Source organism: Ornithodoros turicata, chromosome 1, assembly GCF_037126465.1.
Source record: "Ornithodoros turicata isolate Travis chromosome 1, ASM3712646v1, whole genome shotgun sequence".
Lineage (NCBI taxonomy): Eukaryota > Metazoa > Arthropoda > Arachnida > Ixodida > Argasidae > Ornithodoros > Ornithodoros turicata.
In genome coordinates, this window is record NC_088201.1 from 40620522 (window position 1) to 40756379 (window position 135858).

At 44.5% G+C, this 135858-nt stretch overlaps 5 protein-coding genes and 1 long non-coding RNA gene across 11 annotated transcripts; 3 read left to right on the forward strand and 3 right to left on the reverse strand.

Moving 5' to 3' along the window:
* The first annotated feature begins 3091 nt into the window (after window positions 1–3091).
* On the forward strand, window positions 3092–15489 carry LOC135378062 (uncharacterized aarF domain-containing protein kinase 5-like). Of its 3 annotated transcripts, none has more exons than XM_064610909.1 (13): window positions 3092–3380; window positions 3655–3866; window positions 4526–4589; window positions 5286–5486; window positions 5571–5711; window positions 7627–7740; window positions 9477–9608; window positions 11722–11805; window positions 12925–13006; window positions 13483–13653; window positions 14775–14952; window positions 15025–15195; window positions 15320–15489. In XM_064610909.1, the coding sequence occupies exons 1-13, from the start codon at window positions 3357–3359 to the stop codon at window positions 15441–15443; spliced, it is 1698 nt and encodes a 565-aa protein (XP_064466979.1). In that variant the 5' UTR covers window positions 3092–3356; the 3' UTR covers window positions 15444–15489. The 3 variants fall into 3 exon arrangements, with proteins under 3 accessions (XP_064466979.1, XP_064466978.1, XP_064466980.1); XM_064610908.1 differs by lacking the exon at window positions 3092–3380 and adding an exon at window positions 3413–3436; XM_064610910.1 differs by lacking the exons at window positions 3092–3380; window positions 3655–3866 and adding an exon at window positions 3906–4138.
* Window positions 15490–16757: 1268 nt separating this feature from the next.
* LOC135398474 (uncharacterized) lies at window positions 16758–18541 on the reverse strand. The gene is made up of 3 exons (XM_064629876.1): window positions 18460–18541; window positions 17300–17644; window positions 16758–17167 (listed from the first exon to the last, which is right to left on the reverse strand). The coding sequence occupies exons 1-3, from the start codon at window positions 18473–18475 to the stop codon at window positions 16887–16889; spliced, it is 642 nt and encodes a 213-aa protein (XP_064485946.1). The 5' UTR covers window positions 18476–18541; the 3' UTR covers window positions 16758–16886.
* Window positions 18542–57443: 38902 nt separating this feature from the next.
* Window positions 57444–73055, forward strand: LOC135378063 (nudC domain-containing protein 1-like). The gene is made up of 10 exons (XM_064610911.1): window positions 57444–57630; window positions 57727–57881; window positions 58378–58548; window positions 59332–59533; window positions 59681–59872; window positions 59969–60179; window positions 60526–60670; window positions 60805–60921; window positions 70419–70631; window positions 70744–73055. Exons 1-10 carry the CDS (start codon window positions 57519–57521, stop codon window positions 70999–71001), a joined length of 1776 nt encoding a protein of 591 aa, XP_064466981.1. The 5' UTR covers window positions 57444–57518; the 3' UTR covers window positions 71002–73055.
* A 12294-nt stretch (window positions 73056–85349) lies between these two features.
* On the forward strand, window positions 85350–96773 carry LOC135378067 (uncharacterized). 4 transcript variants are annotated; one of them, XR_010418248.1, is made up of 5 exons: window positions 85350–85747; window positions 86366–86436; window positions 87413–87458; window positions 87514–87600; window positions 96611–96773. It is a non-coding gene; the product is annotated as an uncharacterized LOC135378067 (long non-coding RNA). The 4 variants fall into 4 exon arrangements; XR_010418249.1 differs by having other exon boundaries at window positions 86369–86436; XR_010418250.1 differs by lacking the exon at window positions 85350–85747 and adding an exon at window positions 85888–86012.
* LOC135398478 (cell division control protein 45 homolog) lies at window positions 89882–92479 on the reverse strand. Its single transcript, XM_064629882.1, has 2 exons — window positions 91595–92479; window positions 89882–91336 (listed from the first exon to the last, which is right to left on the reverse strand). The coding sequence occupies exons 1-2, from the start codon at window positions 92260–92262 to the stop codon at window positions 90340–90342; spliced, it is 1665 nt and encodes a 554-aa protein (XP_064485952.1). The 5' UTR covers window positions 92263–92479; the 3' UTR covers window positions 89882–90339.
* Window positions 96432–121221, reverse strand: LOC135378064 (beta-alanine transporter-like). Its single transcript, XM_064610912.1, has 11 exons — window positions 121003–121221; window positions 118592–118805; window positions 113625–114064; window positions 107656–107759; window positions 105836–105990; window positions 104765–104933; window positions 98543–98669; window positions 98149–98482; window positions 97808–97989; window positions 97471–97643; window positions 96432–96902 (listed from the first exon to the last, which is right to left on the reverse strand). Exons 3-11 carry the CDS (start codon window positions 114021–114023, stop codon window positions 96860–96862), a joined length of 1686 nt encoding a protein of 561 aa, XP_064466982.1. The 5' UTR covers window positions 114024–114064; window positions 118592–118805; window positions 121003–121221; the 3' UTR covers window positions 96432–96859.
* Between the last annotated feature and the right edge of the window lie 14637 nt (window positions 121222–135858).

The following is a 135858-nucleotide window of genomic DNA, read 5'->3' on the forward strand; positions in this document are numbered from 1 at the left end:
TAAGTTGTTAATGAATACGTATGAAGGACATATATTCTGCACGAATTCGGCGTTATTCCACCTAAAGGTCAGCAGTACAATAACCTAAAGGTGTAGAAGCTCGCATGTACACCAATGTACAGTATGTGTTCCTTGTTTGGAAAGCATTTCGGCAGGTCGTCGGGGCAGTACCGCTTGCGGTGCTGTTCCGGAAAGATCTTTTCTTGATCTTTCGGCTGAGTGGTCCAATCTCTTGTTGCTGTTTCTTCTTTCTTTTCTGTTTTGTTTTATATATATATATATATCTTTTTTTTTTTTTTTTGAAACGCCGCGCTGATTTTCCCTCATGGGAAGCAAAACGGAGCAACAGAAAGTGAAACGCGCGGCGACGGTGGCAATGTTAAAAAAATGGCGGAAACACGCTTTATATTTTACTACAAAGCGTATACTGACTTCTGAAAAATAACAAAGTAACACGCGCTCGAGATACACGCTACGTCCCAGAGAGCTCTTGTTTCTGTCCGTGTCTCCTGGTTATGTCCGCAAAGTGCACGTTCGTAGGAAGTTCGAAGCCCGGCCAAGTGGATCTCCGTAGTATCTCTGCTGGAGGAATTTCATTATTCTGCGGATATCCGTATCTCCGTGAAAGTATATCCGATGGACATCCGTAGGGCAGAGTTTTCTGACAGGGGTGGGCAACGTCACTGCTAGCGCCCTGGGGGAATGTGTGCCTTGGGCCGACTTTTAATGAATGATAGGATAAGGCAGGCCTGGCAGGGTAAGAGACCAACCCTACAAGTAAGTGAGCTACCCGTTGTCTTTTTTTTTTTTTTTGTCCTTTTCAGTGTCGAATAATTTCATGCATCATTTTAGAATCTCACTTTTCGAAGGATTTGTCTCCATCTTTCTCCTTGGCACCTGTCCTTTACTCCTCGCAGGAAAAACGCGAGCCGATCTTTCGCTTCTTGTCACCATCTTATAGAACAAGAGTGCCAAAATAGCACCACGCCCCACTCGTTTTTTGTGAACATGCATTTCTTATCAATAATAACAGCGATCATTTTCAAGAATGGAGACCCGTTTCGATTACCAAAAAAGACCTCGCGAGAATAGACCAGAGTCAAATTAAATTTGACCGGCCTCGGTGGCTCAGTCGGTAGCGTGTTCGCCTTCTGATCCCGAGATCGCGGTTTCGAACTCGGCCGAGGACGCCAGCAACTTGGTGGCAAGGTCGCCGTCTTCCTCGCGAGCTTTCATCGCACGTTAAAGAACCCTCAGGTGGGCAAAAGCAATCCACAGACCGACCGCTGTGGCGTCGCTCATGATCTCAGTTCTCTCGCGACGTAAACCCCCAATTATTTAATTTAAATTAAATTTCCCGCGTCTCGGGTGGTGCACTGTTCTCCATGCGCCGGTCTACTTTCCTAACAGCAACAGCTGGAGAATGTTGTAATTAAAATCATGTTTACATTTTCTTCGAGTAGCAAAATGGCACATATGCCATTGTGTTAAAACTCGCAAACCAGGAACAACAGGAGCTATATTTTTGCGCGCAACTTTGGAGTGACGTTACCCGTCATAGTGATGGGCGATAGTCATCCAAACACTATCGATAGTACTATCGATAGTTGAGACGACTACTCATTTAGCTATCGATAGTTTTGCTCAAAGCTATCGATAGTTTAAACTATCGATAGTAAGTTGGACGCAGCCCAAACCCGCTTGCTGCAAAAATGTAGAAGTGACTGCTCCAAGTTGTATTATCATCTAATCAAATACCTTTATTTATAGTTGAACATTATCGATATTTTTAGATAGTTTCGGACCGTTAGCCGATTACATAAAACAGAGGAGCTGTTCCGAAAAACAGACTGGAGCCTCTGTTCTGCTTAAACCAACAAAGCAGAAAAAGAGATGTCGTGGATTGTTGTGCGCTATGCGTTTGGCTAACATTAATCAGAGCAGTAGCGTACGCTGTCAGACTATCATTACCTTATTTTACTGTCATGGTAATACGGGTTTGTGACAATTAACGACCACTAATTCCTCCTCAGAAGGGCCCACAATATAGCATTGCACATGTATAATACTCCGATATTTCATATTTCATGAACTTGATAATTTATTTCCCGGGATCATTTTTCTTTCTTTCTTTTCTTTTTCCTTTTCCCCCCCGAGGGGTAACAACCAATCAAGAGGGAAACTCGATAGTCGAACTAAATGCGAAAACGAGAATTTAGAAGGTTTTTTTTCCCATGAAAATATGTTCATCTTTTAAACTGCGTGTGACTAAACTGTCGATAGTTTGCATGAGCGAAATGCGAACTGAGACGGTTTCGTTTTTAAAAGAAAGATTATAAATTTTTGAATTCGTAATGAACAAAGTATTGACAGTTTGCAGGAGCAAGACGCGAATCCAGAAAGTTTGGTTTTCAAAAGAAACCTTTTCAAATTTTAAATTTGAATCGAACAAACTATTGATAGCTTACAGGAGCGAAAAGCGAATTCAGAAGGTTTCGTTTTGAAAGAAACATGCTAACATTTTAAATTCGCAGTGGGCGAACTATTGATAGTTTGCATGGGCGAAACGGGAATTCAGAAAGTTTCTTTTTCAAGAGGAACATGCTGAAATTATAAACCTGGAGTGAATAAACTATCTATAGATACTTTGCAGAAGCGAAACCCGAATTCAAAAAGTTTACTTTCCAAAAGAAAGCTGCTCAAATTTTCAATTTGGAGTGAAGAAACTGTTGATTGTTCACAGGAGCAACACTTCAATTTAATTTCGGATTGGGTAAACAATTGATAGTTTCCAGAAGCGAAACGCGAATTCAGATGATATCGCGTCTTCAAAACAAGCATTTAAATTTTTAGTCAACAAACTATTGGTAGTTCACAGCAGCGAAACGTACATTTCGCAGAATGTTTAGTTTTCAAAAGAAACAAGCTGTTAAATTCGGAGTGAATATTTTGGAGTGAATTGGTAAATACATAAAACTCAAACTCAATAAAGTATTGATAGTGTGCAGGAGCGAAACGCGAATTCAGAAGGTGTGCTGGATTGGCTTGGCTCAAGCGACGTGAAGCTCTGTGAAGTCCTGTCACGACACTATCGATAGTCCGGAAGACTATCGCGATACTATCGAGATTCCGGTTCACTCGATAGTTGGACAATCGATAGTCCAAAACTATCGATAGTATCGAATGTTTCGATAGTATCGCCCATCACTAACCCGTCAGGTTCAAGTTCAAGTATGGGTTCATACATCCCGTCTTGAGTAGTTCGGGCTTGGATTTTAGGGTGTTTGCGTAGCTTTAGATTACTCACATGAAACAGAAAAGTAAAATGTATGTGACGTGACGACAGTGTGAAAGTCATGCTAGTCAACGAGTGTCTGAGAGTATGTTTTACGAGTTCGTTAATCACATTGCCCCCCAACAAGGACATATGTGTTCGGTAGAGTTGCTTGCTGGGCTTGTTGGGTAATCGTTGAGTTGTGCGTAAACAAATGAAAAGACGCGAGCCCAAGAGGAGTGGGTCCCGTCAGCTCCTACCTCTTGTGCTCGTGTATTTTCGATTGCTTACGTGATATTCAAGGACGAGCGTGCGCCCATCTCCCCTTCCATGATCACATCCCGGTTTACTGTATGTTGCAATTTTTGCTTATTATACAGGTTCTGAACAGGAGTGTTCAAGCCTGTCGAAAGGCATCATACTCGGCATGTTTCCATACAGCTGCAAAGCAACAGAAGCGGAATTTCAAGCACCGCTATTTCATAGCCATAGGATCCGCGGTTGTGCTTCCTTACGGATGGTATTTGACCTTGAATTCTTCAGACAGAAGATATGTTCGTGTTACTCTTGGTGGGTTTCGAAGGTTTACAAGGTAATTTTTCTTTTTGGAGCGATAGTTCACCACGTCCTTGCTACTCATACAAGTACCAGACATTGCTGTGCCCCACACCCAGAATAAAACAAATTCTGTTAAAAACTCGGACTATGCAGGCTTGAAGCGAATGTCTTGGACATTGTCATCAGTGGCAGGTATAGTGACAATGATAGAAGTGAAGATAAAGCTCCACCAGATGGCATGTAATGACCTCCAAACTTTATATAAGCCACCTACAAAACTTCTTGTGCAAGAACACTTCTTGGGAAGTAAGGAGCTTCTAATTTATTGCTATTGTTCCCATGAGTAGTTCGGGATTGAATCGGAAAGGATAACCGTACCAGCCTACTCGAAATCAAATTAAAATAACCAGGTTCTTCTTTCTGAAAAAGGCAAAGTGTGATAAATAGATCATCTGTAAATGCAGTAAGAGTGAAATGAAGCCACATTCTTTGGGGCATGAAGCAACTAGATGATATGGTGACCCATACTGTCCCATCTTGCAGAAACACTAATAGATGTTTTGTCAATGCATATGCAAAGTTTACTATATATCCTATTTTTGTGATTTTTCACTAACACTTATGGCACTTTCATCCTCACTTTCTACCATAAAACAAAAAGAGGAAACGTGAAATTGTATGTACTCATTCTAGGACATTCTTGACTGGTCTCACTATTTCTTGTGACTACTGGTACAGCCTATTAGGTAAAATGGAGGTGAGCCCACTTCATATGTCAAATTTTATTAGTTCCCCACTGCCACGGTGTTTTGTACCACAAAACAGTGGCGTAGCCAGATGGGGTTTCGGGTGTTCAATTCCCCCAAAATCGCACCTTTGGTAGTGCATTTGGGAGAGGGAAATGAGGGGGAAATCCTCCTCCCCTTATGTACAGTCCCCATAGAGCCCCTCCGAAAATATTTTTTCTGCTACGCCACTGCCACAAAATGTTTAAGGCCTCTGCTGCAGAAGAGCATCTTTTGCCGAACAAATTGAACAGCGGTGTTTGGACTAAACAGATAACATGAAGAAATATTGATAATCCTTCAACATATTCAAGATGCATAAATCTTGTGCTAAGTAGTAAAATAAGAAGTAAAAGAAGATAAATGTTTCCTATTAATTAGATACACTAGCTGGCTTACCTGCAACAGCTTTGTTCAAGCAAAGCACAATATGCATGTGTAAATTTGGATTTTTATTCAACTCGTGGAGTTTACCTGCACTGCACACTTCTACACTTGATATGTGATATTGAGCTACACTTGATACAGCAGATATTGACACTTGAGCTACGAGTTGCTTATGTTTCCATTTGACCTGCAAACTACAAGAATCTTGAAACTTCAAGCTGCACTTGTGCTTGCCAGAAACAGATACACATTGGTGTTGTAACGGGTCTGCTTCTGTGCAGGGAACAAAAGAATATAAAGAGGCATTGCATGAATGTCACCAGCGTGCAGCTGATCGTATACTTGCTGGTTGCCTAACCAATGGAGGTCTCTATATTAAATTGGGCCAGAGCTTGGTGGCACTCAACCATCTAATGCCAAGAGAGTACCTAGAAACGCTTGAAGTTCTGCATGATAAGGCTCTTCCCAGAGTAAAAGATGAGGTAGGTTTGACACCTTTCCATATATTTTGTACTTCATCAGTGCGGATCGGAGCAGGCATATAAAAATGCATGAACTTTGTCCAGCTCAACGAATTATTCAGGGAAGACTTTGATTCGTCACCAGAGGAGATGTTTAAAGAGTTCAACAGAAACCCAATTGCAGCAGCAAGTTTGGCTCAAGTTTTTAAAGCACGGACACAGGATGGAAAAGATGTTGCTGTTAAGGTAATACTTTTGTTTCATCATCACTATAGGTGGTAAACTCAGGCAAGGTGTGGAGCCTCACCTCAGGTATCAGGCCTCTATCTAAATTTCCACAAAGGCATCCAGAATGCCAAAATTTCATATAGCAGTCACACACGTATATTCTGCAAATAAAGTTTGACCATGTGAGTTCTGACAACATTGAATGGTGTGCAGCATACATTCAAAGTAGTACAGCATAAGACATAGCATCTCATAGCTCTCAGAAGTAATCATGAGACATACTCTGGCCAACACCCTGCATGTTTTTTGCTTGGAAATTATCCCTTAATTACCTTTGATAATCCGCAACCAATGAAGACTCAAGCATCTGTTTCCTCTACTGTATGATATAATTAGGGTTTCCAGCATTTCTTTTTCCAGTAATTTGGGGGATGTCTGTCAGTACCTATTCAGTTTCAAAATATCTGATTCTTTCAGCAGTAATTTTTTGGACTGGAAAATAAATGCGTGAATTTGGGTGCTTAGACTATACTATAGAAATGGCAATGGCCATATGGGCCCTTGAGTTATTTAAGCTAAATAAATACTATATGGCTTACTATATTACAATCCTCAGCGCCTTGCGCTTGCGATCCATCTCAGGAAGTGAATTGCTTGTCTTGTGACCACTACTGAACCTTTCAACAGGTTGCAAAAGAGAGAATCAGTGAGTGGGGGTTAAATAGGAAGAAAGGGACACAGATATAGAATGGAAGGCGAAAAGGTCACTGATTGGATCAGCGATACCAGCATATGTATTCGGAATACAGTGCACAACTTCAGGGCATATTTCAGATTTTTTTGGAATGTGCCGAATTTGCAAATGCCGTTGGTCCCCATTAATCTGGGCTTCACTTATCCGGATCCCGCGCTATCCAGAAATCGTTGGGACACATTTCAGTTCATGCATTTTAGATTGTGGAGACATGCAAAGAGCCCCGAAATGCACTCGGAACTGCTATGGTGTCTTTTGAGCACAATAATAGTGTTACCCAAGTTAGTTCCATAACTAAGAGCTTAGCAGAACTTGGTACTCATAGCAATCTTGCACAAATCAGTAGAGAAAGTTTCATATGCATTATAAAATAAATACAGGCCTCGTGGACAACACAAAATATCGTGTTACACTTATCTGGATGCCCCGCTATCCAGACATTTTTGCTGGGAACGGTCAAGTCCGGATAAACGGGGGTCGACTGTACTATGCAGGGTGTTTGCTCTAACGTGTCCAGAAATTATATTTAAAGCGAGCGACAAAAGAAAATCAAGTGGTACTTTCCTGCTACTTGAGTAAGAAACAGGTACTGCTACACTAGTAGCACCTGTTTCTTAGTCAAGTAGCTGAAAAGTAGTGCTCGTTTCTCTTTTATCGCTTGCTTTAAATAAAATTTCTGGACACGTTAGGGCAAACACCCTGTATATGTAGCAATATTTTTGTGCCACTTTTATGGAAAATGCAGAAAAGCAGAAACTTTAACTACAATGAATGTTGCATTCATAACAGACCATAAAATCATTCACAAATGACTTAGTCATTATTATTACTTTATTAATGGCCATAAAACTTCTGTGTGTTGTTGTCAACAAGGGTGGTGCCAGGTTTTTGTGTTACGATGAGCATTAATTATTGGCACCAAAGTCTGCTGGGCAGAGGTTGGTAGCATGGCTGTGATACAGCTAGCTGGTAGGATTCCCCATGCAAACAGGGAATGAAGTCAGACGAAGCATACGTATGTCTGTCCATGGTGGTCTCATGTGATGGGCTCGTTTTGATCTCTCTCTCTACTTCTCTTTTTGGAGCAGGTGTACCTGCCCTTTTAATTATCCTCCAAGTTTTGTTGTTGTCACCCTGATGCAGAAACTGTAAACCAACCCTTGTTTCTTTTTATTGCAGGTGCAATATATTGACCTACAACAAAGATTTTTTGGCGATCTAAACAGTATTGGCATACTCATGCATTTTGTGACTTGGATGCACCCAAGCTTCAATTTTGCCTGGATTTTAGATGTAAGTGTGTGTGTGGAAATAGATTTTCTTTTTAAAGAACTAACTGTGATCAGATTTTTGTGGGAAAAGACTACATGTTTTTCAAGATTTTCTTGGATAGGACATGGTATTTCCTGAGTTAAGTTTCATTCCAAGCGCAGCTGATTCTTGTCTGTTCTCTTCTAAACCTTAGTGGAAGAGGCTTTTGTTTTATCAGCTTTTACGGAACAGTGTGACAAGACGTGCAATCGCTAGTGGTGTGCACCCTTGAGGATCACATTCATACTGCTGCACTAAGAGGTATATTTGCATAATAGTACATCATAAATCTGTTACGATATAAATGTAACGTAAATACTTTTATAATGTAAGTCAGTTCTGTTTAGGTTCTAATATGACCTGAACAGAGATTTCCATTGTGAAGTTCAACGATTTTTTAAGTTGAGACAGGCGAGTCTAAGGAACAGGTTTTAATCCACTGAAGGTTTGCCAAAGAATGAGTCAGTGAGGGATTCATTCAGAGGCCAGGTTCCACACATGGTCTTGAAACCCTTGAAAAGCCCTAGAATCTGAAAGTCCATATATCGAGGCCTTGGAAGTCCTTAAATTTGGAGCCACCCTTGAAAACCCTTGAATTCCGGGAATATTTCTTCACGATAACTGTCATTTACGACATGTTCATACATATCCATACACGCCATTTAACGAAGAATGCCACAACTACAAGTATCCCCTCCATCTGCTTCCTAAACTACATAGTCATTCCTCATAAATGTGTTCACCTATCAGATCAAATGTAGGCGGCATTCTGGCGGAGCTTCTCCTCAGGCCACGCAGAGAAGTGCGAGCACATCTGGTAATGTCTGATAGCATTTCGTCTACATGCCATCGCGCAACTGTTTGTATGAAAGCTCGCATTGAGCTCGTTTGCACGTGTGCCCACCTGCGTTCACGTGTCTATCACACACGTTCTGTGCAGTTCAGTGTCACCTTATCGACAGCCAGTGACATTGCTGTGAAGTGCGCGTATAATAATAAGCGAATAGGCTCGGAAAGTGTACCTTCTAAGCATCGTGGCAAACCCACGAGGGCTATCATTACAGGCTGTTGCATGCAATACGGATGGAGTTGCCCCAGTTATTTTGCTTATTCGGTTTTCTGCAGCAGTAGTGTGTATACTGTATAGAACCAGGTCAGCCTAGAGACATTACCCAAAGGGGTCCACGTGGGTCCTTGAAAACCTGTGAACAATTTCCCAAAGTATCTGTACGAACCCCGGAGGCGAACTAGCACCTTATTTCCCCCTGAATTCTAGAAAAAACAAAACCCGCAAATATTTGATACTACTTTGTACCCGACCAGAATGAAATATTGCTTCTATTGAGTGTGAGTGTGTTTATTACATCTGCCTTGTTATTGTGTTGCCAGTAAAAAGAAAAAAAAATCTATAGTAGGACCATTCTATAGTAGGGCAACACAAAGTTTTCCAAAATGGGGAGTGTCACATGGAGGGTGATTGGAGTCCAGTACATTGTAGTAGGAAAATGATTGGTGCCTATACATGGCCACATAGAGTAGAACGCAAGTTGCATTAATGGGATGCTAATGGCTCACATTCTTTATTTTCCACGTGGCCAGACATGTATTATGGATCTACGCTTTCCAGTCTGTTTATGGATTCATTCAAAGTGGAGAACAGCTTGTGTTATCCCAAGCATGCCATTTCTTCAAATGTGTAAATTATTTTGCTTTTACAGTACCTGAGGTCGTGCCTTGTGAAAGAATTAGACTTTGTCAATGAGGGTCACAACATGGAGCGCTGTGCCAGTGACTTAAAGTGCCTTCCCTTTGTATATGTACCAAAGGTACACTGGGAGAAAACAAGTAAAGTAGGTAATTAATTTTACTAGCTTTTGGTTTCTGAATGTTTTGATGTGATTTGGAGTTAAATGTTCTGACATCATAGTGTAGAACGCCAACTTTTAAAATGTTATAGCACTTTGCATTTGCTAGATTAACCAGAGAAAAACTGCCTTATAAATTTTTTTATAAATTTCAAGTTGTCCAGAAACATGTCAATGAGTGCATTTCTTTGTTCTGTTTCGTATTGTTAAAACCACAGTGCTAGAACTATAGTTATGATATGAGTTGCACTTGTTAATTGTAGCATTATCCAATACTACAATGTTTTCATGGTTCCCACTGCTCTTTGAAAAACTTGGATACCCTGGAATTTGAAAATGCTGTTTTCAAGGTCTGGAAAACCCTGGGATTTTCCAGGCCTTGAAAACCCTTGATTTTGCATCTCTTTCCTATTCTCATGGAGCTGATAGTGCAAATTCTGCTTTTCTAGGGTGACAACTATAATTTTGAAGCCATATAGGGGTTGGCACAAAAATGAACAGCACTTTCTGTTGTATTTATCAACCTTCCTTTCTACCCTTTGATTCTGAACATTCAGGAGTCGTCGATCATGTTTGTGAACGGAGCACTATTGTGCAGTCCACATGCATTCTCTCATGTGATACCTGTAGCTTACAGATATTATTGTGAAACATTCCCAGACAACCACCAACATTCCCAGACAACCACCAACATTCCCAGACAACCACGTCCGAGGGACGTCTGGAAAACGTCCAAATGTGTTTGGCTTCGGAGGATGTCCAGCAGACACGCGTCTTGGACATAATTTTCATATCCAAAAATGAATGTGCGTCAGACGTCTCTGGAGGCTTCACAAATGGACGTCCCAGGGCTTGTATTCAGAGGATGTCCCGTCACGACTGTTTCAAGAATTGTCAGAATCAGGTCCCTGACCTGATGCTACTTGGAGCATTTATTGTGAGAGAAACTCGGATCATGTAGCTCTGTGGAAGTTCGTCTTTTGTTGGACCAACTGAGCTGTATCAAACCGAAAACAGCAAAAACACAGACATTATCATGATGGTGAGATAATACCCCAAGCTATTTCTCATTTTAGTGTTTTTTGTGTACGTAATCGAGGGCTTCACCCTTCATTTTGACTCAGAGGCGAGCTTGACTCCCGAATTTGTGGAAGCTTGCGAGCTAAGCAATATGTAGCATCGGTTTTCTTTTAGGAAGTACCGCTGCAGCATATGCCTAGTGAGCTTATTGGACGTAGTGGTCCTGGAAGCTTCTATATTTCTCTTTTTATTATTTTTAAAATAGGGCGCTCATGGTTGATTATGGGAAATACAAGACAAAGCAACAAAGCGGAGAAATAGAAAATGAAAGATGTGGTGCCGGCATTGAAATAAAAATTACAGAAAGGAAATTACAACAGAAACAGTAAAATATATGCAGCAAAGTGATTGGGGAGGTCTTTTATGGGATAGGTGGCAATATCCTGGCACAGTCCTCCAAATGTCAAACAGGACATCCCCTGGACAAGCAGAGGACGTTCATGGATGCGAGCTTGATCGTCCCGCAGACGTCTACAGTACATCCTGTGGCCTTTTATGGATGCCCTCAGGACATCCATACGTTCAGAGTTAGATGTTCAGAGGATGTCCCAGAGACATATATGGTTGTCTGGGTTGAAGGTCTGGTCATAAACTACATTTTACGTCCCAGGCAAAATGACGGCTGAGCCTTAGAAGGTCCTTGAGGTACCCTTGAATTTTTCTTCACAAATTCTGTGGGAATCGTGTTTTATTTTGACATTTCTGTAAGTATTTGAACTGCCAAGAGTCACAGTATTCTGTATTGTACTCTGTACTGTACTCTGTACTGTACTCTGTTCCTATTCTGTTTGAGATTCCTGTAACAAAATCAACATAAATTGCCATGTAAACATTGCTAATATTCATTGGCTACATTGGGAGATGAATGTGCAGTTGTGTAGCAGCTCACTAATGGAAACCTTATGTATTTGTCTTCAAAATATCTCAGAGTGGTTATTTTAGCTTCAGCTATTGTGTACTATTCAGAATTTATCACTGCATATGCTGGAGCAGACTGTAACTGTAGTTTATTTTTTAGAGAGTACTTACAATGGAGTATATAGACGGAGTGAAGATTAGTGACGTAAGCGGTATCCTCAAGCTTGGCCTCACATTATCCGATGTAAGTTAATGTTGTCTGAAACTTGTGGGATGTTATTTATGATATTTAGCAGATATCAATCGTTACTCGTTGTGATGTTCATGGTCTGTCCATGTGGCAGCTATTCATTCCATGCCAGTCATCCAGTAATTCAAGTCCCATTGTGTCAAGTCCCATTTTTTCATGATGCCGATAAATTGTGAGCTGTTCTTGGCATCAGTAAAGGTCATTTCTTGTGGCAGTATGGGGCCAGTTTTCCATAGTACAAATTGTAAGGTCTATAGATGTCTGTAACTATAATAAACAGTTATTGCATTTTCATAGATTGTTGATTCAGGATAGTGCTAGCACCTCTTCCTGAGCAAGGGATATTGATTTTGTAGATGAATGGTGCACTTGTTTGTTTGCTTTGAAGCTGGCACAGAAATACCTCGCTGTTAGATGCAAGCTAGTGTGACACTTTGGAAAGAAGTTCATTAGAAGGGGATATATTGTTATGATGATGACACTCCTTTTACTTTTTTTAGCGTGGTTCAGGGGAAAAAATTGCAGTGTGGGAGCATAATAGAGAGTAGTAGTAGATTGTTGGTAACATCACCGTGAAGTTGTCCTACCTACCGGAACCCAGATTGCATGACTCAGAATGTTATCTGTTGATTGGGAAGCCACGTTATCATTATAGAGCCTGAAGTTTTCAGGAAATATTTTTTTTCCAAATTCGAGGGGTAAAAATTGGGCAAATCAACATATGCTCTAAATTCATGCGAATTCGGGGTTTGGGGAGAAATCTGGCTCTATGACTCAAACAAACTGTTCTGGTTTAGTGCAAACGGTGATGTAATTGCGTTTTCTGCCAAACAAGCTAGTGTGCATTCTTACGCATGTTTCAGTGAGAGCAATTTGCTGGATAACAATCGGGTTTCTCCCTAAAGAGGCAACCTTCAATTCAGGGTGCAAATTCAGGGAAGAATTGGGTTAAACCCTGAAACTTCAGGCTCTAGCTTATCAATGGTCTACTAACACACTATTATAGCAATAGCACGCATGAGGAGAAGGGACAGCAAGTAAAGGGACAGCAATGCCAGTGCGGTATTACTTGTGGTAATGACAAAGGTTTCTTCTATTTTGCCTCATGAATAGGTTGATACCAAGATGGTAGCAGCATTCGCAGAACAGGTTTTCCACACTGGATTTGTTCATGCTGATCCTCATCCAGGAAATGGTAGGCATGCTGCCAGCTGGTGTGCTTGTAATGTTTTGTGGTAGAAACAGGTGATTACACACAGGAAGGATGAGAGGCATATGTTTTATTGTCACCTGGGCATCGCGTATCAAAGATGAATGTGGTCATGTGAAAGAGGAAAGTTTCTATCTGTTAATACTTTAAGCGGACAATGTACTTCAGATAGTTTACTTTTCTAAAAAAATTGCTTCCTCTGTCTCTCCTCCACATTCCACGTAAATGGGTTCCACGTTAAGTATTCCTCCCTGACCTTTTCGACCGTACACCACCTACCAGTCCTAAATAGTTATGCAAAAGCTATGAAAAACTTCTAAAGGCACTAAAATTGCTATAAAGTAGTTTATGCACATGTAACTGAATAGTTCTACCATTTTTGCAACACATATTTAGCAGTATCAAGTATGAGTATGTATGAGTATGAGTGGTATGAGTATGGTCCCTGCTTATTTTACCAGTGTTTGTGCAAAAGGACGCTAGGGGCAAAGCAAGAATTGTACTGCTGGACCATGGGCTCTACGAGTTCATTCCAAAAGCAAACAGAATCTCGCTTTCGCAGCTTTGGAGATGTATCATCATGGACAATGAGGAAGGCATGCAGAAACACTCATTAGAACTTGGTGTTTCAAGTAAGATAATTTTTCATCTTTCTGAGCATGACTTATGCTTGTCATAGGGTTGACGTGGCAAGTTGTCGCACGTAAAAGGGACTTTTGTGGCATGTAAGGTGCTCTAAAGTCCCCGAGATACCTGTTCCAAATTACATGTGTTGTTGCATGCCATTGCACCGAGCTTATGTGAGTGTGTCAATTATGCAGGTAAATTGACTTGATAGGACTTCCTGAAGCTTTTGTGACCCTTGGTACAGTGAACCCTCGTTAATATGACCACCACCGTTCCCGCGGATTTTGGTCATGCAGCGAATTGTCACATTAACGAGAAACGCAGCCTCCAGAGAGACCACTACTCAGGACAAAAGCCTACGTAGTTATGATGATTTATTTTCTGAAAAAGTCCGTTACCAATGTCTGCTTGGAGCAGTTGTCAGTAATCAAGTTTTCGAAATGGACAATAGTACCACCTTGGTGGGAGGGAGGGCTCTCTTTAAAATGCATGCAGAGCCGTTTCTTCGTTCTGGCTGTCAACTCTGTCTTCTTCCGCTTCATTCCGGCCATTCTCACATGCACGACAGCAGCAGCACAGTGTAACCTGGGACCGCTTGCACAAAACTCTTTGAGTTCAACACTCAGCGAGTGTTGCACTCTAGCCTATTGCTTGCCAGTGGGCTTGAGCGAAACACTCATTGAGTGTTGTACTCAGAGTTTCGTGCAAATGGGCCCTGGTGCCATAGTCACTGCCTTTTTAAGCACTTCAGCAGTCCAAAAAGTGCTATGAGTAATCCCGAGGTCAACAACACCAGGAGTCATCTCATACCTTGATGCCTTACTTTAACACGTGTCACCCCCTGCTTGAGGTACATAGTAGCCTCTCCCTGGGGCTACTCCAAGGAGGACTCTGAGTGACGTGGTCATGGAAAACAGCACAGAATTTCAAGTGTACTATAAAGCACTGAATGAGGAGTAGAATATCACCCCTGGTGATGAAACTCCCCATTCATCATGTCCAAATAAAGTTGTTTTGAATGAGGAGCTGTTCATATTTTGCAGATGATATCCCAGAGGATACACTAAAGGGACAGTAATCTACAATTTTGAGAAGCATGCGGTCTGACAGTTGGTTCTACACGCAGATTACAAAGTGTTCTGTGAAATCCTGATGCAGCGACCTCTCCAACGAAGGACGCTTCGTATCAGGAACCGCCTTTCCTCAGAAGAAATCGCCTACATGAGTACTATGGTTCGACAACACTTTGATGATGTTATGGAATGTATTCGAAGTCTTCCAAGGCCTATGCTGCTAGTGTTTAGGTGGGTCAACATTATTTATATTATCTGCTACCCAGTCCAAAACTGCCAAACATAATGTGCTTTTTGCAACAGGAACATCAATACAGTTCGATCAATTACCAAAAACCATGGGCATCCAATCGATCGTTTCACTCTGATGGCGCGTATAGCCACACGGCAACTTACGTCTCACGTTGAAGGCATAAACATTCCACTTAGGTTGCAGTACTGGTGGAGGTGGTGCTCTTTTGAGTTGAGACTCAGGTATGTGTATAAATTCTTTTGACCGTGTACTATGCTGTGCCAGTTGGGTTTCACAGCTGATGGAACTAAAAATGCAGTTAAGGAAAAAAAATTATATTAATCTATATTTGTTTACAATTTGTAGGTACGAAGCTTGGTGCTTGAAACTCACTCTTCTCTACCTGCGGTTCTGCATGTTATTTAAGGCATCCAGCAAGGACGTGCAGTACCTTGTCGAGCTCATTTCTGGCGATGTTTCACCTCTGTAGGATGAGGAAATTTTATTAATTAATAGAATACATAGATTGTTTTGCACTTGTCCTTCAATTTGCTTTAGAAAGGTCTGTCTACATGCAATATAAAAAATCTCCTGAAGAGTGCAGAGCCTCTGCCTCAACATAAACATTCTTGCTAATTTCCTTTTAGCACTTGTTTATAGTGATGGCCAGTAGTTAACTACATGTAGTTAAACTATTAGTTAAACTACTTGATTGTAGTTAAAAAGTAGTTATCAACTACTTGCAGAAATGTAGTGGCAACTACTAGTTAAACTACTTGATTGTAGTTAAAAAGTAGTTATCAACTACTTGCAGAAATGTAGTGGCAACTACTAGTTAAACTACTATTTTGAGTAGTTAACTACAGTAGTTAGGTTACTGCAGGTGCCAACTACTTCCGATTTTGCCGCAAGCTTTACGGCACGATTGTGCTTCTGACATTTACCTTGAGCTACTTGTTTGATGAGAACGGAGGTGCAGAGCAATTATGCCATGCATGTGTACTAAATCTTCTTTTAATGCTGGTCTAGTGAAGCCTCATTTGCATGAATTTGCATTGAAACCGCATAGGATGGCTACGTGATCAATCATCGTGGCTAAGCGAAAATATTTTACGGTCCACAGTGGCACAATCGGCAGCCACCACAATATTTGGGCGTGGAACATCTGTGACAAAGGAGCCAGAGTGTAAATCTCGTACATGGTCCGTCGTATGTTGTACATACCTTTATAGCGGAAGCTTTCACTCCATAGAAAATATTTCCACTGCAGGCTCTTTTGTCACCGCATAATATACAAGAGACAGGCAATGGATTTCACGACAGTACGTGAATTAAGCGACGTAGGCACAAGAGTATATTTTAAATATCATTATCACTGCTTGTGATTCATATTTAGGTGTCCAAGAACACTACAAGGGATTGGTGTTGATGGTCAACGTTAAGTAGTTATAGATGTAGTTAAAATACATTGCAGTAGTTAAAGTAGTAGTTTTAACTAGTCCCCTGAAAAGTAGTTGAACTACTAGTTAAACTACTCCATTGTGCACTATAGAAGTAACTAACTACTGTAGAAGTAGTTAGCGGCCATGACTGCTAGTTGATTCCTTAATAAGTAGCTTTATTTTCTTTCCTTTCTTTCTTTCTTTCTTTTTTGTGTACCTCGCCCTACTACTGTTTCCACATCGGACTTATTTTATATACTTGCAACGTGAGCAATATCAAGAGGCAGTATTGACATAGAGAATTCTGTTTTTAGTTATCACTAAGTAAACATTGTTCTGAACATTGGAATAGGAGGTTACAATTTTATTTAGAATATTTATTTTTAGCAGTTGAGAATTTTATTTTATTTTTTACAATTGAATATCTGATCTTTAGTGATCAGTAAAGATCTTCATTAGTATTTCACATTGACTGTAGCTGTGTTCAGTTGTCATGCGCACTGCTTAGTAGGCAAAGGGAAGTTCAGGCCCACATTTGGTTGCTCTTCTGTACTGAATTTTGGAAAGCTATTTCTCGCCACCGTGTCCTGAAGAACAGGTGTGGCGCGGTTAGCCATTGCACTCGTGATTGTCTCCCTGACTGCCTTTGTAGTCCTTGGAGCAACATGTTTTTGAAATGGGATGCCCGCGCTCATTTTTGTCACCGTTACTCCAGTGAATTCCTTCACTCGAAATGTTTTCACTGTGCTGATATTGAACATTTCTTGGGGTCCTGGAAAATAACAAATTAACTAGTCAGTTCCTGTGAGGATGGATGTTATATTTTGCATTCACTCTAAAAAAAACAGAAAAGAAACAGTTGGACGGTGTGCCTCTTTTAGACATTGGTAGTGTGATTCGATACCTGCGATAAGGAGCTCCATGCGCACAACATCAACCTTTCCTTCAACAGCGCCTCGTACGTAGAGGGGGGCGGACGTGTACTCGTAGGCTGCTTCAAATGTGATGTCCTTAACGAGCAGGGTAGCTGCTACATCGAAGCCAGTGTGACTCTGCGTCGGCAACTGGAGCCGTGGTCGTTTGTCGTGGGTGATTTTGGCGAGACCATGGATTTGCCCGTTCCTCAGCTGGCAGTCATCAGTGTCGAGAGTTTCTAGTACAGTTGGCTCAAGAGCCAGCTGTAGGTCTCTGCTCTGCTGCAGTTTGAGTACCAGCTCATCGACGTACTCACGGACCGTCAGCAGATTTTCTGTGTGTGTAAATTGGGAGTCTTAATGGTTTTAATTGCAGAGCTCTGCTAGACGAACAACGAGGCAACAACACAACAGCTCTTCAGTCATGAATCTTTACCGACTACCCCCCAATTCTCTGTGATTAATGGTTTTAAAGCGTTCGAAAAGTATCTTTTGTGCTCCAAGGTGGCATTAGGAGTCACAGTATGCACATATCATTCTTTGGACATTGGTTTATGCAAGCACAACCAGTGCAGACCAGGTCAGAAAACAGCAGCAAATGCATAGGGGAATTACAACACACACTTTAGTCCAATCTAGGTGAACCTGCAGGTATTGAGGATCTGTACTGTCTCGGATGGTGTGTATATTGTCACCTCAATATTGCTTCGCACTTTTCAAATGTTAGCCTTTATGGAACTTCCTCAGAACTCCAAACCAGCTGCACTTATTGATTCTGTCGCCCAGTCGCGCTGCTTCTTTTCAGTGGGGAGTAGATTTTTCAATGCAAATGAAGGAACTCCCTAACCAGGGAGCAGTCGTGACTTGTGTGTCCATGCTTTGCGCGGTAGACTCCCGCGCTGATCCCGGGCGTATTTCCCTCCCCTTTTTTTTGTCTGATATCGTTGTATATATAAAGTTTGGCTGTGCTATTGGGGGAGGACATGTTACCTGGCGGTTCCTGAGTGGCGCATGTTTCAATCGCGCAGGTGTTCGGGTTGTTGTGCTTGGCCCTTCCGCGTTTTGCATCGGCTACCTACAATCGCTGTAGCGAGTTAATGGCCAGCGTGCGTCAATGTGATTGGTAAAACAGAACACCATCGTCCCTTACTGATGTTCCTTGTCATCGCAGGTCTCTGCCAGCGTCCGCCTAAAACGCTGATGGGATGCGCGTGCCAGCACGCGCTTACGGAACGTGCCGGGATTGTAAAATCTAGGTTAACATCATGGTTTTCTCGCGGTAATTGTCATATTCCTACATGTGCACTCTATGAAAAATAAATAAACTGACGAACAATTATAGCATCTAGTTCCCTAGATTGGTTTGCCCCCCCCCCCCCCCCCCCGATCTTGATATTTTGTTCCCCAGCGCTGCAAATCGTCCCCAAACTTCGCATAAACTTCCGTGTATTTACTCCCGAAAGGGACGAATGGTTGTGGCAATGCATCCAAGTCGCCAAAAAGGAAAATTAATCCTTTTTTTCTTAGAGTGTACGTCTACTCCTATACTACGCTTCCACGAGAGGTGCGACTTACGCGGAACCGTCACAGGACTTCGAAACCAAGCTTTTTTCGTTCAAGTTTGATCTCTTGTCCAGCTCCGGTTCATATATAGAGTAAAAGTCAGCGGCGTAGCCAGAAAAATATTTCGGAAAGGGTTCTATGGGCACTTTACATGGGAGAGGAGGATTTCCCCTGTTTCCCTCTCCCAGATGCATTACCAAAGGTACCATTTGTGTGTGTGTGGGGGGGGGGGTTTGAACCCCCAGAACCCCCGCTCTGGCCACGCCAGTGGTAAAAGTAACAGTTTATGACCTGCTCCCCTTCTACCGTATTTCATCTGAAATTCGTCGGAGGGCAACGTTCCAGAAGTATCAATCGCTGTTTCGGAACCCCTTTCTCTCTCTCTCTCTCTCTCTCTGACGCTCTACAATGTTCTGAGAGGTCCATGGACGAGAAAATTTGTTTTTAAGCCATTTGGACTAAGTCAAGGATAGTCGCCATTTGTTGGTACCCTATCTCGAAAGACTTTTGGTGAAAGTTTGTATTCTTTCATGTAGTGAAGGTTTTCTTTTCCCCTTGGGCATTTTGTGCGGATCGGAGCCATACCACGCGATAGCTTTCCTATTAGTGCTGAAAGATCGCTGGAATTTATGTCTGGTGTATGAAATCTTGTCAAATTTAACAGAAGTTCTTAGGTCCCTAAGCGTGAGAATCATTTTCCACGTGGTGCGTTCCATTTCGTGCTGGTTTTGTGGAATTGTCGCACTTTTGTCTCAGATACACACAGAGTGTCTACCAACCTGGAAAACCGGGAATTGTCAGGGAATTTGGATGCGACTGGAAAAGTCAGGGGATTGTCAGGGAAAATCGCAGGCATGTGCCGTGACGATGCGTACACAAATCGTGTATTCGCGCCTTACTGTTACCATTATGCACGTGCATAGTGCAGCCAGTGCATGGTAGAACCGATGGTGGGGAGGATGGCGATAGCGATAACCGGCTCGTCGTTGTTGCCGTTATGAGTATGGGCAGCGTCGAGGCTGTAGCCGGGATATGATGGGATGAAGGGTAAATGGTCGATGGTTTACGTTTTCTAACAGTATCTGCAATTCGCGTTATGCAAAACGCCATACTTGCCTGTTGCCTGTCCGTAGCCTGTGGCTTATATGTTGTTGGAGAGGGCGAGACCTTTCGTGGGAAGATCTAAGCGATGATTGTAAATCTCCCTGAACCCGGGCGACACCCACCAGTAGTGAAGACAACCAGAATTCGGAATGATATCGCCCTGTTACTGATGGCGAATTCCGCTGGTCGCCTTCGTGCAGCGCAGTGTAGTGTGGGTTCAGTGCAGGAACGAACGAAGAGCGAACGGAACGACCAATGAAACGTGACGCACGTTGCACTGAAGCGACCAGTGTAACATGCACACTCAAACCAGTGAGTGTAAGATTTTCCCCACAACAACGACCAGTGGAATTCGCCATTGATTTGCTGAAGGCAAGGAGTACAAGGTCATGTACGGCCTTGTTGTTGTAAAGTTATATTTATAGTTTGCATGAAAGAATCATGGAGTGTCTTACCGTGTTCGTCCTCAGTCTTCGAATCCTACCACAGGCTGTGCTGTCCAAGGTGTTCCTTGGGTAGACTTCCCAGGCGGATTTCGCGCAGTTCCCCCTGATGTCGGCCCAGGACGCATGCTAACCCTCCTATCTTCCCCTGCATACACCGTAGCAATGTAGCGAAAGCACGCTTTACAGGAGACCACCAGCAGTCTTGTTCACCGCCTTGAATTACAGTCTCGTTTGGCTCGTTACTGGAAACGCGTTGAGCTGTCGACCTCGACACAAGTGCACAACACCGTCGGTGTAGTAACGAAATAAGTGGCCTTCCAAGTGAGCTTTGTAGTCTGGCTGGAACTTACCGCGAATATTTCGCTTGTCAGTTAATCAATATCCGATTGCGATCCTCGCACTTACGATGACACTACAGGGCCATGACGAATAAACACCGTTTGGGCACACGCACAGTTTTATTTTGAATATACTTAAAATGTTAGTGGAAGAAAATCAAGTAATGTAATTGTAAGAGGAGTAGAAGTAAGGTCATTGGCAGTAATTTAATAGGGTGTGCCTCTCAACGAAGGAACGTTACAATACTGAAGTGAAAATATATCTTTGGAAAACACAATGAGCCGTTCTATAACACATGTTTGCGTGAAACGTCCTGTGTATTTGTTATGTTATAGGATTTCATTTTTCAGAAATTCGATGTGAAAAAACTGTTATTTCGCTCACCACGATTCGGTGGTTTTCGGTTGTGATTGTTTAAACGTGAATATACTCGATGAAAACCGTCAAGAAACGAACCTGGCAGTCACGACGCATACAATGGACCCAACACTTTTTATTTATTTATATTTTTCTTTACAGTAGCAACTGCAGCAACCTGAACTTGTAACAAATTGCTAGGTATATGGTAAGGGATTCAGGTAAAACTCTGCTTCCTCAGTTGCAACAATAGCGAGTGTTCGTATACCGTTGATAACGTGGCTTCCGAAGTACCGTGCCTACCGCATCCAATCAACGGACAAGATTCTGAGACCTGCATGTTGCCATTGGTTCCGGTACCGGTGACGTTATTAACAATCTACTAGCGCTCTCTAATGTTTTGCAACAATTAATGGAGTGACTCAATTTCCCTGTTCGCTACCAAGCAGTTCAACATGAAGCGACAGGAAATAAAAGCGACTAATTTGAAGTGCTCCTTCCGGTGATTTTCGGTGTATAATGGTTTGCACCTACCCCATCTGCCGGCGTACGTTAATCGATGCTTTTCGGTAAGTACCGGGAACTCTGGTCATGTTGTACTGCAGTTTTCTGGGGCGGCACAATTTACGGACAGCGATACAGGTAAATGTGAAACTGCAGCACCAATTGCCGCAGAGAAATGACCCTCTTAAAGCAAGCACGTCTTGCTATCTGGCTACAATGCCGAGTTGTAGATTTTCGAGCCGCAATCGACGCGGACACTGAGACACCTTTGGCACGTTCAACAGTCAAGGCTATCCAGACTTCCAGAGTGATACGGAAGCAGGCGCGGATCTAGAAGTGTGTGTGTGGGGGGGGGGCGGGGGGGGGAAGTTCGGTTGTTCTGAACCCCTCTCAATTTCTGTCTTAACATACTGCTTCAATTTACCTTAGGTAATGCATATAGCATGCTGTCACCCCTCCCTCACAAAAATCCTGGATCCGCCCCTGAGCGGAAGTGTACAGTTCCCCTTGAAGTCGGCCTAGGACGCATACTAACCCATTTCCCCCACTCTTTCCTGCTGTCCTCTCTCCATCTGCCCATCTATGTACGCCGCTCATAGCTACAGTTGCTTCGCGGCGCTACGACGGAATAAAAGAAAGCGAAAGTTTTTGGCATATACAGTTGCCGTGCATTTGAAAACTTATTTGAAAATACCTGCATAATATGCCAGGACTATATTCACAGGCAAGAAAATGTACCTTACGGAAAGGCCCCGTTTTTCTATGCACTAGCAACAATTCGGCATCAGAACTTCATTCCTGGGCGTTTATAACCTTCGAAATGAAATCTACGGGTACGTACGCTAGAAAGCTGTGTTTGTACTGTATGGAATATGGGAACACACCGATAGCATGAGGTACAGATTGTAGAGCAACGCCTCGTACATTATTACAGCGTGAGGCATATCATGTACCTTGCCGATCGCAGATGCATCGCGTAGAAAATATATCGAGGGTTCCATAGTTGACAAGCCCATGGGCAAACACGAAGAAACAACACATCACAACAGCTCAAAACCTGCAAAATGTTTTCTCCCCACGAGGACACAACCTCCAAAAACTAGACACGTGGGAAGGAAATGGATTTTTCGCCAACGAGAGAGCAGGGCCAATGAGAGTAAGGAAGTCAGGCTCCTCTACTATTGAGTTTATCCACCAGCTTCCCTGCATTGACTGTATATAGGGTTTGTTGTTTTCGGCATTGGCCGAAAAGTGCCGAAACCCCCCCCCCCCCCCCCCCCGCATGATTTTTTATTTTTTTTCAAATTCGGAATATTCCGAAAAAATTCGAATACGCAGTACCATGTCAGCTGCGATCCTCTGAATGGGAAAGGGAAATACCCGTTGGAATGCCCCACTTGTGGACCGTAGGGCGAGCCTGGCATTAGAGAGTTTTAGTGCATCGTACACTATCGCCTTTGCGTACGTAAGGGATAACGTTGGATGTCCCGTGCACGCGCAAAACGTACGCTCAGACGATAGCCTACGATGCACTAATACTCATTATTATCTTCGCACAGTGCCCTTGTTTCGTTGTGCAGTTATAGAAGGATGACCTGGTTGTGAGGTCTGTTATCGCCAGGGAATGTTCGGAATTCCCAAACAGTTCCAAAAGCCGATCACTGACTCCCTAGCCTTCTAGCTCGACTTTGTACTCGTTCAGCTGTTCTGGCTACACCCCTCCAACAACGACATAGACTCGCCCTTGTTTTCATCTCTGAGGCCCGTTAAAACACGGTCAAGCCTGCAGGACCTTCGTGTGGAATTGAATAGATGCCCGCATTCGGGCATTTATTTGCGGGGCGGAATATAGCTGCCGAAAGAAACCGATTTTTACTGAACCATATAAATGCCGATAAACGCCCCCCGAATTGGTTTGAAAGAAAATGTCGAATACCACAAACCCTACATATTACCTATATCGCGCGTTGTTTTTCACGCTGTCGACGAACGTATGTTGTACGTCACCTTCAAGAGAAATGCTCGGTCACATGCTCGGTGACCCCTGCAACTATAACTTGCCAATTATATTCGATGTCATAATTCAAATCTCAGGTGAGCATCAAGGGCCAACAGATGCGGTCAGACATGCATTGTCTGCTTATGCTGACACCCAGGCAGTGATGTGCCGGTCATCCTTATTTCTGTCACCTGCGTGTTTTCTTATGCAAAACGAGATTCTGTGACACTGAACAACACCCATTCCGTCTTCGACATACGGAATATTTGTTGTGCGACTCCGAGCAGTTGAAACACAAGCGGCGTTCTCTAATATTCTTGGGAAGATGACCCACACATCCGAACATCACAAAGGGAAGTGACAAAGACATACGTATTGTTGACACCAGCATACATTCATCTCCATTATCAAAGGGATTATTTGCGGACAAGGAATCTCCGCCAGTGGAGGACTTCAAAGTGGTCGTATGTGAGTCTGTTATCTGCTGAAAAGGGTGTCGCATGTATAATTGATGTAAGCCCCGCCATGAAGGACTAAAGTCAGTTGGATACCGTCTTCCATGGACAGAAGATGTCTGGAAAACGTCATTACGACAGCAAGCAAGTGATGTGCCTGGAATAATCCGACACTGTCCCATATTGTTGCTGGACGGATGTCTAATGGACACGATGTGAATAGCTGTGTTTCCCACATTTTCTTCCATTTGAACAAATCGGGAAAGCGAACGAAATCATTCTGTACGAAGCGTGTTATGTGGCGAAGTTCTGCTTTTAGATCTGGTTCATGCTCGTCACTGTAGACAAGAGACTGTGCAGAGCGCTCTGGTTTAGTGGGCCCACGTCGACAAGCACGTCGTCACTTTACAGGATAGACCCAGACAATGCCTTTGTGGAACCGGCTTCGCTATCCCGGTCCATGGAGGCCTGCTGCATCACTTTGGACTGAATATCGTGGCCTGACTCTACACACCAGATCGGGAAGGTGGCCTCCCCCAACTGCTCTGTGGGTGGAGTATTGGAGGATCAGGAACATATCCTAGTTGTCTGTGAACGCTACTCTGAAGTCCGCCTCCGCCTCCGCCTACAGTCGTAGTTAGCAGCACTGGACGACCAGCCATTCAGCGTGGTCAAAATTCTAGGGCCGTGGGACCCACAGTTCCGGCAACGAGAGTTTCTACGCGCTCTAGTCAAATAGGAACGTTGAGGCGGACGCAAACTTCTACAGCTTAGGGACCTCAGTGAAGCACAGTTGTCTCGCGACGTAAAGCTCTGAATTATATATATACCTCAGTGAAGAAAAGTGGAACTTATCCGGCTTTGTCGCTCTAAAACAGGAACGTGGGCCCGTTGGTACGAACTTGATATGGCGAAACTCTAGGAGACAAGAACAAAAAACAAGGACCTGACGACATAATATAAATGCACGAATAAAGTGTCGATAGTGGAGCATCCGTGTCGTCAGGTCCTTGTTTTTTGTTCTTGTGTTGTTGGGTCCTAGAGTTTCGCTATGTCAATTTCGTTGCTCTGTAATGTCGCACACTCGTGCGACAGTAATTTTACTCTTTCTTTACCTATTCCTTTATTTTACTAATTTACAAACATTGCTTCCAGCACCGTGTGTCGGGGATTGCCGGTGCACGCTAAAGAACCCCAGGTGGTCGAAATCATCCGCAGTCCTACCCAGGGCCGGCTAGAGAAATTACGGGCCCCGGGGATGAGTCCTGCGCGGGCCCCCCTCCTCGCGTCTCGATAACATAGTCTAAGCATTTCTTGTTTATATGATTACGTGTGCCTGTTGCTGCTCCAGACGTGTCCATCAAGTCACAGTAAACCGCGTGTGTCGGCTTAGTCCCTGGTGCTAGCAACCGTCGGGCCTTGGGTCGGGCGGGCACCGGGGCTCCATCCCCGTCTGACCTCCCCCCCCCCTCGCCGGCCCTGTTCCTTCCAAACGTGAAGGCGGGCTCACCTATATACGTTTATATCTACTTCCAATTATTATTATTGCCTCTTCACATTTTGCTGAGCGCTCAGCTTTAAGTGTCATGGAGCAGACGGGCCCACATTTGTGGAACTGCCGTCTTCATATTTTTCTTCATCCCATACATCCTTGTTTTTAGAGTGCAGCTAAGCGGTCATGTCTATGTACCTATAAGAAATATATTAATCCTAAATTCCATATTCTGTCTTGTAAAAGACATATTAGATCGGTTGTGAGACGGCGGCTGTTCTGGAATCTGTTGCCTGTCTCACGACCGAACGGAAACAGTCCACCAAGTGGCAATGGGGAGGAGGTCAGCCTTGATGGCCGACAAAAGCGTTCTGACACAGCTTTGTACTCTCTCGAATTCACCGTTACAATGGTGAGATCCCCAGAGATACCTTTCGTAGAAAGACGGTACGGTGGTCATCTTTTGATTAGATACGGTTAGGCTGATCTCGTGATTATTCGCTTCTCTCTCGTGCTCTTACTTTTGAAGAAGATAAACCGGATTAGTGAAATGGCTACTATCGACCAACGATATACATATCATTCGTTGCATATAGCTGTCGTTGAATGGTTCGCCCCATTCCTCATCAGCTACACCAGAACTGGTGCATGGGTTTATGCGTCAGTGATTCAACTACCCAAACAGCACAATGTCCGTGCGAGTACATAGAGATGGACATGGTATACTTCAAGAGTGTCGCTTTCGCGCGCAGCTCTACGAGACGGCAAAGGCGCCAAGGGCTGCCAGACATCCACATGCACCGGAACTTTCAGTACGTTGTGCTGCTTGGAAAAATCTGTAAGATCATGACAAAATCTTTACGGGGGTAACGCATGCTCAGCATGTCACAACAAGTTTCATATCTAGTAGGAAAACAACACATATGGCGTGTTTTGCGCTTACGCATTTACGTCTCAAGTGTGCCTGTTGCATTCTACTTTGTTAAGCCTAGTCGACGGAACTACACTTCTTTGTGTCCACCTCATCGAGAGATTTTGCGCATTGAGTGACTCCCTGGTGCTGGGTGGCGAGGGACGCCGCCTGAAGAACTACAAAGGGGGCTGCATCGCAGGGTGACGATATTGACGAGGAAGCGCTGTATACGCGACTGTAAGCCCCACTTCGGCGTCGTTCGGATGCCGAGTAGGCCAATTGCCTGGCACGGGCGTCGCAGGACTGGCGCAGGTGACAACAGAGGATGACTAAAAGGACAGCGACAGCCATCGCCGTAACAGCAAAGTAGTACCCCTGGCCTACGATGACGCCCAGTAAAAGTCCTAGGCAAGCGACGGCCCCACCAAAGCCCACGCAGAGCACAGTTGAAATGGTCTTGCTGGGCGAGTTTCCGATGGAGGCGACACCAGCGCTGCCCCCTGCTGCACCACTCCGGATGCCAATCATAACTGCTGTTGGGATCAGGCGTGGAGATACACTACGATAGAGACGGACATACGCACACTGTTAAAACAGAACTTGACCCGCATAAAAACGCGGCCGGAGCCAACTGTCATTCAGACTGATACCCGTCCTGTCTCCTGACCTGTTGAAAACAGGAAGTGTATACGCCTCTTTTGGACACATTATGCAAAATGTCCAGTATAGGTGGGTTTATCCCATTTTCAACAAGTCAGAAAAGAGCACGATATCATTCGGAATAATCTTTGGCTAGGACCGTATCATGTGGTGAAGTGCTGTTTTGACAGTGTAAAAATGTTACGGATTATCTATTCTTCCCCTCAAAGAGGTTACGCGTTGTCCTGTATGTGCAAAAATATAAAATAAATAAATACATCCGAAAAACACTCGTCGGTAGGGTGTCGAATTCGGATATATCCGAAAACCTCGACCAACGATTAATATTGGCGAAACAACATTCAAGACAGGTACTGCGCACCCCGTGGTGCATGCTTTGCGTGCGAGGCTTGCGTGCCAACGTGCTAAGTGAGCGGTGCATCTGACGAATTCGGCAGTTATGACAACCTCTTAATTTTTCCCAGTTTTTAAATACAACAAACTCTGGCGCACGTATACGTACATAATGAGTATTCCTATATTTGTACCGTAAAATCCAGACATATACGTTCTGTTGGTACGTGCTTGCGGACGCCACATATGCATATTCTGTAAGTGCCCGCATGAGTGCATGGTTATTCGGTGTGACCGGAGAGAAAACAGGACGCGCTATATTTTCTTTTTTCTGCTTAGGCCCTACCTTAACAACGTTATATATTTTTTTCTTTTTCAGGTTATTATTGTTTCACGGCGGCTATATTTGCAACGTTTTTAAACCCGTCGTTTCCTCGTGGTGTTGTTATAACTCAACTTAACATCACAGGAGACATGTGATACCATATGGGTGATAGACTACAAAAGCTCTGGTTTTCTGCATTGTGCTCATACCGAGGCTCGAAAATAACGATAAATAACATCCCGACTACGTCTCTTTTATGCCTTGTCGCTACCCGACATTCGTGGTTTGATATTTTGTCCATCCGTAGCTCTTTTCTGATCTTCCAGGGAGGATTACCTCAATTTTTCTTTCCACATAAACTATGCGTAGAAACTACAAGATGAATTTGTTGCAATTTCTCATTCTGGAAAGAGATTCCGCTTGCGCGGTCATCTCAACGTCTTCTCTCACGTTGCTCACAAGGAGGCCCTCACATCTTCGTCGCACGATAAGGAATACATAGCGGGCACAGGCACAGTGACAGGTTTATTGGAGAGGTTTATTAGTCGTAGAAGAAATACGTACTTTCCAATGTGTCCTGGGCCATTAGAGTTCCAGGCAAAGGTGTCGTTTCAGATAACCTTGCTTCTGTGCAATCTGCGTTTATACGGTTGTGGTACTAGCAATATATTGAACTAAACTTGCGATGCGGGGTAGTTGGTAGCGGTACACCATTTGTAAGAGCAGCACACTAGACGGAGGCGAGAAGACTAGACAGGGCAACTGCTTATGTGCTCTTACAACTACTTATGCTTATATAGATAGGACAACTGCTTATGTGACAAATGCTCTAGTCTTCTCGTCTCCGTCTAGTGTGCTGCTCTTAGATATGTTGTACCGCTACCACCAACCCTACATCGCAAGTTTAGTTCAATGTATTCCAGTACAAGGGGGTTGCCTTTCATTTCTATCTGTTTAGTGGACACCTAAAGCAGTTGTCCTGTATAGTCTTCTCGTCTCCGTCTATTGTGCTGCTCTTACACTCTTTAAAAAAAGGGTATGTTGTAACTCCTTTTTGGGGAGTACACCCTTTCCACATACTCCCCTTGTGGCAAGGGAGTACTCCCCAAAAAGGAGTTACAACACACTCCTTTTTTTAAGAGTGTAGATATGTTGTAGTACTGGCGTTTCTTTTCTTTTGTGGGTGGGTGTCTCCTGTGCATTTTATTTCCTTGAATTTTATTCCTCCTTTTTGGGGAGTACACCCTTGCCACATGCTCCCCTTGTGGCACGGGTGTAGTCCCCAAAAAGGAGTTACAACACACTCCTTTTTTTAAGAGTGTAGATATGTTGTACACTCTTAAACCCGTACCTTTTATTGTAACTTTTAGAAACATGTAACTTCTATATAGACGTAGATTTCGAGATTTCTTATAGGTTACACCACTGTAACGTATATTTAGAGGTTAAAAGCGACCAAGGTCATGTCTTTACAACACGAATAGAAGTTACATCTCGAAAAAAAAAAAACCAGCTTGTTGTAACTTATAAATGCACCCTCTACTCCGACACTGTAACTTCTAAGCGAAATCTCCAACGATAATTTCTTTGCTAGTTTCTTATCGTTTGTTTTCCTTCTGTTTTTCAGCATAATGCCACGTTTCAGCCTCCCATTCGAGACGACAGTTGCGAATCTACGCTGTTATTTTTTTATCTGTTTCAGCGTCATCTATACGTCGACTACATGTTATCAATGCTGTATGAACACAGATTATAAGTTCGCAGTCTGGAATACTGATAGTATGTTTCTTTCTAAAGGGTGGAAAACCATTGTCAATGCCGCAACCACCAAGATTTCCGATTTCGCTGCGTAGCCGAGCGTGGTCTAGGTCTATCCACACTGAGAGCGGTTTCCTTGAAACGCTTAACGCTCGTCGCCCGTCCGTTAACAAGTGTAATCTGTTTTAATCAGTGGTTTTCCTCGCGTTTATCATAGTATCGTCAGGAACAACGGAAAGGCTAGATGTCGCTTGCAAACAAGGATATTTTCGGTGTTCTCAGGGGAAAGTGTAGTGAGTGCGAAGATTGCAAAGAATATATAACCGAAAACGAACGTCACCAGCGCAGCCCTAATTCACGCACTTCATATACTGGGTAAGTGTACATTTTGTGGTAGGTGCGTGCGTTATTTTGATAGCAAGAGCTCTTAGCGCATGTTTGTTGTGATTATGGCAAGCGTTTTGCGGTCCTGCATATGAACGCCACTAACGCTTGCTACTTTTCAGCTCTAACCGGCGTGCATTTTGCGAGCTGCGGATATATGCATCGAGATATATAATTCGCAGCTTCCTACTTGTTGTATTCCTACGATATTCTAAGACTCAATCGCGGAGTGAACGCCTTCCCGCATTTATGCTGCTTTATAGCTTGTGCTTTGTACGGATTTGAATGGTTCCGTAAATGTTACTCTCATTGCCCAAACTTTTGTTCCCAGGATCCCACATGCAGGTTCACATACCGTCACCAGCGCAATGCAGTACCTCACAAACTCGTCCCAAAGCGCCTCCAACGCTGATAACGCAGTAAGGTAGTGTCTCCTGCGTTACTGTACACTCATATTCCTCAAAGTTGTGTGCGTTTTATGTAATACTGTATTGCCATTTGCGCTCGCCTCTGCAACACGAATGTGGAATAAATTTTTTTCTGCTGCAATTCTCCATTTCGTTGGGTCTGTTCAGCTTAGCAAACATAGGTCAGTTGTTTTGACTCGCTGGCTTCCTCGCACTTTTATGCATTGCTTCTCACTTAGAAGATAGTTCTTTTTTCCACATACATGGTAAAGCGACCATGGTTTCTCCTCACATTAGAATCGCACTTGTGCACAATGTGTCACCTCTCGACAGACTTCTGTTTTTGTAATATACATATGTTCAAGATCTCCTTTTCTGCTGGTTCATTTTGGTACCTTGGTGTGTTCTGTAAAGGTCTGTCCATATCCCACGCACTGGGTGTTTGTTTTTATTCGCATCACACCAGCGCTCATTTGACAGGTGGGTTATGTTAATTTTCCCAAATTAACCCATCCGTAGTTACAAACATTTCCGACATTTCCTGACGCATGTGTTTGTAACTACGGATCGATTAATTAGCAAAAATTCACATAACCCACCTGCCAAATGAGCGCTACTCTGTTGCGAATAAAAATAAACATCCTGTATAAAAAGCCGCACGTTGGCGTAACCTTTACGGGCAGGTGCTGGATTGAAGGCCGTAACCTCTAATTAGTGGGTTTCCTTGTAACTTTTATAAAAGGTACTGCTCAGAGGGCACCTGGTAGCTTCTGAAATAGAGGGTAAAATATTGCGATTTTTTACCCTTTACTAAAGGGTACCGAGTTAAGAGTGTAGTACTGGCGTTTCTTTTCTTTTGTGGGTGGGTGTCTCCTGTGCATTTTATTTCCTTGAATTTTATTCCTCCTTTTTTGGGAGTACACCCTTGCCACATGCTCCCCTTGTGGCACGGGTGTAGTCCCCAAAAAGGAGTTACAACACACTCCTTTTTTTAAGAGTGTAGATATGTTGTAGTACTGGCGTTTCTTTTCTTTTGTGGGTGGGTGTCTCCTGTGCATTTTATTTCCTTGAATTTTATTCCTCCTTTTTGGGGAGTACACCCTTGCCACATGCTCCCCTTGTGGCACGGGTGTAGTCCCCAAAAAGGAGTTACAACACACTCCTTTTTTTAAGAGTGTAGATATGTTGTAGTACTGGCGTTTCTTTTCTTTTGTGGGTGGGTGTCTCCTGTGCATTTTATTTCCTTGAATTTTATTCCTCCTTTTTGGGGAGTACACCCTTGCCACATGCTCCCCTTGTGGCACGGGTGTAGTCCCCAAAAAGGAGTTACAACACACTCCTTTTTTTAAGAGTGTAGATATGTTGTAGTACTGGCGTTTCTTTTCTTTTGTGGGTGGGTGTCTCCTGTGCATTTTATTTCCTCGAATTTTATTCCTCCTTTTTGGGAGTACACCCTTGCCACATGCTCCCCTTGTGGCACGGGTGTAGTCCCCAAAAAGGAGTTACAACACACTCCTTTTTTTAAGAGTGTAGATATGTTGTAGTACTGGCGTTTCTTTTCTTTTGTGGGTGGGTGTCTCCTGTGCATTTTATTTCCTTGAATTTTATTCCTCCTTTTTGGGGAGTACACCCTTGCCACATGCTCCCCTTGTGGCACGGGTGTAGTCCCCAAAAAGGAGTTACAACACACTCCTTTTTTTAAGAGTGTAGATATGTTGTAGTACTGGCGTTTCTTTTCTTTTGTGGGTGGGTGTCTCCTGTGCATTTTATTTCCTTGAATTTTATTCCTCCTTTTTGGGGAGTACACCCTTGCCACATGCTCCCCTTGTGGCACGGGTGTAGTCCCCAAAAAGGAGTTACAACACACTCCTTTTTTTAAGAGTGTAGATATGTTGTAGTACTGGCGTTTCTTTTCTTTTGTGGGTGGGTGTCTCCTGTGCATTTTATTTCCTCGAATTTTATTCCTCCTTTTTGGGAGTACACCCTTGCCACATGCTCCCCTTGTGGCACGGGTGTAGTCCCCAAAAAGGAGTTACAACACACTCCTTTTTTTAAGAGTGTAGATATGTTGTAGTACTGGCGTTTCTTTTCTTTTGTGGGTGGGTGTCTCCTGTGCATTTTATTTCCTTGAATTTTATTCCTCCTTTTTGGGGAGTACACCCTTGCCACATGCTCCCCTTGTGGCACGGGTGTAGTCCCCAAAAAGGAGTTACAACACACTCCTTTTTTTAAGAGTGTAGATATGTTGTAGTACTGGCGTTTCTTTTCTTTTGTGGGTGGGTGTCTCCTGTGCATTTTATTTCCTTGAATTTTATTCCTCCTTTTTGGGGAGTACACCCTTGCCACATGCTCCCCTTGTGGCACGGGTGTAGTCCCCAAAAAGGAGTTACAACACACTCCTTTTTTTAAGAGTGTAGATATGTTGTAGTACTGGCGTTTCTTTTCTTTTGTGGGTGGGTGTCTCCTGTGCATTTTATTTCCTCGAATTTTATTCCTCCTTTTTGGGAGTACACCCTTGCCACATGCTCCCCTTGTGGCACGGGTGTAGTCCCCAAAAAGGAGTTACAACACACTCCTTTTTTTAAGAGTGTAGATATGTTGTAGTACTGGCGTTTCTTTTCTTTTGTGGGTGGGTGTCTCCTGTGCATTTTATTTCCTTGAATTTTATTCCTCCTTTTTGGGGAGTACACCCTTGCCACATGCTCCCCTTGTGGCACGGGTGTAGTCCCCAAAAAGGAGTTACAACACACTCCTTTTTTTAAGAGTGTAGATATGTTGTAGTACTGGCGTTTCTTTTCTTTTGTGGGTGGGTGTCTCCTGTGCATTTTATTTCCTTGAATTTTATTCCTCCTTTTTGGGGAGTACACCCTTGCCACATGCTCCCCTTGTGGCACGGGTGTAGTCCCCAAAAAGGAGTTACAACACACTCCTTTTTTTAAGAGTGTAGATATGTTGTAGTACTGGCGTTTCTTTTCTTTTGTGGGTGGGTGTCTCCTGTGCATTTTATTTCCTTGAATTTTATTCCTCCTTTTTGGGGAGTACACCCTTGCCACATGCTCCCCTTGTGGCACGGGTGTAGTCCCCAAAAAGGAGTTACAACACACTCCTTTTTTTAAGAGTGTAGATATGTTGTAGTACTGGCGTTTCTTTTCTTTTGTGGGTGGGTGTCTCCTGTGCATTTTATTTCCTTGAATTTTATTCCTCCTTTTTGGGGAGTACACCCTTGCCACATGCTCCCCTTGTGGCACGGGTGTAGTCCCCAAAAAGGAGTTACAACACACTCCTTTTTTTAAGAGTGTAGATATGTTGTAGTACTGGCGTTTCTTTTCTTTTGTGGGTGGGTGTCTCCTGTGCATTTTATTTCCTTGAATTTTATTCCTCCTTTTTGGGGAGTACACCCTTGCCACATGCTCCCCTTGTGGCACGGGTGTAGTCCCCAAAAAGGAGTTACAACACACTCCTTTTTTTAAGAGTGTAGATATGTTGTAGTACTGGCGTTTCTTTTCTTTTGTGGGTGGGTGTCTCCTGTGCATTTTATTTCCTTGAATTTTATTCCTCCTTTTTGGGGAGTACACCCTTGCCACATGCTCCCCTTGTGGCACGGGTGTAGTCCCCAAAAAGGAGCTACAACACACTCCTTTTTTTAAGAGTGTAGATATGTTGTAGTACTGGCGTTTCTTTTCTTTTGTGGGTGGGTGTCTCCTGTGCATTTTATTTCCTTGAATTTTATTCCTCCTTTTTGGGGAGTACACCCTTGCCACATGCTCCCCTTGTGGCACGGGTGTAGTCCCCAAAAAGGAGTTACAACACACTCCTTTTTTTAAGAGTGTAGATATGTTGTAGTACTGGCGTTTCTTTTCTTTTGTGGGTGGGTGTCTCCTGTGCATTTTATTTCCTTGAATTTTATTCCTCCTTTTTGGGGAGTACACCCTTGCCACATGCTCCCCTTGTGGCACGGGTGTAGTCCCCAAAAAGGAGTTACAACACACTCCTTTTTTTAAGAGTGTAGATATGTTGTAGTACTGGCGTTTCTTTTCTTTTGTGGGTGGGTGTCTCCTGTGCATTTTATTTCCTTGAATTCTATTCCTCCTTTTTGGGGAGTACACCCTTGCCACATGCTCCCCTTGTGGCACGGGTGTAGTCCCCAAAAAGGAGTTACAACACACTCCTTTTTTTAAGAGTGTAGATATTTTGTAGTACTAGGGTTTCGTTTTTCTTTTCTTTTTTGTGTGTGTGTCTCCTGTGCATTTTATTTCCTTGAATTTTATTATTACGATAGTGTTGTACGTATGTGAATTCCGGTATGCTTCTTCAGCTTGCTCGGATCTGGCCATAACTTTGACGTGCCGGAAGCATTTTCTCTTTCTTCTTTCTTTTTTAATTAAGACAGTGGCGGTTTTGAGTTCACATGTCCAAGGCGAAGGAGTACAACGGTGTTACAGAATCGAATATGAGATACTTTCTCCTTCGACTGTAATGTACGTAACTTCGTAGACGTCGGGTTTGGTGCGTTACCATGACCGACCCAGTTTTTCCTATGTTCGCGTTGATTATGTTTTACAATACACTACATTTTTATTGTTGTCGGTACATTGATTACTTATTCGCTTTGGCCCATCATTTCAAAGGATACTCCATGTAACGGCTGTCACAGCTGACGGTTATAGCAACAAACAATAGCAATGTAGCCTGCTTAGCCTTCGCTTTCTAATTGTCATGTAGAACAGTACCAATTTTTCGAGGCACAACATCCTATCAGCTATACCATATCCTCTTCATTTCTCGGTTTGATCCGAAGTTAGGGAGCCTGCAGTACGACACTGATTCGTTCCCAAGGGGACCTTTAGCTCTACACCTCGAGTGTAAGGCAATTAATGCGTCGTAGAAATGTGCGTGTGCAAAAAGCGTCGTGCAAGAGGGAAGTGAAAGAGCGTGCTGGCATGGTGTGCGTGGTTGCCTGGGCTATGTATAGGTGAAACAGTTAATAACTGACACATCTACAGCGGAAAGCAGAATTGGTTTATTAGCGTGATATGTGATTAGCGACCGAAGCACAGCGGGCCTTGTGGATTTCTTCCTTACCTGGTTTTGTTCAGCAGTTGTTGCTACAAGTGGCCTTGCCTGCGGCCCCAAGAAGGTGAAAATGCGATCTTCGTATCTGCTCAACATTCTGAAACGCGTACGAGTTTGATAAAAGTGGAGCTTCCATATTAGAGAAATTGAACGAGAACAAAAAACAGCGTGCCAAGATTGTAGTGCGCGTCTGGTGATGTCGCGCCGGTCCCTGTACCGTGTGCCACGCCGGTAGTTAAAATAAGCAACATAAAAAAATAAAAAAACATACAAGCAAAATGCTTACCGCACTGAGGTTCCGCGAAGGGCGCGCGCCATAGGAAAACATGTCGGTGCTGGAAGTTACAACGCGTTAAAAAACGTCATCACGGATTCTTCGTCGACAGATGATCTCTCATAGTCCATTTCAGATTCGTCACGCAGCGATGGAAGCGACGTTTGTCTACGCTTGAGTGACATTGCAAACATTTTCACATTGGCAGTCGGGGCACGAGGAAAGAAAAGAAAAAAGTGAGCGATCGATAGATTTCGTATAACGACGGCTCACACGTTCGTTCATAGGGGTCGCGAGTGCCGATGGGAGGGGGATGAATGGGTGTGGTGGACAATGTACTTTACTCCTCTACTCATAGGACACACTCCGAATGGCTACGTGGGATGGGGTTTCTATTGAGCTCATTGTAAGCTATTACGAACAGTTTACTGCTAGCGTACATCACCTCATAAGTACTTACAGTCAATGTGGCAATAAAACGCTGCCTATAATTACAATATATTGCGAAATTCTGATCACTGTAAAACACTATATAATTTCGCGAAATGGGCGCAGGGCACATGTTCGCGGTCATTAAATTTGACAAACTGTAGATGCTAAAATTCGTAGCTTGACTGACTTACTCATCCCATCGTCATTCATGTAGTTGTTGTTGTTGATTTACTTATTTCGTGATAAGCTCGAGCGTGCATGTACCGCATTTCAGTGATGGGAAGTACTTGAAGTACCATGTACTCAAGTACTACTTTAAGTACATTTCTCAGTACTTGTACTTTACTTAAAGTACATTTAAATTTGTGTACTTTGTACTGTATTTTAAGTACCTTTCTTCGGTACTTTCCTTTCAAGTACTCAACTACATAATTGACAATACAAACGCAAAACTTGGTCGCAAAATGATTTCTTTCAGTTCATATTAATGAATAGGCTGTAAACTATCCATGTTTTCTAACTAGCACTCGGCAAACATGCTTGCTAAAAGCTTTTTAAAGATAGCAGTCGAAACATAATTACCTCACCTTTTATCACTACCAAGCGTTAAAACAACAACTTTATTTTCGACCTTGGAGAGTGGGGAGTTTCATCGCCACAGGCGATACTCTACCCCATTGCTGGATGGAATGGGGGTAATAAAGTAACGAGCCCCTTCACAATAACGATCGAAGTCCGATGGTGTCCAGAAATGTCAGAAGAGCTTTGAGCGCAGAGCGTTGCTGGGCTGGATTGGGCCAGGGACCAAGCAATTTGGATAGGGAGAAAGGGCGAGAGTCCAGCTGACGAAGAGACTTAAGACTTAAGAGACGAAGAGAGAAGCGTTAAAACGTCCAGCGATACAATCTAAATTTGTAATGTACTTGATGAGTACTTTAAAGTACTATGACAAGTACTTTGTACTTTACTTTAAGTGTAGCATGGTATTTCGTACTGTACTTAAAGTACAACGGGTGCTAGGTACTTGGTACCTTACTTTAAGTACAGTTTTGAGGTACTTTGCTCATCACTGCCGCATATGAGCGGCGTTAGACATGGTCGCACTACAGATTAGTTCAAATGCTCACCAGTAACGTGTAGACAGTCAACTCAACAACAGAGTCAACATTGCAGCATAGTTGTCGAAGTCATGCTTGCTCGCGTTCTCGAACATTACGGACCTTACAGTACACGTAAACATCCAAATTTTAAAAAAAAAAGGGGGGGGACAGTGAGTGAAAGTGTACACATGTGTGTGTATTGTATGTGAGCTATGTTAGTGGTATTAGCTCACGTTAATACGTCAATATGTGAAGAACGCGCCACCGGACATTCAAAACACATATTTGGTGTGTGCGTGGCTAAAAGTAAATTTTTACGAACATATCTGGACTTTGAAAGATGTTTACTCTTAGAGTCAGTGCATTTTATGATAGACACTTGTGGCACGAATTGCGGGCATAGATTAAGAATACACAAAAAACTTTAGACTTCTCTACAAGTACGGTAGATGGTGAGTATGTACAGTATGAAAGCTTGTACAGATGCAGACTCACTATTTGCGACGGAACAGTATGGCAGAACATATATACATGCGCAGCGACAGGACAAATACACAACACGACAATACATAGTAAGCAAGAAAATTAAAACACCAATAGGGTGCTATTACCACTGAACTACCGAAGATAGCAACAAACTCAACACAGCCAAGAATACAGACATAAGTTTTTTTAGACACGGGCAGAAAATGAAACCACACAAAGCAACCAACGGCAGAGGCCAAGAATATGGGCATGTAGGGAGTAGAAATGCACAGTCCAGCCAGCTTGGCGTAAAACCACGACACAACTGGACACTACCTAAAAGTATACCATGGGCCCAGCTGGGCCCATGGTATATTTTTACAGGAGTTCCAGCACAATAAATCTGTGTTTCAAATTTCCACGATGAGATCTTGTACCGCACAGAAAAAGACCACTGGAGGGTATTTACTTACGGGGTTCTACCGGAGAACAATAATACGTAAATCCCCAATAGAATCAATGTATCCCATAATAACTGATTTCTTAGCAGGACTGAGAATAACTTGATTATCGGCACCGCAGACAAAAATAAGTGTTTTTCTGGAAGATTTTCAGGAAAACACCTCAAATGCGTCCGGCATAACTGAAACTTGCGTTTGGTGAATGGTTCTTCGCCACACAATTTACCGAGTCATAATTAATATTGAACGGGATCTGAAATCCCCGCTCTCGCAACTACACGAACACCTGGTGGCGGTTCTCTCTGTAAGCGGATCAAAAGGCTTTTAATTTTAGAATACATGGACTACTCTATGTCGCATATCTTCTGCTATACCTGAAACTGGCGATTGAGAAGCAGGAGCCACTGCCGCAGGTTCTCGAAGTGTCTTTTCGGCGCTCTTTCGCAGTTTGTCCACGTTTCAGCTGTCTGATGTGCTGGACTGCAAAGATAACGGGACGGCATGTATATTAATCGCAATTGAGAGTTTAAAAAAATGCAGAGGCCATTGGTCAAGCTTCGCATGCAGAATGCATCCTACATTGTACTATGCAGTATATGCGATTCGTTCTCGTACACGGAAGACAAAGCTAGTGCGCATAGAAATAAATTTATAATCAATTTATTCTTTTTTTTTTTCGCTTCCTTGTAGTAACTTTTCTCTGCACGTTTCGGATTTTGTCGCTGCCGTCTAGTTCACCCCAGTGCCGTGTATTAAAAGAAAGTCTGGCCATTAAGAGGAGCCTAAAAAGAGACTCGACCTGTCAATCAAACTTGGGCGCATTCCATTGGTTGCCGCTTTCCATGGGGAGCCACCATGACACCGAAATTTCTCCAAAATGGAGGATGGTGCTTGGAGCGGCGAAGTGAAGATTTCGTGACAATTTTTTTCACGAACTACTCTCGTTTGACTCTGTAAGTATACGTCCTCTTGTAACTAGCTGCGAAATCGGCTTCAACTTTCGCTCCGTCATCATTATTTACGCGAAAATGACATGTTTCGTCGCCACTATTAGGCCTGATGAAGACCTCGATAAGAAAATAGCATGAAGGGCGCCACTGATGCGTAAGATTTTGCATTATATCATTGAATTTTATTTATATATACATCTTTGGCTATTTTTGATTCCATCTACTTACGTTACGTGATTAAAAGTTCATACCGGAAGACGTCTATTACTAAGAAGCAGTTCTGCCGCTCTCCTGGCCAGTCAGTTCTGCCGGCAACCATTTCTGCAGTTCTGAGTCTTCCCAACATGCCTCTCTCCATGCATATGGCGTTGATAAAAGTGGACGCAAAATCCGTCGTTTTCGTCTGTCACCAGTGATATTCGTTTCAATTCAAATCAATCTAGGTTCTCCAAAATGGTGGCACTCAGTAAATAAGGGTGAGGTATGAGTACTGGATGTATGTAATAATAGAGAACTGTATTTCGACCTGTGATTGGCCAGAGAGCTCAAAAAGTTTGTGGAGCTCCAGGTATAGGCAGGTCCCATTAATGGCCAGACTCCCTTTTAATACACGGCACTAGTTCGCCCTGGTTTGCCCTGCTCCGGTCAACCCCCCTCCCCTGTCGTTTTCAAATGCAAATCATTAACGTCTTTCGGATGGGTAAATCCAAGCAGACACGAATACTCCCACTTCACTATAATCACGCTCCATTACAACAGCGCAGCAACATCGCACTTGCTCGCTGAGAGAGTTGGAAGGAGACAGATATCGCTTGGTTGCTTCTCCTGCATACATCCCCCCTGTGCAGTGAAAGCACGCTTTACAGGGAACGCCACGGAAGGACGAATACGCGCTTTTTTTTCCCCTACACCGCCAAAGCATTACAGTAGTGGGGCTGGACAAGGAAAAAGAAAGAAAAACCAAGGATAACACTCCTGTTGGTTACAATACAACGCGTTCAAAGGCGCTCCCACAGAAAACCGCCATGAATGTGGGCAAAAGCCCACTTGACTTGCAATGTAACGATTCTTCACAACGAACACAAATTAATGTAGAGCTCGTTATGGTCAGTTGAATTCACAACGTATTCTGGCAAACTATTCCACAGGGATATCGACCATGGAAAGAAAGAGTATTTGAAGACATCGGTTCTACATATACACATATTCTCTTACTTTCCTGCCGTGGGCTAATCTCGCTGAGACATATCTTGGAGGAAGTAAGTAATGATATGAATGCAATACACTCATATTATGATACACGCTATAAAAAAACTTGAGTCTGAGGTTTTTTCCTCTGAATACTCATGAATTCTGAGTCTTTCATGAGTATTGTCTGACTAAAAAAAAACGATCACGATCAACATGTACTTCCGCGCGGAATTGCTTGTTCATGACGAGGTCTAGATTTAAGTAAGTTACTCTTGTTGATGAAAATGAAGGCACAGCAGCCAGAGTTACTCCGTACCGTTCAAGGGCCCAGTTGGACAGAACAATGAAGTTAGTTTCAGTCCTCAGAACAGATTCAACTAATTGTTTCTTCTTCCATTAACGTCTAGGTTCCAGTTGACCTGCAGTTACTCCCCGAACTGTAATGTTTATGTCGGTGGTGAACGCTAACGGTCAGCTTCCTTTCGCTTCTTTTGATTTTCCCGTCTCATACGCCTACACCTACACCCAGGAAGTGTTGCAGCTATCCCTATATAACAATACAGTAAGCTACACAGTCGCATTCCTTCTTGGCAACTCATTTAATCACTTTTTGATTCCAACCATTTTGCGTTCTTGTTGACGATCCTCAAGCTTTCACTTTTGAAGTAACCGATACAGGGTAAGTAGTGACTGAAGGTATTGGGTAAGGTGCCTACATTGTTGCCGAAGCATAAAGGAAGTAAGAGTACGCACTCTTACAAAGGCTGCCACCAGCCGATAGAAGTGCGGTAGCAGAAATTCGGGCATCAGCTACATTGACAAAGCAGCTTTTTGCTTGCTTCTTAGGTAGACCGACTCTATGACAGAGAACTGGTGGAACGCACAAGAAGATCCATCGATTATCTCTGCTGTTCACAATTCGTGCTCTCTTGCCATGTCCTGTAAGAGACTTTCCTGAATGATCGCCCTTTTGCATGCTGGTCACAAATCAATGCATATGCTCGAAACGGTGGTATTGTGATGATCAATCGGTTGTGGCCGCAGTAGTGGCAAGGCATAAACCCTATATTTTCCGAAGAATGTACCTATTGACTCGAGAATCTGAGACTCCCTGGACTTGAAACGCGTAAACCAATCATATTATAGATGACACAGTCGGCTGCGATTTCATTGGCTGTCGCATGTGACTTTCCTCGTAAAAGTAGTGCAGGATGAGGTGACTGTCAAGGACAGTGCTGCAGGGTACAAGTACGAAAACATATACACCTTCATTTGCGATTCCGTGCTTTTGACGGTCACTCTAAGCGTAAGTTTCACAACGTCGCCTCTTCACGAATCATGTAAGTGCGACGTTATCATTCACGTGATTGGAATCTCACGTATTACGTTCAAGATAAAATCACTATTGGTGTTGGGATAAAGCACAAGTTATGTAGCAATACGATCTCTCTTCGTTCAAGTGCCCTGAACTTAACCCCTTTTTGGATTTCTTGCCGCTAACAGCTGCATAAAGACTGGTTTACACATGTGTGTAACTAACTAACAACGAGCATGAACAGAGAGGGTGAATAAGAATCTATTTTGTGTAGCCAGTGATAGTGGCATTCAGTCACGTGGACAATCTATAGTACACGGAGTCACTTATGGCAATTAAAGAGACAATATTCCAAGAGCGCGAAGTAAAACTACTTCGTCTCCCGTGCGACGTCCATCCCGTGACCAGTTTCTCGAGTTAATCGACAGCACGCAGTTTTTCTGTTAGATTACATCAAGAACGGAGCCCTATAAATGGCTGTGTTCTGGATATAATCTGAAACGTAACTTATCTGCTCTTACAGCTTCAAACTTCTGCCCGTATAGAGGTAAGGGGTCGAATTTCTTAACCGCTTATTCCGCTGCTAAAAAATATTCATAAAGTTCTAGTGGGTGACTTTCGCCGGCGTCGTTTGGTATGCTGACGTACCGAACTACGCGTTCATCTGCCATTGAACACGCATGTTGTACAAGGACTGCATCGAGGTCGATATGTGCTGAGGTGGGCAGTAATAGTTAATACTTTGTATTATAATACAATTTCTGTAATACTTTTGAAGATTTGTAGTAAGTATTATAATACTCGTTCTCTAAATGTATTTATATCTGCATTATAATACACAAAATTGAAGTATTACACGTATTATAATACTCTAGAAGGTGTAATACTTACTAAGAGGTCGTCAGTCTGACCTATACAGAGTGTCACCCGTGCACTTTATCAGTAACTTTCTTGCGTCTCGCAGACCTTTCGATACAAACGAGGCCCCAGGCAAATTCTCCCAAAGAAGTGACCTCAGGGTCAGAGGCTACTGGAGGTTCTCCTGCATTCCTTCTAGGACCAGTGTCCCTAAGGATGAGTCATCTCATTTATAAATTATAATGCCTTTGTCGTCTGAATTCCGTCTAGTCCAGTCACTCTTGTAGGCGGATACACCATGGGAGGTCACACAAATTTGGACAGCCCACTTTTTGTCGTCCACTCTGAACGAACTCTATGTCCTTAGCACCTATAAATATGAAAATAACTTTCGTCAAAAGTAAATATCACCGGAAGAAATGCTACATAAAGGTTTGAAACGCTATGTTGTCTTATATTGGTTGAATATAGGGAGAAAAAGAAGCACCGGCAATGTCGTTCTTAGCTTGAACACGACTATCGAGGACTGTCCCTTTGAGAACCTGAACCTGAACCTGAAATGCCGCCTGAAATAAAACGTGATTCGAGAATCTCAATGAGTAATGCACAATTTTTTTCTATTTTGTCTTTCTTGAGAACCCCCCAAGGTATGTGTCAATGTACTACTAGTATTACTCGTGTAATACACATATTTTCTGTATCGTGTGTTATAAGACCTCAAAATCAAAGTATTACGTATTAGTATTATAATACTGATTTTGAGTATTACTGCCCACTCCTGGATATATATATATATATATATATATCTTGAAAAGTTGGAGTTGGATCGGACGGCTACGTAATTATAGTTGAAATAAATGGGAGACAGAAGACGAAAGTAGGGGAAGTAACAAAAAAGGGGTTTATTAAAACTTAAAAATCATAAAAGTTAGGGAGGATGTCTACGTCACGGCGGAAGCTCCGCCTTCTTCGGGACAAAAGAGCTAAATGTTTAAATGTTTAATAAATTTTTGTTACTTCCCCTACTTTCGTCTTCTGTCTCCCATTTATTTCAACTATATATATATATATATATATAATGCAGGGAAAAAAGCCATTAAAGGAACAAATAAACGATACTAGATGTGTTTGTAATTCAAACTTACAGGTTAACATGGCTTCTATGGCTGCACGCAGAAAAACAGATACTCATGGAACGATGCGGCAGCACCAGAGGACACGTGTTTCGCCGTGTTTGCGGCTCGTCGGCCCTGGGTAGCTGCGCATCGTTCCGAATTGGCAAACCAGGGGTCACTCAGCGAGCGATATGCACCTGGGAGGGTGACTGAGCACTCCTCAATGCCACAGTGCAAGCCAGTGAATTATAATGCAGGGAAAAAAGCCATTAAAGGAACAAATAAAAGGACATTAAAGGAAAAATAAAGGCTTTTTTCCCTGCATTATAATTCACTGGCTTGCACTGTGGCATTGAGGAGTGCTCAGTCACCCTCCCAGGTGCATATCGCTCGCTGAGTGACCCCTGGTTTGCCAATTCGGAACGATGCGCAGCTACCCAGGGCCGACGAGCCGCAAACACGGCCAAACACGTGTCCTCTGGTGCTGCCGCATCGTTCCATGAGTATTCCATCGTTCTTCGTGCCCGATTACCTTTACTTGAGAATAGGCCTTACAGCAAAGATATCCTTGAATCCAGAGGAATAATTTTGTCAGTGGTTATCCTCTCCCATAACTGCGGGCAATCAAATCTGCCATATGGGGCTGACGTTTTGTCTCACGGAAGTGACTTCCAATAAAGTTAACACTCTGTTCGTGTACTTTCTCGCAAACAGGCGCATAATAGACATTGGTGACGAGTGGAGGGTGGCCGTACCCCAGAAAGTGGTCGGGGAAAAAGAACCCTGTTTCTACATACAGAACGACAGTGTGCACCCCAAGAAACCTGCATTCCATCAGAAGGTTTCTCCTCCTGTCAACGACGGCGTCGCCCACAAAGTCTGGAGAGCAAAAGAGTTCATCGTTCCCGGCATACTCATGTGCTGTATCGCAATGCCGGGACCCTTCTTGCAGTTTATGAGTCCTCGAAATCGTCTTCTCATGCGCATCTACCAAGGGTTACTCTACGTTGGATTCACTGCTTACGAAGTATATCGCCTGATCGAATTCGTTGAGGAGTACATGAATGAAGAGAAAACGTCACTGATTTGCTTCTTTCACTCGTTGGTCAATACATTTTTGTTTCCTTTCATCTACATTTATGTGGCCCGAAAAAGCGACTGTCTCTCTCCTCTCCTTAAACGCTGCGAAAACAAAGGCGTTCAATACCTAGACAGAGACGCCTTTTTCAACAAAACGATTACAAATATTTACCTCGCGGCGACCGTAGTCTTTATCCTCTTCTTCCACACACTGAACACGGTACGATCCAGTTACGAAATTTCCTGGAATTACAGCAACCGCACAATACTAATGAAGGCTGCGGTGATGATGGGCAAGACCGCTCACCACTTTGTGCTACAAACTATGTACTCAGGGCTGGAGTCACTGACTTATGTCCTTACATACATGCTGTTGGTGGAATTCAAACAATTGGCTGCAGAAATCCTAAGACTCTCGCAACTGTCCACGAGGACAGTCGCTACTTTGCAGGAGAAATATCGCGGACTTTGTCTCGTTACAGAAGCTACCGCTGAATTTGCCAACACCTTGCTTTTCCTCTTCTATTTTCGAACCGCGTTTGATTTTATGTCCTCCGTTATCTATTATGGGATGCAAAACGGGAGAGCAACCAAACGCTGGATATTGGCTTACGAGGGAGCTTTGACGATAATTAACTTGTTCCATAACACTATGATTGCGGAAGTTGCGGGGAAACTGGATGTCGAGACCAACGGGGCGCTGCACGTCGTGTCCAAAGTTCCTATCGAGCCTAAGGCGTACATGGACTTGATGTTTCTCCTGGAAGTTTACCGAAAGCGGCCCGCTAGTTTGGCTGGGTGTGGAGTGATGAAAGTCAATAGGGCTCTCATGTTCAAGCTCTGTGGCTCCACAGTGACCATTGTGCTTATCCTATTGCAGCTGGACCCCGCACTTACCAACAAAGTTCGTTTGTGATGTTCACGTTCCAGAAGCGGCTTAGTGTCTGCAACAGTGCATAAGTCCTGTTTTGTGATAGTTCTTTATTGAAGCGCAAATGTCATGACCACGACATATTAGATTATGTCCACCATGTCATAATCGATAACTTCTATGCAGGAGCCATGGGAGTTCCTGTTATTTTTCCAAGGGGGGGGGGGTCAAAGTGCTTGCAGACGGGGGCAAATCGTGCATTCTCCTCGCCTCTTTTCCTGCGGACGGACGCTGCGGACAGTGCAGGTGTTCAGATGTTCATATTATTATGATATATCTAAGAAAAATCATGAAGGCATACGCGTATTAATCAACAGTAACCTTGAAGTAACCTTGACGCTCCAGAAGAAGGTATGTCCCCCACTCTCGGTACGCCCATGGCAGGAGCCCGTCCGCGCGATTCGCTATGTGCGCTACACATTGGCCCGCAAGACCTCTATATCATGATATGACAGTAGAAATTTCAATTTTGAACGTGCAGAAGCGGCCGTAGATGACGACAGCAACAGCTCCCATGAAAACGTGTAGAATGGTGATGATAATTTACAACTTTAGAAACAACACATCTCCCGTGGGACATGCACCGCTTGTCCAAAAATCTGAAGGTCAGCTGAAGTACAAGGTATTCCGGCAGTTGAGGAAGCAGTAAACGGGCAGACCACACGCTAACTTCCAAATTGCGGCGCTGGGATGGGGTGCAAACGACATGGTCTCTGCAACCTAGTAGGGTCGTGGTCATGACAGATAACAATGATAAAGCATTAAAGGATGTGCATTTCTGCAACGTGTCACCTTGGATACTAATGTTTACACTTGCACAGTCCTTCGTGTCATCAAAAGGTGCAATGCTGTACTTACACAAGACTCGCTGTCTAATAAAATTACGTATTCTAGTGAATACGAATCCATCGTATGAGTATATGTAGTTGCCTTTCTATACTTTCGTAGTAGATCTCTAGGTAATGAGTTCATTGTATTTTATTTGACGAAGGGATCAAGAGACGTACACCTCAGGCAGCAAAATGTTGAAATGAATGCTCTAGATGCTATGTACAATGCGCGACCTTGCGTGGTAGCTCTTCAAATTATGTTTTCTGGGAAGCACTTCGATAGCAGATGTCGATGCTCCGATGTCAAACATATGTGATAGAAAGCAAGGCAAAACATGGTCAAGTTCGTTTATACCTTTTATATCCACATGAACCCGTGTCCTGCAGTGCGGTGTAGTTCTGAAAGACAAAAACCGAGACGAACGAAACACGAGGACACGAGCACTATAAATTTCTCAGTCTAGTCTGACACAAAGAGACAAACTGAAATTGGTTGAACAATGTGGTTTGAGCGGAAAATTAACCAAAAAATAACATATAAAGTCCGAACCCGAAGAAGATTCTTAGGGCGTGCCATACACATGTGCCAAGCAACAACACCTGGCGTTTGATGACATGCGCTGCGTCTTTGTTGTCCAGATTTTCATGAAAGGAACTACAAGGCTCATCCTCTGTATACGCTCTGTCTGATGCAGGGAAAGGAATGTGCGTAGCCGTTGAAAATGTTTTTGATTTATAGTGGGCATTTCTTTTTTTATTTGATATAGATTTATCTTTTTTAAAAGTTATGAGAGCAGCACAGATGCCGTTTTTGCAGATGGGTTATATGGCCAGGCGACCATTCTGTAGAAAAGAGTATGTAACTCCTAGGTGATGACGAACTATACCTAAAATTCATCAATTAGAAATTTTCTGGCACCTATAAGAATTGGAGGCAGTAATTAAGAAAGCCATCCTATGTTTTAAGAATCCTGGAACAGGCACATAATTTGAGATATGCGTCTCCAGGTTTTGTGGTGGAAATCAAACGATATACCGAGACCATTCCGTCGGGAGCACAGGAAGGACTCAATAGTTGCAGTGAGACTTTGAGCGCGCGTAAAAGTACAAAATAATACAGTATTTATGGAACATAGCAATGGTATCGACTCTTGCAGTAACTGCGAACCTTCCGTCTCCAGACATTATACAGTCTTCTGGAGGCACGTCATTCGTCTCCCAAGTCCAACAAGAACTCCCATCTCCAACCCCATGCACAAGATTCCTCGTGTACTACTCCGCGCTAGTAAATCCTCGAGATTCGATGCAGACAGTGACCTTATACTTTACCCAGGGAATATACGACCTACCTGTTCTTGCTAAATTTAAAATTATATATAGCTAAACGACAGGCCCATGAAGAACTGCAGGCAGCGCAGCCAATATGGGGACATGGACGACACTGTACACAGCCATTGTGGTCTTCCCCTGTAGCGGTTGCTATGACGCTGTGTAAAGTCTAGCACATTTGCTGAAACGATGGGGTGAAATGATGCATCCAGGTTTCGTCATGTGTGATGATTGATTGCAAAAATTCGTCCCCCTCGGATTGAAACCAGTTCAGCAGCTGCTCAGAGACTGCCATGCGCGCTTCTTTCTGGTCACAAGTGAAGTGTCGGGGAACCCATCTTGCACAGGCTTTGCGGAACAGTAAGTGGTCATGAATGATTGTCTCCACACTGTCGACACTAATATTACGCCGGGCCGCAATGTCCCGAACTGTTACTCGCCGGTTCTCGAGGATGGCTTGCTCAACGCCTGCGGTGTTTACTGGCGTGACTGCAGTCAGACGGAGGTGTCCATGTGGTTCATTCGTCACCATATCCCGTCCTTCGCCAAACTTTCTGCACCATTCGTACACTCTTCCCCTTGGCATCGTTTGTTCCCCATACTGTGCCCGTAACTTTTGCAAAATTTCAGCTGGATTGACGTTCTCCTTCACAAGGAACTTGATTATGCGTCGCTGTTCCACAGCTATACCGACACACTGCTCGCGGCCACGACATCTGCCACTGCTGCACGTGCCGCTGACCCGAGGAGGATTGCACTTTGTCCTCCGAAAGTTTTATTCTATTACATTTACCCACTGACTTTTCTCGAGCAAAAGTCTCGGTTAACCTTGAACGACCCTTGTACATAAAATCGAAAACCGCAGTTAAAACGGACTGCTATAGTTAGCGTATAGGAAGGAGGAAGATTAATTCTGTCCAATAAAAAATAAGAAAAGGAGAGAGAGAAACTGCGTTACATCTGCGATAAGGTTTCAATAACGATTGATAACGATGCGATAAGGTGTTGTATATAGATCGCCGCTAAGTTCTGTTACCCACTTTTTAGATTAGCTGGATGGGGTACTGTTCACATGCTGGTCTCAAAGGTATAACGTAGTCATACTTGGAGACTTAAACATTGATTTGATGAGCAGCAGTCCTACTTCAAAAACATATAATGAAATTTGTAGTAACTATGGTTTCCAACAAATAGTAGGTCATCCTACAAGATTTGGTGGCACCTATAAAAACACCCTTATTGACCATATTATTACAAATCTAAACGAAGAATTCTTAACACAAGGTGTGGCTGCTTGCGACATCAGTGACGAGCTCTGTAACGTGTAATACGACTCCGGTCAGCCATTTGGATACTTCCTTTCGATTGTCCTTGGATTTTGCTCAGGCTGAGCGATATCTATCTTCACAGACGTATTCGTTTCCTGATTGTTCTAGTGCCCAAGAGAAATTTAGCCAATTTTTGAGTATTTCGCAATCCATTATTACAAAATCAACTCGTCAGACACTTGTTACAATACGAAATACACCGAAGAAATCTTGGGTATCTTCTGGTCTCCTGAAATCAATAAAACACAAAAATAATCTGTACAAAAAATGTCGCTCTCATCCAACAAACTTTGACTTGCTTACACGAGATAACCGATACAATAATTTGCTTCGAAATCTGCTAGATGTTGCAAAGAAACAGTATTTTGCTCAGTCCATTGCTAAATGTGATGGTGACCAAAAAGTTATGGAATATGATTAAAAATGCCTTAAATAAAAATACTAGATCTAGCGATATTACTAATTTGACCACCAGCTCAGGTGAAGTAACTAACGACCAAAGACAGATATGTACAGAATTTAATGATTACTTTAGCAGCATATCTGTTCAGGTAGATTATATCCCGCCCTGTGGTGATGTTCCGGTTTTATTACCTCAGTCTCATTCCTCCTCATTTTTTCTTCAACCAACATGTGCACAAGAAGTTGAGAGCGTAATTCAGAATCTTAAGTTGAAACACTCAAGAGCTCCAGACAACATTCCTGTAACGTTCTTAAAACAGTTTAAGTCATATTTATCACATGTGCTATAGCCGGTGTTGTCAATGATATTTTTACTGAAGGAATTTTTCCCCCAAGAGCTGAAGGTCGCCAAGGTTGTCCCAGTGCATAAGAAGGGCGATAAGCTTTTTGGTATCTAACTACAGGCGGATAGCGATACTTTCACCGTTGAGTAAAATATGCAATAGAGACACTCCTCTTACGGAGGCTTACAGATTATTTTGACAAACACAACCTTTTATCTGAATCTCAGTTTGGTTTTCGAAGGGGCAGTTCTACTGAAATAGCATTAAGTAATGTTCTTGAGAAAATTAAAAGGTGCATCGATTCTAAGACACTTACTATGGGCATTTTTATAGATTTAATGAAAGCTTTCGATCTAATTGACCACAAACTGTTGTTGCTGAAACTTGAAAGATACGGGATAAGAGGAGTACCATTGCGCCTGTTCCGTAGTTACTTGACTGGAAGAAAGCAGTATGTCTCCATTGGGAATTTCCAATCAGATTTGGCTGAGTGCAAAGTAGGTGTGCCGCAAGGGTCAATTTCGGGTCCATTCCTGTTTTTAGTTTTTATCAATGACTTGCCTAAGTTCTTAGCCAAAGACTGCACATTGTACACTGATGACACCCACATATTCGTACAAGGCAGCACACCTGAGGGCTTGTTTCATGAAGATAACCTTGTCCTTAGCAAACTATCGCTCTGGCTGTCGCAGAACAGGTTAGTTCCAAATTACACTAAATCAAACTATGTTGTGTTTCACCCTAGCCAACAGTCTTTAAATATAAGTCACTTAACTGTTTGCTTTTCATCAATTGCACTTAAGAGGGTCAAGACTGTTAAATTTTTAGGTGTCACGTTGGATGAACACAGTTGGCACGACCACGTATCGAATATTAGACGCAAGCAGAGGTGGGGAGTAATGCATTACAAAGTAATGCATTACCGGTAATGCATTACTTTTGAGTAATGAGTAATGGTAATGAATTACATTTTGCCAGCAAGTAGTGAGTAATGGTAATGCATTACATTTCGACTGAGTAATGCAGGGTGGCATTACTCATTACTTTTGTCGAATGTTCATTGCGCCACGTGAAGATTGGGAACACATCCAGGTTTTTTCAGAGAAAGAGAAGGGCCCAGCCTGGGGAATTCTACAAGAGTTCAACAGTCGGCGGTGTGTGTCACAAGTGTCCATGATGGTATCACCGATTTTCTCCTGTACGCATTTGGAGTAAAGGATAATCAACGAAATAGAAACATAGCCTCTATTAGGGTAACAAGTGACAATTGCACTAGTGATTCGCTGTTTTGGTATGGTACCGTGTTAGTTTCTCTAGAGTGCAAAACCTCCCCACTTCATCATCACAATATATATGTTGTTGTTGTTGCTCTCTTGTGCTGTCAGAGGTCGTTTTTCTGCAAGGACAGAATTTGAGGGCTGGGCATAGCGAAAAGGCATCATGGAGCCGGCGGGTGAAGACTTGTCCCATTCGTAGGTCGAATTTAGTGCGTATATCGAGCCAGTTAGATGGGAGACATTTTACGGTTCGGTGCAAGCTATAAGGATCGCAGCCTAGAATCGCTAGATGGGTTCCCGAAAATGAAGAGACTGTTCGTGCAGTACCACACAGAAATTCAGTCATTCACTTCCGCTGAACGAGTGTTCAGTAAGGCAAAAGATGTCCTGTCGCCGAAGCGGGCAAGGCTAGCGGATGACAACTTTGAGCGTTAACTCCTACTATGCTGCAATAAATTTTATCAATAGTTTTTGCCTATCAGCCTCGCTTCTGTCGGGATTTAGTAGCACCGATTTGGGGGATACTCGGGTGGCTATTGCCTATAACGAAAAAAGCAAGGAGGAAAACTTATGCATAGCATCTTTGAGGATTATGCCCTAAAATGTAAATGTAATGCCAGAGTAATGCCATTACTTCGTTGAAGTAATGGCATTACTAATGCATTACTAACATCGAAAAAGTAATGAGTAGTGTAATGCATTAGTTTTTTATACGAGTAATGAGTAATGGTAATGCATTACAAAATAAAAGTAATTTCCCCACCTCTGGACGCAAGTTACTACCAGGGCTCCATGCCCTGGCTAAAACAAAACGTCTTCTTCCAATCAATGCTCTTCTTAAACTATACTATGCACTGATACACTCACATATCAGCTATGGTCTAGAAGTGTATGGGCTCAGTGGAAGAAGAACGATGATAAGAGATGGTATGATGAAGTTGCCCGTTATGCGACGATCCGAAATGGTCGATGTCCAGACAGGTCGGGTTCGTAGCAGCTCCGGGCGGGTTCGACTTAGACGTGGTCAAGCGAAGAGTCACGAAGTTCGGTCAAGACAACAATTTATTTACATGTCGATCCAAGACAAGATTCAGTTCCGAAGTTCAGAATTAGAATATCCAAAAACCCCAGCAACCTTCTTAAAAAGGGTTTCAAACCTGGGTGTCAATGGTCACACCGTCCTCCGCCTACACTATCACGTGATTACAATAAACTAATGATAGTTAGATAAAGCGGTCAAACTCACTTTCCCAGACTTACAAACCAATTAAAAGTCATAGTTAATGCTGGACGAGTGGACCAATGGCCGTTCTCGTTCCCTCTTTCCACGTTACACATCTGGACATCCAGATTTCAAATAATGATTCTGAGAAAAGTGTGTGGGTAGCAAGATTATCCACTTTCTAACAGTACACAGGGGAGCTCCACGCTTGTAGCCAAGTCAGTGGCACACGCATTGTTTTGTCAAGTAAGGGTCCCGGACCCCCTGCTACATTATTTATGGGTGCCACCGCCACCCTCACAAAGACGTGAAAACGCGGACCAGATGTCCCGTTCTGGCTGTGGTCAAAGCTAAGTTCATTTGGAGACGCTTCCGTTGTTTCCCTTGTACACTTCTCTTCTTTTACATATAGGGTTCCCTGCCTTTCCCTCGAAGCGGGCATGTGTGTGTTTGGATTCTTGTACACTGCCAGCTGACCGCTCCTGCCCTCCCGACTTACTCGAGATACCAAGAAACACCATCTCACCCAGCACAAAAATTCAAGTGGCTTCGGGAAATTCAGCCGAACACATGTGGCACAGCTTATTCCTTGAACTGCATTTGCCATTCCCAGGAAACAACACAATTAACGAAAAATAATGCATCACAACGTGACAGGCTCACTTATCGTATACTCTTCATCCACTTTTAACCCTACAAAAGCGTGCTCTACGCACAGTACTAAATATTCAACCAGATACGTCAATCACTTTTGCATTTTCACTACTATATCAATCATGGATGTATTTACTCTGACTACGTACAAGGTTAGCCTCTTTATCCATCTATTTATAAACCTAATGTTACTCATTTTATCCACTTAACACGCTTTAGTTCCATATACAGTCAACCCTCGATTTATGAACACCCTCGGTTCCCCGAAAAATCGTTCATAAATCGAGGGATTCGTAAATCGAAAATTCAGTTAACTGAGTTCTATCGAGCAAATGGAACAGTATTTCCGAGTTGGGATTGTGTTTATAATGCCATATATTGTGTAATTTAGCTTTTGACCATGCCTTCTGCTGTATCAATCTCACAAAGAACAGACGTTAGCGCATTCACACTCTGTTTATTATGCAATACTAAATTGTTTAATTTTGCTTTGGACCATGCCTTCCGCTGTGTCAATCTGGGAAAGAAGAGATGTGACCACATTCGCACTGGACTGGACTGGTCTCGGATTTCCTCCGGGATTTTTAACCTCCGTTTTTTAATCTCCGGGTGACAGCGCCCACCTTATTCATCAACTGAGGTCAGAAACACTCGGTCGCACCTTGTGCGACCCCGGACAACCCGTTTGTTGTTCCGATTTGAAGGGGTTAAGAACCGAGGGTGCAATACCTGGAAAACGTTTTGTCCGTTCAGGCGTCATTCATAAAACCACGGAATTATCCCTTTGAAGGTTTCTGTTGACCTCGGAACGATCCGTTCATAAATTGAGGGCAAAAACGCTGGGCAACTCCTAGTTGGTTCCCATAAATTTCGTTCATTATTCGAATATCGAGGTTCATAAAACGAGGGAAAAATGAATGGAAAAAGTTTGGTTCCGCGTGCTCGTGTTCATAAAACGAGGGAATTCATAAATCGAAGGTTCATAAATCGAGGGTTGACTGTATTCTCTTAGAAGAGACTATATGTATCTTAGGATATCGTTGCCTCGCACAAACTATGGTATAATTGAGCATATGTTTGGTATTTATCTATTCTTCTTTCTCTTTTACCCCTCTCCTTTTTTTTACATATTTTGATAAAGCTGTTAAATTATTCCCATAAGACGTGCTATTGTATGTTATCAGTGTTTTGGAACCATGTATATATTTGGGACTGCATCACAGGCCTGCCCTCGCAGTCCCACATTTAACTTTGTGTGCTTGGTATGTGTAATAAAATATTTTGATTGATTGATTGAATAAAATCGCCCCTGGCAACTGATTCTTTCGCACCCTCCCCGGAGGGGCTCTGGGTCCAAAAACCAGTGGATGAAAAACCACCTCGACAGCACTTGCACAGATTTCTCGGGATATCGGGATTTATGTTCAATGGGCTAAATACCCTACAGTTCAGAGATTAGTAACGTTAAAAAAAAAAGAAAAAGAAAGCAAGAAATTTGGAAATGTTTCTTTCCTCAAGGTAGTCCGTACAGTGGTTTAGCTATATATTTAGGGCTATTATTTAGCGAGGCAAGGTAGCTATTTAGCCTGGAGTGGAGACAACAAAGCTACTTCCAGTCACTGGTAAAATAATCGTATCAAATTGAAATTGATCCCATTGCTGTTATGCTTCATAGACTGAGTAATCTTCACATGTCCATTCAGCTTCAAGTTCAATGCCACAAGGAAACGTAATATTGCTAAGGTTTGCTCGTTTGCACGTTTAACTCGTTTGCATTCCTACGATCAGCACTCATACTGTTGCAGGTCGTCAAGTGTTAAGGGAAAGGTAACGTCTGCATTCTTTCACAGTTGACAATAATTTCACTAGAGTTTCTGGCTTTGCTTTGATGATAAAGTATTTTTATTATTGATGGGAGCTTGTTATGTGTCCGGTGAGATGTGTGTGGGAACCGGAGAAAAGGTCCCCGGAAAAAAGGTCCCCGGAGAAAAGGTCCCCTCAGGAGTCTCTCCCGTGGAGTTATACTTTATCGCTCGTAACTCGAATCAGTGACTATTAGAGCGCGAATTTTCACGTCATTTTTGTATTGTTGACATGGTCTTGTACTTGAACGCATAAAACGAGATTCTGGTCCAAACCCATGGGACGATTAGAAGAGTTCCGCAGAAATGTAGGAAGTGGTTGATGAAGAATGAGAGAGAGAGAGAGAGAGAGAGAGAAAAGAGCAGCGTGGGGGACTTTCAACTACCGAGCATGGAACGAGGGAAATGTATTGTAGCGACCACTACATCGGCACCCAGGAACTCGACACCATGCATATTTCCATGATTTAGATTTAAAAGTGCATTTTTAATTTTGGATTTTTCGATGTCTTATTTTTAACTTGTTTATTTCAGCGTTATCCCTCGGATCGGACGTATGTTCGCTTTTGGCCGTTAGCTCTATCCGCTGAACCAGATCCCAACGGCAGGGCACTGCCCCGTCAGGTGTGTTGGCCATTGCCACAAAGAGCATCATGCAGTGGCGTCGGAACTATTTTTGCACTGGGGGAGAAAAAAAAATGCTATCATCATCATCATCATCATCATCATCATCATTTATTTTCCTTGAGGGCTCATGCAGGTAATACAGGGGTGGTACACACAGGCTTCTCGACAAGATGCACAAAAGGGATCTCTGCTCCTCACAATCAAAATCGCCATACAGGCTACCCGACAAATTGCACAAAAGTGATCTCTGCTTCTTAAAATCACAATCGCCGGGCTACCAAACAAGATGCACAAATCCTTAAACTCGATCAAAATTACCGCACAGGCTACCTAACCAAACAGCTTTTACGTCAGTCTTGTCAACTTCACTTAGCTGTAGGGGTGGGAAGTCCGAAGATTCCTCGAAGAGGCCTGAGACGTCTTCTTGTCGGTGGGGTGTCTTCTGGCATTTTCCTCGACGTCACACCGTGGCAAACAACACTTGCACACGTCACAAAAATAATCTAACTGCACGGTGCAGCAACCTGCAGTTGACACTTCAGACCGATCGTCGGGCCATACCGCTATTACTGCCACCGCCACTATTCCCAAACTTCCCCGGCGGGAAAACTGCTACTATCCCCCTCGCGTTTACATTCTTCCGTCTTCCAGACCAACCACGGGACGAGTCTCTCAAGCTCATCCAACAAGCCCTTATAAAACCTCCTTATAAACTCCACGGAACATCCCTCTTTTCTTGGGCGGGAAAGAGTCACGACGCCACTGTCACAAAACCCCACTATGACCGCTTTACGTAAAAAAACAGTAATTTACTTCCTTTCCAAATGTCAGGGTGCAAAGACAATTCCCAGGTCTGGGGGCCAAAAGATTCTGCGCGAAAACACGTGGCATCGGGTTACCGTAGACGGTCCGAACGACTCGAAAATGCCATGCATGGTCTCGCCGTAGGGGGTCGAGAACTACCCTGAGGACGCACACCCGGACTGTCCCTCCAACGCGTCTGACAAAACATCTGGAAGCAATAAGTTTGGGGATCCCGAAGCTGTCATGGCCAACTGAACCAGTTCCTGTTGCAACAACTCTTCTCTAACGTAACTCGCAACTAAACGAAAATTCACACAAGAACTTGTCGCCCTGTGGTAGTGCCCTTTGACTGGGGGAGCCGTGCTACCTGATCTGTAAATGAGGGGGAGCCGTCGCTCCCCCTGCTCCCCCTGTTCCGGCGCCCCTTGCATCATGAGTCATCCTGATATTAGTGGACCAGCTTTGACATGGGTTATCCGAAACCCATGACCAGGCCATGTTATGGAGGGCAGAATATACATCTTTTTCCTGTGTTTGTATGAACAGCGTGTCCGTCCACTTCATCGCACGACGTTTCATCGACGCCTGACTAAGGTTAGGTCAGCAGAGCCTTTTACGTATTTCACACGTTTGGGAGACTGACCAAGGTTAGGTCAGGAGAGCCTTTTACGCATTTCACACGTTGCAGCAAGAAAAAGCGGTGGCCACCGATTCGATGAACCGGCGTAGGGGACCTTTTCTCCGGGGACCTTTTCGCTGGGGACCTTTTTTCCTACACCCGATGTGTGTAGCTTGGAGTTCTCCAATGCGGTCTAGTCTCACAGGTCTGATGCATTCCAATGCGTTTGCCATGTATAGAGGTGTCAATTCCCGTTGTGTAAAGTTATGTTACCTGTTTGAATAAATCGAAGCAGAACCATGTCGTCGGGAGCCGCCGATATTTCGAACATATATTGTTCTTCTACTGTTGGAAATTTTGGCGGCTCCCAAGCTGAGGCTTCTACTTCAATCTATTTTCACAGGATCGCTGTATTTTTCTACTGTTAGAATAAATGCATGCTTGGAGTAAACTTGACAAGTATCGCAAATATGATCGCCAACGTCATCATAGCAAACGTATCAATTCTCAATCACGATTCTCAATCTATCCAATCCAATCCAGACCGCTCATCGCGCGTTGGGGGTTGTGGTTGTGGTAGGTTTGTGATGGTGTTTTTTATTCTCGTTAGACAATACTGACCCGATAATGACGGTTAAAATAGATCTCCAGCCTAACCGCGGTCTTTTAGACGCAAAATTTGAGTGCTACCGGTTGACACTTGAGCCGCTGCCAGTTTTAAAGAAATCGCTGAAAAATAGTGAGTACCGAAGGTTGTCGCTTTTTGCTGAAATATATGGAGCTGAAAAATATCTATATGTTTTTTTCACACTTCCTTTCCCGCTTCACGTTGAAGACATTCAGAAGGTCCATCTTCAGGATGACCAGTACGGCTATCTGCATGTGCAAATGACTGGACTTCTTAATGCGTTGATCCAAGATCCCTGGGACTTCAATACTGTGTTTTGCATAACCGAATCGCACCATGTCATTTGGGTGCATTTGTCACAGGTAGATTAAAGATTGCACTCTTTCGTTTTGTGTTACATGATATCACTGCAGCACTTGTGCATCCGTTGGTAGTAACTAAGATAACAACTTTCTGCAGTTTGTACATGTACTGTAGGGGACACGGCTGTCTAAAATCACCACTCCGTGGATTATCTCATCTCAAATCTCCAGGTGTTTCAAGACTATTCCTTTCGAGTAATAAGCACGTGCAGCACATGGTCCACCTTCAAATACAATATTGGCACAACACTTTCAAGCGCAACAGAGGTAATATGGGACGGCGAAGTACTGACAGGCGATTTTAGCTAACCGTGTTCCCAACAGTACTTCTTGTGATCTGAAAGAAATAGCCATAGCAACAAGATTCCGTGTGAGAAACTGAGCGTAGTACAACATGAATAAAGAAGTGTGCATTGATGTAATTTACACACAAGATTCCTTAATTCTGTCTCTACGTTGCCTGCCATTTTTCATTTACAGGGAATTTTCGTTACAGGATAACCAGTTAACTGAACCACGCATGGTGTGGCAGGTACCAGAGCCAAAAGGTGTTCAGTACACTTGCACTCTCAGCTTGCCTCATGCAGAATGGTGCCTTCTGTCTGATGGGACAGGGATTGTATATATCTTGAGTTCGCCGAGCAGACCGCAAGGCGAACCTTGGCAGGTGATTTGCACTATTTTAATCTGGATTTAGGGATTCAGTCATTGCTTCATGCTGTGCCATATTCAAGGTATCAAGTATTTTAGATATTTTAAGTATCAAAAGCAATAAAAATGGAGAGAAGGTTTGGTGCCATTCTAAATACGCCATCCTAGCCATTGTAGAAACTCTGCTGAACATCATCTACACAGAAGTGTATAAACTCTCAAGTGGCATTGCTGTTACACTCTCTGTTTTCTAGAACATTACACTTTCTATGTTGCTGGGTGCCTGAGCCGTTCCGAAGGGGGGTAATGGGGGCAGCCGCCCCGGGTGTCTTCGCCAGCGGGGGGCTCTCTCTGTCGCAGAGTTTAACAAGGGGAGTGCTTAATGCTAACCAGCCCCAGGCGGAAGCTCGCCTCGGACCGGCACTGCTGGGCATCATCCTTGCAGGACTGCTCTTCAGCTAGAGTAATGTCCGTAAACAATGGATTTGAGAAAGAGCAACACATCATGCAATTGATGCACTATCACAAATTTTCTCTGTACCTTTTTTTCTCATTCTGCTTTCATGATTCTGCCAAAACATTGTGCATTTAATGCTCGAGAAGTAATGAAGCCATTTGTGCCCCAGTCATCTGTAGCTGACACATTGCGGTGATTTGTAATTCTGCCAAAGCCATTAAAGCACTTACCATAGAATAACTTAACTGTTCTGTATGATGGAAGGTTGTACATGTTTCCTTTTACCTCCATTTGCTACATAATTTTCTGTGGGTGTAATATTGTCCATTGCTGTCTTTACAGCTGTGCCATACCTACTGCCCTGAATGGAGTCAACCAAGTGCAGTACTGATAACCAGTGCTCATTGCAGCTTCCCTTCCAATCAACAAATTGAATGCCTAATGGGCTACATCTCCAGGCCACAGGATGTCCAAGGCAATGTTACAATCTCAGAAACGACAGTCCACTTTGTGTGTGTGCTGGAATGGCTGACCTTCAGCTGCGGTGAGAATTCTTCTTTACATACCCTTCTAGGAAATTGTGAGAGGCATTTGTATTTTAATTTTCCAGAATAGTTAGTGTTCTTTTGGTACAGGATAGGATGGGTACGTATGATGTAACAAACTGTAATCAAATTTTATTGTCATGCAGCTTTGGTTGCTGACTGCAGCTCTTGGAGTCTGAAGAGGGTACGGCGCCTAATGGGTGCTTCAGTGCCTGTGTATTCTGCCTTTGACACCTTGGGCAGTTCTTTATGCTTGGCTTCCGAAAAGGAGTTCAGCTTTATCTTTGACTCTTGCAAACCTGAAATTGGCCATGAGGTAGAAGATGCTGCTACTAAAGGTAGGTTATCCCTTTCCTGCAGTAGTTCTCCTGCAGTTTTCAGTGGTTCATCTTGCTGTTTCATACAGACACTTTCTTCTTCTTTTATGTTCATAGCAAAGGAACCGCCTCTTTATTCATTCATTCAAGCTGGAGAGACAGTTACGGTTGTCTTCAAGTTACCTGAGTCGGTTACAAAGAAAGACGTAAAAGTCGAGCTGTCAGCAACAACGATAGAAATATGTGTCAATGAGAAGACTGTGCTCAAAGGAGATTTTCCTCATGCTGTCATAAAACATGATAGTACATGGACCATCTTAGATCAAAAGTAAGGTTGAATTTCAATAACAGTTTTTGGAACTGTACCTGAAGCAATGCACTATTTACCAAAATAGTGAAAGCTCAGTGAATTGCTCATCCATGCATTTGAGTCAAGATTTACAGCCATATAATGAGATGTATTTACTCTCAAAAGAGGGGTTCTGCTATGCGGACCATGCTGGATATAATGTTACATAGATGAGCATATCAAATAAACTTTGCAGCTACTTTACCATTCCAAACTTCTGCCTAAAATGAGAAATAAAAAATTGTAGAAGTGACTTCTTGTGTGACCTTGCCTATTGCAAGGAACAGACAATCTGCTGTTTTCTTCAGATACAAAAGTATTGCAGGCTTGAAGTGCATCTGACCAAAGCTGAAGCTGGTACTGTTTGGAAAGAAGTGGTAAAAGGAGACACTAGAGGTGAAGAGGTGTTTGACCCAGCATTTGTGGAAGAGATTCACACACGTTTAGCACACCTCACCTCTGATGCTGAGGTAACGCCTTGTTTTCTCTGATGTGTTGGATCTTTAAGTATTCTGTGCCATAAAATTGTCCTGTGTTCCTGCTATTCCTACTACAACAGCAAAGCATGAAATTTATGCATTTCATTACGTTTCATCCTCGACAGGCAAAGGAACTGGAGAAGCCAGCATACAACTACCAGGAGCTAGATGAGTGTGATGACACTACGGAATATTTTTCTTTCACGCGACTTTGTGGAGATTCTCACAGAGCAACACACCAGGTGCTGTGCTACAGATTTATTTATTTATTTATTTTAAAAAACCCCAAGGGTCCGGAGGACATTACATGGGGGGTGGGAACATTATATTGGAACACATCATGGAACATTGAGAATGGTAACAGTAATAACAGAAATAAACAGAAAACAGAAATAAGGAAACAAAATAACAACAACATCTTGGAATAAAAGGATAAGAACAATACAAGTAAGTATACAAAGCGATAAACTCAGCAATACAACAGAACTAACACTAGTATTGAAGATGAAGAAAGTGAGAGAGGGAGCTACAGAAAACTGTATGGTCCTCAATGGTAGCGATTGATGAAGGGAGGTTGTTCCACTCAATGGTAGTTGTGCAAAAAAACGATTTGGAGAACGCGTTAGTAATACAGAGGAACCGAGTAACCTTGTTAGTGTGATCAAAGCGAGGAAAAATGACACTCGAGCGTGTGATGGGTGATTGTCGAGCAGGCAAGGTGAAAAAAAATCTATGGTAGAGGGTTAACTTGGCGAAGCGACGACGATGTTCGAGCGGCTCGAGGTTGAGACTTAGTTTTAACGCAGAAACAGAGGTAGTGAAAGAGTAATCGTTGACAATGAAGCGGGCAGCGCGATTTTGAATGGCTTCAATGGCATCACAGAGATAGTTTTGGGGAGGGTCCCATATTGCGGATGCGTATTCAAGCTTGCTTCGTACCAGAGTGGTGAAAGTTAGAAGCTTGAGATGTTCAGGTGCCGATCTTAGGGTGCGTCTGACAAAGCCCAAGGAGCGAGATGCATTGGCCACGATGTGATTAATGTGTTCGTTCCAAGTTAAGTTGGAAGCGAGATGAACGCCAAGATATTTGTAGGAATCTGCTCTGGTTAATACTAAATCGCTAATTGTGTAGCAGAAGGGAGGGAGATAAGAGACACGTCGGCGAGAAAATGTCATGATGCAGCACTTAGATATATTCAGGGGCATTTGCCACTCATCACACCAGCATTGAATTAGGGCAAGGTCGGTTTGTAAGGATTGTTGGTCAGTAGGAGAGTTGATCTGCCTGTATACAACGCAATCATCGGCGAATAGTCTGATAGTGGAAGATATGCCTGAAGGAAGGTCAGTATGAGGAATAGGAGGGGACCAAGAACTGAACCCTAAGGGACTCCCGAAAGGACAGGGACAGATGGAGATATGCGGTTATTACATGAGACTGCGAACGAGCGCTTATAAAGAAATTGAGTTAGCCAACGGACGACAAGCGGATCGAGATTCAGGAGAGAGATTTTGTACATAAGCTTCAGGTGAGGCACCATATCAAAGGCTTTGCGGAAATCTAAGAAGACGGCGTCGGTCTGATGGTTGTTGTCAGCGTTTAAAAATATGTCATGAACGAAACAAGCTAGTTGAGTTTCACAAGAATAGTATTTTCGGAAACCATGCCGCAGCGGGTAGAAAAACCCTTTTTCCTCAAGGAATTTGACTAAGTTTGAGAAGATTATGTGTTCAAGAATTTTGCATGCGATACAAGTTATAGAAATTGGGCGGTAGTTATTAACATAATGACTGTTACCGGATTTGAGAATGGGGACGACAATCGCTGTATTTCCAGTCCTGCGGCAACACGGATTCTTGAAGTGACTGTCTAAATATGCAACATAGCAGTTCGCTTGAAATCACTTTCGTGTTGTATTGTACTTTAGAGTTAATTGAGTCAGGACCAGAACTTGAGGACAGCTTGAGTGACTCAATGATCTTACAAATTCCGTGGGGGTTGATATCGATGGGCATCATGGGAGAAGAAAGGTTCATGGAAGAAGGGATCACTGGTAATAAAACTTGTGAGCAACCGTCGTCAATGTTGAAGACAGACGAAAAAAATGAAGCAAACTCGTTGGCACATAGATTGCCGGGAATGACCTCCCCGTCAGGGTAGGTTAGGCTAAAGGAGTGAAATTTAGGCGGGGACAGAACTTTCCAAAATTGTTTAGGTTTGTTCACTAGGAGTTCACCAGATGCTGCATGCTATTTTTTTCTTCTGGTCATAGCCTTATGAGCCGTATCTGTCTGATTAAATATGACTAGCACCAGGGAAACACACTAGGTAATACTACATATATGTACATGTAGGAAATACAATATTGTGTAGGAAATGCCTAGGATAAGAGACTGAAACATTCAAAGAATTAATTTTACTAGACATAAGCTTTCGCACAATATGCTTCGTCAGGTAACACGTGTGTTGAAGACACAAGGTATATGTACCCTAGTTTAAAATGAGAGAGGCAGAAAGTACAAAGAAGCTGAGTTGTGAGAAATGGAGGAGAGGGAAAAGAAAGGTCAAACCATCAGGTAGATGAAAAAGGGGTTATGCTACAGGGAGTAGCTACAGGGATATGCTACAGGGAATAGGCGGTCAAGTGACAGACACGCACGTGGTCTCCAGAAGTGGGTGAAAGACTGGTTAAAGGAGTACAGAGGGCCACCTAAAATATTTTCAGTTGATGAAAGTACATGCATCAATTGGTCGAACAGCACAAAAGGTTTTGACGCATGCAATTTTTTCAAAAAAAGTGCACAATGTAGAATGAAAACTTTCCTTGGTGAACTCGACGTTTAGGATCAAGCATACATTGTCGAGTTGAGAACGAGGGTGGAATCACGAAATCATGTCCAAATGAATGTGCAATTTTTGCACGCTTTCCTGTCACAGTTAACAATATTTTGCGGGGCTATAAATACGCGGAATTCACAAAAATTAGGTCCTTGTCAAACCACACAGAGCACAGCTGGTTATCGAAACTACCCATTCTGGATTCTCCCAGTGAAGTTTCCCTTATGATGAGGAAGGAGGTGATTGCAGCTGGGCAACAACAAACAACATTTATGCATAGGAAAAACAGAGAATACAACATGAGAATGAGCATTGAACCGGCTTCTCCGACGAAGTCCAAGCGCAAGCTGCCCGCTGCCGACCTTGGGTCCGCCTTATAAAGGGTGGACGCTCGCAGCCGTCTGCCCGGAACCCTTTGTTCCCGCTGGTTGTCTGCAGCAGGTGTACTTTGCCAAGGACACAATCCTTTTTGGGGATGGGATGCCACAACGGGTAATCCACCGTCTAGACACTTCTTTTTCCGCCTGCTGTCGTCCGGTGACATCCCGTATTTCCATGTTCCTTGGCCGCCTCACTATTTTAGCACACTTCAAATTCTGACACCTCCCTGCCAAGAATGTCACTAGACACTTGATGTCGCGGGACATTAAAAATCCACAAAAATCCAGAATTTGTCACACTGCACCGTTTGCAACGTCTGTCGCAGCGGAGCCACATTCACAGCACACACAGGATAGGACCCAGTCCAGTACGTTCTAAGGCCCACCAGGCCATTTCACAGACTATTTGCTATACCGGCAATTTACCATTATATACAACAATGTATGTGCCCTCTAAGTTGGCCCAATCGCTCCTTCGGAAGTAGCGTTTAACCTGGACAATGCATCGGCACACTTATTCAATTTGCCCCGAATATGTACGATCTCAATATCGTATTTTTGCAAGGCAAGCGCCCAACGTGTTAAACGTGCACTCGAGGATGCTGAGCCACACAGATACGTGAGAGGGTTGTGGTCAGTTAACACCTTGGTTTTGGCCCCAAACAACCACGTGTCCAGACGACTTAATGCCCACACGATCGCATACGCTTCACGTTCTATCGTCGACCATCGTGATTGTGTCGGCGTGAGCTTTTTGCTGAGAAATGCGATCGGCACATCTTTGCTGTCTACTGTCTGGGAGAGACACGCCCCGACAGCTCGCTCAGACGCATCGGTGGCTAGTACATACCCCCTATTTGGGTCGGGTGCCGCCAGCTTCGGGACCGTCGCGAGCGCCATTTTCATTTTGCGGAACGCGTTGTCCACTTCCTTGTCCCAAGGTATATTATTCGGTACCCTTTTGTTAGTCAGATTCGTAAGTGGTCGAACCACTTCTGAGTAGTGAGGGATGTAGTCCCGATAGTAGTTGCATAACCCGAGGGCACTGCGCAATTCCGTTTTAGTCTTAGGCGGCTCTAGATTCAGTATTGCCTTTACTCTCTCCGGATCCGGTGAGTGCGTGCCCGATCCTACAACATGTCCGAGGTATTTAACACTCGGTTGAGCAAAGTTGCACTTCGACGGATTAATCACCAACCCGACCTCCGCAATTGTCTCTAGAACGTTTTCGAGGTGCTCGAGGTGTGCCTCCCAGGTTTCCGAATACACGGCCACATCGTCAATATAGGCCGTTGCATAACCCCTATGTTTCCGGAGGACTTCGTTCATGACGCGCTGAAATGTCGCCGCGGAGTTCCTCAACCCATATGGCATGACCTTCCAGGCATAGAGACCGCACGGGGACGCAAAAGCCGACAGCCTCTGAGATTCCTTATCAAGTGCGATCTGCCAGTACCCACGCGTTAGATCCAGAGTGGTGATGTAACGCGCTTTAGCTACCTCGTACAATAGTTCAGTGGTGTTCTCCATGGGAAAACTATCAGGTTCCGTGAATGTGTTCAATTGCCTATAATCGATACACATTCGGACGGACCCATCCCGTTTCGCGACGCATACTATAGGGTGCGCGTATACACTCTCTGTTGGGTATATGAAGTCCCACTCGAGAAGTTGCTCTATCTGCCGCTCCACTTCGTCTCTAAGCGCGATAGGCACCTTGTACGGATACGTAGGCTTAGGTTTCTGGCCAGGCATCAAAGTTATCTTATGCGAACCCACCCTGCATCTGCCCGGTTTCTCTGAGAAACATTGGGCGAACTTCCCGACAACCTGTCTTAACCTTTCGCTCTGATTGGGGTTGAGATGCGCACTCTCAATGTTTTTCACATCTATGCCTACCTTCGTCTGTTTCACATTCGGGGTGCTTAATACCTCTCCGAACTCATCGTCGTTGTCGAATATCACCCCGACACTGTTGATCCTAGCATAATAGCGTCTAAGCCTATTCGCGTGTACCCATTTCTCAGTACCATCCGGTTGCTGAACAACATAACTGTTTTCGCGACGTCTTTCTTTCACTTTCATCGGCCCGAGCCATTTCGGCGTCATTTTTCCGGTGAGCCCTGTCTCTAGGATAAGCACTTCATTCCCGACCTCGAACGTTTTATCTTTAGTCCTGAGGTTGTACCGTTCTGTGTACTGTCTTTGGACCCGTTCTGACCTTTCGTCTACGACACGCGCGGCTTCTACCATTCTGTCCCGCAATTCCCTTAGGTATTGTGTGGGCGACGTGTTTAGACCGTCCGGCGGCGTCCACTGCCCTGTCCAGGATTTCTGTAAGATGCTTAATGGGCCATTTGGGCTCCGCCCGTACATCAGTTCAAAGGGAGACATTCCCGTTACGTCATGTGGTACCTCACGGTAGGCCCATAATAGGCAAGGTATGTAGCGATCCCATTCTCTTTTATGGGTGGCAATCACATGTCTTAGCATTGACTTAAACGTGCCGTTCCAGCGCTCAACGATCCCGTTGCTTTGAGGGTGTTCGGGCGTGGAGAACCGTACTTCTATGCCTAGACATTTGTGGAGTTCCACGGTCACTTTCGCTACGAAGTTTGTACCTTGATCTGAGCATATCATCTCAGGAGTTCCATATCGCGCGAAGATATCTACGAGTGCCTGACAGGTCATTTTCGCCGTAAGCGTCCGTAGCGGTACGACCTCAGCCCAGCGTGTACACAGGTCAACTACACAAAGAGCATAGCGATGGCCTCGTGAGGAAGGAGATTCTAATGGCCCAATACAATCCATGTAGACTATTTGAAAGGGCACTTGCGGCCTCGTTAGCGGTGTGATTGGGACTCGATCATTTGCTCTCGGAATGGATGACACCTGACAGGAATGACAACTCTGGCAATAGGATTTTATGTCAGCTGTCATTGATGGCCAATAAAACCCGCATCGAATGCGCTGTTTCGTTTTTCTTTCTGCAAAATGCCCTCCGCATGGCATGTCATGCGCAAGGCGCAGCACCTCCTCCCTTCGTGACTTGGGGAGTACTAGCTGTTTCTCCTTCCGGCCATTAATTTCATCTACGTGGAACAGTAGATCGTCCTCGATCACTATTCCATGGGTCCCGACTTTTCCCTGTGCCCAGACGTCCGCTAATGTGGGGTCGCTCTTTTGCTCTGTCCTAAAATCGGAGCGTGCTTGCCCTACATCCTTACTTTCTTCAGCTTCGACTGTCACAACGGCAACTGTACCTGCCTCGTCCTCATATTCCTCTTCCAGTTCTATGCAGTCAACGACATTGGGTTCTCTCACGCACTCCGCCTCTGCTTCCTGTTCCAGGTTTACAATTTCTTGCGCGTCGCTTTCTTGTTCTTTCTCTAGTTTACTGAGCTCTCCATAGTCCTCGGGGGTTAACAGCGCGCCGACACCTTTTGTCAACTGCTCAGTAACCGCACATAGCGTGATCACTTGTTGGTTCACGTTTCCCTGCCTTCCCATTAGACTGAGTGGGACATACACCAAATCTGCCGTGATCGCAGGACCGAATGCGCCCCTCAACTTGACCGTGCCACTACTGTCTGATACATAATCCTCTGGAAGGTGGTCCGGCCTGATTACCGTAATATCCGCGCCCGAGTCTATCCGCGCCTCGATAGCATTGTTGCCAATCGCAAGGTGTACAACCTTTGTTTCTGTCCTGTTACTCGCGTAATCTGGTTCTGTCAGAGTTAACCACGATACCCTAGCGACGAGCTTCGACGCATCTTCCTTGATTTCTGCTGCCCTTTCATGCGCTTTCCTTTCCATTTCTTTCTCCTTTATCCTGACATCCGTTTCTTTTTGACCACTTTTAGTCCCACTTTCGTCTACAACAACTTCTGCGGGAGTCTGGACCTTTTTATCCCCTGACCTTGTTGTTACAGACATGGTGGACCTCAGAGAAAACGGAACCGAGTCCTACCTGCTTTGTTGTCTTCCGTGACGTGTTGTGCCTGGTGACCGTGGTCCTCGGAGCCTCCCACTTAGGTGCCACTCCGTCTCACTGTAGCTCTTGAAGCCTCCCACTTAGGTGCCGCTTCCCAGCCGCAGCTCACGTAAGACCTCCCACTTAGGTGCCGTCTTACACAACTTTCTCCTTCGAAGCTTCCAGCACAGATGCCGCTCCGAAGATGCTGTTCCTTCGAGCCGTAGCTCCCAAAGCTTCTCACAAAGATGTTGCTTTGACTCGTCCTCTCTCCCGCTGTACCGTCCGCTTCCGTGCTGCACGTGTCTGCGCCGCCGATGATGGTGAATGTTGCAATCCTGCCGACTGCGCCAGTGAAGTTTCCCTTATGATGAGGAAGGAGGTGATTGCAACTGGGCAACAACAAACAACATTTATGCACAGGAAAAACAGAGAATACAACATGAGGATGAGAATGAGCATTGAACCGGCTTCTCCGACGAAGTCCAAGCGCAAGCTGCCCGCTGCCGACCTTGGGTCCGCCTTATAAAGGGTGGACGCTCGCAGCCGTCTGCCCGGAACCCTTTGTTCCCGCTGGTTGTCTGCAGCAGGTGTACTTTGCCAAGGACACAATCCTTTTTGGGGATGGGATGCCACAACGGGTAATCCACCGTCTAGACACTTCTTTTCCCGTCTGCTGTCGTCCGGTGACATCCCGTATTTCCATGTTCCTTGGCCGCCTCACTATTTTAGCACACTTCAAATTCTGACACTCCCTTCTCACTTTATCCTTCTCGAAATGACCTTACTCAAAAGGACATTTTCCTTTTATCCCGCATCGGAACTACCTCCCTCAAAATGCCCTTCTCGGATGACCCAGGTGCACCAACCCATCGGACTGTTCCAGGAGAACCGTCCACCTAGAACATTTGAGTAGAAACCTGGCCTGTATGTAGGCCATATCACATAACTAGAGGGTAGACTGGCTTTATTTAAGTTTATTTCTAGAAAGTAAAGTTTGTTTGAACCTGATTTGTTAAAAGTATGTGATATAGCGTGGACGATACATAATGAGATAGTCCACTTGAATTGTGACTTGCTATGAAAACTCCCACTCCTCAGCTTATGAAGCATATCATAACAACATGGTGGTTGATGATTGATGGGTCATATTACGATACTGCCCACACATCAGCTGCCAAGTTTCTGGAACTTTTCGTGTGCAGTTTAAATATGAGAATTCTTCTAGCGGCTCACGAACATTGGAGTTTTACATCACAGTTTCTTTAGATCCTTCTTGTTCATTATTATTAAGCCTGAAGTTTTAGGGTTTAACCTGATTCTTCCCCGAATTTGCACCCCGAATTGAAGGTTCCCTCTTTAGGGTGAAACCCGATTTTTACCCCTCAAATTACCCTGACTGAGACGTCTGTAGGAATGGAATGCACACTAACTTTTTTGGCAGAAAATGCAGTTACATCACCGTTTGTACCAAACCAGTACTGTTAGTTTGAGTCACTGAGCCCGATTTCTCCCTGACTATAGCATACTGGAAGTTTTTCCACCCGAATTTTCATGAATTTCGAGCACATGTTTATTTACCCAATTTTTACCCCCTGAATTTAGAAAAAAATATTTCCCGAAAACTTCAGGCTCTAATTATTATATGTATTTCACCAATTACCGCCTGCAATGGGGTAGGGTATTGCTGCTGGCGATGAAACTCCCCTAATTATATCATCATTAAAATAAAGTTGTTGTCCTCTGACGAGTCCACATTGTCGTGGGGGCTTCTTACTTTACATCGTCGAGTTCGGGGGCGGTTGTTCTTCACAAGGTTACAATTGCGAGAAACAAAATCGATGTGCAGGTTCTGATGCAAGACTGGTCTCACATCTCGATATTTTTTATTTTTCAATCAATCAGTACTTCGAAACAGCCCGGGCTTCACATTATACAAACCAGCACATGAAATTATCTTTTTTTATTCACTTCTTCAGAAAGTGCCCTGTCAGTGAGTCTTATGTTCACATTGTATATACTTATCAATCTGTCTCGAAAGCAAACACCCTGACATAGGGTCAAGATGATCGCAGCAGATGCGCGAATAGGTTGTTATGAGAAAAGCCAGCATGATTTGTTTTGCGGCAGGTACAGCACGGAGGAGGTTTTGAGAAAGGGTAGAATGGCAACGGGTACAAGCGCGAATGGATAGTCACGATATACAGCCCACAGCATTGTGTATGATTATGTTGTTTGACGTGCCAAAGGAATCCATATTAGTACTACTATTAATTTGTGTTCTAAAAATGGCTGCCCAATGTGTGCAAATGGTGTAATAAGTACCAGTCCATCTGAGAGAAGATCCACCAAAACACAAATCTTAGAGAAGAGCTACCAGAACACAAATCCATGTGTTTTGGCGGCTTTTCTCCAAGACAAATGGCTACCAAACAGATTGTGTCTACGGGACGTGTCGGCAGGTTTGCCACACTCAACCTTTGCGTAAGCATATCAGTGAGCTGTGTAGCTGATGACCTGTGACATTTGTGTTTCTTTGAACAGGTGAACCTGAGTGGGCATCAGTGGTTGTTCAAAGTACAAACTTCACCAGATTCCCTTCCTGCGCTCTGCTTACGGCATGATGTAGATGGCCTAGTCTGGCAGCCAAAAGATGTGGCCAGTGATGGAGATGCTGATCCATTTCGAGTGGAGCATGTTGCTACTTTCAATGCATTTGGATATGTTCAGGCCTCTAAACAAGATCGGAAATATGAGGTTTGTATTGCCTAACTGCAAAACATGTATGCGGTTATTGCATACTTGCGATTCCATCAAGATCTGCGAGTTTAACGATGAATAGCTAATGTCATATATCTCTGGATTTTAGCTGGGATCTCCTGATTTTAGCTTCGCTGCAATCTGTGATTCAGTTCGTCACCTTTATCTGTATCGGCAACCAGAGTCACTGAGCAAGTCTTTGGAGCTGCGAAACCGTAAAACCGGCAAGGAAGTGTCAACCATTGCTAAGCAACATGTCATAAGCCTTGAGCAGTGCGATGCCATTTTAGGTATGGTGACGAGCCCTCAGTGTATTTTTGTGCTCAGTTCCAACACCATCTATGCAGTCAGAGTATCCAGTTCATGATATGTGTGACAATGACAAACAAGTTAGTTCAACAGTAGTTGTTACTGCAAGCATACATTTTCATTGAAGCTTTCGGATGTCATCTAAAAATGTGGTTTATAACTTCCTACAACTACAGCATTTAGTTTATAGGGAAGCATTATAGAGAGAGAGAAAATGGAAATATCCTGTATTAATCTGAATACAGTTTGAGAGAGAGAGCAGTGGACATGTTCCACCTATCTTTGCAAAATCCTTCATTTCTCTGTACATATATGTCATACTTTCTTTATTTTCATAATGTGATTTGGCATTAAGAATGTCATATATACAACATTTTGCAACATATATGACATTGGCTTTTTAAGGCAGTCTGCTTGTCTTTCTGCAGTTCACCACACTGTGTTGCTACAGGTTTGTGAGTAGTTTTGCAGTAACTCTATTGACTTTGTGTTTTATATTTTAATGAAATGACACCTTTCCTTTATTTTCATATATTTGATATTCTCTGTGCACAAACTAGATATGTTTCTTGTTGTCTTCCTGCTAGAAATAAAAATGACTAGGTATATTTGGGAAATATTGCGCTTTAAACATACCCCGCTACTAATGTGTGCCTGTGCCTCAGGCTAATCGTGTCGTGCAGAACAGCATTCTCATGGTAGGTCTAAATGGTGATTGGTTGGGGAAAAGTTCGATAAGTTGTTCATCAGCATTTAAACAGGTAATGGCAGCAACATTTCAGAGAGGCCACTTCATGTGGCACACATGTGTTGCACTTGGCATCTAATCAAAGTTGTAAATATACTTTGATTACAGATATTCTTACTCTGCAACAAAAGTACCTAAATTATGTTTTAGTTCCTGAAGAATAGAAGTAACTATAACTTATGAGTAGAGTTAGCATGAAAACTTCCACAAAGCATTCCAGTTGCTGTCCCAATTTTGTTCCCCAAAGAAAAAAGTAAAATTGAGAAATATAGCAGATGAACTTGTAAAACTTAACTTCAAAAATTTTATACAGAAAGATAATGAAGAAAATTGGTCAAATGGATGAATGTTCTTTTGTTTCACTGTGCCTCTTTGTGCTTGCTCGAGATATGAATCACCAATAATTGTCCCAAACAGGTGTATGCGTAGTGTAAAACATGAGTCAACATTCACATGATTGTTGTTGCCTTCCTACATATTGCTTATGCAGTGTCACTATATCTACATCCCCCTTTTTTCACAAAAAATTTAACATATCCCAAAATTATAGCTGCAGTGCCGCAGTCAAAGTCCACTTTTGTTCTTGATGTTCTTGATCTGGAAACCATGTTGGCATTTTTCATATGTCTTGTGCTTTTCCTGGTGGGAGCTTCAGGTGCCTTTTCTGCTGTTGCTTGTGCCTTGCTTGTCACTGCTCTTAGATGCTCCCATGCTCTCGTGAGCTGCTGTTCTTCTGGAGTAGACACTATGTGAGCGCGTGGTGCCAAACCTCGGCTGACTACAACAGCTCGGGACCATGTTTTCTTGCGTTGTATGTAGTAACAGTCAAACCGTTTTCTGGGCCAGGCAGTTTCCTGACACTCCAGTTCTAGTGTGCTTTTTGTTGCTTTCTAATGTGCTGGAGCCTTTCTCATTATTGTGTCCGGAATGATGACTGCAGGCCAGCAGTGTCTCGTGTGGGCAGATGGAAGAGTTCTTGTTTGACAGCTCATCAGTCTCTGGACTGGAGATTTAAGGACTGCGTCTCTGGGGCTATTCTGCCACTCCAAAAGTGCATAGTAGAATTCTTCTTTCATGGAACTTTTTCGTAGAAGTTGTTTCACTTTCCGTATTGCCCTGTCTGCTATACCACCTGATCTGAGATGGTATGGACTAGAGGTAATGTGTTTGATTCCGAGACATGAGCGAACATTCACTTTATTGTCATCGTCGTCTTCATACCTATTGCTCATGTGGTGTCGTTATATTCATACATAGGATCTTACTTTCTTGGGTGGCATATTTTTCTTGAATTCAGGATAAAAAGTAGATGCTATATATTTATGCATTTTGGTTCTACCAGATTAAAATTTCTATGAACAGGGCTTGCAGAACTTTGCATGCAATTGTATGCCATTCCAGGCATTATCCCATTTCCCATGCGAAATAGGAGGCCATTTCCTCCGAAATAACATGGATGTTCCATAGGAATAGCTCCACACTAGTGTCTCAACTACACCTCCACTGGATGAGGAAGAGTAGTCCAGCATAGTCTAGCAGTGGTGTAGACATGAATATCATCACTTACAGAAAGGTTTGGTGAAAAACACAGGCAGTCACTTGGATGTGTGTTTAATTGGTTGGTAGTTTTTTGCAGTCACTAGTGTAGTCAGACGAAATGATTTTATGATTTCTATTAGACATATATAGCAAAAGCATGATCAAACTTGGCAACTACTAGTGTGAAAGGGGCATTTGTCCTTGATTCCATGGAAACTAAGCCCAGATAAGTCAAGATGTGACTTAACTTCTCGAATATCGCCACCTTATTTTCTTTAGAATCAAGGGGACGTTAGCTTCCCTGTTTACACCAGCTATTTTTCATTCTGCTATACCATTCATTCACTAGCTATTTTGCAGACTGCTATACCGTTCATTCACTAGCATGCCTGGGAATTCCACAGAAAGGGAAGTCCTGCACAGATCAGATAACCAAAGCTACTGATACTTGTCTCAACCCAAGAATGGCTTTGGCATCACATTTTCTGCGCCTACATCTAACCCTTATTGAGACACGTTGGTATAACTTTGGAAGAAAGTGTATGTCCATGTTGCACATGTTTGACAGGTATTTCACACAGTGGCATGCAATAGGAGAATGTTAAAAAAAAGTGCCACTCCAGCACCTGTAGTGTCAACCCCAGATTGTGTACACAGGCCTGTAGCCATTTGAAGCTACAGGCATGAATACTCGTTTCACATGGGGTACATATAACATATGTACGATAAACACTGGGTACGATAGACATAGAAAGATGCTGCATGACTAATTTACAATCAAAGCATTGAAATAGAAGATACAGTTGCAGTATCTAAATACCTCAAAAATTCTCATAAGTATGCCTGATTTATATACATGTATATATACAGGGTGTCCCAGAAAATGTGTCATTGAATTATAATAAAAAAACTACACCACCTAGAGTCATGCGGTCAATGGCATTTGTTCTTACTGGGTTTTTGCCACCTCCTCGTGTGAATGTCGTGTAACGTAAATTTAATTATGTAAATTTTTGCGAGCTTAAGTCGGAAATTTGCCTAGTAAAGGTCACTTCTTTACCCCACCAATGTGAAGAGCGTGTCTAATTTAGCCAAATTAATGATAATTGACAGGGATATTCAGAAGCTATCCCATCGGAAAAAATAGCCGAACATCATACTCTACGGAGGTCGCACAGAATAGCGCACGATGAATTTTTCAGCGCAATCTTTGTCAGTCCGACGACAGGAGGTTGGTCAGCCCTCCCCGACACCGCAGAAAGAGATAAAACAGGCACGGCTTATCACGTCCGACATTCGCTGGGATAATGCTTTCCCTCTCCCAAATTTAGGAACTGTTACTTTTTCTACTATCACTCTGTGGGCTGGCTTCGGAACCTCCTTTCGTCGCACTGGGAGCGATTGCGCTCAAAAAGTCGTTGCGCGCTATGGTCCAGTGCTCCGAAAAGCATGATATTTGGCTATTTTTTCCGATGGGATAGCTCGTGAGTATCACTGTGAATTATCATGAATTTGAGTGAATTCGGCACGGTCTTCATATTGGTGGGGTAAAAAAGTGACCTTTACTTGGCAAATTTCCGAGTTCAGTTCGCAAATATTTACATAATTAAACTTGGAGTACATGACATTCACATTAGGAGGTGGCAAAAACCTAATAAGAACAAATGCTGTTGACCGCATGATTCTAGGTGGCGTAGTTTTTTTATTATAATTCAATGACACGTTTTCTGGGACACCCTGTATATATATCACCGGATAATACCGGAGAAGAAATTTAAATAAGCGGTAACAATTGTTAATGAATGACATCTGGAACATAAGCATTTGCTCTGTACTTACAGAGCGATGTAAAATCACTAGAGTGATTTATGTTTATTGATTAGTTATTTTATTTCATGAGTGATTATTTTTTTCCTTCATTATCCTAGTTACAGTAATTAACCTTTGAAGGATATTTCTTGTCTGTTTTGCTTCTGTTCTACTTGTGTTTCTAGAGCATTCTCATGGAAGATCACCACTATAACCACCAGCCAGCAGTCCCCTTCTTTTCTACATCTTGTATCTATCATTGTGCTGTTGGGAAACAGACACAAGACTCCTATAACCAGAGCTAATAAAGCACATTAAACTCAAACAGTATAGAACAACCTTAATAAGGATTGCACAATTTAATCTTTAACCATTAACTACAAAGGTAATTGCTATTGTAATTAAGCACCAAAGGTTGGGAAGAATCTCTCTGAATGGTTGTTGAAATGAAAGGTAAAAAAAATTTTTTCATCACCTGTACCAAATTTGCAAGATATACTGTTGGTGTGTTAGTGCAGAAATTGGCCTTGCCAAGATGGTTGAGTGTCGAATGCAAATGCTGCAACGCCATAAAGATATTCTACGTTACCATTAGATATGCAGTGCTATTTAAATGCAAAAACATTTTTTCAGATGTATTTAAATATAGCCCATTCTTGTTAGTGAAGACAGATCCAAGGCGTCCATGTCTCCGGTAGAACATGACTTGAAGATACACATAACACAGGGCAATGCGTAAAGTGAAACATTTAGGCAAAGGACACACTTGTCTTCTGGTCGCTTTAGTGGTCCTCGGATGAGTACCACAGTGGAATCTTAATGTCTGGAGCGAACAAAATTGCAGCTGGTTTCATACATTTGAGAACGTTATCCGCACGAGTGCTATGCAAATGCTATATCAATTGTAGGAGTGGTTCCATAAACATTTGTTATGGAACAAGTATGTGGACCAAATGGCGTCACACCTATCATAAAATGACCATATTCCTTCGACCCCAATGCACTACATCTACGGTGGGAGGGTAATTCAGTCGGGCGGATCCAGGATTTTTCTGAGGGAGGGGTCCAGCCTTGAACAGCATGCTACATGCACTACCTAGGGTCAGTTGAAGCAGTATGTGAAGACAGAAATTCAGGAGCAGGTCAGGACATCCAGACCCCCCCCCCCCCCCCCTTTCAATATCCATGACCACATGCTGTTATTTTACTTACTTATTTATTTTCACTTTTTATTTTTATTTTCATGTTTATATTTATCCTGTGTCTTCATATTTGCAGATGTGAGGGGAAAATCTCACCCAGATATTGCTGAACTTGCACTTCAGTTTCGTCATTAGCATCAGCGCTGCGATGATTTATCATCTCACTGTGCTCCCACCGTGGCAGCTTGGTGAACGAAGTGTGAGAAAGCGAGCTTCACTTTCGACAAAGTATTGGCTTCTGGAATGACTTGGTAGCCAATACGTTAGTGGAAAGATGTGAGCCAAGAGGGGTCACTCAGTGGCGGTCCCAGGGGGGGGGGGGCGTTCCCCCCTCCCCCCTCAAAAGCATAGCCTGGTTCAGTTTTCGTCTCTTTCTCGCACGAAATCCTATCACTGGTAAATTACCACGATTTCGTGCGAGAAAAGGTTGACCCCATGTCCAGAACCCCCCCCCCCCCTCGCACCCAAATGGATAGCGACTGGCTAAAGGCTCGCAGACGTCGTCCCCCCCCCCCCCCCCCCCCCCAAGTACTTCGCTCTGGGTCACATGCACATCTAGGTCGCATGCATGCTGGGTCACATCTGGGTCACCCCTGGGTCACATGCAACTTGAAAACTCTTCCCCTGTTACCTTACCTTTTTGCTATTCAGGGCTCGTGTCATTGTAGCCAAAAGTGGGGCAAAATGTTGATCTACATGCAGGCTGGTGGGACAGAGGGACTTGTCCTGCCTAAATCGGAACGTCTAGTCACTTTAACCTATCATGAACCATTGAAATGCCATTCACGAACACTTACCACATGCCTTCGTGAGTAGAACTGAAACTTTATTATGCTTTCACATATCCTAAATTTCTGTATTGTAATCTTATACGGGAGACTACAAGCAAAACCAACTATGAAAAACTTAAAGGGACGGTCTCGTACAGCCGGGGCGATTCCGAAGCCTAGCCAAAACTACTTTCACGAGTACTGTACACATACAGCATTCAAAGTTTCATTCGGAATAACCAAGTCGTTTTCGAAGAATTTGTGGAAACGTGCCGTTGCTGACGACGAAACCTGCGCTTCTCTCATGCATACGTCACGCATGACGTCGGCCTGCGGGTACGTCGTCGTTGTCATGGTAATTGTAACTTGCAGAAGCACCTTGGGTTGAGTCATCCCCTTTGCTCTCGAAATGGGGACATTGAGGCATATATCTCCGAGAGTGGAGAATGTAGTCCGAGCATTAACTGTGGGGTGTCCGATAATGTGGTGCATAATCGGATACGTGGAAACTAAGTCACGTGTTTTTTTTCCGCGAGTATTTAATGCGGTTTTTAAATAAACACGCACTCTTCTCCATGTACGTCGTCAGCGACACTTCATTTCGAAACATGGTCTGTGTGCAACGGGGAGTGTAATGGAAGCGCGCGTAATATAGTTTTGGTCGGAGCAGTAATGCGACCGCGCGCTCCGATGGTCGGCGACTTCAGACTTGTGATTGTGGGTGGGGTTGTCCCGCGACTTTTAACTTGTCTCTGAGGAATAACATAGTTGTTCTAAACCACCATGTTTGCCGCTTCTTAGAATGTGCGTTTTTCACCTGAGAACTGAAAGGAAATGTACGAGAATTGCCGCGGCCCCCAGTAACTTCTGAAAGTCGCCTGCTCACGCCGATGCACTAGCGCGCGCAAGAGCAGACGATTTCTGTATCCTATCACGGACTTTCCCGCAGGGCGACGTGGCCGTTCTTATTGTTGCCAACACAGATCGCGGCATGCTGTGCAATCTTTATCAATTTAATTCGGTTATTTAATAACTGTGACGTGTTTTGTCGGGTAAATGCCCAGTATTCCAATTTCAACAAATGGCAATCGAATGGTACGCTTCATGAGAGGGGCACGGGGTACGTGACCGTCCCTTTAAGCTAATACAAAAGAGAGCGGTACACTTACTAGAAAATGTGCAATACCAGGATTCAGTTATCATGCCATTTTATATACCAGGCTTTTTAAAAAAATCCTTTACAGAGTTTTTATAAAGTGGTGAGAGCAGCATAGATGTCGTTTTTGCAGTTAAGTTATATGGCCTCTCGAAGAGAGTATGTAACTACAAGATGACTAATTACCTAAAAATCATTAATTTCCTTTTTAATTAAGGAATTTCGGGCAAAAGCGAGATAGCACAATGGGAGTCAATCCTCGTTGAAAGCCATTCCATCTTTCAAAAATCCAGAAACGAGCGCGTGCGTTGAAATATCTATCGCCGAATTTCGCTATGCAAATGAGCCGAGACCAAAACCCTGTGCGCATCAGAAGTGCAAGGAGTTAATTCCATGTCAGAGGACCACGTGCTTTGGAGCGATGGAGATAATTGGAGTAGGTGCTCGTCCGCTGGCCACCCATTTTGCGGCCCAGATAAGCCGCAAACGGCGAAGGTCATGTGCTAATGAGGCGCGCGGTTTTGGTTTGGACTTACTTGCCTAGCGAAATTTTACTATGGATATTTCAACGCGCATCACCTTCGCCGACGGAGGGAAAGGCCTGGGCCGGAAAGAGGTTAATCTGGCCAGCAGATCAGTACCTACTCCAATCACCTCTATCGCTCCAAAGCACGGTGCTTTCTGACGTGGTGCTCCACGCGCTCCTGGTAGCCGCGGTTTCGGCTCATTTGCGTATCAAAATAGACCTCTACCTGTTTGTAAACAAATGACGTCATAATGTTCGACAGCGCCACGAGTTTGGTAGAGTTGAACTACGTTCAAAGCTAGTGGTGAACAAGTTCGCGCCCGAAAGCCACAGTCTTGAGGGGATTACGATGGTCTCTGAAAAGGACGCGACCTTCCGTCCTACTTTTCTTTCAATAGGAGGCAGCGAACAATTGCCCATTCGTGGAACCCAGCTCTCCCCTTCCGATCTGTTTTGGTTTCGGTGTGTCTACCTACGTCATGATGACGTTTCTCGGGTAGAGGTTTATTCCGTGATGGATATTTCAGTGCACGTGGGCGTTTCTGGATTTTTTAAACATGGAATGGCTTTCAACGAGGATTGTCTCCCGTTCTGCTGTCTCGCTTTTGCTCGAAATCCCTTAGTTTAAAAGTTCATTGAATTGTAGGTAATTTAGTCATCTGTTAGTTACATAGTTTCTTCGAGAGGATGTCCGCCAGGCCGTATAACTTAACTGTGGAAACGATATCTATGCTGCTCTCAGATTTTTTTATTAAAAAATCTGTAAAGCATAAAGAAATCACAGGACGGTTACGGTTGTGCAAGGCAAGGTCACTGGATTGAGGGAAAGTACCGCCATCCTCTGATCTTTGCCGCCGCGACTGCGCCGCCATTATATCTCCAAGGTCGTGGCGTGAAAGGAAGGCGTTACTTTCCCTAGTCCAGTGACCAACGCGAATTTCAGCGAGAGCACCGTCGGCATTGGGCCGTCATTTTTATCGATTTTTTATCGTCCAGTTCTAGTCGGAGCTGTGCGTGGCAAGTCAACGGCAGCGCTGTGAGATAATTCTTGAACCACAAGCGGTCGCACACCGAGCAACTGTACCCAAATGGGTTGTCCCTGAATTGCCTAGTGAAGCCCTTCGTGACTCCTTCGGTTTTCGCTTGCCTCTGACGCCTCTTTACCTCCGCTTCAGCGGCACGTATTGCAGGGTCTTGCCGCTGAGTCTGCCTTGCCTTTGCTTCGCCAGCACGCACTGCAGGCTCTTCGCGCCTGTATTGTTTTGCCTCAGCTTCGGCGGCACGCACGTTGTGATCCTAGCGTCGCACTCTCTTGTTTGCGGCCTCGGGTGCACGACGAGCTGGGTCTTCGCGAGCTCTGTGCTTCCGTTCGCGTTCTCGTGCCCGCTGCAAAGCTTGTGTGTCAGCAAGACTCGGTATCTCGCATCTCCATGGCGTCTGAAGAAGAATCAGTCGACTCCCCCATCAGTCGAGTCAGTCGACTGGGCGAGATAGGTCGATCTCCCCTCTCCATGTAAACCCGCCTACATCGACCTAAAGGGGACGTCGACGCAGCAGAAATAAGTTGCTATGTTGGGGTAGATCAGACGACTGGAGTCGTCTCGCCTTTGCCATGTAAACCGTGCAAGTCGACTGTGTCGACGGTTTCAGCTGCGTCACAACCGCATCTACCGCCGTGCTCCGCCCGCAACACAGAAAATAAACATGGCGACGGACACGGCTGACGTTCCCGCCGGTGCAAGCGTTTCAAGCCAGCAGCATTGGGCGTAGACTGGGCCGTTGGTAGAAGGCTTTAATGTTTATGGGCGCAGTAAAGGAAGTCACACACTGATAAAACAGTATGCGATTGGAAAGTGACCACTTTAGTGCCTTGGCGGCGCTGTAATCGACTGAGTCGACTGAATTGCCCGGCGGACTAAAGCGCATCGCTTCCTGCCATGTAACCCGTCCCTAGTCGATCTTTGCGATCAGTCGACTGTTGCTTTCAGTCGACGTATGCGCCCATGTAAACGCGCCTACTAAGGGTGCCTTTTTAACTCAAGCGCCATGATAACATTGTCCTCGTCATCGTCGTCACTCTAGTCGTCACTATAGCGTCGTCGTGTGTTCGCTTTTCCTTCTGCGGACGACGCCGACGCCGCGATCTCGGGAAGCGAGGCACTATAATAGCTGTCACTGTAAAACGCCCTGTATACTCTATGAACACGGCTTCATTTAAGGATTGCAAGTACACAACAATACATTCAGTCAGTTCTTTATCAGTTTGAAGAACCAAGAGAACTCTTGGCAGGTACAAACAGACTATACGAAACAAAAGATTGAATATCACGTTACCTATATATTTTGTTAACTGCGCGGGCGAACACGTCCAGCCAACCCCGAGCCAACATGAACGTAAATTAAGAGGTTATAACAAAAAACATATGTACCCATACTAGCAATGAGCGTGTATTTATGTAACTTTCTTTAATTCTGTTTGTGATAAAAAGATAAAAATACAAACTACTGTTTATTAACGTACGGCTTGGGACAAAAGTTTACGGAACACGGAACGCTGACTTACTGAAACGCTGTGTGAGTGGTGCAGAACGCGTAAAACAATTGAATAGACCGGGCCGCTGTGGCGTCGCTCATGATCTCAGTTGTCTCGTGTACGTAAACCCCCAATGCGTATTTCTTCATCGGAGAGGTCCCGTGCTAGATATCGGGAAGAGGTCGAATAAGAAACGGATGACCGGCTGTGCTATCAATCTCTCAATATGTGTGTCCACTCTTGGTTGCTGCTAGGGTATCACTCCAAGGGAAAAAAGCGAAACCCCAGTGTTCCGTAAACTTTTGTCCCAAGCTGTACAAGCTTTCTTGCAATGGTCTGCATTTCGTCAACGTGACGACCTGACGTACCTGACGAAATACAGACGGTGTCCGCCCATTTCATAGAACGCCGTTTCATCGACGCTGTTTAATCGACGCCTGACCAAGGTTAGGTCAGTAGAGCCTTTTACGTATTTCACATGTTGTCGCAAGAAAAAGCGGCGACCACCAATTCGATGAAACGGCATTCGATGAAATGTCACTGTGGGTGTCCGCCCATATCATCGAACGCCGTTTCATCGACGCCTGACCAAGGAGGTCAGGAGAGCCTTTTACGTTCAAGACGCGGCAGCGTCACTGTACCAGCGTCTGATGGTCGACGTAGCATTCAGGAAGTGGCCCAAAATATTTGTTGATAGCCCCTTCCGTTTTTGTTTTGTTTTTCTTTAAATATATGCCAGGATTCTAATTATTTCCGTACGCCCCAGCGATTGGGAGGGCCTTGATATTCCCGGTTGCGAAATTTCCGAGTTCCGGATTTCACGGTCTCGAAACAAAGAAAATGCTCGATTGCTTCGTAAGATGACGTGTCGTGTTTAAAAATCCGATATCACTAACCTCTCAGCTTCACTTGTCTTCGATGTCTGTCGAAGTCATTTTAGCGAATGGAACCACATTTTAGCGGCCTATGTCCAAGTGTTTTGCGAAGAATTTTCCCGCGCGCGACTGTGCATTCTTGGCAGCTTATTTTCGATCGGGGGTCCATGAAACATTTATTTCCAGCAGTTTATTTTGTAACGGGAATTTCGATCACTTTATTTCCATTCTCTCTGGCTTATCTATGCCCAAGGTGTGTCCTGTATTCCGAGCGTGTTCCCAAAGTTCCGATTGTTTCGTCGTGGCTTTTCAGTAGAGAGTTTTAGTACATCGTACGCAAAGGCGATAGCGCACGTAAGAGATAGCGTTGGTGGTTCCGCGCACTGCGCGAAGCTCTGATTCTGTTATGGGCGTGCGCAGAACCATCAACGCTATCCCTTACGTATGGAAAGTCGATATCTCTTCTACGGCGGAAAGGCTAATATCTCTTCTGTGCTCTTGCATACGCGTGGACGCGTCTTAATTTTTTTTTCAGTTTCACCGACACATGTTGCCGGACAGTTACAACAGGATACCCCTATGTGAGTAGGAATTAGTAACGACGTGAGATACATTTTTCTCTCCACACTCCAACTTTGAAGTTTTCTAAAACAGCGGAGAAGCTATATTTTGAATTTTGTCTTTCAGAACTTCAGATCTAACAAGGTCCTCTACACACACATTTTTTGAACAAAATCGAAGATAGTCGAGCAGCCATTTTGGTTCATCCTGCATGTGATGACCTATAAAACAGATTTCTGCGACAATTATAATGTAGATAATGCCTCTTATAGACCTTCTACCCTTAGTTGCACTTGGACAAATAACTAAATAAATTGGGGTGATGACGCCCACATGTGCATGCGCATATTGAGCATGAACGACAGATCCTGCTGCACAAAGTTTGTTTTTGTATACATTGTTTTACTTCATGAAGTGTTGTTTTCGACTGTAGAAAAAAAAAATGCTTTGAACTGAGCGGTGCCGTACCAAATGGACCGAGATGCACGGGGCGACGAAATAGTCCCATGACTCGTGTCGGAAGAGGGCTGTGGTTTTCAGTCTCTTTGGGCAAACGCCGACAGTGGCCACCCGGTGCACTAGATGCCCGGACGTACACAGAGAGTGAGAAACAAGGAAGCGGAAGGTGGCTAAGAGAGTACTCAGCTGGCCTGACCGATTGCGAGTTTGCGACCCGCAGCGGGTAATACGAGGCCACGGCCAGGCCAGAAATACGCGTTGCTTAGAACTCACTAACGACCTTCGTTGTGGTTGTACCAATACGGCAGCTGTCTATGAACCAATCAATCCATATTACAGGTCACTTCTTTTTATTTATTTATTTAGTTATTTCCTATTCAAAGAAGTACCCGCGAGGTACCGCGTTAGCATCTAGGTTTGAAACACAGGCGTCTATGTTCAGCGACACCTGCGTTCTTTGCGCTGGCATTGGCACCACTGTCAGCCACTGTCCTACACTTTCCTAGGTCTGTGGATGTAATGGCGCTATGGACGTAACAGCTGTTGGATGTAACGGCTCGTTGTATGTACTGACTAATGGATGTATCGGCCAGAAATGGACGTAAAGTCTCGTTGGATGTAACGGTCGTTTGTATGTAACAGCAGGGTGGATGTAACGACTCGTTTTTGGATGTAAGAGCACGATGGACGTAACGGCGCGTTAGATGTAGTGGGACGGAATCCCCTTGATGTGGAAGGGGTCAGATGATGAATGATTGGATGATAACACTACAGGTTTATTTACGTATTTACAATGGATACAAGATATAAAGGAAATGAACCGGCTGTGACGATGTTTGAGTCCGGGCTGCTTGTGACAGTAAATAAGCTTCGCTTTTGAGTATCGATACTGAGTCCAAGAGCGAGCATGCGCCATCTTGTTTCGGCGCCACGGTAGCCACGCGCACTTTAGCGCACGATGTCATCTATGGCGCGCGGGTGAAATGTTCCTTTCTCTTGCAAGCAGCTCATCAAGGTTGACGGCCTTGAGCTCATCTTGACATCATCGGGACGCCCTGGTGTACAGTACATGGATTATCGCACAACAATCATACACGCTTCTGTATTCCACTGCGAGCATAATGTTAGCCGTCTTTGATGGGGATGGTGCCGGTGTGGTACGGAAACAAGATGGCGCTCCTGCTCTCCCTTGGACCTCAGTGTCGATACTCTGAAGCGTAGCTTATTTAGTGGCTCCAGGACAGTCGAAGCGTCGCTCCCAAATTGTTCTTCGAAGGAGTCCTCTCCCCCATTTCTTACAACCGAAGGGCCGCCTTTCGTGTGACGCAGCTGTGAGGTGATGGTGATGAGGTTTCGGGTATGGCCGGTATGCCTGGTACCGGGTATGCCTGCATCTACGCCATTCTATCTATACGTTACATATATATAGTATATAGGTTAAAGAGGTTGAGATATCAGACGGCTACGAAGTTGAATAAAAGTAAAATAATAAGACGTGGACAACTGATTACAGGGAAGTTAACAAAAACTAGTTTATTTAGTTGATAATTTAACAAAACGGTCGACGTTTCGACAGTGGCACTGTCTTCGTCAGGACAAAGGTGTTAGAAATGTAGCACAGGCTAATGTGCTACAGCCATGTGCCTATCAAGTTATCAACAAACACCCCGGGCCGCTTCCTGTTAGTGCTACACCCCCTTGATTAAATAGTTTCGAGCAGACGTCTTTGTTGATGATGGAATCGTTTCCGAAACGTCATTTTAAATGAGGGGATAGAGAGGTAGCAAGCGAGCTGCTAGTATAACTCCATAACTTAAAAACCCGAGACTGGGGGACAAAAAAACGACAACACAGACAAGGTCTTGTCGTTTTTTGTCCCCCAGTCTCAGGGTTTTAAGTTATGGGTCATTTTAAATGTTTTAATTGATGTGCGTGCCAGTGTGCTGGCAACATGACTATTCCCGGCATTTGGGCCATTAAAAAAAAAGCTTCCATACTATGTTATGACATTCTCACTATAGGAATCTTTCATCACTTTAACCGAGCTATTGAAGAATTGACATTATAGTGAAAGTTCGACAAGATCCGGGAGACGGCTCGAAACACCTTATTGTTGCATAATGTAAAACCCCGAGACTAGGAAACACGAAGGGACAGACACAACACTAAGTCTCAAAAAGATTTCGTGTTGTGTCTGTCCCTTCGTGTTCCCTAGTCTCGGGGTTTTACATTATGCATCAACTTCACCAGCTCGCTTGCTTCTTAGCCACCTTTTCATTACCTTATTGTTGATGACCCCCTGCTACCTTGGTCAGAATATGCTCATTCCCTCTGTTTTGAGTGTGTTTGCGTGGGCATACCTGTGCCCATGCCGTATGCATGATTGGTTAGGAGTCATCACCTCCCGTGGTCGTTCACCTGCACGCCGCGACCTTGACTAGCGAGCCGAATAGCTTTCTCTTGGAAAACATGAAGCATTTGCTCTCGCCCCATCCGTTGTTGAGCTGGTGCTATCTACGCTTTGTGAAAAGCCGTTAGGAAAATCCTGGTGCTCGTGGGAAACGAGAGAAAGAGAGAAATCGAACTGACCCTCATCGCTCTTCCACTGCACGAACACAGATAAAGGGTAAGCTGCTGTGAGTTTTCTCTTGCTTGAAGACAATATCTGTTGTTCATTTCTCCACAAACGACTGGAAACTGTGTATTTAAAAAAAGAGGTTCAGGGTGGTAATATTTGCGTTTCATTTGCATGTACTGTATGCGACTGCAACATTCGGCAGCAGCACAGAAGGCACCGAAACGTTTTACGAGTACATAAATATTTTGCTAACAATAATAATTGATCGTTGGCAAAATGAGCCGAACAACGCAACACGTGGTTTGAGGATCAGGTACGCGATCAGATATATTGCTGATTAGATTACAGCTCCGGTATCGCTGTAAATACATTTTATTTATGATCATATCTTGATATAATCGACAGAGCAACTCGTATATCGGGTTCGGCTGTCGTTGGTAAATGACGTCCGGAAGTCCTCCCCGCTTTTTTAAATTTCCTATTTTGAATTTTGGAACTTTCTTCCCTCCAGTTTGTCGAATAAAGCCGTCGCGAAAACGATGATCACATCACACCTGTCTCTGCTGATTATTATTACTTGCTTGAGTGTATATCATTAATTGTTCAAATAAATCATAAAGCGCCGAGAAAAATATATGGCTTTATATTCCTGTACCTTGTCTATAGCAGCCTAACAAGCATTGAAAATGCCGCACAGAAGCGTATCCAAGAGCAATGACAACAATCGTCAGTCAAGGGTAAGTGCAGGCCCAGAAACACCCCCTTCCCCCTTAATAAAAGGGGGAGCACAAAGGGGTGGCTAGGTAAGGTTCTCTTGAGTGCATGGCAGGTGCCAGCCCTGGGTATCATCAGGTTGATGCATAAGTTCGTAGCATTTTTTTGCTGTGACTACACTCTTATTTGACTTTAATTTGATATGAACAAAAGACACAAATTAATCAGTAACAGATTCCGCACCTGAAGAAATCTACTGGCTTTGAGTTAAAAGAGCCATCAAGCCAAGTTTGAATGTCATTCTCATTCTCAAAAGAGTTTCCTTGAAGGCTGTTAGAGAGAGCGAAAAAAAGAGGGGAATCTCAAGGAGTGAGTTCTGAAGGATACGGGCTAACCTCCCTCCAAGCTCTAACCTAACCTCCCAACGAAGCTGTTGGACAGCGGCTCTCGTCATGTTAGCAGTGTGCGGGTGCACATTATCGTGCAGCAGCAGCAGCATTTGATGCCATCTTCCTGGTAATGTTTCTTGAATTACAGTCGCAAGACGTTTGAGTTGTTGACAGTAAATGTCAGCAGTGATGGTTACGTTCCTGGGCAGCAACTTGTAGTGCATGACGCCTTCTGTGTCTCACCAGACGCATAACATTATCTTCTACAGATGTGGGTTGTCATGGATTAGAGCGTCTAAACAATCTTCATCCAATCCGGATGGTCTTCCTGAACATGGAGAAATCACTCCAATCAAAATGGCTCTCTTTGAAACTATAAAACCATTTTCTTTCTTCACGAATTTATGCATCAACCCGATACATAGTCCATACATGGATAAATGCTTTCATTATGCATTTTAGTCCAGAAGTATTAAGGAACAGAAAACACTGTTTTTGGTTCTCTTGGATACTTTTCACGACCACAAATGTGACACTGAAGCCCCTGCAGTTACTCTGTAATGGTGAACTGTGAACTACAATTTCAAAATGCCTTTACCTTCTGGTTTAGGTGAAGGCAATTCCATTTCCACCATCAGCTGAAAGGAGGACAACAGGTGAGAAACTGTCATCCTTTGAATGGCATTGCAAGATGTTTTTATTGTATTGAAGAGTTTCAAGGACAACAGCCAGAGGTGTATCAACCAAGGTCAGGGAACACAACACCAACACAACCTCATCCAAGTCAAGGAGGATGGAGTAAGTACTAGAGCATTGCTGGTGAGAAGAAATAATGAATTATGCCTTTCGGTACATTGGTATGTTTGCATCTAGAACTAGGAACCTGTACTGCAAAGTGTGCAAGTTCTGGTTGAACCGATTTACCACCCTTAAAGGGATACTCCAGTACAATTTCAAGTTATAATTAGGGTTCCGGGTCTTTGGATTTATCCGAAAAAATCCGAAAAACGTACTCCGGTAAACTTTTAAGCAATTCGGATTAATCCGAAAAACTCCGCTTGGCAGATGTTTTCGCTAATAACCGGGTCATTGTTCTTGGCCTCCTTTTGTGTTCTGGGTTTTTTTCTGACCTGGGATATCAGCCCTACCGCAACATAATAATGGTATCCGTGACCTAGCGTTTTCTACGGCGGTCGTCTTGACCACTTGAGGATTCACCGCCCGGGTTTTTCTCCCAGTCTGTTTCCTGATCTCCTTGTCCCACGCGAGACCTAAGCACTAAAATAAGCATCGAACCGAGGTCATACCGAGTGCCCTTTTTGAAAGGGCAACTAGTTGCAGTGCTGACGACAAGATGGGATGCGAGCGAAAGCTGCCCTGCGACTACGTGAAGGAGTACCCCCGATTTCGATGAGTTCACATCGTCCCGTGATCGCGATGCAAAGGTTGTCGTATTTAAGTACTGCCGCATAACAGTGAGCACTACACACCGAAAGGGTGCATTTGGAATTACGGAACACCTCAGAGTGTATCGTACGAAATGTATTGTTAAGCTCGTGTCTTTTTAGTGTTGAAGCAATAAATGTGACTACTGCATTTTCGCTGCACAACCGTGCGTGAGTCGTCAAGTTCCCTCCAAATTTCGGATATTAACTGAGCTGTAAATCATACACTCCGAAAAACTCAGTTTTTGAAAAAAACAATAAACTCCGAAAAACATCCTCCGGTAACGCCCAGAAATAAACTCTGAAAACCCGGAACCCTAGTTATAATGCTGACTGTGAACAATTGTGACTAGAAAATTGATTTTTCCAAAAAGTGAGAGAAAACTCGACTGGTGGTTAGTTACTTCAAAAAATAGGAAAACGTTACACCGAAACCTAAACACTCTAACAGTACCCTTTCCGATTTACTTAGCTCCTCTTGACGTTGTAGGAGTTTTCACTCACCTGTAGCGGAGCAACAAGAACAACACTGTCCAGATAAAGTACGGTGTTGCTCGAGTGCTCTTTCGTGCAAGTGTGCCACACAACTCGAAAGAAAATAAATTGCAACTGGGATGTATAACTTGAGGCTGAAAAATGTCTGGTAGCAAGACATTATGGGGTATACGAGGGGTGTTCAAGTCAAACCGGGACTTTCTGTCTCCTGAGTGTACAAATGGCTCGCGCTATTTCTTTTTCGTCATTTTCACACGCGACAGGCCTCCACGTTCACCACGTGGTGATTCAAAGTTTATGCAAAGCTGAAGACACGTGCTGGACAAGATGGCTGACAACGAGGTGAGTGCGCATATCGAACAGCGCATTGTCATGAAGTTTCTCATGAATGAAGGCGTAAAGTCATCTGAAATTCACACAATACTTCAGGCTCAGTATGGCCACGATACACTTAGCCGCAGCAAAGCGTTTGAGTGGTGCAAACGGTTCCGAGACGGCCGTACATCAGTGCAGGACGATCCCGGCCGGGGCGGCTCAGAGCCCAGTGTCAGAGTTCCTGAGAACATCCACGGTTTTCTGGGACAAGGCTGGCGTTGTGCATGTTGATTTTCTGCCCAGTGGTACCACCATCAATAGTGCGTATTACTGCCAGGTTCTCAGGAATGTGCATAAGGCGCTGAAGCAAAAGCGGCCGGGCCTCATCACCAAAGGAGTCCTCCTCCTACAGGACAATTCACACCCGGATACTGCACGTGTCATGACACGCACCTTACAGGAACTTGGCTGGGTGTTGCTGCCACATATCTCTTACAGTCCAGACCTGAGTGATTTCCATCTCTTCGGGCCACTGAAGGCGTTCCTTGGGGGCCACCACTTCAGCTGCGACGATGAGGTCAAGAATGCGGTCCGATCATGGCTGCTACACGCCGGTAAGGATGTCTACGCTGCTGGCATCCAAGCCCTCGTGAAACGCTGGGACAAGTGCATTAGTGCAGCTGGAGATTACGATGAAAAATAAAACTAATTTCTCGCCTGTAAGTTCATTTTACTTTTGCGAAAAATGAAAAGTCCCGGTTTGACTTGAACACCCCTCGTAGATTGTTCCAACATGCATTTTGGAGTGATAGTCTCAGCCTGCTTTGTGTACACATTCTTTTATTGATGTACACATTTGATGATGTACAAGGCACGTCAGAAACGTTTTTGCAATTGTTTTATCAAGGGAACACTGAATTTTTACTGTAGCATGCTCTATAATGTTGAACAACAAAAGATAAGGTATTCATGTACTTATTATTAAATGCCATAAGTATCATATTTATTGGTCAATACTCAGGGGAACATTCACAATAAAAATGAAAATACATGGGAATAATATGAAAAGTATCTGCACGATGACCACTATCCAATACACTTGAGCTTGATAAGATGAAGCAACTATCCGATACCTGGTAAAAGTTTCGCGTACAAAAAGTACAGGTCTGTACATATGATGGGCCCTGAAAAGTATTCATTACTTAAATATGCTATATTCAAAATGCAGTTACATTAAATCTGTAGTTTGATACTAGAACACACAATTTTACCTCTAATCACATCAGCATAACAACCGCAATAATGCATCAAAGAATTTACTTCTATCTTCTGTGTGTATCGTAGCAACTGAAGCATCAAGGAAATCTGCATGAAATGTGCAGTGTCCCGAGGAACTAGCCTGTTCAAAGGCTCTACCAAAAAAGTTTTTTGGGGATTCCTCAGATATGGGAGGAATTCCAACTACTATGCTGAAATTGGTGTCATTTGACGCTTGTGCTGTAAGTACAAGAGGCAAGTTAACAACCCTTCGGTTTTTACTGGCAGCAACATGAGCTTGAAGAAGAAATCTCGCGAGCTGAATGAGGTGTGTAGGGTGACCGAACCTCCAGCTGTCGGGAACACCATCTTGCACAACGCCGTACAGAAAGGGTCCTGCAGAAATAACATGATGCATGTCAAGAAACGTACGGACTTGGCGAAAAACTGCCACTGCTTGTGTCTTTGCTTCCTCGATGCCGCCCTTCAGGATGTCGAGCTTAGACCAAGACAGTGCGTCTAATGCATGGAAAAAATTCTCTGATGTCTGGTCAGAGGCTGTCTCTAAGAGTGCTGAAAGACTATGAGCGACATCGGTTGCAAAAAAGCGATGACGATAACCACAGCTAGCCACAAAGCACCCAAACGTTAGACGATCCAGTCCATATTTCTCTGTCAGTTCGGACATCCACTCTTTGATGTTGGTGCGCAAGTTCACATCCATGCAAGCGTAACGCTGGCGGCACTGGGAAAGTGGAAGACCGATTTCTGCTAGGAACTCCTGCAGCTTCTTCTGGCCTTTCAAGCTCCAAAGTTTAAATTTGCACGCTGTGTAAGGGGTGTACTGTAGGCTTTCCAACAGGGACCAGTGACGGTACAAGAGGAGTTGCAGCTCACAGTCGAAGGAAATATTTACAGTGTTCATAGGAGCGGTACTTGTACTGGACTCTGCACCTCCATTGGCATCGGATAGGCTGTAACGTGTTATGTGTGCTTGAAGGTTACCAGCGTCCAATACATATCTGTGAATAAAGGGCAATAAGTATGAGGGAGGGATTACCAACAACCAACCAACCAGAACATAAAATGGCAGGAGCATGATGGCAGAAACTTAAACTACAACTTGACATCTGAAATATCACAAAATGTTTGCCACAAACATGCAAAAGAATCGCGTCGAAATGGTGAATGACATCGGTAGATATGGATTTGAAATGCAATCGAGTTGTTTTTAAATGAACCAAACCAAATCGCTGACCCACTACGTGTAGCTTACTTACTTGTCATGCTCAATTTTGCCGTTGATATACTGGTCAGAAAGGCCTATAACTGCACACCACAGGACATCATTTGTTCCCCTCGACATTTTCCAGCAGAGGTCAAACATGGTGACTGCTGACGACGGTCCATAGTAACTGAACTGCGTATAATCGAAGATAAGCTGGTTTCGTCGCTCTTCCCAGAGACGACGTTCACGTCTCTTGTCCGCTATTTCTTCGATAGACAAATCCTCAGAGTCGGAATCTTCGATTTCGTCTTCTCGAAACAGTTCATCAAAGGTTGGAACTGATTCTTGTTCCGACGGTTGCATAAGCAGCCGTATCTGACTGGGATTGTAGACGTTGTACACATCGATTGGGCGATGGCTGTCAACAATAAAGAAAACCGTGTTTTCACTGCTAGGTTTGCAATCTTCCAAGATGTCCCATGTTGCTCCACAGTTGATGAGCAAAACGTATGAGATGCCTTCACCATGCTCACGATATGCGGTGGCAACGTCCGACTTTCGTGCAATAGGTACTAACGTGTATCTAATGTTGTCAGCATGGAAAAGGTATTGAAGGATACGACACGCAGCAAGCGCATCGACGTCCGTAGCGACGAGCATAAGCACCCTTTCATGTAAAAGTTCATTGTAAAAACCAGCTTGTAGATCAGATACATACATGGCTGAGCTGATCGCGTAATTGTTGAGAATAAACAGAGTACAGTTCTTGAATGTTCTGCAAATCAATAAATAACTGGCAGACAAGGGAAAAGGCTACGCAATAGCAGCTGTTGAGCACATACTGTCCTGTTTGGGCGCGAACTTCGCGGGTGTTGCGTGCTGCCTGATTGGAGGAAGCGCGGAAAGGGAGGCAGCGAAGGACGTGAGAGAGAAGTGAGTGACTAGCGCACCACGCGCGGTTGAAACGTGAAATAAAAATTGGCATGCATAAGTGGATCGAGTTTGGGTTTCAGTTTCATGCTGAGGGCGTTTATGTTTATTCGCTCGGAGGCGCTTCGAGTCGTGTATTCGCCGTGAGTCTGAGCGCCGAGCGAATAAACATAAACGCCCTGAATTGGCATGAAGTGTGCTTTACTTGGTCTTTCACTCCACATTTCCGGACAATTGGGTACTTTTTCAAATGGATGTTTGCTGTCTGTTTTGATGTCTTGCGCAAGTTGTTTTGGATGTTATCGATCATGACGCCTTGTGCAAAGCATAAAGGTGTCTCGACTTTAACATAGTAAAGTGTTAGCAAGCTGGATTCATTGGCCGAGTCACCAAACACGGGCGTTGTAGCCTGTGACAATATGCATTTTATACACGAGCCTATTGGCTTACCTTTTGGGATGTAGTTGAAATGTCAAGACATGATATGTGACACCTCGGTGCACCAAACATAAATAAATAAACGAATAAACGAGATAACCATTGGAAAACGAAGAAAGTTACGAAAATTTAAGTATTGTTGCTGGTTTGTATGGAAGAGATGTGCTGGGTTTTGGTATTAATTCTGATCTATTCCTACTTTCACTATATATATAATATCAGGCGATCAAGAATATAGAAGTTATGAAATTACGTGAAAGGGACTTTACACCATCCTGGATTCGTAGTAATGGGCATAATTTGAATCAGCCAACGACGCGGATGTCGAAACGTACACCAATTTACGTGAATTTCAGGTCGTGAGCATCCGAAGATTTCATAATATACACGCTTCAATTCCGTCCGCAGCCGAAAGAGAGCTCGCCTCGCTCTTTGCATCGGCAAAGTCTATAATCCGAGATACGACTCCTACCTATAGTAATAGCTGTACTAATAGAACTCTAGACACTCGGTGGTCGCGTTATCCTTTCTGTCACGTTCTGCATAGTTTGATAAAACTCAGAAAGGCACAGAAACAAATTCCAACTGCCCAGTAAATGACCTTTCCAAAGGTTACGCAACAGCCGTCCCACATTTCCGCGTTATCCTAACAATTGCTGTGTGTGTGTGTGTGTGAGAGAGAGAGAAAGTTGGTCGCAATTGCTCGAAAGAAAATCTTTGCAGACTATACTCTCAAATGCGCTTCTTAAATAATTGTATGGATTACGGAGTACTGTCGTCAATAGTCCTTTGAAGCTGCTTTATGCCGCTCATAAGTTCAACACAAAGACGCCTTCTCATCGTCCATCCTCCACTCTTCAGAAGGATGAATAACGGTCGTCGTAGTTCATGGGCGATTGGTTGATTAATTGCGCGGGTCGGGCGATCCACCAAAGCTTTTATACGCGAGCTTACTTGATGCCTATAATATAACTGATGTTTCTACATTTCTGTGGCGGAAAATATACACACACAGCAATCGTGACCACGTTTATATTCTCCGTACCGAGCCTTTTGAGCGAGGTTGATTTATAGTAGGAATAAAATAAATATATATATTTTGTGTGTATGTTCGTAGTGGCACTTTGAGAGAGCGGCGTGTGCCAGAAAACAAGTTCGTTGAGGAGCTATACTTGATTTATACACGCATCTCACATTCTCGAATGGCTTCGCAGCTGTATGTTAGCTGACTTCGATTAAAGAAGAGTGCTGTACTCTAGGGCGTCCTCATGAGTTTTGTTGCAAAGTTGAGGTGCTTCTTGCGTTCTGTCGATAGCTGAGTCAAGTGTGGAACAACTCACCGAATTCCGCGTCACACACATTTATATTTGTAATTTATTCACGCCGAATTTACTCGCGTGCTAGGCTTACTTTTTTTATCTGAGAAGTTCTGGCGGCAGTGAGGATCGTCAATGCTGCATGACATAATGTCACAAGTATATGGGGCTGCCGCGTTCAGATCGTATATGACAAATGTTCCACTGGCTGGATAAGAAATTACTGCCCTCGTTATACTGACCAGATGTCTTGCGTGGAGAATGCGTTCTATGAGTATGTATACGCTTATGCTGTCGACAGAAGCCGAATAAATTTCGCAGTGAAATATATGGATACTTCTGTTGTAACAGTACTGTATCACTGTGTGCGTACCTTTTCTGCATACCCAGTTACCCACATGCATCTACTTTATAGCACACCGCCTTCCGAAACGGGGCGTCTTGCCCACAACGATTCGAGTTCAATGATAAGTATTTTCCCCAGAAATATGACGACCAAAGCACGGGGCAAGTACCATGTTCCCACCGCATGGGCCATTCATTTCTTACGTTTTTGCCCCAAATATGGTATAGTTTCGACGGAAGGGAGTGGGCGCAGACTTGCTGGTGCATAACAATTAAATTAGACAAAAAAAGAAATTCGGAACACGAAGATGACACGACAAATTTCTCACGTGGCATAGTTTATTGGCTCAGTGTGCCGGTTTGGACCGAATATCTGCTTCCGCCTTGCTCACGCTCATTGGCGTATCACTATCAGAAATACGCTGAAGCACATAGGTTGTTCTTTTATCGGACCGCTGACTACGCTGCTTTCGGCGCCGACAAACGTCGGCCGTCAACGTCGGCGTCGTTCTCATCTTTTACTGGCCCGCTGGCCCGGTGACTGGAACGCGTTCTATCTCTGTTGACGCGGGACAATTTCGAGCCCAGCCTTTTGCTTTTGGGTCGTTTCTGGTGTCGTGTTGTATGGAAGCAGACCTGATTCCTTTCCTATCCTCACGTTGCTTTTGCGCCAAAAAAAACCCAAACATCATCATCATCATTTCCTATCCTCACACAGGTGATGATGATAGGGGGTTACAAAGGGAGATGTGTATCACGAATCTTGTTAAAGTTGAGCATGGTGAAAGCTTTAATGGCACATGGTTCGCGGAACAAAAGTAAACAAAATGATATATTTTTTTTTACTTTGCTTCGGTACTGGCATCGTGCTTTGACTGTTAAAGTTTGTGAGAGTATTTAATAATCTGGGCATAAGTGTTATGTAAACGTGACGACGTTTCACGTATACAGGGTGTCCCAGAAAACGTGTCATTGAATTATAATTAAAAAAGCTACGCCACTTAGGATCATGCGGTCAACGGCATTTGTTCTTATTATGTTTTTGCCACCTCCTGATGTGAATGTCATGTATCGTAAGTTTAATTATGTAAATATTTGCGAACTGAAATCGGAAATTTGCCAAGTAAAGGTCACTTTTTTACCCCACCAATATGAAGAGCGTGCCGAATTCACTCAAATTCATGATAATTGACAGTGATATTCACGAGTTATCCCATCGGAAAAAATAGCCGAATATCATGCTTTTCGGAGCACCGGATCATAACGCGCGATGACTTTTTGAGCGCAATCGCTCTGAGTCCGACGAAAGGAGGTTCAAAAGCCAGCCCACAGAGTGATAGTAGAAAAAGTAACAGTTCCTAAAATTGGGAGAGGGAAAGCATTATCCCAGCGAAAGTCGGACGTGATAAGCCATGCCTGTGTTATCTCTTTCTGCGATGCCGGGATGGGCTGGGTTTCCAATCTCCTTTCGTGGGATGGGACTGACAAAGATTGCGCTGAAAAATTCATCGTGCGCTATTCTGTGAGAGCTCCGCAGAGCATGATGTTCGGCTATTTTTTCGGATGGGATAGCTCCAGAATAGCCCTGTCAGTTATCATTAATTGAGTAAATTAGATATTCTCTTCACATTGGTGGGGTAAAAAAGTGACCTTTACTTGGCAAATTTCCGACTTAAGCTCTCAAAAATTGACTTAATTAAACTTACGTTACACGACATTCACATCAGGAGGTGGCAAAAACACCGTAAGAACAAATGCCATTGACCGCATGACTCTAGATGGTGTAGTTTTTTTATTATAATTCAATGACACGTTTTCTGGGACACCCTGTATGTTCTTCCATTGACCGGTTCATACACATTTAAATGTTCGTGCAATATTTATTTGACATGGTCACTGATACACGATGCGAGAGCAGAACTGAAAGGTAATGCTCAATGGATCAGGATTCCTTGCATTCCTTTTTCTAGAGAATATTTTATAATGAGCATGTATCGTGAACCGAAGCTGGACATAACCCAAGTCTTTTCTCTTTTCAGAGTACTAGCCTGATGAAAAAAAAGTCTGAAATGTTCACCACGGCAAGGTGGTTCACACGACCTCGTGTCTCAATTGATGCCAATGTACGTGCTGCAGTCCGCCCTTAAAGCTGTCTGCTTCAGCTGTCTTATGGAGGCGAGTAATAAACACGTTGATCAGTGATGCCATGCCGATCCAGGTGCTCTACTCTTTGTGGTGGTTGCAAAGGGTTGCGGTGATGATCGCAGTCCCGATACGCTTCCTTTGGACTACGTCACTGTCACTCGCTCTTTTTCCAGCGTAGCCGGATTGCTGCAATTGCGAAATAATGTATCGTTTACACACCATGGCACAAATGAAGATAGAATAACAATAATAACAACAACGTCTACTAACAACAACGACAGTTTACAATCATGCTTTAATGACATTACGAGACGCTACAAATAACAACTCTTTGCTGCGTGCAGGGCAATTATATTAGAGTGTTCTAAGTGGAGTGGAGATAAATGTAGCTTGTCTTACGACTGCGCTACTGTGCAGCGACTTTTGCTTTCCGCGGAAGCTACAACATCTGGCGACTTTCTCGACACCTGCTGGCCAGCCTATACTCTGTTCGTGGTGGACGCGCGTTGTCGCGGTTCTCAATAAATCCCGAGAGGGAGAAGCCCTACCTGCCAAGCCCACGTGCATGTTGTGAAACGATAGATTCCTCACTTATTGGAATTAAAAGCGTGAGAAATAACTAACGCTCCGCTTGGGTGAAGGACCAGTGAAGGGCTACTGTTTTTCTGCTAATTTCCCAGTTACTTCAGAATAATTTTCGAGCCGAGAGACCTTTCACTTCTCACGAAGCATCCATTCAGCACACAGCGTTTACCGATTTCCGGAGCAGCTCCAGAAGCTGCTATCTTTTCCAAATGCCTCTCCTTCTTGTAGTGTTTGTGGAAGGTGAGCTTTTGACGTTTCTGGAAGGAAGAAGACGCTAAATCCTCCGGCAATAGCCAGGGCCCCGAATATCAAGTTAGGAACTTGGGTCCCATGCGCTTGACCCTGAAACAGAAAGACCTCCTTTCTCAGTTCGTGACTTTCCGAATACATTACATATGCATCGCATTATTTTTCACATTTCTGTGTTCCTTATCCATGCTCGCGAGAATTGCAGGCAGATGGGACCTCCTAAGACGAGATAAAGCTGGGCATGAAATCTGGCTTACCAGAAACAATATCTGCGGTGTGAGAACAAGGCTGAGGCCGGCAAACATGGAGGGAAATCCCATGGCAAACGCTCTCAGCACTGTTGGGAACAGCTCAGCTCCATAAATGTAGATTATAGCAAATGATGCCGTGATAGCCATCTTGCCGATGCTGCTGAGTGACACAGCGACCCAGACTGCATCTGCGTTACAGAAGTTCGGGAGTTTGCACATAACTGCAAATTATGCATGGTTCTATGATGCTTTCGCGAAGGATAGAATGCAAATAGAAAAGAGTCCGTGAGAACGTATACCTACAGACTGCCCTATGTCTGAAATCAGATGCACGGTTAATGACTTACCAGAAGGAAGGAAGAAGGTGGAAGTGCAAGCAACTCCCCCAAGCAGCATTGTGGCAATCATGACTGGTCGCCTCCCAATTCTGTCCATTGTGACCCACGCCAGTATAATGCCCGGTATCTCTGCTGCTCCAGAAATGCAGAAGGACAGATATTCGCTGATGTTTAGAGCCGACGACACTCCAAAGGAAAGCCCGTTGTAAACCATAGTGTTTGCCGTCCAACAGAAACTGACAATGAGCACTTTCTTGATGATGTTCGGGTACCTAATGAGAGCTGTCACAGATAATGCTTCGTCCAACTTGGCTGTGGCTCCCTTCAGGTGGCTTTTCTCTTCCTGCGTAAAAAGTTACGGCACTACCTCCATTTCCATGTACCATTTCCATTGAGAACTTACAAACCAGGTTTGTAGAAAATTCCTTGAGATTTTCCTGCCGTTCTTCTTGGCTATTTTCTGTACCAATACTTCTGCCTCGAGGAGCCTGTTGTGGCTAAGCAGCCACCTTGGAGATTCGGGAACTGCCCTGCAAGGTGAATTTTACACGTATCCTGTCATTCTGGATAAGAAAGTTTGAAGGTGTGTGCGCTGTTCCGACAAACGTGACCTAATGTGTGTGATTGTATGCAGTGTCCTGTATGCTGCAATACGTGTGCGAAAGACTGGCATATCTTCGTAATTTGTATGCGCTATGCACTCTTATCCCCCATGCTCTAAATTAGGGCTGTGCGGAATCTTCAGATTTTTCGAATACAAGCGAATAAGGAGTTCTACATTCGAATTTCGAATCGAAGCGGTATCTCTTCCAAACCGAATGTTAAAGAAGAAGCAGATCTATGGATCGAGCAAGAAGTATTAGCTTCAAAGCCGAAGGGCCACGTTTTTTAATCCCTTTTCGTGTTCTTCGTTGATTAAACATCGTTATTGTTCAGCTGCCTTTTCCATTACATTAAACAGTTGCTGCCGAAATCCGGGAATTCCGCCTAGGATCCTGCGATAAGAGGGCAATGTCAGGCTAACGATGAGTTTCATTAATCAAACACTTTCCAGAAAGTTACAACTTCCGACTGTAGAAGGAGTACTTGGTAATAAACACAGTAGGTAAGGCAGGTACCGAGTCGTTGCAGGGTCCAGGTCAACCTTCGGTCGCACTATACATCACAGGAAGTGTCGTTTGAAGCTCTCGAGAGCCCAGTCGAGATATGCCATCGGCAGCCTTCTGGGTGTTGAGCGGAAAAGACGAGTGCATATGGCGCAGTGGTGTACATTGAAGAGTTGTCGTAAGATGGGTGTTCCGAGATGACGTTCCTACTCAGCAAAAGTATAGTGTCGCCCCCTCAAGCGCCAGTCCCTCCTTCGACTTGAACTTCTCGCAGTTCTCCTTGCGGCCCGCTCGTATCATTTTGTGTTGACTACCTTGCAGACACAGTTCGATTATGTCTGTTGGACCGATTCGGTAATCATGTCACACTTGATAAAATGATCTGCATCCAAGTGGAAGACGTTTGTTGGTACCCGTGTACAACAGATACAAGACTTAACCTTCCCTGATAGATGGCGTCACTGTCCAGGTGGAGATAATTCTGCAGATCTCGTAACAAGGGGCATCAAGGGAGATCAGCTTTACGCCCGTCACGTTTGTTGGAAGAGCCCATGACGGTTGAACAATACACGTGCTGCTTACAGACTGCACTGAAGAACATATGGGATCTCAATGGAGACCAATGTGAGACCAACGTTCCGAGATCTTAGTTTTCACCTGAACGATTTAGTAGTGCCAATCGACTTATTCGAGTTACAGCGTGGATACTGCGCCACGTGCACAACTCGAAAACAACGAACATTAAGCAAGCAGGTCCTCTCTCTAGGAAAAATCATAGCATTAGAGAAGTACTGGATTAGAACTATTCAGAAAAGATTCCTTTCCGGAAAGTCTTCTCGCCACCAATTCTCTCAACACTCAGTGGGCGTCAAGCATAATCCCGGCCATATTGCTACCAGCAGCATCAGAAGCTTGGTTTACGCAGCTTATAATACTCCGAGAACACCCGAGAACGTCCCATGCTAGGGTACAAGAAACGCAACATCAGTTCTGGTGATTTATGGATAATCAAAGGTCGCCAGTCCACTATGTGTGCCCTTTCACCATTTTCTTTTCTGTCGACGACTGCAGACGCGTCCGTACACGGAGCAGGAAGGGCTTTTACCTTTGAAGATAGAGTTACGCAACAACTTCCGTTCAAAGTCGTGGGTGTGGATTTTGCGGGTCTACTTTATTACGACTTGCACAGTTACCAAAGCCATTCATCTTGAGTTGATCACCGATCAATCTTTTGGAACTTTCCTCATGGCAGTGAGGTGATTTGTGACAGGCAAGAGTGTACTGAGGACTTATTCGGACAATTTCCGAACCTTCAAGAAGGCTTCCCGGAAGATCCCTGCCCTGTTGTCGAGACAATTTCAAGTGATATATGGGTGTGCAACGCAAATTCGAGTCACGTGGGAGTTTGTAGCTGGACGTGCTGCCTGGTGTGGGCTTCTGGGAATGAATGGTGTGGTCAGTTGAGGAATCCTTGAGAAGAACACTGCGTCGAAGTCATCTGGGCTTTCAGCGGTTACAAACCGTGTTAACAGAGGTCGAGGCAACCGTGAACTCAAGGCCTAATGACACTCAAGGTTTATCTCTTTCACCGTCACCATCACAATCACCGTCATAATGCGTGCGCAGACGCCGAACCGTCAGGGGTCCTTCAAATGAAAGAATGTCTTCTAACGGTATTCGTGGAGGCAGTGGAGCACCGATCGTTTACTCCAGCTTAGATCAGCCAACCGAAGTCGCCGAGCAACCCCCAGCGACAGCACCAACTTATACTGCTAGCCGACCAGAGACAGTCAAAAATGTTTTGGAAGCTCTAACGAGTGGAACAGCTATACGTACAGAACGTGATGGGCTGGTGCGGTCGTGCATTCTCAGAACGTCCGCTACAACCCTCATCAGGCCTCAGCTGTTTCTTTGAGTTTAGACACGTCAAGTTATGGGCCAGGGTGTTAGAAAAGGGTGTTAAAAGGACGGTCTCGTACCCCCTGCCCATCTCATAAAGTGTAACACTCGATTGTCCTTTGTTGAAAATGGAATACTGCAAATTTACTCGACAAAGCACGTCACTGTTATTAAATAACCGAATTAAATTGATAAAGATTGCAGAGTATGCCGCGATGTGTGTTGGCAACAATAAGAACGGCTACGTTGCCCTGGTGGAAAGTCCGTGATAGGATACAGAAATCGTCTGCTTTTGCGCGCGCTAGTGCACCGGCGTGAGCAGACGACTTTCAGAAGTGACTGGGGACCGCGGCCATCTCGTACATTTTCTTTCAGTTCTCAGGCGAAAAACGTACATTCTAAGAAGTGACCCACACGGTGGTTTAGAATAAATATGTTAATCCTCAGAGACAAGTTAATACTCGCAGGACAACCCCACCCACAATTACAAATCTGTGTTGCCGGCCATCGGCGCGCGCGGTCGCATTACAGCTCCGACCAAAAATATATTACGCGCGCTTGCATTACACTCCCCGTTGCACACTGATCATGTCCCGAAATGAAGTGTCGCTGACGACGTACATGGAGAACGAGTGCGTGTTTATTTAAAGACCGTACTAAATACTCGCGGAAAGAAAACACGTGACTTAGCTTCCACGTATCCGATTATGCGCCACATTATCGGAGACCCCACAGTCAATGCACGGGCTACATTCTCGGCTCGTGGAGATATATGTCTGAGTGTCCCCATTTCGAGAGCAGAGGGGATGACTCAACCCAAGGTCCTTCTACAGGTTCCAATTGCCATGACAACGGCGACGTACCCGCAGGCCGACGTCATGCCTGACTTGCATGAGAGTGAAGCACAGGTTTCATCGTCTGCTATTACGGCACGTTTCGTCAAATTCCTCAAAAACGTCATGGTTATCCCGAATGAAACTTTGACGGTTGTATGTGTACAGTACTCGTGAAGGTAGCGTTGGCTAAGTTTCGGAATCGCCCCGGCTGTACGAGACCGTCCCAGTAAAGTTTCTTCCATTGTTGCTGGAAGATGGTCCGTTGATGTAGCTCACAGATCGGAGATATTCCCAAGAGACGTCCGACAGGCGGTATTTTCGAACAATAACTGGGCTTTATTTACATAGTTATTTACATAACTATATACAAGACAATACTACAGCGACTGAAGCCACGGGGCTTTCGCCTTGTCTTCATCAAATCGTTGCGGCTTCCACACACGGATTTTTGTGTGTCCTCCGCTTAAAAGGGTGACATTTGAGACACAACCCCCCGCCAGCAGACACCAATCCCAGAAGCCCGGTTCAAACGTCTCCAACTCATGGTTGGCCTAGTTTGAATTTAGACCGAACCAGGCACCTCCTAATTGTCCGCCCACTACTCGGTATTTATGGGTAACGGACCAAGCCGTCAATCCGTGCACCATGCTACTTTGGACAGTGCATCTTCCTTTGCCCACTCTACTGATTTATTGCCAGCGAGCATCTGGTCGCGAAGACCCCCTGAGGCGTCAAGTGTCCTCCGTCCAACGTGCCTTCCCCGAGTCTCTGTCGGGTGGCTATTACACTGAGTTGGAAATGCACAATATTCGCGGGGTTTCTAAAAAGTACAACTCTTACAGTCCCTTTAAGGAATAAGTTAGTGTTACAGAAGAAGCAGATCTGGGGATAGACACGCGCTTATAGTTTCAGAGCACGAAGGCAAGTACGGATACGTGCTTGTATTCATTCCCTTTTGTGCTCTTCGTTTGTGCTCCACACCCCCACGCCACCCATACGAGCCAGCACTATGCTGCGCATGCGCACCGCTGGCTCGGGGGATGGATACGGTCTGCGCGGTTTTTCCTGTGCGTCACCAGATGGCGTCACAGAGTGACATGGTTCACTGGGCTTTCAGTCGGTGTGTATGTGTACTCATATTTCATGCTTTTTTTATAAAAACGAAAAGTGGTAGACATATAAATTTGGTGTCTTTCGATTCCTGAAATATTTGGAGCGAAAGTAAATGAGAAGTTTTTTTCGAAATGGCTATAGAAGTTTAATAAAAACCTGTTCAAAGAGGGACGAGAAAAATTGTGTATTTTTTTCACATTCGTGACGTCGCCGTAAAATAATACGACATGTATCCGAAATGTGTACACGTTATTCAATTCATCTCGTCTTCCTCTTTATAGTGAAACCACCCGCGTTAAAAACTGCGCGGTGGTTACCGAGAACCAGCATAAAACATGTTCCATAGGAAATACATTGGGACGGAGAGCTGATATGCCCTCTTAAACACCGAATATATTCGAATGTTTCCGAAGTTGCACGTGAAAGTCCCAAAAGGCCAGAAGAGAGGACACCTGTATAATACAGAGTGCTATTACTTACTTAATACTTCATACGAAGATCCGCATCGACATATCACGCATGCTGTATATCCGCATACGTCGCTATGCGTGTTCCGTTTGGTTATGTATCTCTTCACTTCGTATTCACTTTGGTTGTATAACTATTTGTTTCGCATTTGCCACAGGAACATTTCTATTCGCTTAATATTCGCTTCGGGTGTATTACGTGCTACTGTTCGCTCGTTAATCGCTTCGGTTTTAAACCTACCGTATTTTCACGCGTATTAGCCGCACCGCAGATAAGCCGCAGAACTCGTTTTTAGATACATTTTGAAAATGTTTTTGCAGATAAGCCGCACTCGCAGATAAGCCGCGGGTAATGCGTCGCGACTGCTTTGTGCGCTAAACCAGTGATGCACAAACAAAATCAATAGAGACTCTCAACGCTCGTCGACGCCGTACTCCCTGCCAGCTGCCCTGTTCCCGTACTAGTCCGCGACGTTGACGACTTCTAGTTTGAAGCCGCTGTCGTAGCTGTGCCTCCGCGTTGGAGCCATGCCTTACCTCTAACTGCCGTGCCCGTGTCGATGAATGCTGCTGCTCAGGTCAAACGAGAACTGACGCTTAGCTGACCACGTTTTATCCCGATGTCAGGTGTATTGAACCCTTCCTGCCGACAAAGGAGACCGTAGGGAAGGCTATAAACCCTGTGGTCCACATTCCGGTGTCGGCATGATGTATAACAAAGGAGGTCAGTTCTAGTGTTCTACTAAGATCGGATTGTGCCCTTGTTGCGTGTTTTTTGTGGATTGATGAGTTAGTTGGTGTTCCAGGAGACATTAATCACTGCCACCCCTTTTGTTAAAGATACGTGGGGGAATGTATTCGGAAGGTCAGTCCACTCGAATGTGGACCCGCCCCTGTTCGGTATTGTTCGTGCACTGGCAGGGCGGTCCTGTTCTGAAAAACGTGAGGCACTGTCGGGTCTTTCGTTTAATCCGGGGTATGGGGAAAATACCAGGGGAAAATAGCCATCAGATAAGCCGCACCCGTGGATAAGCCGCAGAGCGTCCGCGAAAAAAAAAAATCGCGCATAAACCGCGGCTAATACGCGTGAAAATACGGTACTATGCGTGCAACACTATACACTAAATCCCATCCACTGCATTCCAAGGAACTTCTTTCATTGTACCGTATCAGACAAACTTGTCGATGAATTCAGAGAGCATACCACCAGAGGGCCAGCAGTGCGATGAAGGGTACAGAACAGACTAGGGATAGCGAGAACCAGTCTCGGAGAAGTGAAGCCAAGCCTGCTAGGGCCATCATCGCTATGGCAAAGAATATGCACACCAGCATACCGCTGAAAGTTCTCTTGTCTGGGCTCATGAGTTCCATTCCTGAAATGATATAAGCGAGTACAATAGGTTAGAAAATTGAGGATGACAGTTACAGGCACAATAGATCCCTACGTCGGGTTCACTGGATTAAGATTTTCAGGCAGGGCCGCACAAACGGTTCCCCATGCCTCTGAGATTTCCTCTTAGGTTTCTCAGCTCGGCAATAGTAATTATATTATTAAAGCATGGCAGAGTGTTACATAAAAGAGCGTTTTGAAACGGTAGGTATGCTGTAACAATAGCTTAGGGTTGTTTTTGAAGCTTTAATATATCGTTTCCTTACTCCTTCCTTTAGGCGCAGTGCAGTATAGTGCATGCAGTTGGCGTGCAGTGGAATGCAGTAGGAGGGACTGGAGGCAGGGGCACCTCGAAATGGGGTATTTAGAAATATTCGGGTACGGACAGTTGGCGGGTCTCAGAAATTATACTGTCTGACCGAGCTTAAGTTTGAAATCTCAGAAACGCTCTTGCTCGCGATCTGAGATACGCAAACGCTCGAGATCCATAAGATCGGTCCGCGCAGGACTGATGAACTGTATCTGAAGCAACGTTTCGGTCAATCGCAAACTAAATCAATTTTAATCGTAATCGTAACCTAGCTTGACCTACAAGACCGTGCTGAATCTGGTCCACGAAATTAAAAAAAAACACACACTAAAAATAGAGCAGCTACAACCGGGGCAGCGTATAGACTGAACCACTGTGACTGAACGAAACAAGACGATAACAAAATCGTTGCGTCTGCCAATACTTCGGTTTAGTTCTTCGTCGACCAAACTGTGTGTCTATCCGCTGTGTGTAGGGTTCCTTTCCTTCTTCTACTCTGTTGAGTTTTTTTTATCTGTGTGTGTGTTTTTTTTTAAAGTATATTTATTACAAGGAGCTCAGATGCCCATAAGTACCCATGATTACTGGTGTTTGGAAGATCGCTGGGAAGGTCAAACCGATGATGCCTCTGTAGGCGATGTACCATTCATAGCTGGACGTAAACGATGTCAGGAGTCCCGTGACGACGTTCAGGAGGATCACGGCAGTGAGTGAAGGCTTTCTTCCAAATCTGCATCCAAACCATAACAGCAGAAAGAAGCCAATAAGAAATGAAAGTTCAACACACTGGCATTCTTCTACCAGTGATGCGAGTGACTTCGTAGGAAATAGCATAATGCTGTTTATACTGTTTATTTTGCGCACAAGCTCAATAATATGAGAGCCCCGTAATATAAACAAGGGTGACCTGTACCTCTTGATCCAAACACAGTTTCGCGTAAACTGACAGCTCGTATTATTTATTGATTTTGTGTTTGTTGTTGTTGTTGGAGTGTCTCGCTGGCTTTATACGGGATGGTCGTGTATATTTAAGATAACCTGAAAGCACACCACTGCATAAATTTGGTATGGGTATGCAAGCACGTATACCACGTCGATGCTCTGAGGTTTTTCTTGTACGGTGAAAAAAAGACACGGTAAAGGCGTCCTCCCTCGCTTAACCGTAACGTGCGAGCGCATGACCCGCTCTGAGCCTGAAGAGAGACCAGCGCCGCCAAACGTTGACGCTGGGTTCGAGACATTGGGCGCAGGGACCTAATGTCTCGAATTCAGTGTCCACGCTTGGCGGCGCAGGCGTCTCTTTGGGCCACGTGATCGCTGAGCGTGAGGACGCCTTTACGTCGACAAGTGGAAAATGTAGCGATCCGGTACAAGACTGCAGATCGGTCGTCTACACAACGTTACCCCCCACAACCAACCACCCCACCCTTTGTATAGGCTGCTCTCAAATCGCTCGTGTACTACTTAGGCGGAGGCAGCCTTCTATTGAAGACTGGAGGATGGGCCAATACGCAATGTCTAACCACATCTGTTTCAAAAATCTTACTGAGCTTATTTTTACCCAGAACCATCTTGCCTCGTGGCTCGCAATTAAGGACATGTGCGCACAGAGGGGCTCATTGTGACCACTAAATTGTGCAAGAGCTGTCAGGCAGGGGGATCGGAAGATTAAGCTTCCGAAGCGCCGCTTGAGATTTGGTTCAAAAGATTACGCGACTTCCAAAGACAAAAAGTGAGTTTCAAAAGTAGACATCAGCAATAACTATCCTTCTTTAGACACAACCGTGGTCATACAGGGTGGATATTTCCGCTCTACGTCCTCAATTCATCTCGTATATTTTCCGTCTCCGAAGGGCGAAGGCACACTAATGCTTTTCTAAATCATCTGCTGAGTCACGCTTCAATCGATACAGGGCGTCACGTCATTGACTCTACATAGGTGGCGCCATTGCTTTCAGCTTAGTCCGCGCTGCTAACGCTATCGCCTTTGCGTACGTAAGGGATAGCGTATACGTAGTTTTCTGCGCACTGCGCGAAGCTCTCTTTATGTTCTGCGCGTGCGCAGGACCACCAACGCTTCGCAGAACCACCAAAAACTCGAGCGAGTTTTAGTACATCGGAAGAACTCAACGAAAACGATACGATAAAGTATATAGTTATCAAATCCAAGCTTAGCGATGTGATGTCACCCGCTTCAAAGAAACAGGGCGATTGGCTTTCGGAACTGTTATCGTGAACACCTTCCGATCTACTAAAACTCGCTAATGCGAAATTCCCGAATTTCGGCGCGGCATGATGCTTTCGGTCGATAAACTATTGTCGGTGTAAAAAGGTGCGTCCTCACTATGCCAATCAACGTTATGGTCACCTCTGTGAACTGGGAAGAGCAACTCACCTGTCTCCGATATACCCAAAGAACAAACTGCCCACCACATTTCCTACGTAGAAGACGGATTGCGCCATGGACACCTTCCAGGCAGCTTCGCATACCGCATCCGTCTAATTAAGAAAGAGGTCGCACTGATATAAATACGAGCACAGTCTGCGGATCAGGACCCAGAAGATTTACGACAATTAATTTCTTGGTACGCATTTGGCATTTCCCGTAGAAGTAACGAAAAAGGAGGGATGTTAGTTAACGAACTTTTGTCTAGCAGGTTGTGCCTTTTCCGCATTTGGTGGAGCATGAACGAATATGTTCTCATTTCTTTCCACCCTTCACTCACGTGTCATACTAGTCAGTATATAGTTGCTACGTATTTTGCCAATGTAGGAAGAATGTTAACCTGTGTGTAAACAACGAACAGCGAACGTAAATATAACCTGAGCATTCTATACGATTCTTAGAAACATAAGAATTTGCGTGCATGTTTTCTCGTAATATATCGGTGACGACACCGATATATTACGAGAAAACATGCCAGCTGATGTCAGCTGATGATGGCATGCCAGCTGATTCTTGCTGCCCCGTGCACAAAATTTACATTCTGTATGGTGATGTATGCCGTAATACATGGAGATTCGTAAGTCGACCACGTGCCTTCAGCTATCGAATTAGAAATATTTCGCAGCCGCGCGATCGAAGTCTTACAAGCTGATGGGCTGCGTCAGCGGGGGCTTCTTATTATAACTCGGAACTAGTCAAAAGTCCCCGGATCAGCACGATAGACAGGGAAAGGAGCATGTGTCGAAACAAAGTTACCCTGCGCCTGTACAGAATTGCTATGGCAGACAAGGTGCCCACGGGAGTATCATTCATTTAGATCAAATTAAGGAACAGTACCGAGCCGAGAAAATATACTGGCCGATTTTAATTTTTTTCTTCTTTGCATTATTACGCGTGCGCATATTCGCTTTTAATTAGCTAGTGGATGAAAATTTTTGGAACACTGCGTCGCTAAAACTTGCCACTGTCATTCTTCTGCACTTCTCAACTCAGCATTTAAAACAACAACAACAATGAACAACTCACCCACCTGGATGTTTGTTACCTCGTGGTCTTGTTGCGACTTTTATTTTACACATAATTAATGTTTCGTATGTAGAGATATTGTCACGGAGCGAAATGGGTCGTCGAGTCGTCGAATAAACAGCGAACGGTTTAGTAGACCACTTGGTAGCAAAACACAAGAGTGATAGCTCTCTGAACACAACGGAGTCCAAAGAATGAATGCTCCAGCTTGGAGCGCACAAACATTTAAAGGACGACGGAAGCGAAAATAAGCTGCAAAGTTGTTTGCCTCATATTGCGATGTGTACCAAAACAATCCGGAATTCGACTTAGATTTACGTATATTAGTTGAAATGTCGCCACAATCGCGATATAAACTTCGGCCGCGGAACACACTGAGCCCCTGGAGAGCGCCGCCGCGCCGCCGTAGCAGACCACGGAAGTGACGCCCGTTGTCTCTCCTGTTGGAGTTCCTGACTTTGATTTCGCGGTTGTTTTGCGTTCGGAGGTTGATTTTCGCGACAAGAAAAACTGTACATGCTTGTGAAGTGTTTCCTGGCTGTGCTACAGCATGTTGCCGACTTCCTTTCAGCAACGCGAGGACATAGTGTTCCTTGCACGAACGACACACGGATAGACAGCACAAACATAGCGTCAAACATCGACTGACGTTTATTACAAAGACAACACTACCGAGGCTGGCCCCCCAAATCCATCCGAAGTAAGGTGATATCATTCTCCCTAGGGGTGAGAGTCTTGCTGCTTACTTTGCTCGTGTCTTACCTTGCGTACGGCCAGGATATGTTTCACAACAAACACGCTCTACCAGTCTGTGGTTGTTTCCGTGGCAGTATTGGCCATTGGCGCTCGACTGACAATCGAGAAATGCGAAGTTCAAATTCCGCCGATGTCTGACTTTTTTGATGACTGTCATATTTCAATTGTTTCCGAAAGACAGGAATCTTATTCTCGCCGCGAATCCGTCTATGCCTACTTGCAGACAGGTGAAACAGGACATGTGCAGACATGTTGTTGACGAATGGTTCAAAACAAATCCAGAGGTGCTCATTAGCCTTGGCTTGTCAACGAAGTACATCAGGCTGAAAGAAGGAGCGGTCCCTTCTGTATTTTAACGAAAACGGAAGGCACAAATTTTTCCTCCAAATGGCGTTTCGGCGTACGTCTGATTCCCGCTATGGGAAAAAAACGGAGACGAAGAAGCATGTACGAACCCATCTCTCATAGGATATATCGCCTTCAGACTTGCACGAGATCTCCGAATCGAACATCTTCATGCGTTATTCGGAATTCGCCGTGTTTATCCCGTTCACCGGGCAGCTGCACATGGAGCTCGAGAGATATTTGACGTCACGCGCTCCTCAGATTTTCCCGCAATGCTTTGCGGCAGCGGGCGCGCTCCATGGGCAATCGTGTCGGGTGGGCGGCCCAGCGCGCTCGTAATCGTCAAAAATATGCCCATCCGTACAGCGTACTCGCAAAATACTAGTGGCACCATAATTCTACGTAATATTTACACCTTGTTCGGACCCTTTTTTGCAATGGACAAATTTCGCTTCCGTTGTCCTTTAAGCGTCGCGCCGAAAAGTCTAGAAACAACACGTGCGTTTGCCAGAGAGCAGGCGATGTGTCTGGAAGCTTCTTGCTTCTTCTTCAGCATGCGCCGGGATGAGATGTACCGTTTCGTGCCTGCCCTGGAAGTTTCGCGATGATGATTCGTGGCATTGCCCCCTCCGTAGACGTGGCATCGTCTCGATGCCGTTTCTTCTCCTTCTTTTTTTTTTGTCATGTTGTCTCCTTCCAGCCAGTCTTCAGCGCTACCTGCTGTAGTACGGCTTGAGTCGAACGACGTGAACTATTTCAGTCCTCGGGGGTCGTCGAGAGCGAACGCTGCCCTCAGGTACCACTTCGTAATCCAGGTCTCCAATGCGTCGAAGTACTATGTAGGGACCGAAGTACTGCTTCAGTAGCTTCTCGCTCAGGCCTCGTCGTCGAATCGGCGTCCAAACCCATACCAAGTCGCCTGGACTGAAGCGTACGTCTCGTCGGCGCAAATTGTATCTTCTTTCATCGACGCGTTGTTGTTGACCAATGCGTAGTCTGGCCAGCTGGCGGGCTTCTTCTGCTCGCTGTGTGAAGTCCAGAGCGTCGTTTTCCACATCACTGGGTTCGTGGGGCAGCATCGCGTCCAGCATAGTCGATGCGTCATGTCCGTGTGCAAGGCGGAACGGTGTGAATCCCGTTGTTTCCTGGACAGCCGTGTTATAGGCGAACGTGACGTAAGGCAGTATTTCGTCCCATGTCTTGTGCTCGACGTCGACGTACATCGAAATCCTGTCGGCAAGGGTTTTGTTTAGGCGTTCGGTGAGCCCGTTTGTCCGCGGATGGTACGCCGTTGTCCTCCGGTGAGCGGTGTGGCTGAGTCGAAGGATTTTTTGCGTTAGCCTGCTTGTAAATGCCGTTCCCGTATCGGTCATTAAGGCGGTCGTAGCTCCGTGCCGTAGTACGATGTTCTCGATGAAGAACTTCGCCACTTCTGTTGCTGTGCCCTGTGGAAGTGCCTTAGACTCAGCATAGCGTGTCAGATAGTCGGTGGCGACGATTATCCAACGATTTCCGGAAGACGAACGTGGGAAGGGCCCGAGTAGATCCATCCCAATCTGCTCGAACGGCGCCGACGGCGGTGCGATTGGCTGAAGGTACCCAGAAGGTCGTACCGGCGGCGTTTTTCGTCGTTGGCATTCCCTGCACGTCCTTACGTAGTGATGTACGGTCTTGGCCAGTTTTGGCCAGTAGTACTTTTCCCTTATACGGGCCAGTGTCCGGCTGTATCCCAAATGACCTGATGACGGTTCGTCGTGGCAGGATTCAAGAATCTCGATGCGCATGTCCCCAGGCACAACGAGAAGCCACGTAGCGCCTTGTGGTGCGTGGTTTTCTTTGTAGAGGACACCATTACGTAGGGAAAAACTTGGGAGTGATCTTCTGAAGATTGGAGGAACATTGTCGGCGCGGCCTACATACGCGCGGCGCGGCGTACGTATAAACATGTTTTACTGGAATCCTCTCAAGGTGAGTTTTAGAACTTTCTCCGGCACGCCATCACAATGTAACGAGTGATTTAGATTGAATTGAAGACACACGGGCCCCTTAGGAAGAAGATGAACCTAACAAAAGTCCCATTTGGATATTGCCCATAGCCTCGGAGATCGAAAAATGACCACTGCCTTGCGGGATTTTGTTGACCTAACCCTTCCTGAGCATCTACTCAGAACATTGGCTGAAACCTGTATGCACGGGGCAGCTAAAGCATTCCTTGCTGTATGGCTGCCGTTAGTTCACAATAATTAGCTCCTTTCTTAGCTGCCCTTTTCATTCCTCCTTCAGAATCTCCATCAGTGCTACGCTTTTGCACCACGGTTTTCTTGGCGGGTCAGTTATCGGAACAGGAAAGTGCAAATGATGAAACAAAATTAAAAGTGACTGGAACTGGGAAAGCAACGTATCGTCGCGACCACGCAGGCAGCCCTGAGCAACGGCGAGCGTACTTGGTCCACCGCGGCCTGTGCGGTGGCTGCATGGCAGAACGGCATCAAACAAGTATCAAAGAGTGTCAAACAAGCGCCAGTATAACCGTTACCTCATAAGAAAAATATAGATCTTAATTTTTTGTAAAAATAAACAAACAAAGCTTCTGCATTATATTTCAGAACGATTTCTAAGATTGCACGTGCACTTGCTTTCTTTTCAGCAAAACAAAATAGTCGAAACTAGAGGAGTTGCACCAGACCCAACTCCTTTGGTTGCGCTTAAACTTTCGTCAGCATCCGGTGGCTCTTCTTTCGCAAGCCATATCTCAGTCAGTGTGGAGAAAAGCTTGCCAAGAGGTGAGACTCAAACTATCGACTGACACACTATACACTGCAGCCTTTAACAGCACTCGTCAATGTAGTGTGCATAAACTTTGTAACGAGCTATTTACTAATCTATTGAAAGTTGTAGCGCGGTGAAACATGAGGTTCAGTCTGGGGATTTGACCCCGTCTCGCAATGATTCTTGTTTAGGTATGCACAAGAAAAAAGAAAAAAAAAACGTAGAAGTATTTTGTTTCGCGTGGAGCTATTTTTCACGTTTTTCGCGTGTTCCACTTAAGTTCCCTCAAAAATGTCCACTGACGTGGCACGTAAAACGTTCGACGTTAAGTACTGGAGATGAGCACTGTTTTTGATCTATAGCATGCTAGTAGCTTTAATACGTTGCCGAAAATCCTTTCCAGAAGTAGGTGTATATCTTTAACGTGTACATCTCAAATGAATTGATACATCTACTGCGTTGACAGCACACTTCCAGCGTAACACACACAAAAGAAAAAGAAAACACATAACTCTAGATAGCTTTGTAACACTGTCACCACACTGGCTAGAAGGATCAATTGCGTCTTCTGACGCCCTTCTTGGTTGTGCTACCTATAACATAAGATCGACCTCTGGAGCGATACGAGCTTAACACTGCCTTCAACCTCTTTCGCGAATTTATGTTCCCCCGAATCACTTGCCGAGGCAATTCTGCTGAAAGCGCGAAAACATTTTCCACGCGAAAGACTTCTACAGTATCATCGAACGCCAATATTTGTGATTAGCGCTGTTAGCATAATTACCCTCCAGCGCAACTTAACTACCTACCTACGTTCAAAAATATCACCCCCCCCCCACCCCCACGCATGGCACCATAACGACAGGAGAATCCTCTGTCGCGACAAACCAAAGGGCGAGCGGGTCATGCGCTGCGGAAAGTAACTGCGTGAGAGGAGGTAATGCGGCGCCGCTGCGGCCAACAAAAGACTAATGCGGGACTTTCCGAGTTCCAGTGACTTTAAATTGAACGATATACATCACCTGCGTCACGAGAGTGCTTGTATAGAAGGTGGTGTCATAATGCCATCCGTTGTCACATGGTTTCCTTGGCCATGACTCGTCGGACACCGGTTGGACGGCGTACAGTTGTGCCCTTGTGATAACTGCCGTATAATTGACATCGTACATTTCACACTTGTGGAATTTACCAGTCCCAGTTATCGGTATGCTAAGCTCCTTAACTGCGGCTGGTGTAAATACATCTGCGAAACAGTCTAGCTCTGGCACCCTGCACCAGTGGTCTGGTGTGGCAGAGATGAAGATACTGCTGAAGAGTGTTAATGCAGATGAAATACTGGCAGGTAAGCACAGTAAAAGGTAGATGGTCTTCTGATAAGACCCGAATTCCCCAATGTGGGGCAAGATGTCGTCGAAGTCCATAGGCTTGGTGAGTTATCCAATGGGAGCAGTCGAGTCCTGTCCTGGAGCATCAACATGAAAAAGAAGAGGTCAGATACACGTATATTAGTGTAGTGTATTAGCGTGGAGCATTAATAAGAAAGAATCGCAGTTTTATTGCAGTTTAAAGCTTATTGTGAAGTGTGATGCGAATGCGATAATACCAAGGTCCGTCCACACGGTCCTGTTTTGGGACGAATGGAAAGCGAACAGAATGAAGTAAACGTTGAAAGATGAAAGTCGCTGAAAAGGTTAGCCAGTTGTAGGACTCGAGCCCACATCTTCTGGATTACCGGTCCAGGGCTCTACCAATTGAGCTAAGCTAACACGCCTCCCCAGTGACTTCCAAGGGTGCGTCATCTGAAGGGACAAACCAGCCACTCTCTCTCACTCATCCTCCTTTCACTCTTACATATTTGCTCACTCATACACACATTCATATGACGGGATTGACGCAAGAGGCAAATGTTGAACATGAGAGAACTGATGTTCTGAGGCTAAACGTGCCAGAAGCCGTCAAGACGCGGCACAAAAACGAACGTCTTCGTGGTTTTCAGGGGTCCCCTAACATGTTTTACGTTGTATCCGCACCAACGTCCTCCCGTTGCTTTATTATAACAATGACAATGTTTGCGGTCGTGCGCAACTACTGCCCTTGTCGACTCTCGAGATAGCGCCATTACAGAGTAAAAAGAGAAGAGAAGACAGGAAAAGAGAAACGCGAATGACGAGTATAACCAATAACGTCCCGAATGTACTCCAAAAATACATCCTCCACGGAGTAAAAACAAAACAGCAGAGCAGAATGATTGATTGCAGCAAGGAGCCTCGGTATATAGCACACCGATAAATACACTTTTGTGAAGGTTCCGCACTGAAGAAATACGCATGCATAACGTAAACGCAGACAAAATGGTGTATAGACTCTATTACGAGAAAATGATGACGATGGTGACATAGAGTTTACTTATGGTAAACTATGGCGGGATTAAACAGAGCTTAAACCAGTAATTTATGAGAGAAGCCTGAACGTGGGCAATAAGTAAGGAGTCTACGTGTCGTCCTTTTTGCTTATTGCTCACGCTCAGGCTTTTCTTATCACGGTGTCAACCTCACGCGTAATTTATTTTGAATGAAGTCCCGCATTTCCTGCTAGGTCTACGTCTAGTAATAGTCGCTTGAGCTAAGGTAGAGAAACGGGGTCTTATCTCTTTGCTGCGTTAAATTCTAAGTAAGACGCTTGAGCGTTGGAATACACGAACCAGAAAACAACAGAACCGACTCAAACCAGATTTTTTGCTCGTTTGTATCTGTTGTGTTGTCTTCCTGCTTTTGTGTGCCAACGCTCAGGCTTTCGTTACTATGGAGTTTTTCATACATACTTACACCCGTACTTGATGGTGAACAATGTCTAACGCTAAGTGAATGTAGTTAGGGGCAGTCAAAACTGGCTCACCCGAGCACCTTCAGAGTGTTTGATGTCTATCCCTTCATCCATGCTGAAGCCATCTTCCCGTTCATCATACCTAAATACTAGGTGGGAGTTACGGCCAATAAAACGTTAACGGCAAGTGGTAAAGCGCCAGGACGAGTGTTTTACACGTTGCTACATATAGATAGCGCGTCAGGTTGGCATCAGACACCGTTCAGAGGCTATCATGGATCATATTGTTTTATGTTTTAGGTGCTTACACCCATGCTCCCTAGTTTCATTACCCTGAGGTGAGAGTAATGGTGTTCTCAAACGGCGATCGGATTAGATTAGATTAGATGGGTCTTGCTAAGTCGTGCTAAGGCCGGTTTCACACTAACATTTTTCTCGTCCGTGTTTTTCACGGAGCCAAAACGGACCAATCGGAACCTACCGGGCTCGATTGCCTTTAGGTTCTATTTTTGAAGCAAACGGACGACAAATGCGGTAGTGTGAAATGGGCTTAAGATTGACTACTCGATGTAATGATAAAGACATATTCATTTTCACGTTTTATTTTATTTCTTTTCATATGCACTTCGGTATATAATGCCAGGAGCGATCAACTGAGCTTACGGCCTGGTATGGCAGTGCCTCGAGTTCAACTGGCAGGCAAAAGAGTAATAATACGTGCCTATGCAAGAACAGAAATAGTATAAATGAATTTCGTTCAAATCATTTGTATTACTTCTGAGAACTCACACGTTCGTCTGGAACAGCACCCGCGCCTGCCCCTTATTTATTAGAACCTGCTCCTTGGCACCTACACTGGTCCACGGGTATCTCTCCTGGTATGGTGCTTCGTAAATTTCATCGTTGAAGCCATCTGGAGGTTTTTGTTTGATGTTCCGTGATCAACTTCCCTGGAGGCAGTTTGCACAATGTCGAAGGACAAGGGGATGGATGTTGCCCTGCGCCTGGTAAATGCATGGCGGCTGTGGTGGAACTGTGCTCGCTCACGCTCAGGCTTTTTTTTTGTCATGGAGTTAATCCACCAGATTGCCTGCGTCTATGTCATTTTATCAGTTGCAACTGTGTAGTTTATTCCATCGGTGGAGACATATCACTCACGTTTCTTGGTTAGCGTATGCACTGTGTCCATGACGCTTGTGTAATGGTGAAACCATACTAAGTGAAAACGTACGCGCAATTCTTAAATTCCATTCAGTCAAGATACGTTATTGCAGCCGAATGAAAGTATATTGTAATAGACAGCGAAAGGCAACACTCTGCACCATACCACTCCGCACCATACCACTCCTCTTTGGCATGACCAGAATTCAGGGACACGACACAGAAAGCCGGCTTCGGAGGATAGCAGATTACCATGCAAGAAAGCCAACTTGACAGATTTGCTCGAGGATATGGGAGGTGGAAAAATTTTGGGGAAGGACACGGCGAAAATAAGTCTCTCATGAAAAAAAAATAAATAAATAAATAAATAACCGTGACGGTCTTGAGCTCTTGTGGACAATCGAGGAACCTTCCGCCGTCACGCCTAGATGTGGACACTTTTTTCAAACCTTCAGTGCCAAAGGATATTCTATGGAAAGCAGACGGAATGCATAACTTCAATGGAGGGCGGCGAGTTCGCAGGTTAAGCCAACTTTAAGAGTAGGTGTCCTGCAATTCTGGGGATGATCGTGGATGTTTCGAGCAGTCAGCGTGGACAACGATCGAAGGTTCAAGCGCTACTCGCAGAGGAACGCTCAGCCGAGTTCCCCCATCCCCATATCCCTGTCCTGTTTTCCCTGCCTAGCGGAGTGACCTAGAGAAAGCGCAGCAGGAGGAGGCGCCTTTCTACACACACATTTTTCAAAGGTCGTGTGGATGTACAGATGTCGCAGAAGTGATGCACGTTGCGCCGGTGGTATTTGAGGCTGGTCTGATATTCGTGGAAAAGCAGGTACTGAAACACCACTGACTTTTGTGCATGTGCTTCCAAATTTCGAAGTGAAGAAGCTACCTTCGCATGGTTAATTGCATTACGATTATTTATGGAGTTCTTGACGACCAACGGTTTGTTCCAGACGATTTAGTCACATATCATGGTTTGTATTACAACCTTTTTTCTGTACTACACAGCCACCAGGGAACGCTACAATCGTTCTGTGTAACAACTTCACTCCATTCCCATATCACATGGAATGTGGTTGGTTGGGTTCTATTCGCGCCGAGAAGTTTGGGAGTCGCCCCCTGGTGTTCACTGAACGAACCTTGTCGTGGGGATGTCCCCGGGCAGTATTCTCACATTGCATTGCGTATAAAGGCATTGCACGTGTTAGGGGCTGTCCAGCATTGATATTTCCTGGTGATTCATGAAGAAAACGACATATGTGTTCCAAGTAAATCGCATTTTTATTCCAATATGACAGTTTTTACTGTAAGTAACAGAAACGAAACCGAAACGGGGATCCCCACCAAGAGACGGCACAGTGGCGCCCCTAGTGAGGGTCTTGCCGCCAATAGCTCCAGCGGTGAAGCACATCACGTTATCGTCACTATGTGTCTATTGTTGTTGTTTAGTTCACTCGATCGATTGAACCTAATTAATGCTTGAAACGTACGAAAACTGCCGTATGACAGTTACATTACCTAAAGCTGGAACCGCATGACGCGTATCTCAGCGCGAGAAACGTGCCGTAGTACGCTTGGCGCAAAATTTCGCACGCAGAACCCCCGGCAAGGAACCGGTGTGTACTCGAGGGCGTCCGCATCCTCTTGATATTTCACGGGGACGGCAACATGGCAATCACAGCGTGGCATCCCAAACAGCGAAATGTACTGAAAGTCGAGTGCAGTAGGGGTGGGCGGTATGTGTCTTATCAATGTTCTTTAGTCTCACGAGTCTGTTGAGGGCCTTCCACCCCTACCCGTCCACCCTTACTGCACTCGACTTTCGGTACATTGTGTTGCTTGGGATGCGTATCAAGTTGGAACAACATGGGGCGTATTTCAAAGCTTAAGCTAGCCCAGCTTAAGACATCACATTGTGTACATATACGCTATGCATATCGTGATATTACGTATGACAGTTCTGTGTACGACAAGACCTAGTACCGTACAACAGTTTCCTCACCTGTGCGGGAGCTCACGTAAGTGCGGTTCCCTTTATTTTATGTTTGTTCTGGTGTCCTTTGTCCAGTACTCAAGCGACGCACAACGGATGTCGGCATTGCAGCGGTCAGCTTCTGGAGCATTCCTGATGCAGGGATGATGCCATCGTCCTTGAGATTGGAACTCCTTTTTTCTTCGGAAGCTTTGAGAGAACCCTTATGAGAGACAGTAGAATGCTAAAAAAAAAAAAAAAAAACAAAAAAAAACGATATATTGCAGGAGCTACGTTTCTTATAGCCAGGCTCGTTCGAGTGCGTGAAACGGGAAGACCGGACTTTTAATCACGCCGGACACTGTGGTATTAAGCTTCATTCCAATAGCTGTTTGACCCACGTATTGACCTTTTACCTGGTCATTTTAATTCCAGGTACTAGCGCAACAAGCCATAGCTTAATTCTGTCAGGTTTAGACGGAAAATGAAAAAGAGATCACGTTACTGTCTATATCTTACTACATGACATTATCTATACGTTGCACACGGACATATCTGAGCTTCAGTATATCAGATATTTATGCCAATGCAGGATATAGCTATAGGCTTATGATGATATTTCACTTTGTCTTAGTGTTCACTGCGCATGCTCTTTCACCATTTATTACCTGTTGTCCTTCTTCCTTTCGTCAGAATAACACTCCCAATCATGCCATACTTCATGCGGGTATTTTCTAGTATCGCATTGTCACCACGGGTTCTCTCGCGAAGAAAAATCGCACAAAAGGTAACATAATTAAAACAAAATGACAGAAAGGGCAATATCAGAATAGATAAATGCAATGACCTCTAGCAAAAACTAACGCCGGACAACAATATAAGTGCGATGAATATTTATAGCTTCGATCACTCGCTGTGCAAACAGCCTTTGTTTTTTCGCTCCGTGGCGACCAGTGACCGTACCCTTCCATCACCCGCTATCCAGTCTTTGTTCGTAGAGAACACTGGTATTAGCTGCCCCTGGTAATAATACGTTTGCACCTTAATAAGCGGACCCTTCGTTGCTTTTAAAGTACTGCTGTCGGCGGCTCATTTATTTCCAACATTCTGTGGCGACCTGACATGCACACGCTCTAACAAAAAAAGAAAAAAAATAACGGGGGGGGGGGGGAGGGGGTAATTACATATTCTAGTCCCCTAGATTGCAAATTAGTCTTCTAGTTCCTTCGTTTTAGTCGTCAGACCATGAAATTTACCACCTAGCCCTAGCAATAGTCCCTGAACTTCGCAGATGGTCCCCTGAATGCAACGGTCTACGTAAATATGAGTTCTACGGGAATTTGATGGAACGGAGCAATATACTTTTCTCCCTGCAGATTAAGAAATAATTAGTGGTTCATTCCCGACAAATAGTGCGCTATGCGTGTCACACGATTTTATAACACGATATATCAGTTCAGTTCAAAGTCAAAGTATTTTCGTTTTGTATAGGTTTTGTGCATATAGGTCTGTGAGGACAAGGCATGAAATGCAGTCTCCACTCTGCGACATTCGTTTACTCCCATGCACTTAATCAGGAGAGGGACTAATGGGTGTGGTAATTCACCTGGTCCCCCAAAAGACTAAAATTACTCCGTTTGTTGCTTATGGCATCTTGGACTGGCAGCCACCGATCGCTCTATAGAGCGCTCTATCTTGGACTGGTCCAAACGGAGCGCTCTGACAGCAGCTTCGGCAGTTGTTTCTCTTTCTTCCTCCAGCTCGGAGCGCTCTGGCATTGGTACCGCCAGTCGAAGATACCATTACAGTGTACATTGGGGAAAGAAAAATGGCCGAGGAAAAAGGAAGACTGGTTGATCCTTTCAAACTCAAGGCCCGTCTTCCCTATATCTACCTCTGTTGTAACATAGCCGATATGTACGTGGTGCCACTTATTACACAGCAACAGCGAGTGTATAACAATTATGTTTGCCGCGTTGGGTGATAAGTATGACGGAGTTGAAGTACTCTCTTTCTAAAGCGAAAAACACTTCACGAAAGCGCGCACAACACTGCAGGATATGTTTGTGAGTGCTTTCACTCGTCACTTTGGTATAAATTACAACATTCCAGGGGTGGGCACTAATAGTAATACTTTGTACTACAATACTGTTCCTATAATACTTTTGGGTATTCGTATTTGCATTATAATACAGCATGTGAGTGTTATTGCCCCCTCCTGCGACGTTCTTCGCTTCTTTGCTGAACACATGTATGCGTGAATGGATGAAGATCTAAACATTTTTCATCATAAAGCACCTCTTTCGATCTATATAAAATGTAGTGGTAGCAATGTACGTTATCCCCGCACAAGCCTACTACGCGCACAGTGCACTAAAACGGGCGGGAATCTGTTTTAAAGCTCTAAATTTAGGTCGCGCGACCGCTGCAACGCTCCTTACCATGCAGATGAGCATCCCTCCGTAGGATGGGCACCCTGACGACTCGGACGACGTTCGAGGCAATTCAGGATAATGTTATCTCACACACTTCCGAGGTTGTTAGCCGATGAGCGCGATAGTGGCGGTGCGATAATTTAACGGAGAACGTCTCCTCGTCCAAGACCTTCATTTACACGCGGGCGTACTTGCGCAGCGTCTCTGCAGTCAGTGGCATTTTGCGGCCGCTCCGGGCGTAGCTGTCTTCTGGGTTCATGTCGAAACTCGGCGTGGATCCAGACTGGGTATACTTGCGAGCGGCGAAAGAAAACTCGTCCTTGCGACATATCCGTACTATTCGTGAGCGTCTTCGAAACGCACGGATTGCTCTACATTGGGTTGCAGTGTAATTTACGAAGCTTCTGAAATAATGGGAAAGGCACGCGCAGACGAAAAGTAACCTAAAGTGCGCGGCCGTTCAGTCTATGTGGAATGCTTTGAAAAGGCACGGTCCGTCGTCGTCATCGTCAGCGGAAAATTTGTAGTCATTAACGCAGCCACTGACAGCAAAATCATTGTCACAGCGTAGAAACATGGGAAAACATGGGATTCCCCCCCCCCCCCCTGTGTACATTCGAAATGCTCTTTCTGTGTCACTCGTCTGCCAACCCCTGTCTCCTGATGTACGGCGCGGTCCCATATTTTTCAGGTGCTGATGAGATGATGGAGTTTTGGCACACATTTTTCTGACAACACTGCATAACGTGGCACTTGTTTTTACTTCGCAAGATAAAAAAAAAATGAGGCCATAGTTGTACACAGCGATGATTGCATATATTCCCGTTTTTCTAACAAGCAAGGGCGTACGGTTGGGCCAGGATCGCAAATAATTTATACCTTCACTGCATCACAAGCACTTGGCTACCGAATATACATAAACGATGATCAGACAATAATGGCTCGAGAAATAGCCGAGATCCCTCACAGAAGCCAAAAATTTCCTTTCCCTGTATATACCTGAACCGCAAATATCTACTGGTTGTGTCTATACACACATTCGGCGGCTCTTGGGCTATACATAGCGAGCGTGACGCCCAGGTGAGACCCCAACGGCTCCACATCACATTTATGTATATTTGTTTACTAACACAGCCGGGCTCTACGGTCCCCACTTCGCATAAACATTGCCCCGTTTTTGGCAGAGAAGATGTTCTGGTTTATGTTTTCTACACGCCACTGCTCGCAACCATTGACGTCAGAGATTTTGCATGTCTGATTGATACGCTTTTAAACATGCCTTCGCGCAGCATTCAATTTGTGGCACCACATTTTTTATGTTTGTGCTTGGCAGCTTTTTTTGTGCGCCTGGACTGTATTGCGTTCACGTTTTGCGCCGGAGATTCGAAATTAAAAATAAAGCCTTTATTTTGAATTTCTATGTGCGTGTGCTGGGGAGAACCTCGATATTACCGGTTGCGAAATTCACGGTATCAAAACAAGGAAAATCAAGGAGAATGCTTCATTGCTTCGTAAGATTATATGCCGCGTTTCAAAATCCGATATCAAGTGATATCGGATTGACATCGGAAACCCGTGAATTTGACTGGTTAAATAGTGCTATTTAACCATGCAGTCAAGTGATATCGGGATGACGTCGGAAACCCGTGAATTTGACTGGTTAAATAGTGCTATTTAACCAGTCAAATTCACGGGTTTCCGATGTCTGTCCAAGTCATTTTAGCAACGAAAGCCACATTTTATTCGACTGTTAGGCTTAGCAGGGCGGCCACGACGAAACAGCATGTTGGTTAGTTTATTATTAGGTTAGTCCAAGTTCGATATTTGCATTTCTATGTCCAGGTTAGTTCGCTGTTGGCATTTTCCAGCGCGCGACTGTGGATTTTATAGTCAGGTAACATTTCTTTCCGGCCGTTTATTTCGAGGTACACCCGTGTACTGTAATCTGTAGTCAGCACACGAACATCAGCATCTCGCACATCAGCCGCTAGCAATTTTGATCCACGATGCACAAGATGAACGCTGCAGCCAACCATACTTTGGGTCAGTACTAGCCTACTAGGCAACGATGAAGTTGGGCATAGTTCTCGTGCTTGATTTGCTATACACACCACACTTCGTCAATTATTCGCCCAAGTTGTGAATCGCATGTAAATAAGTTTTCTGTGCATACTTCGTCACGTATTGTGTATTCTGTTACACACTGTAAATATCATTGTAGATGTCCTAATACAATATACGCTGTAAATATTATTGCCCTGCTGTCACCTGTAAACAAATTTTCTGTATACTATGTCATCGTCAATACTCCCATACATGTCAATACTTGTCTATACTAATGTGGCATGGACAAACAGCATGTACTCTTTCTTTGGGGGAGTTGTTATTCGTTCCATGAGATAATTTTTGTGTGGGTGTAAAGTGACCTACCTCCATAGGTTGATGACAATACACACATGCTTGTGTAAAGAGGTGTTTCGCTCCCGTTCCACTTGTGCGGTTTGGCTGACCGTAGCCTTTCATGATGGCCGCCTCGCGCTCGTAAGTGGTGCCTCAGAGGTCTATTCCTCGACAATGCTACAACGGATGACCTTGTCTATGGCATATGAGATGTCTTGGAAAGGTCTATCGTGTTTCCCATCGCAAGTGATACCTGTACGAGCTGCATCACAGTATAGGCAATCAGTCACGCAGCCTTCCTCGAGGCTTTTCTTGCGCCAGTTTACATCTATGTGTATATTCAACTATCCACTTGTAAGGGGTACGTGGGGAAAAAGAACCACCCGTAGGGCACCATCCATCTAGCCAGAGGCATCATTAGCCAGTTGTATGACATACATAGTCGTTCCACTTCCTAGAATCTTGCTCTTTCTTCCGTGCAATGATTACAAGCAGCCGACAGGAGGCTCCCGCTTAACCCTGATGAACATTGGCTTAAAATTAAGTTTGAATCACGAGCGTGCCGACTTGGGAAACATCCAACGGGGCTATACCTCCAGGGCATGCCAGGAGACAACAACTGGTCGTCTACTAACTTGCATCCTGGTTTCTGGCTTCATTTCATGTTATGACGCCGTTCTAAATCGAAATCCGCGCTGCCTGTGCACAGACTCCCGAACGTCAATATTTTGACAATCTAATTGTAGGAAGGCCCATATGGTCTGGAAAGCGTTTAATGAAGTCTGTGATCCTGGCATTCGGGCTGCCTTTGCGCTTACGCGTCAAAGATCTCTTTCAAGATGTGTGCACCCCATAGGTATAATATACGCATGAATTAGTAAATATGTGCTCTTTAAACAAAATGTCAATGTGCACTAACTTTTTCAACACCATAGACAGCGTAACTGCTTTCCCAGACAGCACAAGATGCTGCAAATGTGTTGCATCAATGTTACCTGAACGTTGAAGTGCAGCGATGTTTCATGCCCACATTCATCGTTGTATAGCAATATATTTGTTTCAATGTTCATGCTGTGTTTCAAAGATTGTATAAAGCTAACATTGCGATGATTTTACTGAAGCAGTGTTGAATATGTTACACTGAGGTAATGTGGCGTTTACGTACATTGTTGATGCAATGTTTTGCAAGCAATGTCAATGCATGCTATGTTGCTATTAATTGCATTTCTTCCAAAATGCTTAATCAGCAACGAAAATTCAACGTTGGTGCAATATCTTTATTTCAATGTTTTTGCTGTATTTCAAAAGATGCGTAGACCTAACAGTGTGATTGTGTTGCAGAAGCAATGTTGCGTGTGCTACACTGATGAAATGTCGCAGTTGCATTGCTGATGTGGTGTTTGGCAAGCAATTTTAATGCAATGTTGTAGAGCATTGCTCACAAAACACTGCATCATCAACCTAATCTTAACGTTGCAGCACTATCATTGTATAAGTGTGTCTGCTGTATTTCAAAGGACGATGATGATGATAATTCGGGGCTTTATTACGTCGCGAGACAACTGCGATCACTTTCAAAGGACGCGAGAGCTAACATTGTGATTCTGTTGCGAGAGCAATGTTGCACATGGTACATTGAGGAAACGTCGCAGTTACAATGTGTAATAGAGATGTTGCCTCTAGGCAACATCTGAAACACTGCAGAAACATTGAAACGAACATATTGCTGCAATGTTGCACATTTCGCATGCAACATTGCCGAGGCACTTCAGTGTTTCAGTAACACAATGCTTGCACTATCTTGTTCTATCTGTGATTTATCAGTTTGTTTTTGACGATGTGTTCAAATGTTGCGGCAACATTTCATGCACAAATGGAATGTTACCGAAATGCTTCTATAGCTCAGTGTTGGTGCAGCATTTCAGGTGTTGCATTTTAGAAACATTACGATTATGTTGCTCATGCAATGCTAATGAAGCAATGTCGTAGCAATGCAAGGGCAACAACAGACCTTCAGTGGAAACTGAAAACTAAAAAAAAAAAAAGTAAATACAGGCAATATGCCGAAGAAAAAAGAAAATATAAGATGTCTGAGAATGTTTAGTGGGCAGACTTAATGCAGACTATGAGAGACATTATATTCTGGGACAACACTGCGGACGCACGATGGGAGACGACTATGGGCGAAATGATCGAGACGAGGAGAACATGCGCTCAAAGAAAATTAATCTAACCCAGAACTTTAAATTCATTACAATACATTCTTACGCACATGCGAATGCGTGCTTGGACCCGCGACATGGCGTTCTTCCATAGTGTCAGTGCGACCAGAGCCATTGAGCCCTCGCGCAGCATAGTTAGAATGATCGCCTTCCGCGCCAAGACTGGGAGGTAACACGGGTTCGAATCTTGGCTGTGCTGTCTACGGCTTTCCAAGGGTTTTCCGGTAGGCTTTCCAGGCGAATGTCGGCACCGTTCCCCTGAAGTCTGCTCAGTACGGTTACTCAATATGTAAACATACTGTGCTACATAGCACACATATCACCAAGACAACACCGCAGAGTTCCTCCAGCGTTGCTTTTGTAATGTTGCTACAATGTAAAATGACTGCTTATTAGCAATGTTAATCAACATTACAATGTCACATTTTTGCAATGTTGTTTGTGTAACATTGTTACAAAATAACGAAGACGGTCCTTAGCAATGTCACATTTTTGCAGTGTTGTTTCCATAACATTGTTGCAGCATAACGAAGACGGCCACTAGCAACATAACATGAATATTGCGTGGCAATATTGGTGCAATGTCACTGCAACAATTTGTGCTCACTGGGTTACCATCCTCCAGTCTTCAATAGAAGATAGTTATTCGCTCAAGACAAGTGAATATCTGAGAAGCAAGAACGACAATCAGTTTTTTATACTGTACATCCAATCTATCGACAGTGATGTCATCGAAGCCGCAACTCCTACATAATTCAACACCTCCTATAGATCGTAGAAGGCCTGCGCAGCGCCCAGCTCACGGAGGCCTGCGTGAGCTTTGCGAGCTGCTTCGAGCTTTTCTCTTGTTCGCTCTTTCATTGACGTCATAGCAGCATCCACAGCAGGCCTTCCTGTGTGACGCTATGTCACGTGAGGCGCTGGCCTTCTGCTATCTAGGAGGTGTTGCATAATTCCGTATCGACAAAAGTGTGCTCTCGACAAGTAGTCTTTTCCAAGAATTATTTTGTTTTGCTTCGGTGCAAATAAAACAGCCCTATTTTTCATCAGCAGAATAATTGAAGCAGCCAAGAACACGAGACAGAGAGAGAAGAAACACCACAACCTGCTACACTCATAGCTCGGCGCAATCATGATCGCAATGCCTTATCAAAGCCTGATGATCGCGATCATGAGTGCGATCACGAAGCACTGGCAAGGCCGCCGCGATCATGATCGCGCCGAGCTATGCCTACACTCACAACTAAGGAAGGTTTATTCCACACACAAACATACAGCGAAAAATTGACACAGGAAAATGGCAAGAGCGAACCCGAGTCAGATAACTTATCTATAACTTAGCTCTGATCGTACAGCCAAGCGCTCAAACATACACCAATCACACAGAGGCGGATCCAGTATTTTTCTGAGGGGGGGGGGGGAGGGGGGGGACGGGTCTGGCCTTGGACAGCATGCTATTAAACCACCAAGGTCAATTGAAACTCTATGTAACGACTGAAATTGAGGGGAGGTCAGGACATCTGGACTCCCCCCCCCCCCCATCCTAAATCCGCCCCTGCAATCACAGGTACCTTGTTAACAACCCCGGAGAAACTCAACCTCATCTCTGGACAGGCTGATAGACGGCTGACTTACGCAATCATCAGTTCATCACCTGCTTCTTGAATGAAATACGCCTCTGAAATTTCCCTGACATTCCGTGTTTTAAACGATAGTTTTACAATTTATTCTTCGTCAATCTTGCGTTTCCAACCACTCCACCTCCTTAGTGCCGTGAGTCGATTCGGACACGGTCGATCTCCGTGCCCTAATATTATTATAGTGTTATTATTGTTGTACCTAATGTAGAAAACCATTATGCGGATTCATGGTGAGAAGGAAAGGAATATTCGCAGAAGGGCAGCCGATGAGCGTTTTCAACTGCCTCGCTCTATAGAGGCACCGGCGCTTTGGTTATTGTTGCCTATGCGTCCCAGACAGTTTCCCACCGATGCCTGTATCCGCCCCCCACTTCTTTCTGGGGCTGCCAGCTAGGCTGGAGCCCCCCTTGAGAGAGTATTGCCCTTGTCATTCAGGTTTCGATGTCACATACTTCCGACATCCCTGCTGCCTTTTTGTGACGTCATAACTCTATTTGTCTTTTTCGTTTGCTGTGACGTCAAAAGGAGTGGTTGCCACTCTGTTGAGCAAGACTGAGACTTCGTGTCGGCAATGCGCCAGACCTTACACCGGCAGAAAACAACAAAAAGAAGAAGAAAGAAAAAACGAGGAGCGTTGATCTGAAATTAGGTCTTTCATTGTGACGGGAAATTTTCTTTTCGTCCCGGGCACAAATTGACACGTTTTGTTTTTATGGGCCTGCTGGAAACTTTCTTTCAATGGAATACTCAAAAGTAAGGAATACCTTAGCATTTGAAGCTCTATGAAAAAAAAATAAAATAAAAAGAGTGCCCGGTGTACTTCAAACGCCCGAATAAAATATTTCCGCTTAGCAAGGTCGTCGAACAAAGGACGACATGTCCTCTCCTTATGGGGGACATAATGTAAGGAGGAAGCTGTCCTTCCAAATTTAGAAGTACATTCTATCCGCAAAGGAGAAGTTATTAGGAACGGCGCACTTCCGCTCGAAAGGCACAACGGTCACTTTCGTTTACTACAGAGAGTATGTAGGCTATGGAATGGGTCTCAACACCATCGAAAGGTACTGTAAGTGAACACTAGATGGGCGAAAGGGGAAGAAAAAGAAAGGGAAACGATTCCCAAGTTTGTGTCCCACATTTCAACGAGCGAACTTTCCATAGAGGCTTCAGTATCGTCGGAGTCTCGAACGAACTGTGCGATGACATTTCGCGATCACAGAAGCGGTGCATGGGCTGAGCATTCGTGGTGCGTTCCGTGCTACCGAGTGCAGCGGCACGGGGCTTCTCCACCAACAAGCATGCACCTACGCAATTTTTATCTTTCCCGGTTTCTCACAAAGCTCAATCCGCGAATGAAGCATTCTTTCTGATGCATGATGTCTACGATGTCTTCTCTATATACGACTGATAGGCGGCTGAACGAGTGCCAAAAATCCTGACTGTTGTCCGCTGTAAATACTTCTTGGGAGTCTCATGTTGTGCTGAGAAGTTCCTGCTTCAAGGCGCTTTTTTTTTCTTCTTTCTCGCGTGTTTGATATCCTTGGCTCCGCTTTCCTGTGAGTCAACATGTACAGGTCCTGAATACGTTAGGACGATGACCCCCTCGTCATCCCTTTCTCCGACATGTCCAATGCTCCAAGTGACGCAACGTTCTGGCAAAGCACTCTGCAAGGGCTTGTTCCGTTGACGATACGATCATTTGCTTGTTTGATTCGCAATCATGCGATCCGTTTTCAACGTGATCGTAGGGGTCATGTGTCTTGCGCTGGACTGAACTCAGTCCACAGCGAATCTCGTCGGACAACAGCACATTACTTAATGATGATGACTGGGGTGTTTTCATCGTGACAGGCCATACTCTACCCCATTGATCGTGATGATTTAGTGAAAACATAATGATGAGCCTCACAGGGAGGACCTAAGTCCTACATTGTCCGCCAGTCAGTCTCGTCGAAGTTGATGGAGGAGTCGCCACAACGCTGCCTTCATAAAGCGCGTTCTGCATTGGCTTCTTGCATGGACGCATCTTGCGACACTTAAGGGTTCCCTGCACTGATTGATGAATGTACTTGGAATCAATACTTCAAAGCCTTTCTTGTGCGGATATAGTCTCATTATTCACCCATCACCTCATCATTTCATATCTCATCCTGCCAGTGTACCCTGGGGTAGTAAGCCACAAATTAAGCGGATCATCACTGCATGTGATCAATGCATGTGAGCGAGTGACCATCACTGCGTGCTTCTAGTTTGTGCGGAATCCGTCTGCAGCTACTTGGCAAATGCGATGACTTCGTCATCATTTTGTTTCGTCAGTTTACTCGTAACATGGATATTTGCGCCATATAGCTCCTTTCCTTCTTTCTATTCCATGCAGCGATGCGGATAGACAAGGCAAAAATGAACCTGTAAGTTTTACCAGGTACCTTCCTGCTTATGTTTGCGCCTATGACCAAGATCAGCCTATTAACCCTGAAAGCTCTTCTGGGTCTGTGGGCCAATCAATATCTTGGTCATCAAAGCGTTAGTACGGTTCCTCAGGTATACGGGATGGGCTTCTTGTTTTTGATTGTGTCTATGTGACGTTGTAGTGGCTGAAGTGCACTTCATTTGGATCGCGCGCGTCTAACAGGGACGCGCGTATTTCATAGCTTCCGCTTGCAGCAACATACGAATGCAGGAGTAGCAGGTTCTCCCAAGCTGAGACCAACCTCTCCGCGTGCTCCTCTTTACATATGCCATCTAGAGGCCAGCTTTTGAAGTCTGGGAACCTATATACTCCCTATAGAATAATAGGGCATGCCGGAAAATGGGAAGGCATTCTGGTGGCAGCTTTTTTGAGACCTTGCCTGACGCTACACAGCAGTTTCTGCCACCGGTAGGTAACAGAATGATATTGAATAAAAATATTTCCCCTCCTGCTGAATACGCTATATATAATTTTCCAGTCATAAATTCAACCATGTATATGAAATATCCTCAGACTTACCGTATTTTCACGCGTATTAGCCGCACCGCAGATAAGCCGCAGGACTCGTTTTTAGATACATTTTGAAAATGTTTTTGCAGATAAGCCGCGGGTAATACGACGCGACTGCTTTGTGCGCTAAACTAGTGATGCACAAACAAAATCAATGGAGACGCTCAACGCTCGTCGACGCCGTACTCCCGTCCAGCTGCCCTGTTCCCGTACTGGTCCGCGGCGTCGATGACTTTTAGTTTGAAGCCGCTGTCGTAGCTGTGCCTCCGCATTGGAGCCATGCCTCACCTCTAACTGCCGTGCCCGTGTCTACGAATGCTGCTGCTCTGGTCAAATGAGAACTGACGCTTAGCTGACCACGTTTTATCCCGATGTCAGGTGTATTGAACCCTTCCTGTGGGTCTGCCGACAAAGGAGACCGTAGGGAAGGCCATAAACCCTGTGGTCCACATTCCGGTGTCGGCATAATGTATAACAAAGGAGGTCAGTTCTACACTCTTAAAAATGAACTTCACCGCATAGCACGCTCCTAGCCAACCATCATCTCGATTGATATCGTTATCTGCCCTGATTTGTTGAAAACGGGGGGCGTACGCCATTTTTGTGACAATTATGAACCGCATAAGTGTCACAGAAAAGGAGTACGCCTACCGCTTTGAACAAATCAGGGCACATAGCGATATCATTCGAGATAATGGTTGGCTAAGAGCGTGCTATGCGGTGAAGTTCATTTTTAAGAGTGTAGTGTTCTACAAAGATCGGATTTTGCCCTTGTTGCGTGTTTTTCGTGGATTGACGAGTTAGTGGTGTTCCAAGAGACATTAATCACTGGGAGAATGTATTCGGAAGGTCAGTCCACTCGAATGTGGACCCGCCACTGTTCGGTATTGTTCGTGCAGTAACAGGGCGGTCCTGCTCCGAGAAACATGAGGCACTGTCGGCCCTTTCGTTTAATCCGGGGTATGGGGAAAATACCAGGGGAAAATACCAGGGAAAAATAGCCATCAGATAAGCCGCACCCGCGGATAAGCCGCAGAGCGTCCGCGAAAATAAAAAATCGCGCATAAGCCGCGGCTAATACGCGTGAAAATACGGTACATTGTTCTTGCGAAGACGTTGTTTCAATCTTACCTGTGTATGGCGGGGCCATTCCGATCAGTGGTCGCTTCTACGTCGCCTTTGTGTTATTCCCACATAAGGTTTGGTCGTACAGATTCATATCGGTTTAAATGGAACGAACGAGTAGAAGTAACAACTGATGGGATCAAAAAGACGTAGTGTTATGACCGTGGTCTGAGAGAGACTTGCGGGACGACTCAAGGCAGGAACAAACGTTCGTTTAATGACGTTCGAAAGTGCATGAAGATGTGGACGACGATCAGAGCTCGATGCAGTCAGCCGCCAACATGCGCTCGATCACCTGTCCATCGCACGAGCTTAGGAGCCCCAGTAGGCTCATGAAGATCAGTATACACAACAGTAGCTTATGATTCTCAACGAGGTAACAAGCGAATTGCCTCATCGATATTGCACATGCACTTAACGAGTACTTTTGTAATGTTGAAAGCTGTGTTTTCTTAACTCCAGATCCTCCTCTGCCTGCAACCAATATTTCGTCTTTTATAGCGCAAACCACTATAATATTCAAGTTATATCTGCTACACACGGCATCAAAAGACGCTTACGTCATTTGTCCCCTGTCTGAATAATTGAGTTGATTACATATGCAAAGTATCTTCCTCCTAGAGCTACAAAACTGCAACGCTATTCCTGGTGCATAAGCACGAGCAACATGTTGAACTTCTACTGGTTGATTGATTGAAAAATAAAAAATTGGAGACGTGAGTCCCGACAAAGTAGGGACAGGCTAGTCCAGAACATGTAAATACAAGAGCAAGTAGGAAAACAAAACAAATGCAACCCTGTCTCCTTGCTTTCTTCCATAAGTAACAAAAAGTAAATTTTAACACGGCCAGCAAGTTTTTTTTTAAATAAAAAAATCCATCCCTCTAATGCATCGAAGTGCGGGTTTCTCAAAAACAAGTCCACCACTCTCGTCCACATCGCGCACGGCAGCCGCTCAAGGCTTGTATTCTAGCTCTCTTGTGACCCCTACTGTACGTTAATATTGATTTTCCCGCTACGCAATTACCTGTTTCCTATACACTACCAGCACGAACATATTTCCTTGAGGATGATTATCTCTCTGCCCTCCTTAATGAGGCAAATTCAGTTTCAGAAAAAAATCCAGTGGTGGCCATCATCTAACAAACTTGCCACTAACACGCGAGAAAAGTCTTGTATTGCATTCCGTCCTTCGCAGAAGATCATTGAATCGGCTGACAAACAACGTCTTTTAGTTTCCGGAAGTTAAGTCGCTACCTCGTCTGTTCGTTTTTTGCGGAACAATTTATATTGGCACCGACATGATCGGGCGAATTTTCCGACTGCTGTCAGCATCATAGCACCATGTTAGTTTAAAGCTACTTTCGCGTAGTACTTCGATGGGTTGTTCGAAAGTTATGTGAATACTACGTTGTATGGGTGATTAAGGCGTACTTCCTGTCGCGGCGCTTCGGCATGATCGTCCCCATTAAGTAAATGACGTTTCTCCAAACGTCTACATAAAATTACGACAATAATAATAATGGTTTAAGTTCTTTGTACTGGTGTTATTTCTCTGTTATCTTTACTTTTTTATCTTAGCATGCAGCTTAAAGCGCTATGAAGTAGCTGGCATCCACGTTGATGGAGCCTATACATTTCCATGTTCATCCTTTTCTCTTCCATTTGCATTTCTATTGGCGCCGCAAGGCAGTGTTATTTTCTTTTTACCATACAGAATTTCCTGCCTGCGAGCGCATTCACACAACAAAGGAAAAGAGCGACTGCTTCACTGTCGTACGCCAGAACCAACCGGGTGACGATGAACCGCGTGCAAGCCAGAGGGTTCGGAGTGCAATCACTGGATGTCCAGATGATGCTATGCTTCAGTGGGTGCTCTCATTTATCCGTACCGTACCACACAAGGACTTGGTTTCCTTTCGATCCCAAGAGTTTCCTGCTCTAACGCAGCCGGTGAATGAACTACGTCTTCTGGAAAACGTTCTCTGAGGAGGGCAACGCACGTTCACCATAGGAGACGCCAATCGAGTGTCAAACGCGCTCTTCCCCGAATGCGAGTTTAAAGCATTCCAGGGGAAGCTTCTTCCGGAAAACGTTGCGAGGCTTTCGAGAGTAACGTGGCGGCAGTTTGAAGAGGGACATCCATACTTCGAGCATACGCTCAGGAAGAAGCCGGGGTTCAAGAGAAAATAACGGGCGCCGGTGCACAGTTCAGGTTCGTGAGGTTATTTTTAGATGCCGACCTGGAAACGCGTGACGGGAGACCCTTTGAACTCCCCTACCGCTTCCCCTCTAAATTTATACTGTAGAAGATTCAAGTGACACGTAAAAAAACTCGACAAAAGCCAGTGACTTCCTCGTTCTTTGCTTTCTCTTCGCCGTATTGAGAATTGGTGTGATGGTGCATTGACACTGCCAGCTTGCCGCACCAACGAGCATTTGGACTACTCATGTGAACCATCTTGCAAACTGTTGGCTTGATCCACTCAGCATCGCAGAACAATTGTCGATGGCAAACGAGAGTGGTTATGGAACAATAACAGACACATGATGATGATGATGATGATGATGATGATGATGATGACATGAAGTGTTGATAATTCGTGGCTTTACGTCGCGAGACAACTACCATCATGAGCGATGCCACAGTGGTCGGTCTGTGGATTAATTTTGTCCAGCTGAGGGTTCTTTAATGCGCGCCGAAAGCTCAGCTCAGCTCAGCACACGGCACACCGTACAGGTGTTTCACAGCTTGAGTCGTGGTACGCTACCGCATATCATGTTGGATATTACATGAGATGGGAATGAAATCGATGAACCACATACGCACACATGACAGGCGAGGCATACGGTGTAGGCATACGCCACCGAGCGGATATAAAAGGCGCTATACGTGCACAATGTCTACCGACATTGTGCCGCCCCAGATGAAATTACGTGCACGAATAATGAAACCTCGGTGGACGACCGAGAGAGCGTGGCACGGAGCATGATGGTGAAGATGTGGCTGGGTGCCAAGCAATGGCGATGTGGTTGCGGCACAGCGGCTACAGGACCTTATGCTCATGATGATGATGATGAGTTTGGTGTTTCATCGCGCGAAGCGATACTCTACCCCATTGCTCGCGGAAATTCGGTAAAAAATGGGGGGTCTCATAATGAGATAGTCCAGACAAGGAGCGCCGCCAGGATTTTTTCCGGTCGGGGTCGGGGTCGGGGTGGGGGTGGGGAGGGCAGAATGTTTGGGGTGGTGGTGCGTCAACTGCGCCCGCAACTACATTGTCTTGGCTCAGAAATCCTACGTTTCTGGAACGGCGCCCATGGTCCAGACACTGTCCAGAAAAGAGAACAGTGCTTTGGGGGCCGGGCGTTGGTGAGCTGGATCTGACCATGGCCAAAAGGGTGAGAGTTCAGTTTCTGTCCACAGTTTAGTCCTGAAAGGTTGGTAGTGCGGGCAATACAGAAGAATGTGTTCCAGATTTTCCAGGTCATCGCAATGGTTTCAGCTTGCAGGATCCACTTGTCGCAAGCGGTAACGCCACTGAGCAGTAAAAGTGACAGTCGCATCCGATGAATTAACGCAGCATCCTGACGAGATCCTCGAAGATCCTCCGTGGTATCCAGAGAGCGAGTGTTAGATCAACTCTTGCAAGCATAGATATGGAAGGAATGTCGGTTGCCCACTGGCGCGAGGCAACGGATTCAATTAAGGGTCGGAGAATGGAAGTTGGTCACCTCTCAGCAGTGCCATACTGTATCGTCCGTCTGCTAGAAGATAGAGCTGCTTGTGCGGCACGGTTCAGCCTGCTCATTGCCCACGACCCCACAGTGGGCCGGAACCCACTCGGGTACTCGTCCAGTGGCCTACTTCGTACACATTGCGGTAAGCCCTTAGCACATCCGTCAAAATCGCGGGGGCGGACAATCCTTGGACAATCGGTGTCCCCAGACGGGTGCTAGGATCGACTCTATTGGAGAAAGAAGAGGAAGTGCACAAAGTTCTGAAGTCAGTGTTGGTTAAGCTTGCAAAAGGCGTCGTATTTGCACTACGCTCTCGCATGTTATTGCAGCTGCCGATGCAGACTTGCCGTCTCATGAAGTGCCATTGTGTATACCCCTACAGAAGTATTCTCTTCCACCAGAGTATAAAAATGTGAACGCTTCCCTAAGGAGCTCTGGGGACGGTTACCTTTAGTGGGCTTGTCGGCTAAAGTGTAGTTGTAGCCGCTGTGCCGTAGCCACATCGCCACTGCCTGGTCATGTTCCGTGGCAGAGCTGTCTCGGCCGTGCACCAAGGTTTCGTTATTCGTGCACGTACTTTCATCTGGCATTAAACATCGTTCCATTGTAGAGTACCGTTGTTGTGGTCCCTTGCTCTACAATTTGGAACGATGTTTAATGCCAGATGAAAATACGTGCACGAATAATGAAATCGCGGTGCACGGCCGAGACAGCTCTGCCACGGAACATGATGGTGAAGATGTGGCTGGATGCC

What these genes read in the sequence shown, in the direction of transcription:
- LOC135398474 (XM_064629876.1), bottom strand. An exon ending in CATGGAGCTCCTTATCGCAG is followed by an intron (nt 17,168 to 17,299) that starts GTATCGAATCAC and finishes GTTATTTTCCAG; the next exon opens with GACCCCAAGAAATGTTCAAT.
- LOC135378064 (XM_064610912.1), bottom strand. Translation starts at nt 114,023, where the DNA reads ATGGACTTCGACGACATCTTGCCCCACATTGGGGAATTCGGGTCTTAT. An exon ending in CCAAACACCAGTAATCATGG is followed by an intron (nt 104,934 to 105,835) that starts GTACTTATGGGC and finishes ATATCATTTCAG; the next exon opens with GAATGGAACTCATGAGCCCA. An exon ending in CACCTTCTTCCTTCCTTCTG is followed by an intron (nt 97,990 to 98,148) that starts GTAAGTCATTAA and finishes TCTGTAACGCAG; the next exon opens with ATGCAGTCTGGGTCGCTGTG.
- LOC135398478 (XM_064629882.1), bottom strand. Translation starts at nt 92,262, where the DNA reads ATGTATGTATCTGATCTACAAGCTGGTTTTTACAATGAACTTTTACAT. An exon ending in GGCAAAATTGAGCATGACAA is followed by an intron (nt 91,337 to 91,594) that starts GTAAGTAAGCTA and finishes CTTTATTCACAG; the next exon opens with ATATGTATTGGACGCTGGTA.
- LOC135378062 (XM_064610909.1), top strand. Translation starts at nt 3,357, where the DNA reads ATGCTAGTCAACGAGTGTCTGAGA. An exon ending in ACTGGGAGAAAACAAGTAAA is followed by an intron (nt 9,609 to 11,721) that starts GTAGGTAATTAA and finishes TTTATTTTTTAG; the next exon opens with AGAGTACTTACAATGGAGTA. An exon ending in TTGGCCTCACATTATCCGAT is followed by an intron (nt 11,806 to 12,924) that starts GTAAGTTAATGT and finishes CCTCATGAATAG; the next exon opens with GTTGATACCAAGATGGTAGC.
- LOC135378063 (XM_064610911.1), top strand. Translation starts at nt 57,519, where the DNA reads ATGACGGTTAAAATAGATCTCCAGCCTAACCGCGGTCTTTTAGACGCA. An exon ending in TGGACCATCTTAGATCAAAA is followed by an intron (nt 60,180 to 60,525) that starts GTAAGGTTGAAT and finishes AAAGTATTGCAG; the next exon opens with GCTTGAAGTGCATCTGACCA. An exon ending in AACAAGATCGGAAATATGAG is followed by an intron (nt 70,632 to 70,743) that starts GTTTGTATTGCC and finishes TCTGGATTTTAG; the next exon opens with CTGGGATCTCCTGATTTTAG.